At 40.3% G+C, this 144179-nt stretch overlaps 4 protein-coding genes and 2 long non-coding RNA genes across 12 annotated transcripts; 3 read left to right on the plus strand and 3 right to left on the minus strand.

The window, feature by feature from the left end:
* The first annotated feature begins 3921 nt into the window (after positions 1–3921).
* Positions 3922–7010, plus strand: LOC136759690 (uncharacterized). The gene is made up of 3 exons (XR_010820099.1): positions 3922–4007; positions 5894–5985; positions 6824–7010. It is a non-coding gene; the product is annotated as an uncharacterized LOC136759690 (long non-coding RNA).
* A 16491-nt stretch (positions 7011–23501) lies between these two features.
* Positions 23502–33993, plus strand: LOC136756477 (ATP-sensitive inward rectifier potassium channel 1). The gene is made up of 2 exons (XM_066712328.1): positions 23502–23629; positions 31273–33993. Exon 2 carries the CDS (start codon positions 31292–31294, stop codon positions 32441–32443), a length of 1152 nt encoding a protein of 383 aa, XP_066568425.1. The 5' UTR covers positions 23502–23629; positions 31273–31291; the 3' UTR covers positions 32444–33993.
* Positions 33994–53761: 19768 nt separating this feature from the next.
* Positions 53762–58254, minus strand: cln8 (CLN8 transmembrane ER and ERGIC protein). 6 transcript variants are annotated; one of them, XM_066712363.1, is made up of 4 exons: positions 58136–58254; positions 56951–57054; positions 56403–56792; positions 53762–55307 (listed from the first exon to the last, which is right to left on the minus strand). In XM_066712363.1, exons 1-4 carry the CDS (start codon positions 58161–58163, stop codon positions 54984–54986), a joined length of 846 nt encoding a protein of 281 aa, XP_066568460.1. In that variant the 5' UTR covers positions 58164–58254; the 3' UTR covers positions 53762–54983. The 6 variants fall into 6 exon arrangements, with proteins under 6 accessions (XP_066568460.1, XP_066568476.1, XP_066568468.1 ...); XM_066712379.1 differs by having other exon boundaries at positions 56931–57054; XM_066712371.1 differs by having other exon boundaries at positions 56880–57054.
* A 62043-nt stretch (positions 58255–120297) lies between these two features.
* LOC136759701 (uncharacterized) lies at positions 120298–121047 on the minus strand. The gene is made up of 2 exons (XR_010820100.1): positions 120753–121047; positions 120298–120652 (listed from the first exon to the last, which is right to left on the minus strand). It is a non-coding gene; the product is annotated as an uncharacterized LOC136759701 (long non-coding RNA).
* A 3990-nt stretch (positions 121048–125037) lies between these two features.
* On the plus strand, positions 125038–130689 carry LOC136757326 (ATP-sensitive inward rectifier potassium channel 1). Of its 2 annotated transcripts, none has more exons than XM_066712399.1 (2): positions 125038–125148; positions 128697–130689. In XM_066712399.1, the coding sequence occupies exon 2, from the start codon at positions 128716–128718 to the stop codon at positions 129835–129837; it is 1122 nt and encodes a 373-aa protein (XP_066568496.1). In that variant the 5' UTR covers positions 125038–125148; positions 128697–128715; the 3' UTR covers positions 129838–130689. The 2 variants fall into 2 exon arrangements, with proteins under 2 accessions (XP_066568496.1, XP_066568487.1); XM_066712390.1 differs by having other exon boundaries at positions 125038–125131.
* Positions 130690–141283: 10594 nt separating this feature from the next.
* LOC136759708 (eukaryotic translation initiation factor 4 gamma 1-like) lies at positions 141284–142378 on the minus strand. The gene is made up of 2 exons (XM_066714701.1): positions 142173–142378; positions 141284–141847 (listed from the first exon to the last, which is right to left on the minus strand). The coding sequence occupies exons 1-2, from the start codon at positions 142227–142229 to the stop codon at positions 141623–141625; spliced, it is 282 nt and encodes a 93-aa protein (XP_066570798.1). The 5' UTR covers positions 142230–142378; the 3' UTR covers positions 141284–141622.
* Positions 142379–144179: the final 1801 nt, after the last annotated feature.

The following is a 144179-nucleotide window of genomic DNA, read 5'->3' on the forward strand; positions in this document are numbered from 1 at the left end:
AGAAGGGGGACCTTGCGGCACTGCAGGATTTCAGTCCTTCACGGCGTAGTGTGTTACCAATTGTTTTCTTGGTGACTATGGTCCCAGCTCCCTTGAGATCATTAACAAGATCATCCCGTGTAGTTCTGGGCTGATTCCTCACCGTTCTCATGATCATTGAAACTCCACGAGGTGAGATCTTGCATGGAGCCCCAGACCGAGGGAGACTGAAAGTTATTTTGTGTTTCTTCCATTTGCGAATAATCGCACCAACTGTTGTCACCTTCACTCCAAGCTGCTTGGCGATGGTCTTGTAGCCCATTCCAGCCTTGTGTAGGTCTACAATCTTGTCCCTGACATCCTTGGACAGCTCTTTGGTCTTGGCCATGGTGGAGAGTTTGGAATCTGATTGATTGATTGCTTCTGTGGACAGGTGTCTTTTATACAGGTAACGAGCTGAGATTAGGAGCACTCCCTTTAAGAGAGTGCTCCTAATCTCAGCTCGTTACCTGTATAAAAGACACCTGGGAGCCAGAAATCTTGCTGATTGATAGGGGATCAAATACTTATTTCCCTCTGCAAAGAGGAGTGGGACAAAATCCCTCCTGAGATGTGTGCAAACCTGGTGGCCAACTACAAGAAACATCTGACCTCTGTGATTGCCAACAAGGGTTTTGCCACCAAGTACTAAGTCGAAGGGGTCAAATACTTATTTCCCTCATTAACATGCAAATCAATTTATAACTTTTTTGAAATGCACTTTTCTGGATTTTTTTGTTATTCTGTCTCTCACTGTTAAAATACACCTACCATTAAAATTATAGACTGATCATTTCTTTGTCAGTGGGCAAACGTACAAAATCAGCAGGGGATCAAATATTTTTTTCCCTCACTGTATATTTGACTAACGTTAAAAGAAAGCTAAGTCTTAAACTGGTTTTCAGTTCTATGTTTACTATATGATATGCCTTTGGACTGCGTGGTGGATGTTTGCTGGATATAGGTATGAATGGGGTTGTTCAAGTTTATGCTGGAGCAGTACGGGTAAAGCAGGAAGTGTTATTACAGGAAGTTTAATTGTAGCGAGAGAGAAAAACACACGTGTAACGTAGGTCAATTACAAACACGTTATTAGACAAAAGAGTTTGCATCCAGACTAATTATTATTAAAAGAAGGATCTCCTCACCACCTCCAAACCCAATCATTACAATAGGATGCATTAGAACTCAACGGTTCCCAACCCTGGTCCGTAGGACCCCCTACGCTGGTGATGTTTGTTCCAACCGAGCTCTCAGTTACTTAAGTGAACCTTAATTGAATTCATCTGCTTAGATTTTACTTTTTCAATTTTGTAATAGAAAAGTTGGTTCTTTAATACATTCTTTATATGATTCTATACTTAACTTAAAACTCCTTTTGTTTAAAATAATTGAAAGGCTCTGATTGAGGGAATTAATAATTCAATTAAGTAATCAAGAGCTCGGTTGGAACACAAACCAGCAGGGTATAGGGTCCTCCAAGACCAGTATTAGGCACTGTTATAACTGACACTGCTGCCCTGCCCTTGCTCAGTTTTTATGGTGGGCATCTCAAACTTTGCACTTATTGCCTTGTAAATGTTGGACCTCAAGATGTCTCTCAACAACAGACATATCAGAGTGGTGTTTGTGATGAACACTACCAATGTATTATACAACACATAATTTGTGCTTTGCTACAATAACAGATTATTTGAAATATAGGTACAACTTCTACATACCAAATTGAGCCCTCCACGATGTGGAGTATGTTTTAAAGTAGCTGCAATGCAGTCCTTGGTCTTCAAACTGTTTATCTCTGCTTCGTTGAAGGCTTCTAAAACAATGGCAAAAGACAAAGACAAAGCAAAATCAAAAACATAGGTAAATTTAGCCTTCTGGTACCGGAAGACTGGAGAGGTATGTAGAGGATGTACGGAGAGGTCAGGGTCTGAAGGTAGCTTGGTGCAGTCTGGTCGAGACAGCGGTAGGTGAGAGTCAATGTCTTGAACTGGATGTGTCCCGGGACCGGGAGCCAGTATAGGGAGCGTAGCAGTGGAGTAGCATGTGCGAACCAAAGTTCAATAGATTGGTCATATTCTATTGTATTCTCTCTCTGTCGGCCGAAGACTGTCAGAGAGACCACTAAAACAGATGTCTCTGAAAAACACGGAGATGAAGATATTGCTTCTGGAGACCCCTTTTATAATCTTTAAAGACAAATTGATTTACTCTTACCTTTAGAGCACTCAGGTTGTTGACAGAACTGTCATCAGGTATCATGAATGGAAAGAGAGAGAAACTGTTGATTGAACTTGAGTACAGAACTAAACATATTAATGTTAACAGATATTTTAATCGCATGATTTACAACTACTCAAAACACATTCCATACCTGCTAGTCATAGTGTATTAATACAGAGCAAGAAACAGCAATTGTATTTCAAACCAAGGAGAGATTGTGCAAAGTACAGTACATTTAATCAGAAACATTTTCAGTTTGTGTTGAATTAACTATTAATTTATATCTTAAGTATCTCCAAGAACTTAGGTACATTGGGCACTCAAATATGTTAAAGCATCCCCACAAAAACAAATGGATATGCTATTTGTGGGACCCAAAGTAATGTTGGCCACGTTAATTAGGGATGGGCGGATCAATCCAAAGTATCGATACTTCCAATCGTGACGTTTCATTTTTGAGAATCGATCCTCACATCACAATATCGATACCAGGTGGTGACAGAGTGAAGCAGAGCTCTCTGACAGACGCCTTTCACAAAGGCAGGCATTATCCAGGTATCTAAGTGATAATTATATTATTTTAATCATTTGAACAGAAATCAGTTAATACTTTTTATTTCTTGAGGAGCATAATATTACAGTGGGTTCATGTACATATACTCTAATACTCCGATAAGGTTAATACGGCTATGTAAAAAGTAATGTAAATACCTTTATCTGATATCTTTAATCTGGGTCTTAATAGCAGTAACACACCAAGATTTCTGCCCAACACTTTGATTAATCTGGGCATGTTATCAGCTTTGTCAGATTTCTGTCTGTTTTATAAAGGCGTTCATGTCTGACTACGTAAGCGGCGCCAGGTCCTGTATAAAGAGAAACCCCACTATTTCACCGATCCCGTGTAAACAAGTTTTTTTTGTGTCATCGCGGTATTGCTGTGCATGTAAACACTTCAGTCCAATTATTGCCATGACCAGATTTTTTCCGGTCGGAGTTTTGTTCTGCATGTAAACGCACTCAATAGGCTGCTAGATTGGACACATTTTCAAACAATATCTGAATGCATTATATCAATGTTGTGGAAAAACTGATATGCATTGCTCAGGATTTCTAAAACATAGATTATATTTTATAAAATGTGACCGTTTCGAAACTAAAGAGCTCAGGTTGCTAATACCTTCAGGAATGATCTGGTGAATATAACTCTTATGCCAGCCAGAACAATTGAACGTGTGTTTTATAATTGCTGTTATTAAACAGGAAACAAAAAGAGAAGATACATATATAATATAATTTTTGATGTCTGCATTTACCAATTTTCACTGTAGAAATCACAAAGTATCGGTATCGGTATTGGTATTGGGATACTAGCCTTCGTATTACTTGGTATCGGATCGAAAAGAAAATCAGTGGTATCGCCCATCCCTAATGTTAATGGTCTCTATTAGGCATAGTGATGGACACTAGACAGTGCGCACCCCCCCACACACACTCTGATGTATTATTTTTATTCTGATGTATTATTTTATTGTTTTTACTTTGTTGAGTCATAACCTGATATATATTCTTGTGCAATAACAACTGTAATATTGTAGTAGGTTAATTTATGGTTATAAGGAGTAAGGCTCACACAGGCACCTTGGACAGCGTATGGGGTCCTTTGGGTTAGGCTCAGGACTGTGCACACGTCACTCAGAAGACGTAAACTGCTTGCTGTATGTAGCCTCAACGTTGCTGATGTGCTTGTGTTTCCGTATTTACAGGTGAGCAAAAGTGGCGAAAAGATGTATAAACGTGGTGGCACAAATGTATAGTGTAAGATTAACGGACTATCAGGAATGCAGATATGAGATTTATATCGGAGTTTTGCAAGTTAAATGAGATAGCGTGTCGCGTTAAACAGAACAGAAGACGTAAACAGTCTGCTGTATGTAGCAACGGAAAATAAAGGAACCGAATTTTAAACTTATGCACTCCTGGAAGTCCCTTTTCCAAATGTGCAACATATTATTTTCCTCTTAAATGTAACAAAGATTCAATGAGGTTACTATGCAATACTTATAAAGTTATACCTATGTTTTAACTATTTTATTGTAAGTATTATTCATGGGGTAAAATCGTTTAAGTTATATAGCCTATTCTTGGGTGTGGGCTGAGGGTGAGTCGTATGTCTGTCTTTGAGGATGGGGGGTCTTGCTCTTGTGTTGTGTGGGTTGTGCATTTGGTCACTATACACCAGTTAGCCATAACATTATGACTACTGACAGGTGAAGTGAATAACACTGATAATCTCATTATCATGGCACCTGTCAGTGGGTGGGATATATTAAGCAGCAAGTGAACATTTTGCCCTCAAAGTTGACATGTTAGAAGCAGGAAAAATGGGCAAGCGTAAGGATCTGAGCGACTTTGACGAGGGCCAAATTGTGATGGCTAGACGACTGGGTCAGAGCATCTCCAAAACTGCAGCTCTTGTGGGGTGTTCCCGGTCTGCAGTGGTCAGTACCTATAAAAAGTGGTCCAAGGAAGGAAAAGCGGAGAACCGGTGACAGGGTCATGGGCGGCCAAGGCTCATTGATGCATGTGGGGAGTGAAGGCTGGCCCGTGTGGTCCGATCCAACAGACGAGCTACTGTAGCTCAAATTGCTGAAAAAGTGAATGCAGGTTCTGATAGAAAGGTGTCAGAACACACAGTGCATCACAGTTTGTTGCGTATGGGGCTGCGTAGCCGCAGACCAGTCAGGGTGTAGTTTGCCCATAACAGCGGTGGGGGATGAAGAGGCGGGACACGTTTTCTATTGGGAGGACTCTAGATTAATTAAAAAAAAAATGTTTTGTGTTTTTCTTTTTGCATTTGTGTTCCTCCTTTTCATTTTGTGTTCTCACTTTATTTTTGTGTTTTTCTTTTTGCATTTGTGTTCTTCCTTTTGCTTTTGCGTTCTGCTTTTTGTTTTTGTGTTCTCTTTTTGCATTTGTTTTTCTTTTTGAAATTGCATTCTGCTTTTTGTGTTTTTCTTTTTGCAATTGTGTTTCTTTTTGCAGTTGCAGTTTTCTTTTTGTGTTTGTGTTTTGCACTTCAGGGCCACCGGGGCCACCTGCCTTGTCTATAGTATGGATGTTTAATTAAAAATAAGTTAACCTGTTGTTATTAGTTTAAACTGAATGAAGAGTAAACAAAGAATGTGAATATATTTTTTTAAATGTTTTTCTTATTAAAGTATATTAATCTCAGTTCAAGGGTGAAGTGAAAAACATGGAGGACACCATAGTGCATGAATGGCAACTACAATAAATAAAAGTAAAGGTTGTATTTATTTGCAGAAACCTTAATACATATGTAGTGGACCACTGTCTAATTATTCAAAAAGTGCAACAAACACCTTATGTCTAATTGCTTTAAAATAACAAACAAAAACAGTAAGCATCATAACACTGCACTTAAATAAAACTGACATCTGCCTTTTAAGCAGTTTGCTACCTAATTCAAAATAAAGAACAATGTTCCTGAACTGCGTAACGTTAAACTTATGAACAATTCTGGTATTTTTATACCAGAATATCATATTTATACAATTTTTGCCTCTGTCATCCTTGCCCTCCATTTCTCCATATAGTCTTGATAACTCCCCTGTTCACTCTTCTGTTTCAGGTTAAATAAGATGTCTACTGGTAATCTTGTGGAATGTCCAAACGGCAACTGGAATGGTGGAAATCCAATGGCTTCATGTTTTGTAGTTATAGGTGTGTACCACCTTTGCCAACGAGGCCTTCCAGTTCGTTTTCTGTTCTTTAGTGAGGGTTCTCAACATCCCCAGAAGTGTTCTGTTGAACCTCTCGACCTGTCCATTTCCCTAGATGTGGTAGGGCATGGTGCGTGAGCCTTGAGCACTTGATGGGGGTGCGACTTGACAGCTGACCCACCTTATTTGATGAGACACACATTGGTCATTTCTGAGATATTGTGGTTGGAGTGGGCTTAATTTACAGTGGTGCAGTAGATTGTTTTAAAGCCCTGCACAGGCCTCAAATCTAGGCCCTAGCCCGGCCCTGGCCCGAGACGCTCAGGCCCCAGCCCGGCCTTTGTCCAACAGCTCATCACAATCTCGGCCCGAGTCCGACTGGAACGTGTTTTTTTTTTTTTTTTTTCCATTACACAGCCTATACTACTGTTGCAGCCATTAAAATAATTCAGTTTTGTTTTTAATGGCAAAGTAGTTATTTATTTTCATTTCTTTATTAAGCTAATTTAGAAAAATGTTTGGAGCATTTTTTGTTTGTTAATGTGACGACCAAGCGGCCAGCGGCCGACAGTGAGTTGATCACGTTTTATCAATTTAGCCTCTCAAATCAACACTTGACTTGCATACAATAAAATCCATAGATATAAAACACTTCAAGCATATCACACAATGTTAGTTTAAATGTTTATTATCACCACCACAGTAAAAAGGCATTTTTGACAAGCTGACCAGGCTGCTCTGCTGCTCGCAACAGGCGTGCGGGAAAACGAACGAATAGGCTGTACGATCTAAACAGTGGAGGTTTCAGTCCAGTCATGTTTCTTCTCTAACTCTTCCAGCTGCGCTGAAGACACGCTGCTGCCGCTGCCACTGACGGGAACACTAAACACCGTGCACCGGTCTGCACAGGCGCGGTAGCTCTTGTGTTGTCCGTGGGAAACCTGTGTGCGTGTGTGCGTGAGCAGACTGTCATGCGTGTCAGTGTGATAGGTTATAAAATGTTTTTCTGTCTTTGTTTTACCATCATCAACTTCTCATAGTTTCTTTTAATTAATTAATGTCTATTGTTTATTTTAATTTATGTCTAAAATATAAAAAGAAGGAGGAGCCTAAAACAAGCCCGATGCCCGGCCTGTGTGTGAACTATGATATGAAAATTGGCCAAAGCCCAGCCCAAGGGGTGTAAATAAGTCGGGGCCCGTCGGGCTCGGGCTGAAATGCAGGGCTCTGATATATATATATATATACACTCACCTAAAGGATTATTAGGAACATCATACTAATACTGTGTTTGACCCCCTTTCGCCTTCAGAAATGCCTTAATTCTACGTGGCATTGATTCAACAAGGTGCTGAAAGCATTCTTTAGAAATGTTGGCCCATATTGATAGGATAGCATCTTGCAGTTGATGGAGATTTGTGGGATGCACATCCAGGGCACGAAGCTCCCGTTCCACCACATCCCAAAGATGCTCTATTGGGTTGAGATCTGGTGACTGTGGGGGCCACTGTTTAGTACAGTGAACTCATTGTCATGTTCAAGAAACCAATTTGAAATGATTCGACCTTTGTGACATGGTGCATTATCCTGCTGGAAGTAGCCATCAGAGGATGGGTACATGGTGGTCATAAAGGGATGGACATGGTCAGAAACAATGCTCAGGTAGGCTGTGGCATTTAAACGATGCCCAATTGGCACTAAGGGGCCTCAAGTGTGCCAAGAAAACATCCCCCACACCATTACACCACCACCACCAGCCTGCACAGTGGTAGCAAGGCATGATGGATCCATGTTCTCATTCTGTTTACGCCAAATTCTGACTCTACCATCTGAATGTCTCAACAGAAATCGAGACTCATCAGACCAGGCAACATTTTTCCAGTCTTCAACTGTCCAATTTTGGTGAGCTTGTGCAAATTGTAGCCTCTTTTTCCTATTTGTAGTGGAGATGAGTGGTACCCAGTGCGGTCTTCTGCTGTTGTAGCCCATCTGCCTCAAGGTTGTACGTGTTGTGGCTTCACAAATGCTTTGCTGCATACCTCGGTTGTAACGAGTGGTTATTTCAGTCAAAGTTGCTCTTCTATCAGCTTGAATCAGTTGGCCCATTCTCCTCTGACCTCTAGCATCAACAAGGCATTTTCGCCCACAGGACTGCCGCATACTGGATGTTTTTCCCTTTTCACACCATTCTTTGTAAACCCTAGAAATGGTTGTGCATGAAAATCCCAGTAACTGAGCAGATTGTGAAATACTCAGACCGGCCCGTCTGGCACCAACAACCATGCCACGCTCAAAATTGCTTAAATCACCTTTCTTTCCCATTGAGACATTCAGTTTGGAGTTCAGGAGATTGTCTTGACCAGGACCACACCCCTAAATGCATTGAAGCAACTGCCATGTGATTGGTTGGTTAGATAATTGCATTAATGAGAAATTGAACAGGTGTTCCTAATAATCCTTTAGGTGAGTGTACATGTCTGACATGGTCTACAAAGGATTTAATGTGGGCCATATTGTTATCCAGGTAAGGTTGGCATCTCATCTCAGACCGGTCAAGCATTCTTCCAAATTTCTTTGAAACTCTGCTGGTTCTGAATGAAGGCGAAAAGAAATTCTAACCCATTCATACCAACCCCAAAGCGTGATGAATGCTGTGAGGGGGCAACTTTCATTATCCATAAACCCTTGTTGGTAGGCCTTGCCTTGATCAAGGACAGAAAACCAGGAACTTACGCTCAAACTATCCACCAGGTCTTGTTTTCGTGGAATCTGCAAAGGTCCTCCTGTTCAATGCACGGTAATCACAGCAAAGTCTGAGCCCTCCCTCCATAGGATAAAGGTGATCCCTCAGAATAACTTTGTAACTAAGGGGACAAGTGGACCCAAGCCATGCCAGGAAAATGTCCCCCACAGCATAACAGAGCCTTCAAACCACCTTGCAGTAGGGGTCAAGTAGTCAGGCCTGTAGCGTTCTCTTGCTGTTGCCACACATGCACTCGCCCACTTGTTGAGAATATGGTGAAGGATGACTCATCCCACCATATAATCTCTGTAGATCAGTGCCTATGGTATTTACACCACTGAACTCTCCAATGTGGATTTGTCTATGTAATGAAGGGTTTATGCACTGCCATCTTGATCCTAAATTGAGGTCATCTGATCTTTTATACATGATTATACATTTTATACTGATTTTTATACATGCCACAGAGCATAATAGGATGTTAATTGCTTAATTGTATCATGCAACATATTGACGGGAGGCAGGACAAGAGGCCAGACCAGGTTTCCGTAGCGAGAGCTTGTTGTATGTGGTTCATGATGTCCCAGTGAATGGAGGTAATATTGGGTCAGTGGAGACAGGGATGGATTGAAAGTCAAATAGCTCAGAGAGAGAGCATCCACTTTAATGTTTTGGAACCAGCACAATAGGTAACGTAAATAAGAAGCATTTAAAAAACAAAGCCCAGCGTGCCTGATGGGGGTTTAATCACTTTGCAGAACTAATGTACTAAGGTTACGATGGTCTGTGAGAACCAGAAAAAGATCCTGGGATCCCCCAACCAATGCCTCCACTCCTCAAAGGCGAGTTTAATGGCAAGGAGCTCCTGGTTGCCAATATCGTAATTCTGCTCCGCAATGGAAAGTTTCTTGGAGACAAAAGCACAGGGGTGTAGTTTTGGTGGGGAGCAATGAAGTTGTGACAGAACTGCCCCTACTCCACTTTCCGATGCATCCACCTCCACCATAAGGGATATAGAGGGATCTGGGTGATTTAAGATGGGTGTGGTGGTGAAGAGGTTTTTGAGCCGGGCAAAGGCATCTGTAGCAGCAGCAGTCCAGGTCAGGGTGCGCACAGATCCCTTCAGCAGCGAGGTCATGGGAGCAACCACAGAACTGAAGTCCTGGATAAAGCGCCTGTAAAAATTGGCAAAGCCCAGGAATCTCTGTAAATCCTTGATGGTCCGTGTTTGGGGCAAGTCTGCAACAGCTCCCACTTTCTCCTAGTCCATGTGTACAGTAGTCCCTCAGCGTCTAGGATGTAACTGAGGAAACCGATGCGCTGGCGGTTTAACTCACATTTCTCGGCTTTCACGTACAGTTTGTTTTGCCACAAGCACTGCAGAACCTGACGTCCTAGGTGATGTGTTCAGAGAGGGTTGGTGAATAGATCAAGATATCGTCTATATACAGTGAGGGGGAAAAAGTATTTGATCCCCTGCTGACTTTGTACATTTGCCCACTGACAAAGAAATGATCAGTCTATAATTTTAATGGTAGGTGTATTTTAACAGTGAGAGACAGAATAACAAAAAAATCCAGAAAAACGCATTTCAAAAAAGTTATAAATTGATTTGCATGTTAATGAGGGAAATAAGTATTTGACCCCTTCGACTTAGTACTTGGTGGCAAAACCCTTGTTGGCAATCACAGAGGTCAGATGTTTCTTGTAGTTGGCCACCAGGTTTGCACACATCTCAGGAGGGATTTTGTCCCACTCCTCTTTGCAGATCCTCTCCAAGTCATTAAGGTTTCGAGGCTGACGTTTGGCAACTCAAACCTTCAGCTCCCTCCACAGATTTTCTATGGGATTAAGGTCTGGAGACTGGCTAGGCCACTCCAGGACCTTAATGTGCTTTTTCTTGAGCCACTCCTTTGTTGCCTTGGCTGTGTGTTTTGGGTCATTTTCATGCTGGAATACCCATCCACGACCCATTTTCAATGCCCTGGCTGAGGGAAGGAGGTTCTCACCCAAGATTTGACAGAACATGGCCCCGTCCATCGTCCCTTTGATGCAGTGCAGTTGTCCTGTCCCCTTAGCAGAAAAACACCCCCAAAGCATAATGTTTCCATCTCCATGTTTGACGGTGGGGATGGTGTTCTTGGGGTCATAGGCAGCATTCCTCCTCCTCCAAACACGGCGAGTTGAGTTGCCAAAGAGCTCGATTTTGGTCTCATCTGACCACAACACTTTCACCCAGTTCTCCTCTGAATCATTCAGATGTTCATTGGCAAACTTCAGACTGGCCTGTACATGTGCTTTCTTGAGCAGGGGGACCTTGCGGGCGCTGCAGGATTTCAGTCCTTCACGGCGTAGTGTGTTACCAATTGTTTTCTTGGTGACTATGGTCCCAGCTGCCTTAAGATCATTAACAAGATCCTCCCGTGTAGTTCTGGGCTGATTCCTCACCGTTCTCCCTTTAAGAGAGTGCTCCTAATCTCAGCTCGTTACCTGTATAAAAGACACCTGGGAGCCAGAAATCTTGCTGATTGATAGGGGATCAAATACTTATTTCCCTCATTAACATGCAAATCAATTTATAACTTTTTTTAAATGTGTTTTTCTGGATTTTTTTGTTGTTATTTTGGCTCTCACTGTTAAAATACACCTACCATTAAAATTATAGACTGATCATTTCTTTGTCAGTGGGCAAACGTACAAAATCAGCAGGGGATCAAATACTTTTTTCCCTCACTGTATATATATACATATCATTTAGACGTTTACAAAAGCAGTTTTACTAAGCTGTCACATACACTCTTAGAACAAATGTGTTAAAAACAACACATGATGTATTGTTTTCTAACACATTACTGAGTGTGATTAAAGGCATAATATTTTGTGTTCAAATTAACACAGGTTGTGTGTAGGAATATTAGCACAAATAATGTGTTCTTTCATTAACACAGTAAATTGTTGGTTTTATTACTCTTTTCAGCCTTCATGCTAAGCGTTTGCATTTGGTGCAGACCCAACACAGCACATCTCCCAGTCAACACCATCGCTACAGTCAAGCATGATGGTGGCGGCATCATGTTATGGGGATGCTTATTGTTGTGGACCAAGGGCCAGATGTTAAAAAAAAAAACAGGAACAGGTGTCCAGAAAAACGTAGTCTATTCATAGTCACTGGTTATGAAAAACGTCCATAAGGAATAACAGTTTCTAACAAAACTCAGTCCACAGTCCACTGTACCATCCTACCCACTCCAGCACCATCTTCCCCACTGACTCCTTAGTCCCGCTTTTCTACTATAGTTCACTTAGCCCTGCCTCCTGGACCAAACCATTAGACAATCATGGTAGCAAGAAAAAAGAGAAATTACACAACCCCATGCATTGCCAAGATAATTTTACATAAACATAACAACTTATAATAAAATAGTTTGAGGGAACAACCCTAACCTATGAACTAAGGAAACTACATTCCACACCAAAACCTTAACCTTAAGGAAGGGACTTTAGAGACCTAGGTCTCCAAAGTCCCTTCCTAACATGGCCTCTGTAACCCTCCACTGCCTTCCCCAAGATGACCGCTCCACCACCTCACCCTAGGTAAGCCTTTGTTTGGGAGGGTTTTTTCAAGCATCTTTAACCGAGGGATTAGCCTGCTCCACCACACTTATGCTCAGCAGGGACTGGAAAGCTTGTTATGAGTGAAGAAAAAATTGATGGAATCAAAGTACAGGTAAATACTACAGGATAACCTGTTTTAGTCTGCAAAAGACTTATAACGTGGGTGTAAATTCACCTTTCAGCAAGACAATGGTCCAAATCACAAGGCCAGAGCTAAACTGAAGTGGCTAAAGAATACGAAAGTAAATGTCCTTAAGTGGCCCAGTCAAAGTCCTGACTTGAATCCTATTGAGAATCTGTGGAAAGACTCTGTCCATAAGTGATCCTCAAGACACTTGAGAAAGCATGAACAAATCTTCCAAGAAGAATGAGCAAAAGATGATGTGCAAAGTTGGAAGAGACTTACCCAAAAATACTTGTGATTGCTGCCAAAGGTGCTTCCACCTTCCACCAAAATTTTTTTCCCTTTAACTTTTGCTGACATTTACTGTAACTTATTTAAGCCTTAGAAGTCTTACATTTTAACATTCAAAATGAATAAAAACAAAATGTGTATGCACCATTTTGTAATTTCAAAAAAATGGGAAAACACAGGAAGGGTTTAAATACTTTTCTAGGCACTGTTTATGTATTCTGTAACCTACCAGAAAAACAAAAGATGGTGGCAGCGGTCATGCTGCTCGGACCTCAAAGTGACATTCGCACTAATCTGTGCGGATTTGTTACAATATAAACGACAAATTGTTAACATATAAACAAATTATGTTTACATTTTGTACCTAGGTTGTTTTTCCTTTAGTGCTTTTGTTCCGTTTGGTTATCTATAGAAGTAAATGTTTTCATTTCCGTTTGGACAAAAGTTGATATGGTAACAACATTTGTCATTCTGGAATATATCAAAAACAAAGCCACATTAACAATCTGACTCCACCAAAACACCAACGAGATGAAAATCTGCACATATATCAAGTATTCGGTGACACTTTACAATGAGCTCATGAATTAATATATGAATACCATAAGATTTAAACATCAATACATCATGGACATCATCTGAGTTCTGATGTTGAGCACATGAATTATGTTACCTTATTGTAAAGTGTTACCAAATACTTGGAATATGGGCAGATTTTGATCTTGTCAGTGTTTTGGTGGAGTCAGAAAAAACTATGAAAACTCAAAATCATGAATATATTATTTGACTACTTTTCCCTGTGTTGGGAATATGGTATTTGCGACTTCTGACTTTTGTGTGTGGAGTGTCTCATATTTCATTTTGCCTTTGGCAAACATTTAATGCATCAATGATCAATTATCACATTGCAGCAGCATTTAGAACAAGTCACAGGTCATTCATTTTGTCATTGCTCCTTAACATTTGGATGGCTAGTGATCTGCTTACATGGTATGTTATGCTGATGGAAAAGCTAACTGCTGATTCAGATTGAAAATAAGTTTGATGATTCTTAATAGGTAGTGTGCTGCATGGATTGAGGTCACACACAAGCATCACTCGAGTATGAAATAAACAATGAATAACATCCATAACACACCTCTACCTTCCGTCTCTTGTCCTCGTCCTCTTTTCTACACCCAACGGTTATGCTTTGTTTGTTATATATATTTGTCATATTTTATGGGCCCTTTGATATTCTGGGGCCCTAGGCGACCGCCTAGTCTGCCTGCAACCCAGTGCAGGGTGAGAGGCTTCCGAAGACAGGACTATTATGTTAGGGTTTAGTGGCAGCAGGGGTTAACTGCTTGCACTTTAAGGACTGTCGGAAAGGGGGTCATGACCATAAAGGACATGGCTGGTTGACGGCAGTCGTAAAGGAAACCAAAATTATACGAGTTGTATGGTAAACAAAATAATATATTTTGCCTTTTTTTTTTTAGTTAATCTTGTTTCTATTTCACATTAATTGAAGTTAAGTCAATAAAGCTGCTGTGTTTGTTATAGTAAATAGATTGAAGGATAGGTGATATATTCAAGGAATTTGAGGAATTCCCTTAATTTCATTGTGCCAAATGGATCTAGTTAGGTGTCGATTTGTGGCATTTAGCCAAAAGGTGCAAAAGTTGCTGTAGAGAAACAGGTAGTTAGAAGACAGATGAGAGAGATAATTTGTTGTTTCTACTTTCAGACAGTTTTAGGATTCATAATCTTGTTTCTATTTTGCTTTAATTGAAGTTAATCTTGTTTCTAGTTATCCTTCAATTTGGAAGCACTGCCCAAGGGTTTCTGCACACTTCCTAGGAACCCAATCGAAACATCACTGTTATGAAAGCTGCCATTGGACCATGTGCCCATCACTCAAACAGGTCCCTTCCCACTTCCTGTTAGGATAAAAGGTGACTTCTGCACAGGATCTTGCTCTTTTGCCTCTTCACTGGACCCGAGATGTAAGACTCTCTGTGTTCTGTTTGCAATTGCTATGACAAACCTTGCGGTTTCGGTTGCCTGGCTTTACTTATATTGTTGTTCACCACCGACCGTTTCACTACAGATTGTTTCTGTCTTGTGTCTGTATTAGTTATTTAATATAGCTAATCCCGTTTCTGTTCCAGAGGTCTGGGTGTGCCTAGGTTCAGTTTAGGTTTCACAAGTAGAGCATTTTAAAAATATATAGTCGTGTTAATATAGTGCATTGTATTATCCGACTGCTTGCTGTGTTGGCTCTTTGTCCCAGACCCTGGACCCACGTCACCCAGTGTCCCCGACATAGATGGTGTGGTTAAGCCTACGGGCCTATGCAGCGCTGTTCTGTCCGGCAGCAAGATTGCATGTGGTTGGTGTTGCAGTGCCCCCGTGTCCCCATTACCATTGCCGGGTGGAGATGCACTTACAGCGGCCAGTCCCACTAGGCGCTCCACTTGTCGCAGCGGTGTCCCAGTTGCTGTGTGGCTCTCGATACTCGCACTGACCGGCGCCCGCACTGTATGCTTCTGGTAGCGCATATGTGTGGTGCTCGGCAAGAGGGAGACCCCACTCCTCCTCTTGCCCCCGCTGCTGTGCCACTTGCAGCCATCGCACCTCAACAGGGAATACTTGCAGGATGGAGGCACCACGTCTCCTACACATGGCCTGATGCACCACAGGTCCTGCACACTAATTCCACATCTACAGTGACGCAATATGCTAGTGCCCTGAATCCACCCGTGTTTTTTTTTTTTACGGAATCTACTTTGCTCTGTATTGTCAATGTCCTATTGTGTATTTTACGAATAACGGAGGAATGCATCTCCATTGCACTTTAAATAAACAATTTAATAAATAAAGAACCGTAATCGTTAATTACTTGCAGGATGGTATGTGTGTGTGTGTGTGTGTGTATATATATATATATACTGTACAGGTGGTTCTTCAACGTTACCAACATCATGGAATTATGCTCACAGCCAAGAAATGTGAACTGTTTTGGCGTAAGGTGAGATACCTGGGATATCTTAAGAACGGTACACCATGGACCCAGCAGAAATTTCCCCAGTCCAAGCCCTGAAAGCAAAGCACCCAGCTACATTAGGAGAACTGAGGAAAATACTGGGACTCATCTCCTATTATCACCCTTATGTGCATGATTTTTCCCATCAGGCCAAACCCCTCTATGAACTGCTTTCTATCCCAAAACAATCTCGAGCCCTGCATTTCAGCCCGAGCCCAATTTTCACGTCATAGTTCACACGTGGGCTGGGCATCGGGCCTGTTTAAGGCTCCTCCTCCTTTTTATATTTTAGACATTAATTAATTAAAAGAAACTATGAGAAGTTGATGATGGTAAAACAAAGGCAGAAAGACGTTTTATAACCTATCACACTGACACGCATGACAGTCTGCTCACGCACACATGCACACAGGTTTCCCACGGACAACACGAGAGCTACCGTGCCTGTGCAGACCGGTGCACGGTGTTTAGTGTTCCCGTCAGCGGCAGCGGCAGCAGCGTGTCTTCAGCGCAGCTGGAAGAGTTAGAGAAGAAACATGACTGGACTGAAACCTCCACTGTGGATGCTGTGCTTGTTCTCCACGATGCTCTGTAAGAGAGGCTATCTTGTTTTATGTTTGATTGGACTTTATTTTCATTAGTCTAACTGTTGGAAAGTATTGGAAATCAGAATGGCCATGTTCTGTGGTGACGCCTTGATTTTTGAGGTAAGGTAAGATAACCTGCGTGTTTTATTTTATTTGTTTAGATCGTACAGCCTGTTTGTTCGTTTTTCCGCATGCCGTTGTGAGCAGCAGAGCAGCCTGGTCAGCTTGTCAAAAATGCCTTTTTACTGTGGTGGTGATAAACATGTAAACATTGTGTGATATGCTTGAAGTGTTTTATATCTATGGATTTTATTGTAGGCAAGTCAAGTGTTGATTTGAGAGGCTAAATTGATCAAACGTGATCAACTCACTGTCGGCCGCTGGCCGCTTGGTCGTCACATTAAAAAACAAAAACTTTAATTTAACAAACAAAAAATACTCCAAACATTTTTCTAAATTAACTTAATAAAGAAATGAAAATAAATAACTACTTTGCCATTAAAAACAAAACTGAATTATTTTAATGGCTGCAACAGTAATGGCTGTGTAATGGGAAAAAAAAAAAAAAAACACGGGCTCCAGTCGGACTCGGGCCGAGATTGTGATGAGCTGTCGGACAAGGGCCAGGCTGGGGTCTGAGCGTCTTGGGCCAGGGCCGGGCTAGGGCCTAGGTTTGGTTTTAAAACAATCCACTGCACCATTGGAAATTAAGCCCACTCCAACTACAATATCTCAGAAACGACCAATGTGTGTCTTAGCAAATAAGGTGGGTCAGCTGTCAAGTCGCACCCCCATCAAGTGGACAGAGGCACATCAGGAAATATTAAACCAGCTAATTGATTGTCTTTCCAACCCACCAGTATTGGGTTTTCTGATTTTACACAATATTATGTGCTACATACTGATGCCTCAGAGGAAGAGTTAAGTGCAGTGCTGTACCAATGGCAGGAGGGAAGAATGGTGATGATCGCATATGGTTCAAGGACATTGACTCCTGCAGAGAAGAATTATTGATTACATTCAGGGAAATTAGAATTCCTGGCTCTTAAATGGGCAATATGTGAACGATTCAGAGATTACTTGTAACATGCCCCCTCATATATTCATTTTTCACCATCAAGTAACATCCAGGATGAGCAAACCGTGATACCGATGGGCTGTCAAGGATGCATCAACAATCTGATCTCAGAATGTACAGAAGAGATTCAGCCTGACGTATTTAATGCCTGCATACAAAGAGTTACAACACCACAAGAGGATCCATTGCCATGGGTTTGTGTAGCTGCCATGAATACTTTACCAATTGAAGAAGGTGAGGATAATGTTCAAGCTGCCATACATAGTATTCTGAGGAAGGGAGGGAACAAGAAAATGATGCTGTTATTGGCCTGGTCCTGCAGCATTTGAAGAGAAAACAACGCCCTGATGAGGAAGAGAGGAGAAGAGAAGACTGGGATGTAGTTTCATTATTGTTACCGATCTGTCACGTATAAAGGATCACACCAAGGGCAGGATTAAATAAAAAATGTTCGTGCTGCGAGTCGCTCGCAGAAGCATTAGCGGCATGTGAATGGAAATCACGCTGCTAAACTATTGTGGTATTAAATCTAACCCAATTTGCACTGCAAAACGACCTTCTCGCAGCTCGCGAGAGAATAAAACAGCTTTCACACAGGCGCTACTAGAAAACTACACAACTGTTCTCAGTCACACTTTCATGTTTAGTTAGATGCTAGTTAGATTCTAATTTTTTATGGAAATCCCATGATGTACAGTTGTGTAGTTTGCTATTAGTGGCTGGTTAAAGTTGTAGTTAACAATACAGTGGGAGTGGTTACATTTTCGCTGCATTAAATCAATAAAATATCTGCGAGAAAACACCCTGAAAATGCTCTCGCAGCTCCTCTAGTTTTAAACACTGAAGAGCTGTCTAAAGCCTCTGCGGTTGAGGCGCAGTGAGAGAAAGCCCATCCGGCACAGGTTTGCGCAGGCGCAGCTCCAGGGTTATTCACAGCCTCCACAGCTCTGTGTGTTCAGTGGAAATAACTGATTATTGCTACAGTAACTGCAATACAGGTGTACAGAGCGGGTAACAAATTACATGTTGCACCCAACATCCACACAAATGAAATGTTGCCTATTTTTCGTGCACAGAGAGAACATATGCTGTTATTGAATGTCATTTTATATTATATTTTGTTCATCAATGTGTCAGTGTTCGTTTCGATTGTTTTTTTACGTATTTTGTCATTACTTGTTTAATTCACTCATTCGTTTATTCTGCTGTCGCTTTGTTCATTGTTCTGAAAACTATTTGATGTATTAAAAATTGTTTCCTTCTTACATCTTTTGTGGGAGTAGTGCCTACAATCGAGTAAACATTAAACCTCACACCTACTCACTACAACGTTATGCACTCACCAGTGAGAAACAGCTTATTCCAGATGGGTATATCCAACAGAAGGGCAAAGGTAATGTAAATTGTTAAAATATATCAGCCAGCAGTTCACAAGTTGAGCATACAGAGTCACTCACATCCAGATACAGCCTAGAAATCCGTGTAAGTCTCCTTTCTTACAGTGTATCTGCACCCTAGAAGCCCGTGCAGTAACGCACTCGCCGCACATTGAATGTGTATCTAATGTGTATCTAATGTATGCATTTTGTAATCGAATTTCAGACATACCAGGTTTTCAATAATTCATGCATCTCTCCCTATATGGACTGAACGCAACTTTTAAGAGACTAACACTGCATCAAGTGACTGCTGTCAAAGTGACGCAGCGGATACATTTCGGATTGGAAACAAATATAGTCTTAGAAAAATAATAACTATATGAACAGATAATCTTCTAGGCCCAGGGGGTGGTCAACATTTTGCATTTTCCCAGGCACATTATACGAAGTGGAGGTGATAACTATAGTTACATTGACACACACACACACACAGCCGGACATATCACAAGGTGTATTGTAAAGAGTATTTATGTATGGAAATACAATTTAGGCAATGGTACAAGTGTAAAAATATCTGTGTAATACGATCATATATGAATGAGGCAGCTGCCTGGGGCCCCAAGACTGAATCCACAGCATTGACCACAAGAGAAAAATCCGGAAACGTAATTCACATTGTCACAATGTTGTGGAAATGTTGTCTCTTAGCTGGGAATTGGACGCTGAATAAAAGATTTACATTGACCTGTTATTCACCCAACACACCACCCGCTAATAGATAACACATAGATATGGGCATCTGCTAATAATAATAATAATAATAATAATAATAATAATAACAACTACACAGCTGTCATCAATGAAAGCTTCGGTTTTTATTATTTTTTCTTCTACTCATATTTGTAACCGCTACGAAGTACAGGCTTGTAGTTTTGTGTCAGCCGGGACATTAATGCTGTGCATTCACAGCACGGAGCGCCAGATCACTGTGTTTCTCTGTTTTATTGGCCCATTGCTGCAGGCCCGCCCTGCTCTTCAAATTCAGAAACTGTGATTGGCTCCAGTGACTCTCGCGCTGCCGCCCACCCCGGAAGCCACGCCCACAGAGCAGGTTCCGCCCCACTCGCAGGTCCTCATATTTTAGATTTAATTCAGCGAGGAGCTGAGCTGCGAGTTTGCCTTCTGCGACTTTTTGCGCTCGCACTTTGCGAACATTTTTTATTTAATCCTGCTCCGAGAGATGGAACATATTGGTGTGGAAAAGAAAATAAATTTAATCCGAGACAGATTGTATTGGCACAGAATGCAGCAGGATGTTGAATAGTTTGTCACCAAAGAGTGTGAATGTTTAAAGAAAATGGAACCAAACAGACCAAATCGTGCACCACTCCTAAATATTCAAACAACGTATCGCTTTGAACTGGTGTCTGTTCAATTTTCTTCATTTAGAAACCTGCAAACTAGGCTATGAGTACATATTGGTCATAATAGATCATTTCACCAGATCATTTAATTAAACATCCATACTATAGACAAGGCAGGTGGCCCTGGTGGCCCTGAAGTGCAAAACACAAACACAAAAAGAAAACTGCAACTGCAAAAAGAAACACAGAATTGCAAAAAGAAAAACACAAAAAGCAGAATGCAATTTCAAAAAGAAAAACAAATACAAAAAGAGAACACAAAAACAAAAAGCAGAACGCAAAAGGAAGAACACAAATGCAAAAAGAAAAACACAAAAATAAAGTGAGAAATACAAAACGAAAAAGCAGAATACAAAAGCAAAAGGAGGAACACAAATGCAAAAAAAAAAAAAAAAAAAAAAAACACAAAACATTTTTTTATTATTATTATTATTACCGAATTGAAGCAATTCGGTAATCTAGAGTCCTACCAATAGAAAACGTGTCCCGCCTCTTCATCCCCCACCGCTGTTATGGGCAAACTACATGCCCACACAGGACTGAAGCGCTGCTCTCTGCTCTCTGCTCTCTGCTCTCTGCATGAGAGAAACACTTGATTTAAAGTATACGCATTGCTGCAGACACGGAAATCAGACAGTTCCTGGAATTACGATTATTTTGAATGTCACTGTCGCTTAATTTATTAAAAACACAAAATACAAATAATTACTCTATTGACTGTAAACTCTTTACAAGGAAGTATAATAAGAAGTGGAGGTGCACTGCATAGAGTGAAAAATGTAGGTCCTGTAGGCTAATTTAATATCTCAATCAAGACCTATATTTGTTAATATAGAATGCAAAAATACCAGCTCTGGGACCAAATCACTCTTAATAGCAGAATAAACACTGTGTAAACAGAGAGCTTAACTCAAATTCATTGCACCAATTATGTGTGTGTTTCCTGTAGTGTTTACACTGTCCTCATATGTATTAAATGTACAGGCACATACACACAGAGAGCCACATTCGCAGACATTATTGTGTGAACTGCAATGTTTTAGTGTTCACCTGATAAAATCATGAAGTTCTTCATTAATGTGAAATCACTCCTCTTATGTCTGTGTTTAGTTGTTTCTGTTAACTCACCAACACACCATGTGCATGGCACTTGCTTTAAGAAACACTTAAAGTAGGCTAACACCACTTTCTAACCTGTAATATAACCTGCATCAACACTTACACTTGAAATCAAGTATTTTTTGCATTTGTTTCTCTTTTTGCAATTGCCTTCTGCTTTTTGCAATTGTGCGTTTCTTTCTGTATTTGTGTTGTGCACTTCAGGGCCACCGTACAATACACATCTCAATCTGTTATCCATATTCATTAGCTTCAGGATACTATTCAGGATGCCAAGTAGCCTAACAAATACACATGCAATGTTCATTTTCATTACCAATTCGATATGTAAATATAGCGCATCAGAAATAGCAAGTTAACTTCACAGACTAGATTATAACAGTGGTAAATAAACAATGAAAACATTAGTTTTTATCTCACCCATTTGTTTCCCATAGACCCCATTTACTCGTTGAAAACAAAGGTGATTTTATTCTCACAAACTGAGCATGTAAAAATAACCTCACGTACTGATTCCTTAAGTATTTATGAAGTGACGCATCTAAGAACCGATTCAATTGTGCCCTTACTGACACCTACTGGCCGAACCTGAATATTGCAGTTTGCATTTCCAGCAAAATAAACTGAACATTAAATGTCCAGCACATCCCACAGATGCTCGATTGGATTGAGATCTGGGGAATTTGGAGGCCAAGTCAACACCTTGAACTCGTGATTCATCAGACCAGGCCACCTTCCTCCATTGCTCTGTGGTCCAGTTCTGATACTCACGTGCCCATTGTAGGCACTTTTGGCTGTGGACAGGGGTCAGCATGGGCACCCTGACTGGTCTGCGGCTACGCAGCCCCATATGCAACAAACTGTGATGCACTGTGTGTTCTGACACCTTTCTATCAGAACCAGCATTCACTTTTTCAGCAATTTGAGCTACAGTAGCTCGTCTGTTGGATCGGACCACACGGGCCAGCCTTCGCTCCCCACATGCATCAATGAGCCTTGGCTGCCCGTGACCCTGTCGCCAGTTCTCCGCTTTTCCTTCCTTGGACCACTTTTGATAGGTACTGACCACTGCAGACCAGGAACACCCCACAAGAGCTGCAGTTTTGGAGATGCTCTGACCCAGTCGTCTAGCCATCACAATTTGGCCCTTGTCTAAGTCGCTCAGATCCTTACGCTTGCCCATTTTTCCTGCTTCAAACACATCAACTTTGAGGACAAAATGTTCACTTGCTGCCTAATATATCCCACCCACTGACAGGTGCCATGCTAACAAGATTATCAGTGTCATTCACTTGTCACCTGTCAGTGGTCATAAAGTTATGGCTGATCGGTGTACATCTATTTAGAATTTTAGGGGGTCTATTATTCCTCTATGATTATTCCTCTATGGCAGTCTGAAAGTTGTCAGTGTCTGCAGTGAGTGCAACAGTTGTATCTATCTCTCTGTCTATCTCATAATCGTCATCAGCCTATATCAGTGCACTGCTAGATGAAGACCTACCCAAGATGTTTACATTTGCTTTACATTTACATTTCCCAACAACACTTGAGGATGAACTTAACTTCCTCTATGATTAACTTTGTTTGGTTATTTATAACTGGCATTTGTTCATCATCTTATTAATTATTAAATAAAATCCAAATAACCCTTGTATTGTTGATGAATGGACAATGACACCAGAGCCTCCTGATAGTTCTAGAATGATGTGAGCTATTTCACTCAGTTTTTTTCTTCTTAATAACAATTATTACAGTAGTAGACAACACAAATGGAGAAGCAATTGAATAAATTGCTCAAGCACATAACATCCCAATATTGTAATTACACTTTTTGCACCTGCATTCTTAGTTTATATAGATTTTTTCTCAACTTTATGTGTTTTGTGTTGATATTAAACTATCAGAGTTAGGGTCCTCTTTTACTGAAAATAGTTAATCCGATATTTATTATTATAGTCATGATCATGATGACTTTGAGCCTATATTTGATATCCTGAACAAAGGTGAAAAGAGAGGGGAAAACTGGGGGGTGGCAGGTAATAATATTATTGTTATGTGAAAGTTTGTTTTCATTTATAGTAGACGCCTCTGGAACCAGACACGTCATTTGTGAAGATATATTGTTATGAAATCCAGTTTACTTCAGTTATTTGAACTTTGCTGTTTCTGCAAACAGCCTCAGTCCTTAGGTAAAGACATTGAAACAGAGGCACTTACATTGAATTGAAACAGTGCTGTTGGCAAGATTTATTTCTGGGTAAGTTGTTGTTTTTTATTTTACATTTTAATTTAACTCATTATGGAGTACACAGTATAGAAAAGTCAGCAGATGATTGGTATATTCTAACACATTTCATGTTTTCTAGGACATTAATTTGGCTTGTATTTCATCCTCTTTTTTCAGGTACCAGACTAAATATTGTAAAGGTCTCAAAGGCCAAATAGGTTGTAAGTGAAATTATATAAAGATGAAAAGAAAGCTCATGATTATTGCAATTGATACAACAGTCTTGGCAATTCAGCAAACTATGACTCTTACAGTTTTGTGGAAGTAGTCAATATAGAAGTAATACAGGCATGACTGTTATTCATTTTATATTTATTTTTTCTCCTTGTCTATACAATAAAAACAATAGACGTGATACACCCAACAAAAGAGTAGTGAAACAATAGGCAGTTCTCGGATTAAACTGGAGGGACTGAAACGAGCTGATGAATACTTTTGGTCCCAGTATCTGCAAATTGATTCATTAACAGAAAACTTGCCTGTACAATGATGTATGCACTATATTGGGATAACTGGCAGATAGTAAAAGGTAGTGTGTTTATGGATATATATATATTTAACTTGAACGGTTTTATGATTTGTTTTTATTTACAGAGAAGAATCAGAAAAGATCAGGGGATTGTTAACTGGTAACAATAGTACCCGAGGTTTCAAGATCATTCTCACAATTAACCACAGCCAACTTCGACCGATCCCATTGCGTGTTCCCCAAACCACCTCCTGAAATTGCAGTTACAGTATGATTTTGAAGTCACAAAAGATGCTGTCACAGTAAAGGTGCTGAAAAAGTTGGGGTGTCAATCACAAAATATTCGATTTGCTCAATATTAAAATGTTCAAATGTTATATTGTATGAAAGAGTAAAGCAATTTAAATTAAATTAATAATTCTATAAAGCTGAAAACCACATTTCTGGATGATTGTACTATTCTTACCCTGATAATGTAATAATAACATTCACCAAAGCAGAGTTGGAAATATTGGTAACACTTTATAATAAAGTGCTGTGATTCCTCATTAATTAATATATGAATACCACAGGAGTAACACATCAATACTTCATGAACATCATCTGAGTTCTGATGTTGAGCACATGAACCCGCACTTACCCTAACCGCTACCCTAACCCTAAAACCTAAACCTATCTCTGTCATACATGTGATTCACATCAGATGAAATGCATGACATATGCATTTGTTTATCCTATGATATTCATATATTCATTGGTGAGGAATCCAGTGTTCGAATTGAGGGGTGGCTGGGGGGGCTGCGACACCCCATAAGAGGTAAGGGACTCCCCATAAGAGAGAAAACTTTGAACTTGGGGAGGTCCCGATATTTCATTGAATAAAAATATTAGTTTTTGTTGAAATGATTGCCCTGACACGAGACCACTTTGTCGGCTTCTTCCAATTCTCATCAGTGTTCCAGATTCGATATTTTTTAAACACGCGCACGTGGGGAGCGCGTCAATTCATCCCCGTCATGGACCTGCGCGCCTGCGCAAACTCGCAGTTTTGAGAATCAGTTTATATCAGCAACTGACACAGCAGAGCAGTAGGGGTTGTAGCATTTTGTGGTCCGAGGTCCGGACAGTGGTCCAGACCGGTCCAGATCACGTAGCGCAAACTGGGATGTTTTTTTGTTTGTTTGTTTGTTTGTTTTGTTTTCTTGGACATACCGTCAAAAACCTGTTTACTGTAAAATATGTTGTGGACATGCATATATCCAAACTACAATCATAATAATCATAAACATATAATATTACTATTATAATTATTATTAGCCCTACTGTTATAATAAGAGCAGTAGTGTGGAGTAGTGGGTTCAATCCCAAATGGGGGGCACTGCTGTTGTACCCCTGAGCAAGGTACTTTTACCTAGATTGCTCCAGGAAATGCCCAGCTGTATGAATGGGTAAATGTAAAAAAATATGTGATGTCTTGTAACAATTGTAAGTCACCCTGGATAAGTGTGTCTGCTAAGAAATTGAATAGTAATAATAATAATAATAATAATAATAATAATAATAATAATAATAATAATAATGTGTTTACTGTTATTATTCCGTATAATAACGGAATGTATGTTAACCATTAAGTAGCCTATAACTATGTGTTCATATGCATACAGTTTCCGAGGTCCGAATGGAATTACCAGTTTGCAGTAATTGTGAAGCGAGGCTTGCTGTGGTGGTAGGGAGGGACGACTAGTCCGTTTTGAGCGGTGACAACTACTTTAAAGTATTGTAAGTGCCGTATTATTAATGTTGGAAAAGCATATGTGTAAGAGTTCTGTTACCCCATACACAAACTTTTTTTTCCTCAATGTATACATTGATTTTAAAGGAATTCCAATAATTCAGTCATATATACTACACCTAATTAGGACAGTTGGCTGCGTTAGTAGGCTACTTAAAAAAAAGCACTCATGTATTTGCTGGTACAGTGGTTAAGAAAGACTGCTGCAACCCTGGACATCTGGCTCCAATTCCACAAAGTGGGGTGTTATTTCTAGTGGAGAAAACTGCCGTTTTCAAAAAGATCAACCTTTGCGCTTCAACACTAGGGGTGAAACAGATTGAAATAAAGAACAAACCGCTGATCACGAATCAGGTGTCATAAGACAAGACCACAGTAACTGATACGTACTAAGCGGTTTTATTACGGCACTAGCGACAACGTAGCGTCTGAGCCCAGTTGAGTACTTGGAACGAATACAATGAGCAGCCCTCTACAAAGTGAATACACAGGCTATACCTGTTGCCGTAAAGTAAGCAATGTACATTTAATGCTTACTTTCAACTGACTATTCAAAACTGAACATAAAAATCATACTCTTATAAACAAACCGATTCCCCTGGACGCAATTATTTTCCAGGGCAAATTATACTACACAGAAAGATTACAGATTGTAATTGGTACCTATTTTCTCTACTAAAAGTGACACTGCAGCTCAGCTACATTATTCAACGCAATTATGGATATGATCAAAGTAACATTTTAATAAAATACTATCGCAGCATGTTCATTATTCATTGCAGAATTCCTTAAAAAGAAACTCATCAGCCTTCTTCTGTAAAAAAAAAAAAAAGAAATGCTTTAATTGCAGGTTGCGGTTTTTGGGGTTTATTTGCATACAGTTGACGTTTTCTAGATATTATAGTGGCTAATTTTACTGTTGCATACAGCATTTGATTTTGTACTTTAAAGAGTGCAGTCATGGCTGATGATGATGATGTTTTGCCCAGTGCTGACGCGTAGTTACCTCCTTGTTTTCACGGGGACGGCAAAGGCAAGGAGACCTTTTCCCTTTGGACGATGCAATTGCAGCTCGCTGTGAAAGCCTGCGATGATTCTCATAACTGTGAGTTAGCGGCCTTTCTTCCCACTCGCATAGTGGAGAGGCATTAGCATATTGGGTTTCACTGACCCCATTGGTGCAGAAAAATTATAGACTATAGAAAAAATGAATTCTGTGTTTGGCAGGCAACAATATCTGACACTATTTCAGATCTTTGTTAATGCACATCCTAGACTGCCTAAATAAGCACTTGAGGTTTATGTAACTGAAATTACACGCCTTGTGCAAGATGCCTAGGCTATGGTGAAGCTGCTATTAAAATTGAGAGATTAAGACATTTTGTGGGTGGTCTAGACCCTGTATTACAAGCCAAATGCCATGAACATGGTACTTCCACACTGGAAGAGACCCTGACTATAGCCAGTCAATGGGAGTAAAGAGCAGATGATAATACCAAACTTTACAATTTCTCAGGGAGTGATTACTACAGTACCAACAGTCTCATCAGCAGCCATTGGCCACATACAGCCAGGTGCTTCTTCAATGTCAAGTCTTTCAACCACTACTTCTGATAAACATCTGATTAAAGTAATAGAGGGCTTAACAGTTAATTTGGCCAAACTAAAAATGGAGGTTAAACAACTACGACATGAATAAGAACATTTAAAGCGCTCATATACCCCCACCAGCAGTGCACAGAAGGCAAGTAGGACTGATGCTTATGCTCCAGGTTTCAGCTCTGCACAACACCCCAGAGAGCCTTCACCACGTACTTCTACCAGCGTGGCAAATCGCCTACTCGTTCACCAACCAGTTCACGATATCCACACTACAAGCACAATCCGTCTGGATCCCCAGGATATGGTAGCAGACACCACACTCGCCATTCTTCACCGTATAGCGGAAGCAAACATGTTCTTCCTGATTATAACAATCAATATACTGATGTGACACAGCAGAAAAGTTTCTCCACACTTAGTTACCAGCGTCCGGCAGACTCATCATCATCATAACTCATACAAACCTGACCAACAGTATCATGCACATCGCCAGCCTCACCCCAGCATCCTCCACATTCTCAGCACCATGTCAACAGTCCCAGATGCCACTTCTGTGAGGGTGTACATTTTCAGTCTGATGACAGTCATTTCCCTGGTAGGCATGATTAGATGATACTGCAGGCCAGGTGCCAGCTATAGTAGAAACTGTGGCCTCTCCCAGTCAAACTCCACCTACTCGTATGGGTGAGATGGCTAATTACATGACAGTATATATACCTGCCATACTTGAAGACACTTTCAATATATGTATTCCTTAACACTGGCTCTGACACTTCACTCAAAACAGAGAAACTGCGCATGTCTATTCTCTCCTTAAAGAGCAGTGCCCGGTTGCATAAAACAACTTAAGTGAATTTCACCCTTAGTTTTCTGGGTGAAACTGTTAACTGTTAATTAAGTTTAAGTGTGTTGCATAAAACAACTTAAGTTACATTTCTTAAGGGGAAGTTAAGAAATCCTGCATACTTGATTTGTTAGCAGATCACTTAAGTGGACCACGCAAAAACGACTAAAGTGTAATTTTCATAAGGGGGGTTCCGCCGCCGTTTTTTTCCGGTGTAAGAGGGGGGGATCCACGCCGACCATGGGGGTCAGAGAGTGAGGATTCTTTGGATACACTGTATGGTGCTGAAGAACTAGTGAACTAAAAACGAAATGCCTGCCTTGCGCCCTATGCCTGCCGGGATCGGCTCCGGCTTCCCCGCGACCCTCACCACGATAAGCGGTTTCAAAGATGGATGGATGGATGGACACGGACTCGACCTATACTAGACCTTTTCCTTGTATTGGACTCGAACTATTCTTGACGAGTCATTATCATTACTACGTTATTTTAGCACAATCTTGTATTCCTTTCCAAAGTATAATGCTAAATACATATCAAACATGAAGACTCGGTCTGGTCAGGCTGTTCGAGTAGGCTATTGCTGCAGACCCGGAGACATTGGAATGTGGGAGGAGTAACTGTCAATCATTTTGTATGCAGCCAATCACTTTACCGGAAATGCTTGTCAATCACTTTTTATGCGACCAATCACCTGCAGACGATACTTGTCAGTCATTTTTTATGCGGACACTCACACACTGTTGCCAGATTGGGGGATTTTTAAGAGCCCAGGGGAAAATGTGGGGGCAACATTTGTATGGGAGAAATGTTGGGAAATTTAGGGGTTTGGCACTGTTGATTTCCAAACCCCGGACCTCACTTGTATGTGACATACAATTATGATAAAGATGCACATTACATGACACTCGCTTTTTCAAATTCATTTTGTATTATTATTATTTTTAAAAAGCATTAGCTTTGTTAAGACAGAAGTTAACTTTCTTAAGTCGGGATGCATATGATGACCTGTAACTAACCGGTTAGCTAACATTAAACTTGTGAACGTTACTTTTGATTATAATTAAATATTATACAGTAAAAGATGCACATGACACCACACTCGTTATTTTTTATTTTATTTTTATTTTACATTGGCCATCTGTTTTCTATATTTACATTAGTTATTGTTGCCATTAACTGAGCAATGCACCGTGCATGGTAATTGCTTTAGGAAACAGCATTTTGTTTGTCCTATCAAACTAACCTTGCCTAAAGCTAACTTCGATTGCTCTCTCTCATATATATATGCGATTGGCCGCATACAAAATGACTGATAAGTATCTTCTAGCATCAAAAATGACTGACTAATATCTTCTGCAGATGATTGGCTGCACAAAACGTGACTGACAAGCATTTCCGGTAAAGTGATTGGCTGCATACAATATGATTAACAGTTACTCCTCCCATATTCCAATGTCTCCAGGTCTGCATCCATGTGGCTGTTCGGCCGCCAGCCAATTTATAGGACTGTTTGTGTTAGAGAGAGAGAGAGAGAGAGAGAGAGAGAGAGAGAGAGAGAGAGAGAGAGATGGGTTTAAGAGAAAAGGTTGTTGACTGTAGTGAGAGACAGTGGAATATACAAGATACCCTAATCGTAAAATTGAGTGACGTCATTTCGGAGTCCTTTCTTCATCATCCGCGCTTACACAATGTAAAAGCGTCATGTATATAACGAACTGCAGTAAAAGCAGGGGAATTATTCAGGTGTAGTACCGAGGGTATTATTATTTATATATTTATTCATATTGAATCCAGAATTATATCAAAAAGGAAAACAACACAACATTATTTCATATAATTATTCGTATTAGTGTTTTCTAGTGGGTGCAGTTGTTTCTTATGTAGATAATATCTATGGTAGCTTCTGATAAGGGATGACCAATTATTTAAATCACAACCAATAATACATCACACCAAAACAACAGCATTAGCCATTCTAAAGGTCACTGTCAAGGTCATGAAATTAGCTTACTTTCATTATTCACAGATTCTGAATCATACTGGATTCTTGATTCTGCCCACTCTCTTGCTCTTCAAAATCATCTGGCACTTCCATCAAACTCATTAAAACCTCCTCTGCTGTAAAAACATTTCTTCCTCTCATTCTGGAGCTTTGTGTAGTGTCAGCCATTTTGACTTAAATGCTATATGAATGCTGTATGAAGGCTCTACCCATGCAGCATTGTTCAGGGCTAGAAGGGCGTAAATGCACTTATGCCTCTCTGGCTCTGAACAAAACATTTTTTTTAAGTTAGGTCTTTAAGGTTCTGTTGTTTTATTCTAAATTGGTCTTGATGTCAGTTGTGTCATTTTGGCACTGAATAGATATCATCAAGAGCTTTAATTTGATATATGAGTTCTATATTCGCCCCAAAATGTGACACTCCTCTGGCTCCAAGCCCTTGATTTGGCATTGTGTGATACCTTAAAATTAGTCAACACCTGTTTATTAAATATAAATTGTATGTCTATTATTAAACAGTAGCATGAAAATAGGTAATTCTGTAGTTCATCTAAGTGAAATTAGTATCTTGTAAAACGTTAATTTAAGGTGGGACTCTCTGAAATTGCTGAACTATTAAAATAACAATCAATAACACTTCCATATATTTAAAAGGCAATTAAAAAAAGCAAATGAACAGGATATATACGGATACATTTACTGGAGCAATCCAATCCCGAGTCACAGAACATTAATGTTTAATTGACTGCTAAGGCTGCAAATGGTTAAAATGATCTTGACAGATTTAGTAGAAATTTTAAGGATGTCATTGGGAATGACATTTTTATTTCTTTCAAGTTTAGGATTCTTTTTGTCATTCATTACACACAAATCTTAAATGTTTCTGTTTTGTATTTCTTAGATCAGGACCTGAACTGAAGATGTTCCAGTTCTTCCAGAAACACACACTCAAACACCAGGAAGAAAGCCAGATCAGGAGGGCCAGACTGGTGTCCAAGGATGGGCACTGCAATATAGAGTACAGTAACATGAAGTACCACAAACACTTGGCCTTCTTAATGGACTTCTGGACCACGTGCGTAGAGTTACGTTGGCGCTATGTCCTCTTCTTCTTTGGTGGCTCCATCTTGCTTAGCTGGTTCATCTTCGGGCTGCTCTATTATGTTGTTGCAATGAACAACGGGGACCTCTTAATGCAAAACCCCTCTAGTGATCACATCCCTTGCATACTCAACATCAATACACTAAACGACGCTTACCTCTTCTCTTTGGAGACCCAGATGACTGTTGGATATGGTTACAGACTCCCAATGGATACTTGTGCAACAGGGATCAGCCTGTTTACTTTCCACTGCATTGTGACACCTCTCCTCATGTCAATGATCTGTGGAGTTATCGTAGCCAAGATTTTAATGCCCAAGAAAAGAGCTAAGACTGTCTCCTTCAGCCAGACTGCAGTCATCAGCAAGCAGGGAGACAAGCTGTGCCTTCTTCTCCGGTTGGCCAACCTGAGGAAGACTCTTCTCATCGGGAGCCAGATTTACGGTAAGCTCTTTAGGACCTCCGTTACTCCTGAAGGGGAAACTGTCATCTTGGATCAAGTGAACATTGACTTCATGGTAGATGCTGGTAAAGACAATCTATTCTTCGTTTGTCCTCTGACTCTGTGCCACATCATTGACAAGAGCAGTCCCTTCTTTGAGATGTCTGTGGACACGCTCCACAAGCAGGACTTTGAGTTGGTGGTCTTCTTGGATAGTACAACTGAATCCACCAGCTCCAGCTGCCAAGTACGGACATCCTTCATTCAGAGCGAGATCCAGTGGGGCTACACCTTCCTCCCCATCATCTCTCGATCCAAGGAAGGCAAGTACAGGGTGGACTTCTCCAACTTCAACAAGACCAAACAGGTGACCACTCCACACTGTGCCTACTGCTTCTACAATGAGGATGCACACCTGCCACAGGAAATCAAAGGAAGGGAAAACCAGGGTTTCGAGGGGATTGAAACCAATGACTCAACTGACATAACAAACGTGAAGCCCAGGATCCAAAGGAAAGGACTGAAGTGAATGTGATGCCTCACGTGAATCTTTACTGCAGTAGACCATAGCTCTGGTACCTTATCAAACTGAAGTATTCCAGGACACAAATGATCACACACGAAGAAAATAAATTAGCTTTTCATAGGTATCTTAGCTGAAATTCACAAGAAAGTTATTTGTATCTAAAGTCCAGGTGTTGCTCGGAAAACAGTGAGAAAGGCCTCCATGTTTCTTAATTCCAAAATGAAACACACAAAAAAAGTTACTAAGTAACCTTGACAGCTGGTGTAATCTTGATTGATTGATTCAATTCTTTATGAGCTGCAGAGAAATAACAGAGTTTGATAAAGATTTATTATTCAGCTGGGTGCTTATTTACTGGTATGAATATAAATGTTTAAACAATTAATGTTAATACTGATCATTAAAATAATAATGAATAACTAAAACTATACCTCTGTTGACTTATGCACCACATTCCATTTAATCAAAACAGATACATATTTATAGAATATATACATATTTTTGTAAATTATATTTTAACTCGATTTTCTAACTCTGAACAGGAATGGGTGATTTATTTCATTATTCTTGTCAGCAGAAAATTAGAAACGTACCTAATTCATCTTGAATGTTGACTGGTAAGAGAACATAAGTAGAACATAAAAAAAGTTTACAAACGAGAGGAGGTCATTCGACCAATCGTGCTCATTTGGTGTCCATTAATAACTAAGTGATCCAAGGATCCTATCCAGTCTATTTTTAAATTTTCCCAAATTTTCAGCTTCAACCACATCACTGGGGAGTTTGTTCCAGACAACTATCTGTGTGAAGAAGTGTCTCCTGTTTTCTGTCTTGAATGCCTTGAAGCGGAATTTCCATTTGTGTCCCCAGGTCTGTGTGTCCCTGCTGGTCTGGAAAAGCTCCTCTGGTTTGAAGTGGTCGATGCCTTTCATGAATTTGAAAACTTGAATCAAGTCCCCACGTAGTCTCCTCTGTTCCAGGGTGAAAAGGTTCAGTTCCCTCAGTCTCTCAGTAGGACATTCCCTTCAGACCTGGAATAAGTCTGGTTGCTCTCCTCTGAACTGCCTCTAGAGCAGCGATATCTTTCTTGAAGTGTGGAGCCCAGAACTGTCCACAGTATCCAGATGAGCTCTAACTAGTGCATTGTACAGTCTGAACATTACTGCCCTTGTTTTAAATTCAACACTTTTGACAATATACCCTAGCATTCCGTTTGCCTTTTTTATTGCTTCCCCACATTGTTTGGATGGAGAAAGTGAGGAGTCCACATAGACTCCTAGATCTTTCTCAAGCATTACTTCATCTAGTTCTATTCCTCCCATAGTGTAATTATAGTGGACATTTGTGTTGCGTGCATGTAATACCTTGCACTTGTCCACACTGAATTTCATCTGCCAGGTGTCGGCCCTGGTACCTGTCACAATTGCTCTCCCGTGCTCCTGTTTGGAGTAATTATTAATCGACTCCCTAAATCAATGACTATTCTGCAATGCATGTAAGATGATCCTTTTCTGTATAATAATAATAATAATAATAAAAACATTTAAGGATAATTTGTGTGTTGGTAGTACATTTTTTCTCACCCAAATAGTTGTAAGGAGCATAAAAGTGCAAGTGTAAATTACTTAAAGGTTATGAAAATGTTAAAGTTTATGTCATGCTAAATGTCAAGCAACACACAACTTTGATATTACACACAAAAAATTATTGTAATACTGCCACAATTGAAAGGGTCCTCTTTTACTGTCACACACAGACCCAGGTTAAGACATTGTGTGGCCCTAAGCTATGAACAGTTTGAGGCCGCTCTTTACACAGAAAAAAAGAAAAACAAAATGCAACCATCAATACAACCACAATACCAGGGCTGCACGGCCTATGAGCCCCACACTGGCAAGACCACTGTAATGTTATTAAGTCATTACACACACTTAAGGGCACAACCAACAAATGACAGTAACTCAGACATTTGGTCACGTGCGTGTAGCACAGATTTCTGTGGTTCTGTGCAGATCTGCGGAATCCCAGCGCTCTGTGGAGCCGCGCAGAACTGCAGAAATGTGTGCTACACTAGCACGACAATTGAGATTCTTGTGAGGTCTATGTAAAGCATTATGAATATCCGACTCACTGATGATGTTATGTTAGTGGATCCTTTTCCTGCTTTTCTTTGAAGCAAACTCACTGATGGTGAAATCCCTCTGATGCACCAGATCATATTCAATAGACAAAGTCAAGTGGTTAAACTGCAGTTCACCCATTGAGGTCCTAAGTTTATTTTGATCAGACCCAGCTTGGAAAAAGACCTCTCACCTCTTGGATTGGTGATGGGTAAAGTCAAATATATTCTGAAAGCAATATCCACATTATGGTATGGCATTCCTTATCCTTAAGTAAAATTAACATATTCCGTGGCAACGGCAGTGCAAAAACTGAAGGAGTTCATTGGGAAAACGGTCACTGCTTCCACATCATATCCAAACAAAGTATTACTTTCTCACAGCTTTTTCTTTAAAATAATTCTAACCTATCAAAAGCTCTCTGGTCAACTCTGCTTAGTCCCACCTTCAAGCAGAGGTAAATGGAAACCAACTCTGTTAGGACAGAACTGCTCCAGGGGCAGAACATATCTGATACATCTGATTGGTTACTTGCCTTTAGGAGGTAGGACATGCATGACGTGACATTAGTTTTGACAGGTTTGTAATCTTGGAGACGGTTGTGCACACTTTTATTATTATTATTATTTTTATTTCTTGGCAGACGCCCTTATCCAGGGCGACTTGCAACATAAGTGCAAAAATACAAAAGTACAAGGCATCAGTCATTACAATTCAATTTAGCTAAAACATAGCAATTCAAAATAATACATTTTACAAATTCCAATTTACAATTTACACAAGTACAGTAAGAGACTTCCTACATCCTGGACGGTGAAAGCTAAGTGCTGTCAAGATGTAGGATTATAGACGAGGGCTACGGGAAATGGAGCAAGGAGGAAAACAATCAAGAATGCGAGGAGCATAATAAGCTGAAGTGCTATCTAGCAGGGATAGAGGACTAATATTACAAGTGCTGTCGGAAGAGATGCGTCTTGAGTAAGCGCCGGAATGAGGTCAAGGACTCTGCTGTTTTTACTTCGGTGGGCAGGTCGTTCCACCACTTAGGGGCCAGGTATGAGAAGGAGCGGGCTCTGGAGGAAGGAGAGTGGAGAGGAGGCAGAGATAGCCTTCTGGCACTGGAGGAGCGCAGTGGTCTGGAGGGGATGTATGGAGAGACGAGTGACTGAAGGTAGCTTGGTGCAGTGTGGTCAAGGCAGCGGTAGGTGAAGGTCAAAGTCTTGAACTGAATACGTGCTGCTATCGGGAGCCAGTGGAGGGAGCGGAGCAGTGGAGTAGCGTGTGCGAATCATGGCAGAGAGAATACCAGACGAGCCGCAGAGTTCTGGATGAGCTGGAGCGGGCGGGTAGCGGATGCAGGCAGGCTGGCCAGGAGGGAGTTGCAGTAGTCCAGCCGGGAGAGGACCAGTGACTGGACGAGTAGCTGAGTTGAGTAGTCGGTGAGGATGGGACGGATCCGGCGTATGTTGCTCAGGAAGAATCTGCAGGTGCGCGTCAGAGTGGTGATGTGCTGGGAGTAGGAGAGCGCAGGATCGAGGGTGACTCCTAGATTTTTAGTGGTAGAAGAAGAAAAGAGTGTGGTGGATGGAGATTGAGATGGGGAGGTCAACAGAAGGTGAGGAAGAGTGGGGGAAAAAGAGGAGATCTGATTTGGAGAGGTTGAGCTTGAGGTGGTGCGAGTGCATCCAGGCGGAAATGGCAGACAAGCAGGAAGAGATGCGTGAGGGGATGAGAGGGTCAGAAGAGGGAAAAGACAGGAAGATCTGGGCATCATCAGCGTAGAAGTGGTAGGAGAAACCATGGGAAGCGATGAGGGGGCCCAGGGAGCAAGTGTAGAGAGAGAACAGGAGCGGGCCCAGGACGGAGCCTTGTGGAACACCTGTGAGGAGAGGTTGGGGGGGTGGATGTGGAGCCTCGCCATGTCACTTGGTAGGACCAGTCGCTGAGGTAGGAGGAGAACCAGGTGAGAGCAGTCCCAGAGATCCAAAGGTCAGCGAGGCAGGAGAGGAGGATGGAGTGATCAACGGTGTCAAATGCTGCAGAGAGGTCAAGGTGGATGAGGACTGAGGAGAGGGAGGCCGCCCGAGCACGGCTGAGGGAGTCAGTGACAGCCAGGAGAGCCGTCTCAGTGAAGTGAGCTGTGCGGAAGCCGGATTGCAGAGGATCAAGGAGTGAGTGTTGGGCCAGAAAGTCAGAGAGCTGACGGTGGACTGCCCGCTCAAGAGTCTTGGAGAGGAAGGGAAGTAGGGAGACAGGGCAGTAGTTCTGAGGAGAGGTGGCATCAAGGGTTGGTTTCTTGAGGAGTGGGATGACAGCAGCTTGTTTAAATGCAGAGGGGAAACAGCCAGAGAGGAGTGAGGAGTTGAGGAGGGAGGAGATGAAGGGGAGAAGATCAGGAGCAGTTGCTTGGAAGAGACGAGAAGGGAGAGGGTCCAGGTCGCATGTTGTGGGTTTGTGACATAGGAGGAGAGCAGAAACTTCAGCATCTGAGAGAGGTGAGAATGAAGAAAAGGAAGCTTAGTCGGTGGGAGGTTTCGGTGTGAAGGGAGATGAGGGTGGAGTATTGAAGAGCCTGCGGATGTCTGCAATCTTGGAGGAGAAGAAGGAGGTGAAATCATCAGCAGTGAGAGATGGGGGAGGAGGAGGGGGAGGGGGGGCAAGGAGGGAGGAGGAGGTGGAGAAGAGTTTGCGAGGGTTGTTGATAGTGGATTCGAAGAGAGATTGGAAGTAAGACTAGTTCGGGTTGCACGGAGAACAGCAGAGAGCCAAGACTGAGGAGAGGAGGGACGGGCAGGACAAGACGTGAGAGGACAGAGAGAGTCAAGGGAGGAGGTGAGAGAGGAGAACAAAGACGAGGTAGCACAGTTGACAGATAGATTTGAAAACAATCAATGGAAGGCAAGAGAGTGAGGGCAGTGGAGGCAAGGGTGGAGGGGGGGACAGAGCGGAGATTACGGCGGAAGGTGACGGAAGGTGACGGAAGGAGGGAGTGGGTGGAGAGGGGAGGGAGGCAAGGGAAAGGGAGAAGGAAATGAAGTGGTGGTCCGAGATGTCCATGGGTGTCACAGAGAGTGTCGAAGGGTAGCAGCCTCTAGAGAAGATGAGATCTAGCTGGCGGCCAGCTCTGTGAGTGGGGGGAGATGGGGAGAGAGAGAAGTTAAAGGAGTGAAGGAGAGGAAGAAATCCGGTACAGTGGGAAGGGTTGGAGAGGTGGATGTTGAAGTCTCCCAGGAGGATGGTAGGTGAGGACAGCGAGGGGAGAGAGGAGAGAAGAAAGTCGAGTTCATCCAGGAAGGAGGTGAGTGGACCAGGTGGAGAACGGTAGAGAACTAGAAGGAAGAAGTGAGAGGGAGAGGTGATTTCCACTGCATGGAATTCAAAGCTGTGGGTTGAGATAGAGGAGAGAGTGGGGGGGACAGAGCCCTGTTCCTCCTCCCAGCCCAGTAAGACGAGGGGAGTGGGACAGGACAAAGAGAGAGGATATGGCAGCAGGGGTGGTAGAGTTGTCTGGGGAGATCCATGTCTCAGTGAGAGTGAGGAAATCCAGAGACTGGTGGGAGGCAAAGGCAGAGATGAAGTCAGCTGAGTGGCAGTTCCACAGGCCTCCAGAGAGTGGAGTAGCAGGGAGGGAGGAGGAGGGGAGGAGAGGCAGAGAGATGATGTTAGAGGGATTAGGGAAACAATGGTGCACAGCTGCACGCCGAGAGGAAGGAGAGAGCAGGACAGGAATTGGAGAGATCGTCATGGTTGCCTGTTGTTGCTGTGCAGCGTCACCTCGCAGTCTTCTCCTCACTGGAGTCCCCGCAGCTAGAGTCCCTGCCCTTAGTAATTGGGGCCCTTCAGAAGGGGGGCACTGAGGCTGCTGGCGCTGACTGCTGGCGCAGAGGGGTGGGGGGTTGTTAAATATTTCACCAATATTTCAACTAATGAGGACAGTGCACACAGTGTTACGTTGAATGACACAAGGCTGGTCAGGATGGCCCTCCCTCCCACGCAGGACTGCTAATAGCACAATTACTGACCACTTAATATCTGAATACAGACAAAGACAGTGCCAGATACACGCAGTTACACTGAACAATAGCTCGTAGTAATGTTAAACAAATGCTAAATAATCACAGCCTACACAGTGTAACGCTTCTGATTGCAGACAGGGCGTGTCGAGTGCGCTGGGTTACTGGCTAAATTCACTAACAAACTAACAAACAGTCGCTGCTTTTCCGACAATACAGGTGCAAGATATACAATTCGTAGCTAAACAACAAACCATGTAAACAGTCTATGTAACTTAACTATACGAGGAAACGCGAGAGAAAGCGATACTTAGCTGCGGCGACTTCTCAGCTGGTTTGTCCGAGAGTCCAGTGGCAACAACACAAACACACTGGCTAATTTAAGCTGTATTAGACAATAAACTCACAAGGCTGGTCAGGATGGCTTGCTCAACGAGTGAGACATCCCTGCCCACTTTCAGGTTTACAGCGTGGATGTGACATGTTTGTAGACCCATGCAAGGTCAAAGACAGCATCACAAGAATTGTTCAACTTGGTGATGAGAGTAATAATTTAGTCTTGCTTTGGCATGATAGGTATGGGTATATTTGCAGGACAAAAGCTCAGAGAAATTTGATTACTAAACAACCAACATTATAATTAACATCAGTACTTCCCTCACTGAGGCCCCCTGGTGGCGTGAGGGCCTAGGCAGCAACCTATATAGCCTATTTGGGTAACATGGTCCAGCACACACACACAAATGAAGAACATTGTAAAAGCCGGACACAGGGAGGGAGAGAGAGTCTCGGGTTCCAGTGGTGTCCGGGCTTTATTGTGGTTCACGGGGTAAACAGGTGACAAAACAACTACACAAAACAGGGTGCCCTGGGCAGTTAGGGCTGGGAGTGTCAGTCCTCCTTCTCATCAGTTAGCCGCCTCCGTCGGCGAAGGAGAGGGATTAAATAGAGAAGACACAGCTGCCGCTGACGTCACAATCGCCTCGGTGCTCATTGCCCGCAGACGTGAGTCCACAGCCTGTTAGCGAGGGAGCGGACAACACAGCTGTGGCACATGAGCATCTCATCAGCGGGCGTTAGCAGCAGCCGTGCCGTGACAGACAGGGGCCAGGGTCACAAGCATAAACAAAATTAAACCCCTTAAAATCTTTGCTTTTGTTTTACATTTTGCAGGGTTTGATAGTTAAGGCCTCATCTTCTCTCTCACCCATAAGGCAATGCATGTTTTCGCAGCAAATAGTGCCATCTACAAAAGTGCAGATTCATTAAAGCAATAACCCTTACAATGAAGGTTTTGTGAACTGCCTTTAAAACATAGCATTAAACAATGTAGATCCTGTACACGTAATGGAGAAAGACTGTCATGCAATGCCAAATTTCATATAATCTGATAATGTTTTGCTCTATTCCTAACCTTGAGTTCACTGTTGACTGATCTCACTGACGAGAGCAACATTATGTTTTCATGACTTGTTTGACAGTCTAAATGGAGGATGAAAATATTATTAAATCACATATATATTAGCATCTGGAGAGATCAAAAGTAAAGTTGTCATAAATTGCCAGGCCTTAAGAAAGTCTATTCTGTACAAGCAGGGTAATGGGACTAACGCCTTTTGTCTGTCTAGGGAAAGCAGTGACCAAGTAGCAGTTAACAATGCTGAAAATGGGAATCTTGGGGAGAAAATTCATAAAACTTTGATAATTTAATCTGCTCAGCAGCGGACTCGAAACCCAAATGTAGTGGATGTCTTTAGATTTTACATTTATTGGTTTGAATATATTGAAATCAACAGCAACTAGGAGTTAAACTTGACAGGCTAGGGAGAATAACAAAATGGAAACTGACAGGGTTTTCATGCAACACAGAGAGCAGGCCAGCATCAGGCCAACGGATCATGAGTGGTTGGACCAACGTTGGAAGATGACGTCGGGTCTTCGTCTTTTTGCTCATCTGGCCAACGTTGGTCAAACGTCGGTGCATCCGTGTTTTTTTCTGCAAATCCCCAAAAGTATCATTTGCTCTCATCTGGTATCCAGTCCTGCTCGTTCCATCGCGGTCCTCGTCCTGTAGCCCTCAGTGTTTTTAGAGCCTGTTCTTGATCTTGTAGAAATATATTGCAGAAGAGCAGAACTACAGTCACTTTTTCAATGCTCGTTTTCTCTCTCCCTGTGCGGGGAATATTCGGTGGTCGAGGTCCCCTGCCTCGGTAAACTTGGGGGTGGCATGGTCGATTGGTTTTATTTTGTAGTGCACTACCACCCGTGACAACTACACAAATACAAAATAAAGGTATTATTAATAAATACACCACACAAACTGAATAAAAACATATTTAAAAGACGGATGTGCAAATTACATTGCAAATGATTTCATTTTGAAAAAACACTTTAGATTAAAATATATATATTTTAAAGAACTACATATAACTGAATCAGTTTAATTGTTGTTTTGAAGTTTTACAAACGTGTCATGTGTGTGGTGGTTCTATGACAAAAATACCGACATGACTGCCTGGCTTTAACGATGATCGGAGCTGTGATGGACACTATTCGTTTAAAAAAAAAAAAAAAAAAAAAAATGGAGCATAAGGTATCCCGTCAATTTGCCACGCACATTTTATCACAAGCAATAAGGTCACTGACAAAATATTGTCATCAAGTCATTTTTTGGAACTTAAGCTGTGCTAAAAATAAATCGCACTATAATAAATACATAACAGATAGAGTATGTATTCAATTCAGTAAGTACATAAATAAAACCTGATCACTTATGGTCTCGTTTGATTTAGATAGAATAGTTAATGTCCTACACAGTTCCAAAACAGCCTTTAATTAAATTGTACAGTTAGCCACGGCAGTTGTAGCCTTTTCAACTCTTTAATCTCACCTCTTTTAACGATACCTCTGGCTACATGGCTGTAACTGCAGGCTTCCTATAGAAACTCTAGCAGTAGAGGCATCGCTCTGTGGGCTCGTTGACACGGTGTGTGTTCACTCTGCGCACACTTCTGTCATTCTGCAGGAATCTGACCATTGGTCAATGAATTCTTAGATTTTCGTCTGATTCGTGTGACTTCAGAGCTATGAACACAAACACTTCTTCGCATAACAATACTAAATGCTGAAACAAAAATAGCCCACAATGTTTATAAAAAAAATGCCCAAATGTATTTTCTGGTATAATAGGCTATGATGATTGTAACTTAAAATGAAACTCAAACTGCTCATTGAACGGCCAGTGAGATTCGAGCCCGGGTTTCCTGCGCCACAATGCAGAGGCCTTACAGCAGCACCACACAAGCAACATTGAGGCAAACCCCGATACATTTCTCTATCCCTCCCTGACAACAGCAGCTTCATAAATTGTAGTTTCTGGGCTTCCTTCCAACCATTAACATCTGCAGCCGATTCAAATTGGGCTGATCAATCAGACCAATTTCGATTTGTCCCATTAAAAGGATCAGGCATAAAAATTGGGCGAGATCCCCAAGCATCCTCACTCAAACTTTCTGTGCATTCCACCTCCTCGACTATATAATCCATTGCTCTCTCTATAAAATACAAAGTCCCACTGCTGCTAAACCAATGTAACGTCGACCTATTTATTTTGGGGGGAAAATCTATTTTCACCCACCCAGGGTAACGTAATCGCTGCCACTACCTAAGATACTGGGGAGGTCTGGAAAGGTGAGCAATACACAGTACAGTCGATGAGGAGGAATCAGGGAGACAGAAGTAAATAAAAACGGCCTTTATTAAATCACACATAAATAGCCACTTACTTTAAAATCCCTTCTACTTCCCTGCCTATACATCTCTACAAACTTGGGATGGAGGTCAAAATAACGGGACCTCAGGGAGGTCCTCTACAAACCCAATAAATAAGATAAATGAAAACAAACCAACTCCAAAACTAAAATCACTTTAGAGATAAACCATTACCAAAATACCAAATAGAATACACACAACTAATCCAAACCAACTTCCACAATAATGATAATAAACCCCACAAGCTACCCTCCCAAGAGGCCAGTCACTCAAACCCCCACCCCAAATGAGATTGGCTATTAATACTTTGTGACTCCGGTAAAAACAAAAGTAAAGGCCATACAAACCATTGCAATAAAACAGTCTGGGGAACGGGTAAGGTTAAAAAGAATGTCCAATCACACAGTTCATTAATTAGTCCAAGTGTGCTTTGCCCAGTTCTTTTAACTCCACTCCTGTCTTTGGTTGGCAGACGTCGATCCCGCTCTGCCTGTCCACGTTTAATCCAGTGTGCGACAATTAATTCCTCCAGTCCTCCCCCTCAGTTGAGCTCAGATTGCTCTTTTTTCAACTTCGGACTGTCCCTCTCATTCTCCTCGCCTCTCTTGATCGTACCCAGCTCTCCCCTTTTATCCTGATTCACCAGGACTGAGCCTATTAGCGCAAGGGCACCCAATACATTTGCACGCGCATTAACAATCATTAAAACAATGTGAAGATGGTCTGTATTAAAAGATTGCAATCACAGTCGATGTTAAAGTCCCAATCATTACAGCGGTATTAACAATACATTATTTTTAATCTGATAAAATAAGTAATTTGTTGCAAGTTACAATTCAGCTTGTAATGTAACACTGCTGCTAGGCATCAGGGCCCCCCCTAGCCCCTCGGGGTCCCATGCAATTGCGTGGTTTGCGTGTTGGGAAATCATGCCACTGCCGTTGGCAAACATTTAATGCATCAATGATTAATTATCACATTGCACATTGAATGGTCATTCATTTTGTCATTGCTCCTTAACATTTGGTTGGCTAGTGATCTGCTTACATGGTATGTTATGTTGATTTAAAAGCTAACTACTGATTCCGATTGAAAATTAGTTTGATGATACTTAATAGCTAGCGTGCTGCATAGATCGAGGTCACACACAAGCATCACTCGAGTATGAAATAAATAATGAATAACGTCTGTAACACACCTCTACATTGCGCCTCTTGTCTACACTCGATGGCTATGCTCTTTTAAAAGATGTTATCTCTCTCTCCACCTCAGCTCTCTCGCATCAGCAGCACCGCTGTAACCTGCACCTCAGCTGCCCCTCCGTCACTAGTGTAGGTTTTAAGGCAGCTCGGGCTCACTACGTCAGTCACTCCAGTCGGAGTCTGCATATTGTGCGCAGCGCAAAAGCGCTCATTCTGAACTTTTTTAGTTTTTTATTTGTTACATATTTGTCATATTTTAGGGGCCCTTCGATATCATGGTGCCCTAGGCGACTGTCTAGTCCGCCTGTACCTCGGGCCGGCCCTAAAACCATCCTGGTGCAGCAGAGATCGAACCTATAGGAGATAAAGCAGGGTAAATTAGTACAGGTGGGTACACACAGGTAGGGCTTTCCTGTAATACTCCATTCACACTATATCACGGCTGCCAATGTACATCCCTTTCTTCCCAATACCCAATATTTCTTCCCACAAGTAAACTGTCACCGGGACTCTCTAGGTGCTCTGGAACAATGTCACTCACAGCTGGGTCACCATCTTAATTCAATACTCTTATTCAAAATAAGAAACGAATTTCTCATAATTTACACATCAAGCTATAAGCACGACCAGCTTAACTTCTTTGTGCTTGTCACGGTCCCATTCTATGCACTCGGCTGGGCTCAACCTGGATCCCACTTGCCACTGGTCCATCAGCCCGTCAATACTACAAGCACTCTTTAACCGGGTACAGCACCACCAGCTATTTTCAGCCCTGCTGCTTGCCATGGAACCCTCTGCATCCCTTCTCTGAGCTCCCAATCTCTGGCTTCAGCTCCTTTTCAGCCTGAACTCTGATTTCATCTCAGCAGAGCTCAACTGTGGGGCTGCAAGCAGGGATTCTGTTGCTTAGTAATGGTCTGAACCTGCAGCCATTCTCACAGGGAGGAAGGACAAGGGCTCAAAACACAGTGCACATCCATTATGCAATTATAAGACACAAAAGAACATATGATCCATAATATGTCCATACCAAAATAGAGTCCAAAGTTTTCAATTGAATCAATGAGTATAACTGCTATGCTCTGAGCATCACCAGACTGAAGTGGTGCAACTTCAATTCAAGTAATGCAAAACAATCCCCAATTGTTTTGACACACGTCAGTTGCAGGGCAGGATGGCAAGATGGCTTATACATGTACAATAATTATATATATATTACACACAGAAGTTGCAATATTTTATATAAAAACATATAAAGTTGTTTATTATATACAATTTTGAAACCATGAATCATGGGAACCATAAAGAATAAGAAAAAAAAGAATAATCTAAATTATTTCCTACATGTGTTTAGGAAAAACAGAAAGCAAGCCACAGCCTTCCAAACATGAGAAGGAGTATTCAATTCAGCAGGGACAAACCTTACAAGGAGATACATATGCACATGGAAGATAGCACAACATGGATTGGAATAAGAATTTGCTTTGAATATGAAGTGCTTGTTCAGAAAAGTTGCTAAGAGTAACCTGGTCAGATGACAAAGAATAAAGGTCAGTAAATGTTCCACAGCCCACAGAATCAGTCACCTCAGTGCCAAGTGATATCAGAGCAGACAAAATGGAGACCTTTCTTTGTGCACAGCAAGAAAACCTGAGCCAGCAGACACCTTTTAGAACATGAGAATCAGAAGAAACAGCTTGCAAGATGACCACACCAATTTCCAAACCACCAGAAAGACAAGAGAAGCCAGTTGAGGCTCTTGAAAATGATCACCAGGAATGGCAAACTTCAATAGATTCTGAAATAGTAATAGGTTCTAGAGCTGAAGCCTACAGAGGAACATGTGGACATATGATTGTCATTTGTGTTAGGACGTATAGCAGTTTGTATCTGGAAATAAAGCAACCAAAAGCACTGTATTGTGAAGGCAACTGCAAATTAGGAAGCTTCTTATAGAATGAAGATGACTAAAAGATGGAGGAAAGGTATAATAGTTAAGAAGGGTTCCTTGGATGAGGCAAAATGGGATGAAACAATTCCTATGTAAAGTAAAGTAAACACGAGTTTGTGCAGAAAGACAGAATGGGATCCAAATGGAGAACCACATAACAATTAATCATAATAACAAAGGAATTCCAAGGAATGGTACACCTCCAACAAAGTAGAACAGAAGGAATGTACATATCCAAAGAGTGAAAATTCAAATAGTTGCCCCACAGCCTTTAGTTACTCTGTCTCAGCTTTATGTGGTTGGCCAAAAAATATCCATCCATCCATCTTCGAAACTGCTTATCCTAGTGAGGGTTGCGGAGATGCCAGAGCCAATCCACACACAAGGCAAAAATACACCCAGGACAGGATACCAGGCCATCGCTGGGCACACACACCTACAGGGCAATTTAGCATAGCCAATCAGTCTAACCTGCATGTCTTTGGACAGTGGGAGGAAACTGGAGTGCCCAGAGGAAACCCACACGGACATGGGAAGAACGTGTAAACTCCACACTGACAGGCACCCCAAGCCGAGATTCAAGAGCAGGACCCCTGAGGCTAACCACCGCACCACCGTAGATTTTCCTCAGTGCAGTAAGCAAGATAATCTTCTTCACATTGGCATTTGCAGTGAATGACACATTGTTTTCCCAAGACTGGATACATAGAATACTCAATTCCAAGAGAATTATCAATAATCCGAGGAGGCACAGAATATTCATCATCTTGCAAACAAAAAAAGCCAACAAAAAGTAATACTAAGCAGTACAGTAGACCCGCATCATACGTGGGGGTTACATTCCTGGCACTCCTGCGTAAAGCCAAAACCATATATACACTGCCTGGTCAGATGGTTATGAATTTGCATGCAAACATGACAGACATTTGCCATTCTCGAATTCTGAATTCTTAAATAAATCAGGGCAGGTATTTTTTCTCAGAAATTAAAAGATGCTCCCCATTTCATAGAAAAGATTAAAAACTGAAAATGTAATGTAATGCACTATGTCCCCCATTTTATACTATACACTGATCAGCCATAACATTATGACACCTGACAAATATTGTGTAGGTCCCCCTTTTGCCGCCAAAACAACCCTGACCCGTCAAGGCATGGACTCCACTAGACCTCTGAAGGTGTGCTGTGGTATCTGGCACCAAGACGTTAGCAGCAGATCCTTTAAGTCCTGTAAGTTGCGAGGTGGGGCCTCCATGGATCGGACTTGTTTGTCCAGCACATCCCACAGATGCTCGATTGGATGAGATCTGGGGAATTTGGAGGCCAAGTCAACAACTCGTGATTCATCAGACCAGGCCACCTTCTTCCATTGCTCCGTGGTCCAGTTCTGATGCTCACGTGCTGTTGGGGTAAAATTGCCCCCTATGTATTGTACATGCCCACTCTAAACTGTTAGAAAATATAAGAAACTTTCCATTAAGTTACTAGTTAAAACTTGTTCGTATTAGGATTTCTCTGCTCTTATTATGATTTCTCTGCTCAGACTTATCTGTGTGGCAGATAGATAATTTCTACTGCTGTGGACATTTTTTAGTTAACGAATTGAAACTATATAACTATATAACACATTCTTATCAGTATAGTGTGTGCTGTGTCCTTGGTATCAAAGCTTCCATGTCTGAATGAAATATTGTTTCCCTAAAGAATACCTTATGAATTATTGCTTCCCATCTCCTGCTGAGAGTCTACACTGTTACTGGAAGCGCTCACTGGGGTGCCTGATTCACTGGGATCTGAAGGGTTGCTTCAACTGAAGCGTTGTACCTTAACACATGCCCATTGTAGGTGCTTTCGGCAGTGGACAGGGGTCAGCATGGGCACCCTGACTGGTGTGCGGCTACGCAGCCTCATATGCAACAAACTGCGATGCACTGTGTGTTCTGACACCTTTCTATCAGAACCAGCATTCACTTTTTCAGCAATTTGAGCTACAGTAGCTCATCTGTTGGATCGGACCACACGGGCCAGCCTTCGCTCCCCACATGCATCAATGAGCCTTGGCCGCCCATGACCCTGTCACCGGGAACACCCCACAAGAGCTGCAGTTTTGGAGATGCTCTGACCCAGTCATCTAGCCATCACAATTTGGCCCTTGTCAAAGTTGCTCAAATCCTTACACTTGCCCATTTTTCCTGCTTCTAACACATCAACTTTGAGGACAAAATGTTCACTTGCTGCCTAATATATCCCACCCACTGACAGGTGCCGTGATAACAAGATTAACAGTGTTATTCACTTCACCTCTCAGTGGTCATAATGTTATGGCTGATTGGTGTATATACATGCCATTTTCATGGACATATTGATTGGGAGGGCACACCGTGTAGTTGCTGGAACCTATGAGTGTCTAATCTATCATGACCAATCATATGATGTCGGTGTAAGGGAAGACCGAAAAAGAGCTTGGAAAAGTACTGGTTTGATTGACCACTTCCTGAGGCAGACATCACTTTCCTATCATAGCAGGAGATCACATACCTTTTGTTTCAAGGGTCTTGTGTTATTTACTATTATGTTTCTACAGCCCTAATTGGAAAACCTGCAAGTAAATAAGACCTGCACCCAGCTATTGTGTTTATGCAAACCTGGTCTCAACCCATCAAGTGAGAGCTACTCCCGGCCATTATGTATAATGCTGAGTCCAGTCGGTCTCAGAAGGCAGGATTCAGAGAAAGTTCACCTGCTTGTAAATAGCAGCGTTAAATTGGCTGAAATGTAGTGTTCACTATATACGGTTTGGTAATCTTTAATATAATAAATGGTTCTTAAACCAAATCCTATCAACTACTTAGAATTTAAAGGTTGCAAACAAAGTAGGCCTAGATGGATATTATACATTAAAATTAAAAAACAAAGTGTGTTAGTAGTGTATTTATAGTCATGTATTTTGTAAAGACCTACTGAGACTAATAAGGTAAGGAAATTACTATTAAGGCATTGAGTGGAAGTCTATTGTAAAGTCCAATATAAATTCCCAGTCTTGTATCCGTACACACAGCTCTGTCTCCCTCTAGTGGCTTCCGTGCAGATGGCTGCATCCTGGTACAGAAGGGGAGAGAATACAGGGTAGGTAACTACAGCTGCCGACACACAGGTATGGCTTTCTTGGAATATCCCATTTGCACAATATTATGGCTGCTAATGTCCATCACTTTCTTCCCACCTTCCCTGCTCTGTTCTGAACCCCAATCTCTGGCTTCAGCTCCATTTAAGCCTGGACTCTAATTTCCGTTCAATAGAGCTCATATGTGGGGCTAAAATCAGGGACTCTGTTGCTTAATAACGTCTGTGCAGTACAATAAGTCATACATTCATTTAAAAGTCCCCATGAACAAAACTAGGCCTAAATATAGTCCATAAACATAAAAGAACAATATTGGAGCAAATGTATACAGTGCCTTGCAAAAGTATTCACACCCCTGACCAATTCTCTCATTATTAATTTACAAATGGTACATTTAAAATAAAATATCAAACAATGAAAACAAACTCAAAATCAATTATTGTAAGGTGACATTGGTTTTATGTGGGGAAATATTTGTAAGAAAAATGAAAATCTGAAATATGTTGTTTGAATAAGTATTCAACCCATGTGCTGTGGAAGCTGCCAGTTTACACAGATTAAAGAAATTGCCCTAATGAGGACAATTACCTTGTCCTCCACCTGTGAACCATTAAAGTTGGCATAACATTTTCCTTCTTGTTCGAGCACCAAGTTTTGAGGGACAGTCTTTTCTTGGCAGTGCCTACATGGTGTGATGCAGATTCCACTTCCTGATTATTGATCCAACTATGCTCACTGGAATATCCAAACACTTGGATATTATTTTGTACCCTTTTCCTAATGTACGAATTTGTATTATTCCATTTCCATTTTTTTTGCTCTTTGGTTCCTTCAGATTCACAACCTAAGCAGTGATTCTTCAACAGTGGGTTTTTTAACTATAAAATGTGACGTAACTTTAATGGTTCACAGATGGAGGCCAATGGTAAGGTAATGGTGTCCTCGTTAGGGCAATTTCTTTCATCTGTGTAAACTGGGAGCTTCCACAGCACAGTGGTCTAATACTTATGCAAGCTACATACACACACACACATGAAAATATAAACAAATAGCACTAATTAAGCCCTTAGCCACCTCAGGTGACATATCATGATACTTCCAATACTCGCCGGGTCTCAAATAGCAGCAGGTCTCCAATAGTCACCGGGTTGATTTGAATAATCACTTAAAAGCCGGTCTCTCTTAATCGCCGGGTTATGCATCTTTCTTGTTTTCAGTAAATATATATACCGTATACCATCACGTATGTTTTTATTAATTTATTTCTCACTTTAACTTTATGTATACACACACACATATATAGCTGTATATTTGTATTGCTGTTAATTGAAGTGATTGAACTATCAATTGTGGCATAATGCATGAATGAAATATAATGTTGATGGTTTGGTTTAAAGCGTATTTCCACAGTTTTGTTGAAGTGCTTTGTGTTTATTTGGTCAGAGTTCACAGTATATCGAATCTTAGACTGCGAACACAATTACCGGTATCTTGTTTTCAATCCAGTCTATAGTTCACCATACACTGAATGTGATTTGTTTGCATCTTTGGAAATCAAATCATTAAAAATAATACTTCAACGTACTTCTGTTTTGTAAGGGTAGTGCGCTGCAGATATTGCATACTGTACTCCATAGAATTCATGGAGACAGAGAGAAAAAATATACATTGTTAAATTACATATAGAAAATAATAGTTAAATACATACATGCATACATACATGATCAGACTTGCCTTTACTTAATAATAGTTATAAACATCCTTACATGGCATATTAAGAAGTCCAGAAAAACAGGCGAACATTGTGCATTTGCTGCCATCCAGTGGATCTTAGTTGTATATTCCAGTCTATTAAAATTACCTGTTCACATTAAAATATTGTAACACAGTATGGAGCAGGGTTATAGATGACCATTTCTATATATTTAGAAGCGAGTCGTTTTTTCGAGATTTACGATAATACTATACAGTATAATCATACATCTCGAAAAACTACTCGCTTCTTAATCTTTTGTTGTCACTTTTGTATTACTTTTGTATAAATACATGTTAATTTGGATTCATACGTAGTTTTTTTCGGACTTCATGTGAACGAAAAGACACATTCACCCGTTTTCTCATTGGAAATAGGTGCATTTCAAAATATCACTGTACTGGTCACAAAAGTTTGTGGGGAATAATTGCCATTTTCTATACTTTTGAGGCACAAGCAATTAGGAAATAACACTTACTACCCAGGAACAACAACAACAACAAAATGTTACACAGTGTAATCATTGTACAATTGGATACTTTTAGAAATGAACACTAATCCAGAAATGGAACAAGTGTATACAGTATATGCAAATCTAATTTGATCATTAGGAATATTATTCTAAAATTGAATTTACTCTTTTTTCATTATCTATTCTGGATTAATAAACCCATGTAAGATGTGTTGATACTAATAGGCAAGGCTATACAATGTTTTGACCATCAAGAACCAATTTTGATTATCACACATGAGTTTTCTTTCTGGCTCTTAATGTATAGTTGTATTTCAGCTTGGCATTTTACTTGAATATTTAGTTGAATATTTACTACATGGTGATCAGTAAACAAAACCTTTTTGGACAGATCATTTTTTTATATTGTTAAATACAGTAGTCAAGCAGTGTTTATCTGTATAGTACATCTGTATCTGAGGCCATTTCAATTATTAAGCAGTTACACTGTATTGTATACAGAAATAATGATCACTTTGTGTTGGGTAAAACCAGTCCCTGTTAATATAACAATAATACAAAGCAATTGAAAAGCAAGTTTTGTAGGAGTTCTGAAACTTATTTTTGGTGTAGTTACTGGTTTATAGAACAAGAACCGTTTTTTAAATCTGTGTGTGCAAGGAATTTGAATGTATCATTTTGTTAGCATAGCACCTTTTGAGAGTCATTGATTTGTGACCATTTGCTTCCAACAATTGTGCTAAGCAAACAAAATGATCAATTCAAATTCCTTCAAACTGGACACACAGAATTTTAAAAAAGGTTTCCATTGATTCGTATAACACTGGATGAGTAAGCAATCAGGCTAAAATGCCAAAATACCGATGGATCCCTGTAGAATCAAATGATTTTTTTACACTATCCAGAATGAGAATACTGAATTACAGAACTACAATGCAGGTACAAAACATTTAGGCATAACCTGAGCAGTTTTACAACCTCCACACACAGTGAAATCCTCCACTCCACATGATACATGTATAGTTAATGACAAAATTATTACATTTAAAATATATAAATTAAATTTAAAATAGTTAAAATATGAGGGAAAGAATAGTATAAGGAGTTGAACATTTTCTGTAAACTCATAATTATAAGATTTCCTTTATAAAACACAATTGCACAATTGTCTTTCAATTTGTGTTGTTAAAAGTGTACAACATCCTTGGTAATTATAACTATACCAACTATATATTATATATATATACACTCACCTAAGGGATTATTAGGAACACCTGTTCAATTTCTCATTAATGCAATTATCTAATAAACCAATCACATGGCAGTTGCTTCAATGCATTTAGGGGTGTGGTCCTGGTCAAGACAATCTCCTGAACTCCAAACTGAATGTCTGAATGGGAAAGAAAGGTGATTTAAGCAATTTTGAGCGTGGCATGGTTGTTGGTGCCAGACGGGCCGGTCTGAGTATTTCACAATCTGCTCAGTTACTGGGATTTTCACGCACAACCATTTCTAGGGTTTACAAAGAATGGTGTGAAAAGGGAAAAACATCCAGTATGCGGCAGTCCTGTGGGCGAAAATGCCTTGTTGATGCTAGAGGTCAGAGGAGAATGGGCCGACTGATTCAAGCTGATAGAAGAGCAACTTTGACTGAAATAACCACTCGTTACAACCGAGGTATGCAGCAAAGCATTTGTGAAGCCACAACACGTACAACCTTGAGGCGGATGGGCTACAACAGCAGAAGACCCCAGCGGGTACCACTCATCTCCACTACAAATAGGAAAAAGAGGCTACAATTTGCACAAGCTCACCAAAATTGGACAGTTGAAGACTGGAAAAATGTTGCCTGGTCTGATGAGTCTCGATTTCTGTTGAGACATTCAGATGGTAGAGTCAGAATTTGGCGTAAACAGAATGAGAACATGGATCCATCATGCCTTGTTACCACTGTGCAGGCTGGTGGTGCTGGTGTAATGGTGTGGGGGATGTTTTCTTGGCACACTTTAGGCCCCTTAGTGCCAATTGGGCATCGTTTACATGCCACGGCCTACCTGAGCATTGTTTCTGACCATGTCCATCCCTTTATGACCACCATGTACCCATCCTCTGATGGCTACTTCCAGCAGGATAATGCACCATGTCACAAAGGTGGAATCATTTCAAATTGGTTTCTTGAACATGACAATGAGTTCACTGTACTAAACTGGCCCCCACAGTCACCAGATCTCAACCCAATAGAGCATCTTTGGGATGTGGTGGAACGGGAGCTTCGTGCCCTGGATGTGCATCCCACAAATCTCCATCAACTGCAAGATGCTATCCTATCAATATGGGCCAACATTTCTAAAGAATGCTTTCAGCACCTTGTTGAATCAATGCCACGTAGAATTAAGGCAGTTCTGAAGGCGAAAGGGGGTCAAACACAGTATTAGTATGGTGTTCCTAATAATCCTTTAGGTGAGTGTATATATATATATATATATATATATATATATATATATATATATATATATACTATTATAACTATACATGCTTCCTAACCAGAATGTTTTAAAATGGATTATGATCTCTTTCCTTCATGAATCATGATTTGATTTTGAATATTAAAGAGAGGAAGTGACTTTGGGTAATATTTTATAATTGTACAAAGTAAAAGTTGAATAGCTCTAAAGCTTTGTTTCCCCCATTCACATCCTGCCAATCAATATGATTAAAGGCTGTTCCAGAAGCTTGATGCTGGCTTGGTGGCCAGAACAGCAAATAGCAGGAAAAATAAAATAAGAGATAAGGAGTATAATACACCTGAACTGCATTCAAAAAGAAAAGCAAGAAAAATAAATTGCTTCCATCAGTATACAATGATTTAGTGAATACAATATTTCTTTATGTAACTGAATGTCTTTTACTATAGGCAAAAGAGTACAGCTACTTTTTGACCCACCTAAAGTAAAGACAGCTTTTTTCAATCCGTCACATGTGAAAACTGAATTGCTTCATCACAGAACTACCAAATCTTTGTACTTGCTCTTAATTTTATTCGTATTAGGACTGAAGTTGTATACTTGCTCCTACTCTCTTAGGTTTCTTGAATTGTGTCTGAATAAATACATTATAATATGGAAGAACCACCTGAAATCATACTGGAAATAGTCCAACTTATTACTTAATAAAGAAAATAAACTAACCACTACAAAACACAACTGAACAGTTTGTCAGCATCACACACATACAAATGTTCAAGACTGATGTATAGCTTTCAACATGGTGCAATTGAATGGTTGTCTAACATGATCAATACAAATAAATACTATGTAACCTTTTGGTTCATTTGTAAACATTTTATAATTCTGTTTTTTAATTTAGTATACAGTTCCAGGGCTATAGAAACGTGCCATTTGGTGGTAAAATACTGTTGTGTCACATTGACTAAGTGCAATTTACATTAAGGCACTACTTCATAATATGATCTATTTAAGCTGTGTTAATTAAACTGAGCAGCAAAGCGACATGCATTACTGGTTGCTGCACAAAAGCCCCCCATTCAGCAATCCCCAAGTGGAAGCAAATGGAAGGGGAGAGTTGTACATTACTGTACGGGAAACAGTAATGCTTTTTATGTGGCTCCCGTAGGGGTCTAATAACGAACACTGCCGGGCTGTGGTCACCTGGATCTTGTTTTTGATCTGTAGTTATAGCCCCTATTCCTGCACTTTATGCTAGTTTACATTATGATTCTACTTCTTAATATATTTTAAAATGTTATCTTAACTTAATTTTAATATAGTTACATTATCTCATTCATTTGAGGAGGTGGAATAGACATTAAAGTCCTATGACTATTATACATTTTTATGTATCGTGACATAAGTCTGTGCAAAGGGCATGACTTAGCTGTAAGGTTTTCCCCCACACTGTATGAACTCTCACAATTGTTTCCTAATATTAAAAACAGGTATTCCTAATGTTAATAAAAGTAAGAAAAGTACACACAGAATTAAGCTTGAAATCTATTGGTGGCAAAAAAGTCACAGTGTACTCCGCTGTTCTTTGCCTTGGTACTCGTCCTTAATTGATGACATAACTGCATAACACCTATTGTTTCAGCTCCCATTCAAAGTGTTAATTTGTTTGACTTCATGTGTCTTTCTTGGAGGATTGTTGTTTATTGTTGACATCTGGGATATTTTTAGGGACTGGCTTGTTCCCAAAATTCCAGTCCACAGGGTTGAGGAGCTGCAGGGTTTTCTTGTGAGTCCAGATGGGGTTGATGACCACAGTTAGGAGAGCCAGACCAGAAAAGAAGAGGAGGCGCTGAGGCAGAGGAATGTTCTCCATCATTGCATCCCACTCACACCAACTCACCCACCACATGTAGTAGGTCAGGACCATACGGCAGTGGAACAGGTGGATCATCAACCACTGATTGGCCTTCCAGAAGAGAGTTTTTGCCCAACCGGCCTAATAAAAATAAATACATACAATAAAAACCTTGTATATAAAAGTTATAACCAACAATCTCATCCTCACTAATACCGTTGTCAAAACAGGAACTAGACATGGAGACATATCTTGAGTCAGAACATAAGCAACTTGACAGTCAAACATATGTAAGTATTAAAAAAAATAATAACAATAGCACATGTGTTCTGTATGAACTGGGCCTTCATGTGCAATAAGTTTTGTGAGAATAACAAAAGAACAGCACCACCTGCAAGACTGTCATCATTGTGCATACTTTTGTTTTTTATAAAACTGAAAAAATGCCTCTGGTATACAGGAATGGAGAGGTATTTCTTCGATTTAAAGGACTTGGAATAAAACAATGCTTTCTCCAGCTGCTCTGCGACTCTTTCTTGGGCAGTGCTACTTCCGCAAATTATTTGCGACTCGACAGTTGATATTTGGGATCAATTGTTTTCAACATCTTTATGAACCCATGCTTTTCAACTGTGTAGATGGGGAATATAGATTTTTCGTGATATGAAATGTCACTCTGTTCGTAATTTCTTTCCACCGAGCCCCTTCTTGTCATATCGGATGTTAGCTGCCTTTTAGCAGGGGTTTTGTGAGTGGGACAGGAGCTAGCATCTGTATCTCACAGTGCCACACTTTGCTCCCAGTCCGCTGCATGTTTCTGTCGCATCATCTGCTGTTTTTCACATGCCTATAACCCATCTATCATCCTTATCGGTGGATGTGAGCACTCCCTGTCAACACTGGCAATGACATTGCCTCAGCATTAGTCAAGACCAGTTAATCCAGGCTACAGATCCCAGGTGAGGCAATGCTGTTGTACCCTTGAGCAAGGTACTTCACTTAGATTGCTCCAGTAAAATACCCAGCTGTATAAATGTGTACAAATGTTAGTCGCCCCGGATAAGGGCGTCTGCTAAGTATCTGAATTATTATTATTACAAAACAAACCTGCATTCCGGTGGAGTAGATTTACTAGATTGAGACCAATTATTTCAATAATTTTAGGAGCAGGAGTGAATATCACTGAAAGCAAGGTAATGAATGAATAAATAAATAAATGCATACATACATACATACCTTTAAAAGCATCCAGGAAATGCAAGTGAAAGGGGTGCTGACCTCCAGCAACAAGGTCACCATTGGGAAAAAATGTCCAACTGTGTCCCACATAACCGACCCAGCAAATCCTGCCAGGGCAAAGAAATGGTGGACAGCAAGAGGCAGATCAAAGGAATGGAAAACAGCACTTGAAACGTGCAGAGCTGCATTTTCAAACAGGAAAAAGCCAGTGGCTGTGAGTACGTTGAACCAGGACCAACCCTCCTGGCCTGTCACTTTGTCTGCAGAGATCGCAGACTCTGTCATCAATGTGCGGAGGCCAGCAGCTGTACTCTGAACCCCGAACACAGCTCGGGTGGTGGCGAGGTCCCAGAACACCTTCTCTTTGGCTGACAAAGAGCGGTATGTCTGAAAAGAGAATACTGAGATTATGTGAGCAATGAGGAATACAGCACTGTAGAAAACGAAGCCAGATGCAATCAGTCCACAACGTACATCCCACAATGAATAGTCCATTTCCACAATGCTGGATGGAGAAGAGCTCACCGGGTCAGAAGTCATTGTACCTCTGATGCTTTTGTGTCGTCTTCCTCTTTGGCAATGTGTTCAGTTCCAGGTGTCAGAGTTTCATTCAGCACTAGGTTATGGGCCTTACAATAACCTGTGTAACCTAAAACAGAAAACAAGAAATATATTTGACTATCTATTTTCCTCCTCACATCATAGATAATTGGGAGTCACCTAACCCACCATAAGTGAGTAAGCTTGAATGTTTTGAATGGGGCTTGTATACATACTGAACAAATAAAGGCATGCTCTATATGTCAAGGGGGCTATATTTTGAATATTCACTTTACTTTCAATATCACTTAGGTGTTGTTTTTTTAAGACATTCCATCATGTGACTGCTGTGTGACAAACCAATTATGTAGGCTAATTGGCTGAATAGCACCTCTTTAGAAACCACCATTTGAGAGTCTTTATCACATTGTATTCCCTATATAGCTAGTTATAGAAGTTACCCTAAATCATCTGACTTTAAGTTATGTGATTAGCTAAGCTAAGTCACTTTTTCTATAAGGGAAAGCTGATGTAGAGGACTGAAGTAGTTTGTTCCAAAAATATATTTTTTTAGCATTTAGTAAACTTACCAAAGTTTCTCTATTAATGAGAACTGTATGATCCTTAGTCTTCAAACATTACATATTACATAAAGGTGATACATACAACCTGCTAAATTGAGGCTTAAAAGAACACATGGACATCCCTGCTTTGATCTGTATGAGGAATATCCATAGATTAGTGATGCACAACTTTGCTGAAGGAGGCATACAATCTATTTTAAATCATGAAACAGGGTTGAATGGGTTCATGTCAGAACATTATTGTTTTTCTTATTTCATCAAACGTCACACTGATTTTTGAAACTAAAAGACACTGCTGCCTTTGTTCATCCTTACAAAATATTTTAACAGTTTTAGTTTAATTGGTGCATCCGTTAAGAACTATTCTTTCTGTTTAAAGGGGGAGACGTTAAAATGCACCCTGGAACAAATAAGTCGCCAAATGATATATGTTTACAGTGCCTCCCTTCCTCTTTCTGTTGTTAAACTAATGTTAGACTTACATCATTTCTCACATTTACATATTACAAAACCTGAAACGATTACAAAATAAAGAAGCCAACGACGAAAATTCTGTGGCGAACAGATTACTCATGTAGCTAAAACAGATATAAAAAATCAACTTACATGCCTTCTCACTGTAAAGCCAGACCATTCACTAGCTTCCGTAAACTGCACATCATATGACTTTAATTCGGTCGGATTTCAATGCAATGCCTGACTCTTGCGGAAGTCCAACCCCATTTCATTTTTTCACCCTTCCCATTGGTCAGCTGAGTCCTTTCAAGCTTCAAATAACAAGCAACCAATAGTATAAGCGGTTTCTTTTTTTCATCTGATTTCAACTTAAATAATACGCCGCCACTTTAAGAAAAGAAGAGCGGTTGCGTTTGTGTAGCGCAGATCTCCAGAATTCCACCTATCCCATTGGTGAAACAGCGCAGATCTGCGCAGAAATGTGTAAATCTGCGCTATACGAACGCGACCATAGGTGACATCTAAACGGTTTTGTTAGTGAATGGGGCCAAACCAAACATAGCCGTTGTGTTCACTGGCAGATTCATGAGCGCACAACTCTTCTCTCTATAAAAACTAATCTTGCCGAAGATGAGGCTCCAGTATAGTTCGCATCTCATCAATACCAAAGTCAACATTCAAATACCAAGCAACCAATAGTATAAGCGGCGTCATGTTTTCTAATATTATTCTATATTTATGGTTCTATATCTGCTAGGGGCGTATCCACAATTCGCGTCATAGGCCAACAGTATGGAGTGCTATAAATTCGGCATAAATTCGGAGTTGTGTCATTGTGTCAGATGACATTCCAGTGGAGTGACTTTTCACATTCAAACATTAAAAATCACTCCACTTTAGCCCTAAAGATTTTACTGTATTTAAAGTCTGCAGGATCTTTTTTTTTTTTTGCAGTGGCATTAGGGGCATTTTATTTTTCAATGTTAAGTGTTTTGTACCAGATATCAGTATACCCTTTTCCCCTATCAATACTTGGTTTCCAGTGATACAGACACATCATTTTGTTTAACCACACACTATCCCAATTTCTGTAATCTGACATTTCACAACATGTTACAAATCAGGTCAGCTTCACACACAAATCAATTAATTCTATTTACAGCTCATCACAATTGTTAATTGAATACATCAATATTGAATTGGAAAAAATAAATATTTTTGCTTATATAAACTTGTCAACTTGCACAGTTGTTTTAAGAAAATTGTGAAGCAAAAATGTACTTCTTGTGAAAGTACTGCAGTATTTAATAAATCCAGGAGCAAATGTATAAACCTGCTCTGATATTTACAGAACTGCAACTGGAAAAATAAAAACAGTATAGAAAAGCAGAAGTGCTGCAAAAAACTAATTTCAAAATAAGGAAGCAAAAATCATACTTTATATTCATGTGTAATGAATTCTGAGAAAAAGTCTTGTAATAGACTTGAACGTCTTTGAATTTTGAGGATGTTTTTGCCACTTCTAAAACTAGTCAGTTATTCAGACATTGTGTAATAGTATTATTAATATCTTTCTAGGGGGTATAAATCATTTCATAAAACACATATCCTTAATGATAACTTTACAGAGACTATAGAGTTTTTTATTCACCTTTTTGTATAGGAAATAAGCCCACCAACATTGAGCTAATCAATAGGCATGTTGACTACAGTCAATTATAATAATTGCTGATGTCATCTGATTTTCCATAATCTGCTGTCACATAAAGAAAAGATATGTCATGTTCGTGTAGGGTGAATTTCTACAGTTCTGCACAGATCTCCAGAATTCCACCGATCCCATTGGTGGAGCAGCACAGATCTGTGGAAATCTGCGCTACACAAACATGACTATAGGTGACATCTAAATGGTTTTGTTAGTGAACTGGACCAAACAAACATATCTGATGTGTTCACCGGCAGGTTGAGAGTCAGTGAGCGCTCACCTCTTCTCTCTATAAAAACTAATTTGTTAACACTTTACAATAAATACCCCCAAAAGTTAGCTAAAAGAAAGTTGAAAATACTGGGAAAAGCTGTCTCACTTGGCACTATTGATAAGATGCAGACTATAATGGAGCCTCATCTTGGGCAGACTGATTTAAAATTAGTGGTATAGCTTTACAATAAGTACCCCTTATCAGCCATTAACAAATATGTTAGTTAACATGAACAAACCAGTAACTAATGCATCAACAAGTCATGAAAAATAATTCGGTAATGGTAACTAATGAATTAACGACTGCATGAATTAATGTATTGGTTTGTCTTTCTTCAGGTCTGAATATTCAGAGGCAGTAACTAAAGTGATCAAATAACTTCGTTAACATGAATAAACATTAATTTCAAGGACGACATATTTCGAGGTTTGTTATTCCTAAGAGTTGTCAAAATAGTCACCGGATTGTCCACAATGAATGTAATGATCTTATGAAAATAAATACCTTTGTTAACTGTGACCAGAGCTCACTCACTCAAGACTAAAGTTAATAGTGATTTCCCTGCCAAGGATGGTCAGAGACACTGGATACATTTGGAAGCCCAGGTACACATTTATTCTGATAGTCTCAGTATGGGTTCTCCATGAAATTGCATTTTTAAAACAAGCACACAAAAACTAAAATTCCAACATGTCACTCCAAATAATTCCCAGGACAGCAGGCTGAGGTTGAAACAATTTGAGGTGTTGTGACCTAAGTTCAGAGTTAAGTTCCCTTACTTGCTCTAGCCCCCTCCTTCAGTGCTTCTGCACTCAATCAAACACCAGGCCAAAACAAAGAATCCCCCCTTGTTCTCCTCCCTCTGGTTATATACCTTAGGCCCCTCCCTTAACAGGTGCACTAACTCAGCCCAGGTAATTTAACATGCCACACCCCTCCATTCAGCCTGTTCATTCTGGAAACTGTTCATGACTTACCAATGCATTACTAGTGCTCCTTGTGCATTAGTTAACACTAATAGGGGCTTGATTAACACATTTTGGTGTACCTGTGGTAAAGTGGAAACTGTCCATTCCAAAACAATGGTTTGCAAATGTTTATTAGGCAGTGTTTTTAATGTTTTAATTTATATTTAATTTATTTAACTATACTGGTATAAATAACCATTAAATCTGGCCATTCTTGGACATATATGTGTGCTGTGGGGCTCCTCCAGCGGCTGGCTGTGGGGTTCCTTCTGGAGTTAAGCTCATCTTCAAATTCACTTTCATACTCAGAATTTATTTCTACATTATCCTCATATTCTGAATGTGTATGTGTGAGTGTGTGTATTTCTGTGTGTCTCTGTGTGTATGCGGGTCAATTTGACCCGAACATCGTATGAAGGACATGAATGTGTGAGGGCATTGGCGCTTGGCGCCTACAACATCATTGAAATCATGGGCATTTTCTAGGGCAACTTCAACTCCTGTGAGGTGTTTGGAGAGGTGTCCTTGTCCAAGGAGCTTTCGTCCGTCCTGGAGGGTCTATCAGAGGACATCCAGACAGACCTCCTGCTGCCCATGAAACCCAAAGGAGTGTTTCACTTCTGCTCGTGGTGCCAGGGGAAACTGCCCTCAGAAGACAGGCATGACCTTTGCGCCTGCTGCTTGGTGACTGGTTCACGTCGATCGACCTCAGGGATGCCTACTTTCATGTCTCCATCCTCCCAGTACACAGGTGTGCACTTCAAATTCCAGGGCCAGGTGTATGAGTTCTGTGTGCTGCTGTTAGGCCTCTCTCTGGGGTCCCGCATATTGTTACAATGCTGGCCTACAAACTGCACCCAGAGAGAGACAGTCACCACCTGGCCTGAAAGTGACCCCAACATGCAAGAGGGTGCTGTCCTGGTGGCAAAATCATGACAATCTGAGTCTAGGTTCCCCCCTGGGCTGCCCTCACAGCAGGAAAGTCAACACCGCTTGGGGCACAATCTGGAACGGGATAGGAGTGAAGGGAATGTGGAGTGGACTCTGGTCATCTGCCCACATCAATGCACAGTAGCTTTAGGCAGTGTTGCTAGCATTGCATCACTTTCAGCATGTCCTGTTGAACAAGCATGTCTTAGTTTGAACAGACAACACGACAGTAGTGGCCTACATCAACCACCAGGGGGGCATGAGCTCACCCGGACTGCATCATGCGGCGTGCAAACTTCTCCTGTTGGCACAGGACAATCTCCAATCAGCGGTGGACATCCTCTCTGGTGGGGTCCGAACAGCTAAGAGTGGAAATTGAATCCTCAAGTGGTGGAACAGATCTGGGAGAAGCTGGGACGAGCTTCAGTCAACCTCAGGAAACAACTCACTGCCCCCTATGGTTCTCACTGGAGACAGGAGAGGGCCCCCTGGGTGTGGATGACTTTGCTCGCCCGTAGCCTGCTGTATGCCTTCCTCCCACTGCCACTTCTTCCAGAACTGGTGCCTAGCCAGACATGTGGATCTGGTGTAATGCCCCATGGCAACTATACTGTGCTTCTTGCAGCAACTACTAGAGGAAAGCTCTCTCCTCAGGAGCCCACTTCCTGTCGACCCAATTCCTGAAGGGGGTGAGACAACTCGAACCACCATTAAAATCAATCAATCAATTTTTATTTGTGTAGCGCCTTTTGCAGGGTAGGCACAGAGCTTTACAGACTGGTAAACATACAACAAATGTACAGCAAAATAAAAGAATACATAAATAATACAATGAAGTAAAATAACAATAGCTATTTTACAATAACAGTTTAAGTGATCTAAAATAAAGTAAATGAACATTTAAATAAATAAACCATTTAGGCACAGAGGAGAGAAAAACAAAAAACTCCTAATGATGGCAAGTAGGAGAAAATAAATCGCTGGGGGTCCATGGCTTAAAACCTAGGCCTAATGGTTGCCTCCCCTCCAGGCAGTATAGTTGTTACAGCAGCAAGGAGATCAGAAAGTTCTTAATCGGTGCTGCTGGCTGTGGTCTTCCCTTTGGTGGGGGCCTCTCGCTGACCCTCGAGGGTGGGTGTTTGGAACATCAACAGCCCTTGGGTGGCGATGGCTCGTCAGACCTTGGGGTGTGGGTCCAAGGTAGGCAGGGACTGTGAAGGAGTGGGACGCTTCCTGCCAGTGGGACCCCTATTGGGCAGCTTTTGTACATGTGTGGCAATTGGGGTGGGGGGGTCATCCGCCACAAACGTTATTACAGTCTCCTAAAGTCAACCATGCCACCCCCTTTATGATCAGAGAAGAGGGACCTCTCATTTCAGATTAATAACCCAAGATTCCAAGTATACTTCAATTACATGAAGTAACCGAGAGTAGGAACACTGTAAAATGGTACCTATACACATATTTATTTAAACAAATTACAAAAACTAAATACATACAATAAAAAACAGTTAACACTGTTCAAAATGAAAACTAACAATAATAATTGTGAAAACACGTGAATCAAGCCACAACCGTGTTACCAATTAATTACTGACAATAAGACAATTAATTAAAAAAGTTAAACAGAATAATAAACACCAAAGCCATACAAATGAAAAGACTAAAATCAACACACCAAGTGAAGCTTCCCGAAAGACAACTATCCCAACTCAGCTTTTAGGCACAGCTACAACCATACATACAATTAACTGTGACTTTAAAGTTGATTAGTTTGGGTCAGTCCAACTCGTTACTGAGACAGCTCACAATCTTACTTTCAATACAACACGGGGTCAATATTACTACCACTAGTATCCGGTGCTCATATGTGTATGTAGAGGCATAGTGCAAATAGCAATTCAATCGATAAAATGTTAAAATAGATTCAAACAGTAAAAACTATATATGGGAGAAACAGCGAGTGCGCTCAGTACCTAGAACAACAAAAAGTCAATGAGCAACACTTCAAAAACACAATTGCAATCAACATCCCCTATATATATATATATATATGGGATGTAAAACTTCCTTTTTGGATGATTGAATGTGAGTGTGTCACTGTATATGACACACTCACATTCAATCATACAAAAAGGAAATTTTACCATCTCAAAACTGGCCAATAATAACACTCTATCCTGCAGATATATACAATACACTAGTTGGTCTTGCACACAACTAAAGATATAAAAGGTAAAAACACAAATGCATAAAACACTGATTTCGTCTTTCCTACCTTGGTTTAAATTTGTAGATTAAGACTCTCCTGCTGCGTCTCTTCCATGCAGTTCTCTCTGTGCATCTGCACCCCACCTGGCTACCTTAGTTTTGTGGTTTCATGTTATTTTGTGTTGTTTCTTTTAAGAGGTCATCTCCATGGTATACATCTGAGTTACGTGGATTGAAGGCTCTTGGCATGCAACTTGAGCAGCAATATAGGAAAACTGGTTTGATAGTTCATAGATTAATGTTTGAGCAACATCAAACTGCTTACCATAATTATCTTAAAACTTCTAAAACATCATACTATTCAACTCTTATTAGAAGTAGTGGTTCTAACTCTGGTGCTTTTGTGGGGCAAATATACAATTGAACAACAAGACAGAGGGGGGGGGCACTATTTAAAAAAAAAAGGGATTTTCTTTTGTTGCTAATCGGTATATTGGCGCCACTCGCACAGTACCTAAAAGAGCCATTGGTTGGCAGACGCGAGTAGTTTTCGATTATGCAAATCGAGGAATAAATGCATTGCATTGAAGTTCGCACTGCCTGACTTATTTTGTTTTATTTTAATAAATCACAGGTATGTAAACCCTCCAAAAACAAACATTATGTTGTCTGAGAATGTTGTGAATTGAAATGTCAGCTGTATTTGTATCTATGCCTCCATTCTTGCCGTTAAGTTTGTTTTCCTTTTTCGTTTTCTGATTAATCGAACAAAAGAAAATGGTTGCCTGTAACTTTGCATAGAAGGCCGTACATATGTGGAGTCGGCCGGGATATGAATATCCTATTGTGAATTGTATGTACATGTACACTGTTACTGAAGTGACTGATAAAAGGCTATAATAGAGCAGTTTTCGATTATGCAAATCGAGGAATAAATGCATTGCATTGAAACTCGCACTGCCTGACGTATTTTGTTTTATTTGAATAAATACAGGCTGTGCAACAAAATGGAGGCACCGCTGGGATGGGAGTGTGAGTAAGTCGGACTGAGCTTGCACAGAAGCAACCCGACTGCAATATTTACCCAAAAAAGAAAAGGGATCCAGAGAAATGTCCTGTTGAGACAGAGGTTTGACAGAGTGGATAGTGGTGGTCCGGACCTCGGTATTTTTTTTCGAGGTGTATATTAAAAGTCATAAAATAATTGCCTAATAATAACTCTTTTGAGCCGCAAAGATCGTACAACGCAAAGATAACCGACCTTCTCAAGTGACTGCTTGCTTAGTTGACCAATGAAATGGGCTGGGGGGCGGCTTTGCGCTGCACTGTGCTGGACTCAGAACCATAGAGTTTTCTCTATATGACTGTCGACTGTGTCAACTAGGGATGGGCGATACCACTGATTTTCTTTTCGATCCGATACCAAGTAATACCAAGGCTAGTATCCCAATACCAATACCGATACCGATACTTTTAAAAGTGTTCTTATGTACATAAAAAGGGGAAATCTTTGTGATTTCTACAGTGAGAATCGGTAAATGCAGACATCAAAAATTATATATTTCTCTTCTCTTTTTGTTTTCTGTTTAATAACAGCAATTATAAAACACACGTTCAATTGTTCTGGCTGGCATAAGAGTTATATTCACCAGGTATTAGCAACCTGAGCTCTTTACTTTCGAAACGGTCACATTTTATAAAATATAATCTATGTTTTAGAAATCCTGAGCAATGCATATCAGTTTTTCCACAACATTGATATAATGCATTCAGATATTGTTTGAAAATGTGTCCAATCTAGCAGCCTATTGAGTGCGTTTACATGCAGAACAAAACTCCGACCGGAAAAAATCAGGTCATGGCAATAATTGGACTGAAGTGAAGCGATGACACAAAAAAAACTTGTTTACACGGGATCGGTGAAATAGTGGGGTTTCTCTTTATACAGGACCTGGCGCCGCTTACGTAGTCAGACATGAACGCCTTTATAAAACAGACAGAAATCTGACAAAGCTGATAACATGCCCAGATTAATCAAAGTGTTGGGCAGAAATCTTGGTGTGTTACTGCTATTAAGACCCAGATTAAAGATATCAGATAAAGGTGTTTACATTACTTTTTACATAGCCGTATTAACCTCAGTCGGTGTATCGGAGTATTAGCGTATATGTACATGAACCCACTGTAATATTATGCTCCTCAAGAAATAAAAAGTATTAACTGATTTCTGTTCAAATGATTAAAATTAGCTAATAGTATCACTTAGATACCTGGATAATGCCTGCCTTTGTGAAACAGAGCTCTGCTTCACTCTGTTACCACCTGGTATCGATATTGTTATGTGAGGATCGATTCTCAAAAATGAAACGTCACGATCGGAAGTATCGATACTTTGAATCGATCCGCCCATCCCTAATGTCAACACACCGGGCAGGGCAGGCACCTTAATCCGCCGAAGCGTTATGAGGTAACTAGTTTACTAGTCGTCTGCTGGTAGTTCATTGCCATGATTCATCCCCACCCAGTCACACATCATGTGACAAATAGCTCCAGTGCGCAGTCGCGCTTCGTTAAACAGTGGCCGTCCATCATGAGTAAACTAGCTTTAACATTAATTCCATCCATCCAATGACGGACTGATATTATGATATGCTTTTCTTTCATATCAGTTTGTGTAGGGTTGAAATGCATGTTAAAATGGTGAGGAGCTACTATATATTTTTATTTTCATTGCAAGATTATCCTAGCAGAGGCCTGTAACATTTGCAAATAATTATCAATTTACCCTGTGTTTACTTTCTTTACTGACACAGACGAAAATGAAAAGACTATCAATTAAAGCTCAGCTTCGGGAAGGGAAGGAACAGGGAACAACGAGATGAGACTGAGAGAAAAAGAAAAAGAGAAGATGATGGAGATGAGAGGAAGAGCAGGTACTACCTACTGTGCCCAAAATATGATTAGCATTATGTTACTGTGCTGTTTAACACAAACAAAAACTGACCTGATCTCATTCAAACAATGTAGGCTAATTACCACAGGGAAATGTGTTCTTTGGTAATTACAGCCTATAGGTTCAAATTATTGGGTACATTATTTTTACTACACTTTGGCAGGAGACACAAGTGAGGAGTCACAAAGAAAGGGACAGGCAGTGTGATACTGCACACTGACATGGTTTTAAAGCTATTATTATCCAACTTCTTAAAATGCTGATATGTCAATCAGGGAAATCAATATTCTTCGCCTCCCAACCCCGCTAGCAAACTTAGTTTTTGGACCTCTGTATTTTTTAAACCCTGCATACAGCCATGGTGGTGGTGCAAGAAGCACGCTGCATCGCATTCACTGAAGCCTGAGGGAGAGGACTGTTCTTGAAAATCGCTTTTATTGTGAAACGAACAAAATGGAGGACACATGCATGGAGGACATTCAGATTGAAGTAAGGGGACTTTTGTATCAGTTATGCACAGACAAGCTAAAGTCATTCTGTGAGCAACTTGGTATTAGCAGAGAAAATGGCAATGACTTGAAAGGGGAAAATAGACTGTCCTTAATTAAGAAAATACAAAACTATTTAGACCAATTGGCACTGGAAGAATTAGAAGACCAAGGTTTTTCTGAAATGCTAGCAATGAAAGACAAGCTTGATGTGTTAATAAAGACAGAAAATAATGCTGCTAGCACTGAAGACAAAACACAGTCAGAACGTAACCAGCTGCAAAGAGAATATGAAGAATTAAAGGCATTGCTGGAACAGAAAAAGAAGGAAGTGGAAATGTTAGCATCAGAGAATAGTGCAGCTAAACCAAAATCAGGCGCTGACTCTCAAATTAACAGATTAAGACAACCTCAAACTATGGCAATGTTTAAGAAAGACTTTAAGATCATTGGTCAAATAGGGGAGCCTGGACAGAAGGATAAGCTTAGCTTTGGCACCCTAGCTCACCAAATTGAAAGTGGCCTGAACAAAGACTATACTGAAATAGAAATAACTGAAGCTGTCATCAGAGCAATAGTACCAGGGCTACAGCTCCGAAGTTAACTTGAGGGAAAAGAGGAGGATTTTGCACTCCCATTTTCAAGAGAAGGATGCTACTGAGCTGTATAAGCAACTGACCTCAGGAGTGCAAGAGGCAAAAGAGACACCTCAAAACTTCCTTATGCGAGTGATGGATTTGAGATATTTGAGAAAATATTGTTTGCTTCCCAGGAGTCTGACTCAGGACTGAAGTATGACCCTGATCTTGTTCAGAGAATGTTCCTGCATACTGTACTCACAGGATTGCAGAATGACAGCATTAAAACTGACATAAAAGTGTACTTGCAAGACAACAATGTTACTGATGAGGTTCTCCTGGAACAATTAAACATTGCATGCAGCAATGATGCTGAACACCAGCGAAAACTTAGGTCTACCTCCTACAAGTCTGCTAAAGTGAATGTACTGCACTCGGATGGCGACCAGCCTAACAAACCTGGAGAAAAGCAGAATACATCAGCACTTTTGACAAAAGTGACATCACTCAAAGAGCTTAAAGCCGAAATAGCATCAATTAAACAGACCCTGTACTCCTCTTTAGACCAACTGAATCTCCAGCTACTGCAGAGACAACAAGAGGACTTCAGCAGTGTGGATGTGCGTCGTGTCAAGAAAAAGGGCAACCACACAACTGCAACCATTGCTTCCACTGTGGCAGTGATGAACACTATATGTCTGGTTGTCACAGGAGGAACAGGAAACCACCTTCTAGGGAATTGGGAAACGGGAGCCAGTTACACCCGAGGGACAAGGTGTAACTGCAGCAAAACATAGGTCTCACCACTGCAGGAACTGCTTCAAGGAGCCGGAGGCAGGCGACGTGTTTCAGCAGTGTTCTCAGTGCAAAACTGTGTTGTACTGTTCCAAGGACTGTCAGCACAAACACTGGAAGGAGCACCAAACTGTTTGCAGAGCAATTAAAGAGTTAGAATAGAAAGTGAATGTTAAAGGACAAATGGAGTGCAAAGGATGGGTGGACACTTGTCAGGTGACTCCTGAACAAAATTAAATTGCCAGACTTATTGGGACCAAGTGTCTTGTCTGGTGCAGTGTGAATGGACTGAGGACCCAAGCACTTTGGGACACAGGATCTCAAGTCAGCATAATGGATAAAGACTGGAAAGATACTCACTTACAGTGAGGGAAAAAAGTATTTGATCCCCTGCTGATTTTGTACATTTGCCCACTGACAAAGAAATGATCAGTCTATAATTTTAATGGTAGGTGTATTTTAACAGTGAGAGACAGAATAACAACAAACAAATCCAGAAAAACGCATTCCAAAAAAGTGATTTGTATGTTAATGAGGGAAATAAGTATTTGATCCCCTATCAATCAGCTAGATTTCTGGCTCCCAGGTGTCTTTTATACAGGTAACGAGCTGATATTAGGAGCACTCTCTTAAAGGGAGAACATCTGAATGATTCAGAGGAGAACTGGGTGAAAGTGTTGTGGTCAGATGAGACCAAAATCGAGCTCTTTGGCATCAACTCAACTCGCCGTGTTTGGAGGAGGAGGAATGACCCCAAGAACACCATCCCCACCATCAAACATGGAGGTGGAAACATTATGCTTTGGGGGTGTATTTCTGCTAAGGGGACAGGACAACTGCACCGAATCAAAGGGACGATGGACGGGGCCATGTACCGTCAAATCTTGGGTGAGAACCTCCTTCCCTCAGCCAGGGCATTGAAAATGGGTCGTGGATGGGTATTCCAGCATGACAATGACCCAAAACACACAGCCAAGACAACAAAGGAGTGGTTCAAGAAGAAGCACATTAAGGTCCTGGAGTGGCCTAGCCAGTCTCCAGACCTTAATCCCATAGAAAATCTGTGGAGGGAGCTGAAGGTTCGAGCTGCCAAACGTCAGCCTCGAAACCTTAATGACTTGGAGAGGATCTGCAAAGAGGAGTGGGACAAAATCCCTCCTGAGATGTGCAAACCTGGTGGCCAACTACAAGAAACGTCTGACCTTTGTGATTGCCAACAAGGGTTTTGCCACCAAGTACTAAGTCGAAGGGGTCAAATACTTATTTCCCTCATTAACATGCAAATCAATGTATAACTTTTTTGAAATGCGTTTTTCTGGATTTTTTTGTTGTTATTCTGTCTCTCACTATTAAAATACACCTACCGTTAAAATTATAGACTGATCATTTCTTTATCAGTAGGCAAACATACAAAATCAGCAGGGGATCAAATACTTTTTTCCCTCACTGAAGCTGACGTACAGTTGAAAGACATTGAGGAATTGCTTGGGGATACAGGTTGTCTTGACCTTGTAGCAGCCAATGGAACAAGCATTCCTTATGAGGGTTGGGTTGAAGTACGATTTAACCTTGTTTCTAATGATGGTAATATGTCTGACATTACTGTACCAATTTTGGTGACACCTAAATGTAACATTGAGTATCCAATAATTGGTTACAATGTAATTGTGTCATTAGTTAAGGGTCACAGTGTAAAGCAAAATGGGAAAACATCCCCTGTTAGACTAGTGGAAATGTTGAGTACTGCCTTTGTGACATTCCAAAGGATAAAATAAGTAACCTCATTGGTCTCATTCAGAATGACAACAATGACAAATGTCACAGGTTAAAAACAGGAAGGACACCAGTAAAGATCGAGAGGGGTAAAAGTGTGAGTCTGAAGTGTAGAAATACAGTTAAACATGCTACAGGAGGGACATTGCTAATTTTTGAGCCAGATGTAGAAGCTTCATGGCCTGAAGGGTTAGAAATTCATGAAACATTGATACATGTGCCTGAAGGCCTAGGGAGATGTGTAAAAGTAGAAATTATCAACAGCACTGACCATGACATTGTCCTCAATAGTCATGTTTCACTGGGAACTCTTCAAAGAGTTAATGAAGTTTTTCCAGTTGACCTGGGTCAAATTGAAAGTGATTTTGCAAGGTTTGCAACTGTTAATGTAAATTCACTTATTGCTAATAATGGGTGTGGAGAGAATGAGCTAAAAAAGGAACATGTGTCCACTACTAATATGTGGGATCCTCCAGTTGACTTAAGTAATTTGATAGAACATCAACAGAGCATTGTCAAACAAATGTTAAGAGAAGAGTTGGATGCATTTTCAAGAGGTGAATCCGACATTGGCAATATTGAAAATTTGCAAATGACAATTAACCTGAGATATAATGAGCCTGTGCAAAAAACATACATGTCTGTGCCAAGACCTCTTTACAGGGAGGTAAAGGATTACCTTCAGAACTTAATAACCTGTGGTTGGATTGAAAAATCAAAGTAATCATACTCCTCTCCTGTTGTTTGTGTAAGAAAAAAAGATGGCAGCATGAGATTGTGTATAGATTACAGGGCTTTAAATAACAAAACTGTACCTGATCGCCAACTATTCCTCGAATCCAAGACATACGGAATAACTTATGAGGTAACACATGGTTTTCTTTACTAGATCAGGGCAAAGCCTATTACCAAGGTTTCATTGTAAAAGAAAGCAGACCATATACAGCTTTTATAACACCTTGGCGCTTATATGAATGGATTAGAATACCTTTTGGTTTGATGAATGCCCCAGCAGCTTTCCAGAGGTGTATGGAAGAGACGTTAGGAGAGCGAAGAGCTGAAATATGTGTTCCATATCTGGATGATGTCTTGGTTTTCAGTAAGGGGTTTTGCGATCATGTTAAGCATGTGATGCAGGTGTTACACAGGTTGTAACAGAGTGGTATTAAACTCAAACCCACCAAATGTGAGTTATTTAAACGAGAGGTGCGTTATCTGGGTAGAGTTGTATCAGCTGAGGGGAATAAGAAGGACCCAAAAGATATTGCAGCAGTCCAATCTCTGAAAGGCAAAGTCCCTGCTACTGTGGGAGAGCTGCACAAACTGTTGGGATTATTAGACTATTACCGACAGTATGTTAAAGACTTCTCTAAACTTGCTAAACCCCTTTATGAACTTCTCACTGCCCAGAAATGATGTAAAAGTGGGGTCTAAGCCATAGAAAAGTGCTAGAAAACAAGCTACAGGGCAGGTGATGTCCTCACAACCAATAAAGTGGACTGAGGAACACGGGCAGGTTTTAGACTGTCTTCTTGATCACCTAATCAAGCCACCGGTAATGGGCTACCCTGATTTCTCCCAACCATTCATACTTCACACTGACGCTTCTCAGGGGGGGCTAGGTGCAATACTATATCAGAGACAAGGAGGAAAACTTAAGGTTATAGCATTTGGTTCTAGGACACTTACTCCCCCAGAAAAAAATTACCATTACCACTCAGGAAAGTTGGAGTTTCTGGCACTTAAATGGGCTGTTAAAGATAAATTCAGAGACTATCTGTATTACACCCCGTCATTTGTAGTGTATAGTGACAATAATCTGCTCACTTACATACTTACATCTGCAAAATTTAACGCCATGGATTACAGATGGGTAGCAGAGTTAGCTGTTTTTAACTTTGTAATCAAGTATAGACCAGGAAGGGTTAACATTGATGCTGACACGTTGTCAAAAATACCCCTTGATATGGAAAACTATATGAATGAGTCCACGTTTCAGAGGATGCGATTAAGGCAACTGCTGCAGGTGTAACAGCTCAGTACAAAGGGGAGGTTACATGGTCATTGGCAATGTCTGTCAACCCTGTTGCTGCTGAAGTTGAGTTGCTAGGGGAAGTGAGTGTTAATAAGTAGCATGCTGAGGTACAAAGCACTGGGTCAGAAGCCAAAAAAACATGAACTTGGTAGCTATGGTACAAAGTCTAAGGCTCTATATAGAGAGTGTCACAAGTTCCAAACTGATGACCGTGGTATTCTGTATCAAGTTACAGGGCCAAAATCACAATTGGTTTTACTGGAAAAATACCAATAATTGGTCTATAGCGAACTCCACGAAGAAATGGGATACTTAGGTGTAGAACGGAGCACAAACCTCATCTGGGACCGGTTTTACTGGCCATGCATGGCTAAAGACATTGAGTACTATATCACAAATGTGTGCTCCTGTGTGCAACGGAAGAGGCCAGACAAGGAAGTTAGAGCACCTCTCAAAAGTATAGTAACGACCTATCCTTTTGAGTTGGTATCGCTAGATTATCTCCACCTTGAACGCTGTAAAGGGGGTTATGAATATATACTGGTCATTGTAGATCACTTTATGAGGTTTGCACAAGCTTACGCCACCACTGATAAGTCTGGGAAAACAGTGGCAAATAGGATTTACAATGACTTTGCACTGAGATTTGGCTTTCCTGCCAGAATCCATCACGACCAAGGTGCTGAATTCGAAAATCAGTTGTTCAAACAGTTAAAGAAATGCTGTGGTATGGCTGGCTCACGTACATCTTCCTATCACCCAGAGGGCAACAGTCAGGTGGAAAGGTTTAATAGGACACTGTTGTCCATGCTAAGGACTTTAGAGAATGAGCAAAAAACTAACGAAAGAATACTTGAACAAAGTTGTACATGCTTATAACTGCACTACTTGTGATTCAACAGGGTACTCCCCATTTCATTTACTATATGGTAGATTGCCACGACTACCAATAGACTTGTTGTTTGATTTAAATGGTGAAAAGGGAGCAGTAAACTACAAAGAATATGTGAAAAAGTGGCAGCAACAGATGAGGGATGCTTACAACATTGTGAACAAGAATGCCGCTGATTCTGCTAAGAGTGGAAAGAAATACTATGATTGGTGAGCAAATGCCGCAGAATTGCAAATTGGTGATAGAGTCCTTGTTAAGAATTTGACTGAAAGGGGTGGTCCTGGGAAGATAAAATTTACATGGTTGTCCAGACAAAAGGTGAAAATAGCCCTGTTTATGAGGTGTCCCCTGAGAATGGGACTGGCTGGTCTAGAATTCTGCATCGCAACTGCTTGTTCCCCTGTGATTGTCTTCCAGCAGAAATGTCTGACAAAACAAGTAGTGTGAAATGGAAGAAAAGGGAAAAATGAACCAATAGAAAGGGTGTTACTCAAGTGTTAAGTGATGAAAGGAGTGATAGTTCAGATAGTGAATCTGAATTCTCTGTATTCCAGCCAGTTGGACGTAACTGTAATCCTTATCAGGAGACTTATGTTGTTCCTCAAAATACTATACCACTGAATGGGACAGTAGATGGTCCTGATGCTGCAACTGAGGTACAAGACCCTGTTGTCTTGGAAGTGACAGTGGACAAATGCAGCATGATATTTCAGAGAGTACAGTCACACAAGAACGAGCAGCATCAGAAATGACTGGAAATTTACCAGAATCCAGACCAGTAAGGGTGAGGAGAATGCCCCAAATTTTGACTTACGATAACTTTGGGAATCCAACTTATCAGCGTGTGGGTCCTAGCATCAGCACCGTGTATGCATCGCTGGTGATGCCCTATGATGTGTTTAGGCATTGCCCACCTCCTTAGGGTGGTAAATTGTCAACCCTTGTGGACCCCACAAACAGTAATGTGGTAGTAAGAAAACAAAACGAATGGACATTGCTTAATATTGAAAAAAAGGGGGATACTGCTCTCATGGTTAGTTAAAAAAAATAAATGTTTTATTATAAATAGTATACATCGTAGAAGGATTTGAAACTGACTGGCCCTATTGCTTGTGACTACATTGATATGTTGTTACTCAGGTGGTCAATGTTGGGATTCCAAAGAGGAACTGTAAGGACTGATCAACCTGTCAGGTTCCTTAGGGTTACTGAATGAATATGGAGCATAGTGAACGGAATGATTGTTTTGTGGGCTATTTAGGTCCATGTTAGGGCCTGGTTATGATGTTTTATGTTAATTTTGTAACCGTGTCGAAAAACAAACAAATCTGTAAAATGTCAGGGGACGTCATTAAATTTTGTGGGGGAGAGTGTGGGGCAAATATACAATTGAACAACAAGACAGAGGGGGGCACTATTAAAAAAAAAAAGCATTTTCTTTTGTTGCTAATCGGTATATTGGTGCCACGTACCTAAAAGAGCCATTGGGTGGCAGACGTGATCCGATGATGGAAATGGAGGAATAAATGCATTGCATTGAAGCTTGCACTGCCTGACATATTTTGTTTTATTTTAATAAATTACAGGCTGTGCAACACTTTGTTTAGAACAATTAACAATCTTATTAAACCTATCAGAAATGTTAATTGTTCTACTATTGAGCAGTGCAATGAGTTTGCTAATTATTTTTCATGTAAGATTTAAAATATCTGTAACTATTGCTTCTACTCGATCATCTGACTTTGTGGAGTTATTACCTCTTTATTCTTTGGTTCCTATATTTTCAAGTTTTACCATTGTTAATAATGATTTTATTTTAAAATTGGTCTCTATGATGAACTCTACTACCTGCATTCTTTATCCTTTTCCTACTGTTGTGCTGAAAATATGTTTGCCAGCAATTGTTCCTCATATTACTGCTATTGTTAATGTTTCACTTGAAACTGGGGTTGTCCCCTCTGCTCTTAAAATGGCAACAGTTGTACCAGTCCTTAAAAAGTCTGGAAGTGACACTGCTGATATGTCCAATTACAGGCCTATTTCAAATTTACCATCTCTGGCTAAGGTTCTTGAACGTGTGGTTATTGGTCAAATGCAAAGTCATCTATCTATGAACTGTTTATTAGAACCTTTTCAATCAGGGTTTAGGTCTGGACATGGTACGGATACTGCACTTGTGAGGGTCATGAATGACCTTATCACAGCTGATTCTGGGGCTTGTGGCATGTTGGTCTTGTTAGACTTCACTGCTGCATTTGATACCATTTGTCACGCTATCTTGCTGGACAGATTACATAAATGGATTGGCCTTTCTGGCATTGTTCTCAATTGGTTTAAATCTTACCTATCTGAGCATTCACAATTTGTCCATATTGGCATAAATAGATCCCAGACTGTTCCAATGCAACAGGGGGTTCCGCAGGCGTCAGTTCTGGGTCCCATCCTGTTCAGTATCTATATGTTGCCTCTTGGACAGATTATCCAGAAGTTTGGCCTGGGTTATCATTGTTATGCTGATGATACCCAGATCTATATTAGCACTCTTCCAGACTGTTCATTAGCATCATCAACACTGCTTGTTTGTTAGAAATCAAGACCTGGATGAAACATAATTTTTTTAAACTGAATTGTTCCAAAACCGAAATTCTTAGCTTAATTATTCCTGCAAATCATGTGTGGAACTTAGGTGTATTTTTTGATGCACGGCTTTCTTTTACCACTCACTTTAAAAATATTACAAAAGTAGCCTTTTTTCATCTTTGAAATATTACTCGTATCAGGCCTTTTCTTTCTTTGCCTGATGCAGAAAGGCTTATTCATGCCATCATTATATCCAGGCTTGATTATTGTAATTCACTTTTTGAAGGTCTGCCAACCAACTCAATTAAGAGGTTACAATACATACATAATTCAGCTGCTTGTGTCCTGACTCACACATCTTCACATCAGCACATTACCCCTGTTCTTTCTCAATTACATTGGCTGCCAGTTCAATCTCATCGTGACTTTAAAATTCTTATGTTAACCTATAAAGCAGTACATGGCCTGGCCCCAGTTTATATTTGTGATTTGGTAATATTGTATACTTCCTCTCATTCTCTTCATTCTGCTGGTTCTATCTCTCTATATCAGCCTCTTTGTAAATTGAAAACCATAGGGGGTAGGGCCTTCTCTTGCATTGCTCCTAAATTGTGGAACTCATTACCTGTTTCCATTAGGAATGCTCATTCATTTGATTGTTTTAATAAACTGCTTAAAACTTATATTTTTTTAATCAGGTTTTTTTTCTTAATTGTTAATTTGTTTGTGATTGTTATTATTATTGTATATTATGCTGTAAGATTGTGATTGAAATGTACTGTAGCGCTTTGAGTACAAGAAAGGCGCATTACAAATAAAATGTATTATTATTATTTTTTTTTTTAAACAAGGTCATGCACATTAAGCGCTATAGAGACATTCAAAACCCGTGTCACATTCTCTGACTGACATTTCCCTATAATACACCTTTCCCCTGTCGCCACTAGATGTCACCCTTGTTCTTTGTACCAGTTCTTCTCCAAGCTCCCTTCATTCATTCCACATTCCTGAAACAGGCATGCACTATTCCTATCACCCCCTGTTCCCATTTGCCCTGCACCTTCCGCTTGGTTTTCTTCCTCTCTATATAAACCCGACAAACACTCACTAATCGCAAAGTATTGTTTACGACTAGTAGCAATTCCATTACCTGTGTTGCCTTCTTTAATTATCGCCCTTAGCCACTTCCCTCTCGACTACTAATTATTGGATTACCTACCTTGTACTGTTTGCCTGATCGTAGACCTCTCGTCTGTATCGTCGAACTACCCTTTCAGATTCCCTTTGACGTTCGTGTTTTTCCAGCTATTTGACCCCTTGCCTGTTTTTGGACTCTCCTCGCTCTGCTTTTGGGTCCCTTACTTTCTGTAGTCCAGCCAGTGACAACCCGGTTCATGGATCAGATGACCGGTCAGCACACTCATTTAAAGGGTCCCACCCGCTACACATGTTTTCACTGTTTGGCAGGTCAGAAGGTTTTCCTATTTGGTAATGAATAGGAACCAGGGTTTTTCAGGGAACCAGGGTTATGACAATAACCTACTGTTACAACTATGAGTTACAATATTATACACCCACAGTCTCATTGCCCCCCATTATGAAAAGCTGGACCTGGGGCTGAATGAATCTCTTATCCGTACATTCACACCTGTACATTCTGACACAGAAGGAGAGCAGGTTCAGCCCCCTCAAAACCTAAGGCCTGGCTGACAGCCTCATAATCAAAATGTTCATCATCACTAATGTCCAACAATATCTAGCACCTTCTAATGTTGCCACCAGCTGAATGGCTTTTTGTTCCGGACTCCGGGCATTGGCCCAAGCCACCATTTCAAACTTGGCTTGCCCCATTGTAGTGCCCCATTTTCAGCTCCTTCCCGCTGGCCGTAGTTGTGATGCAACAAGGGGGTGGGGCCTGTGGTGTAGGCCGTGATGCCGGGTGTTGGCAGTTCTAATCAGAATTTATTATGTGCACGGGAGGAACAGCGGAACACAGGTCTTAAAATACACTGTGAACACTGTGACACTGTTCCCCAAACGTTTTAAGGTAGAACAAAGCTTTTATATCCCCTCTGGGACCAGTGGCATGTACAGGAGTTCATATATGGTGTGGCAAAGGGGGGGCAAGAGCAAAATAAGGGGTGGCACAACCAGCTGCTTGTGTATAGGATTAAATAATTTTAACATTCGCTGGAAATGTGAATTAGGCTACAACTCAGTGTATGTATGAACTCCAATTACACTGGAACAATGTTTAGATAAATCTAAATCATTGTTCCAATGATTGATATGAACTTGGTTGTCAGTTTTGCATTTGACCATATCTGCCTTAGAACTGTAACCTACCCGCAATTCTGTACTCCTTCAATCCACAATAAATGTGCATTCACAACCACACGGAAATATTTGGCATCCCCCCTTGAGACTACATGGGGTGCCAAATATTTCAGTATGCCTGCTGTAATATGTGGCACCCCTGGAGTGCATACCAACCTTGAGCGTTCTGCGCATGTGTGAAATCAAGGCGATTGCTAGAGGATGCACAATATCCAGAGGGTGCCACATTCGTCATAACACCGGGTCTACAGTGATTCTCATTCAGGGCTGCGCCGCTGACACACAGCACTCACTGCACTGACTGCCATGGCGCAGAATAAAATATACTAAGATAGGGCTTATAAACCAATACAAATGTGTTTAATTAAAACCCTACAATAGAAAGTATTTTTGAAAGCTGTGCTGCATTTGAGTATCCATGGTTTTGGTTAGTGTTTATCCTCGTCATGAAGATTACCATATACCATGGCATTGAAGTGCATTTGTTCTGAAAAGTACATTAAATTACTTTTATTTTTACTTTTTAAATTACTTACAAAATTCACAATAGTAACTAAAATATTGCAATTATGGTACATCTTTGACTGTTCACTGAGCGAATCGAATCGGATTGCCTGGGTTCCATGTCGCATTAAAATGTATAACCCAAAATAATTGAAATATACTAATATTCAAATCAATAGCAATGAGTGAATGTACATGGTTATTATTTTTCTTGGAACTTAGCTGGGGTGACAAGTGGGGTTGCAGAGCTTGTTTCAACACACCCCTGACTCAGACATTAATCACAATTGGCAGTTGGCTATGATTAATATGAACTTAATATGAGTTTTTCATTTGACCCCACACTCTAAAAAGTTAAGTTTCTTAAGCGGTTCTATTTAGAACCTTTGGGTTCTTTCTGAGTTTATTTTCATTAAAAGGTTTGTTTAAGAACTGTGAGGTCCATCGTAAACACAAGGGATAATTTAAGAACCCCTTTTCATCATGATCGTGGTTGATTTAAGATACATTTAAGGTTCTTTAAAGATCCTTGTTTGCAAGGAACCTTGGTAAAAGGTTCTAATAAGGATCTTTAAGGGTTCCTCCACAGTATCAACTCTAGGAACCCTAAAAGGATCTTATTAGAACCTTAACTTCTTAGAGTGCATGTCTGACTTACAAATCTGTACTCCTTTAATCCACAATAAATGTGCATTCACGACCACACACACAACCTGGGATGTCACATATTACAGCAGGTATACGGAAATATTTGGTATGCCCCTCAAGAAGAAATAGGCCAAATATTTCAGCACACCTACACTTTTAGAAGTAAAGGTTCTTATTAGAACCTTTTACCAAGGTTCCTTGCAAACAAGCATCATTAAATAACCTTATGGTTCTATTTGGAACTTTTTGTTTTCTTATAAACATGCCCATAAATCACTCACAGCTGGGATTATCTTGATCAATATATCTCATACCTGTAACGTTAGCTTTTTTTGGAGAACTTTGTGTACAGTGTATTGAAAAGTGCTGAGAAAAGTGCAAGTCAGCAAAACAATATTGAGGCTTCTCCTTCTCTAACAATACAGATGCATATATACACCAAATTATTGGCTTTTCAATTTTTAATTAATATCACAGATTTTTACAAGCCCATTGTTGGTAATTCTAAATAGCCTTTACATTTAGTTATGCAATGTGCATTAAATCAACATCAATAAACCATTATTTAAAATTATATAGAAGTTGATCAAAATAGTATAGTATTGTATATAACACTATTATAATAATAAAATTAAGGTTTGTGCCCATAGGCGACATTGCCAATGATGTCTGGTAAGGACCTGCCTTACAACAGGCCTACAAGCCCTCAGTCCAGCCTCTCTCAGCCTATTGCGGACAGTCTGAGCACTGATGGAGGGATTGTGCATTCCTGGTGTAACTCGGGCAGTTGTTGTCTCGCAGGTGTGATATTCGAATGTACCGATCATGTGCAGGTGTTATTACACGTGGTCTGCCACTGTGAGGACAACTGTCCTTCCTGTCTCCCTGTAGCGCTGTCTTAGGCATCTCACAGTACGGACATTACAATTTATTGCCCTGGCCATATCTGCAGTCCTCATGCCTCCTTGCAGCATGCCTAAGGTATGTTCATGCAGATGAGCAGTGACCCTGGGCATCTTTCTTTTGGTGTTTTTTAGAGTCAGTAGAAAGGTCTCTTTAGTGTCCTAAGTTTTTATAACTGTGACTTTAATTGCCTACCACCTGTAAGCTGTTAGTGTCTTAACGACCATTCCACAGGTGCATGTTCATTAATTATGTATGGTTCATTGAACAAGCATGGAAAACATTGATTTTTACAAAATGATCTTTAAAATACAGTGTCCTGAAAAAGGGACGTTTCTTTTTTTGCTGAGTATATGTGCAGAGTTCACCATTTCTAATTCAGAACTGATGACACATTGTTACTTACATTTCCTGTGCGGTCTCCGAAATGGATATCTTCTTATTAAAGCACTGCAAACAGCTGTGTATTGTTTGTTGGAAGGATACCTAAACCTATATGTCTTATTAACTTCATAAGTGTGAATTTATATGAACTGCAAACAGGGCATCTAAATAAAGCTGGCATTTTCTTATTGTGGTTCTAATCTTTAAACATTTGGACAAACTCCTCCAATGTATTGTCCCTCTGCCAAACACACACATTGTCTGTGCTCCACTGTATTACAGCCTCACTACCATCCATTTGCAATCTGGGACAAAAATAAAAAAGACAAAGGTTAAAGGTCATGTAAGATTTATACATTTGTTAAATAACCTTTTTAATTTTGTTTTATTTGTATTAGAACACCATTCAATTTTGCAGCAGGTTAGTCATGGGAACAAATTATAGCTTACACTTACAAAAATGTAATATATTTAACAAATATCACTTTTAATATTTTAACTTGTTTAAATAGCTAACCTAATTATACTAAGTATTTTTTTTAATGAATCAATTATCATTAAAGGCATATAATTGACCATGTCTAGGAAAAATTACATGATACTTGCTTGACATGCCCAGAAGGGAAATCTGTTTTATGTTTTATGTTATTAAAAAGCCAGCACTTTTTGTTTATTTCCCTGCAATCCAACCACAACATGATTTTTAAGCACATTTAACATACTAAGACTACATTTTCCTGTGTTTAATTACTTGTAAATTAAAATTTCATGTAATCATAAATCATAATGTACCTTGTTAATATTGACTAATCGACCTGTCCGCTGTTGAAAATCTCTGAAAACTTAATAAAAGAATAAATAAAACATGAGACTTACAGAAATATACATTTTATATTGTATAAATAAAGTGTGTGTTTTTAGGGGACAATAATTGAAGCAATGAGGCAACTGATGCATGGCTTTGCTAAGAAATAACGGTTTAATTCCAAAAGGCCAAAATATCGGCTATAGTATATATATATAAAGGCATAAAGTGCCTTTGAGACTTCACAATTTCCAATATAAAAAGCTGAGGTTTTCCATTTAACTTCATATTCATTGTATTAAGTAGACCTTAGGCTGTTAGAAATGCATGTTGGTCAAGCTCCAGCACTTTTTATAAATTAACTGCAAGCAGACAATATATGAGCAAACCGCAAAATATGTTCACCCTGTCATGGCCAAATTCGAAGTAGAGTAAATACATTTTCATTACATAGTGATTATAAAATGTAGATTTTCAGAAAGATATTTAGTCTCTTTCTCAACAATATATTTTAGTTAATGGCAATTCAATTACTGCAAAATATTTGTTTCCCTATAAAATCTGTGATAGATGCACTTTCTTTCCTAAATAAAATCTAACAACAAAGATATCTGGTCAAACTTTCAAACAATACTATTTGGCCCTCATTTGTTTATAAATAAATCACACAAAAGGTTTTGCTAACTTGTGAAAATAATGTGTTTATTTTCATAAAACATGAAGATGACAGGGTGGACAACAACATGACAGAGTGGACCTTGGCATGACAGGGTGGACAAAGGCTTTAATGGGCGAACTAGAAGAGAACAAATAATTTATTAAACAACAGGAAACCCTTAAGCAATATAAATAATGATTTCAGGAATAAATGTTCTTATATGCTCTCTTCTTAGAGTAGCCAAAAATAGTCAGAGCATACTTTTGGAGCTTGTACTTCTTCACTATATTTCCAGTGACCACTTTTGCTATAAACTGCTTCTGTTTTTGCATTTTTGTATTTTCTTCTAATAATTTCAATCAGGGATGTATGGAAAAGAAAACCTCTTTACAGGGGTGAATTCACTTTTTGATGACCCAACAAAGCATTGACTGTTGTATTGACAGTCCAGAGACCTAACCACTACTCCACACTACTGCCCCGTTAACACTGTTCTTCTTTCCAGTCTCTCTGTCTTTATTCCATTTGTCCCTCTCTTTCTCAAGGTACTTTCTTCTTCTGTCCGGGTCAGCATCATGATGTTCCCTATATCTCCTTGCTATCTCAGCAACATTTGGAATCATTCCTTGAAAAAGACAATTCAAAACGTTCCCTTACAAACCACTGACTCCTCCTTTAATTGGTGGTCCTGCTAAGCTAGGCTTGCCTAGTCCTGTTAATTTACATCCGTACAGTTGTATTTTTTCCAACAGGCAATGAAATCCATTATATGGACTTTGTTTTGATCACAATCTGTTGTTTTAATTACATAGGAAAAAATATTATAAAATATCGTCAAATTATCATCATCATCAAAAGGCTTGCCGATACCGATATCGCCCAAAAAGTCCATATCACCCACTCCTACTATGTATAGCATATACTATTACAATATGTGTGTAATAACTGTTGTAATATGTGTAACATTATCAGAATGTGGCAAAAACTATGCAGATGTCCTCCCTGTCATGTACCATGTCCACCCTGTCATGGAAGGCTTGGTGATAGGGTGGACATTTTTGCCTAAAGTTAGCATTTAATGAACACATGGTGGACCCTGTTGAAGGTGACTGTGTACTGTTTAAAAAGTATATGTTGAATTTCTGATTTAAAAAAATAATAATTAATATTTCAATATGACAGGGTGGACATGTTAAGCTTGACAACATCCAACTACAAACACAATGGTGGTGGTGATGTCACTGATTACATCAGCCGGTTTCTTTAAGGGGCAATTTCCCCATTATGACAGGGTGGACAGCAATTTCAGGGACACGTGCAAAATTTTTAATATTATTATGAAAATAGAATATAAATGATCAAAATCACTTGTTATATCAAATAACTTGTTGAGGACAATAAGAACATTTAAAAAGTGTTTTAATTTTGTGTCATTTAACCACTTATTACACTCATTGAAGTTAGCAGAGCAGTGTGTGGGACATGCCAAAATCACGTACACCCAAACAAAGAAAATTGTATAAAATGAGGGAAAAACATTTCAAGACACTTATCATTGTACTGATATGTGTGTAAATGTTTGGCCATTTATAATAAAACCTCAGAATTTCATTATTTTGCAATATGTTCATGATGACTGAGTGATTCTGATGAGGACACCAAAGGCACTTTATAGTGATTTTGACCCAAATAGGGACAAAACTTAAAAGTTCCTTCGGGGTCGTCGGAACCAAAACGCAACTCCAAATAGCAGAACAGAACTTGTTTCGCGTTTGTGCAGTGCAAATTTGCTCAGATCTGCGATGCTCCACCAATGAGGTCGGTGGCATTATACAGATCTGCACAGAACTGCGGAAATCTGCGCAACATGAACAAAACCTTAATTTTCCTTGAATCCAGAAATAGTACACGAGCCACTTGGCACTTTATTTAAGCTTCCGTTTTATGATTATATTTCGAACTTACAGTAGTTAGTCATACTTAATTACACCTTTACTATACTTTATATCAGGGATGGGCAGTATTTATGATACATGTATTTAAAATACATATTTCAAATACAAAATAGGAGTTTGTAATTTGTATTTGATATGGTTGATGGAAATGGCTTCATATTTTGTATCAAAATACTTTAATTACTAAAATATTTAACAGTTCACGTTAAGTTTTGGTGTTCGTTTTAGTAGCCTAGGCTAAATCATTTACCAATTTACGTAATGTTCTAGCTAACTAATTGACCCGAGTAGCAGCCCTCACAGTTTCAGCCTATGTTAAGTTTTCATTGGTTGTGCACGAAAAAGTGGTTCCCAAAATGTGGGGCGCATGATTGGATAATCTTATATCTACCTATCTCTATAAAACGACTTTTTCCACACTTACACACATTAAAAACAAACTGTACTGTACAGTTCTCGGTTATTGGACTCTTCCATATCCAGTCAATGAGATTCCGTCCAATGAGAATAGTGGATTGTCAGATAGCAGCGTCTCTTAAAGCCACTAATTGGTAGTTTCAGACCAAAATACACAACATGTGAGGTGATAATTACGGTAAAATAAATACATAAGAATAACTTGCAGCTCCAAAATGTCATCGAGTCGTGGGAAATGAGCTCGCCAGGAATCTGCTACAATATTTTGGAAACGCATTAACATAGAAATATATATATATATATATATATATATATATATATATATATATATATATATATATATACACTTGAGGCAGCGAGTTACCGGTTCAGGTGAGAGAGAGCTAGAAAGTGCTGTGCGCTACTTTTTAGGCCTGATAGATCATAGGTGATTAGTTCTTGAGTTTGCGAAGTCGGACTTGTGCCAACCCCCCAGTCTCCTATTGGAGGAGACTTTATTCATGCCTCATGCCAATCCATGCCATATTTTGGAAATGCCGGTTTGCCTGGGTTTGTAGCTCTGTTTCAGGATTTCGGCTCTCGTCCGCTTCAGAGGGTTTTACTACCTCCAGGCCCTGTTCCACAGACATTTTCACAGCAGGGATTCCAAGTCATTTGGCCCATTCTAGGTGAGCCGACTCCCAAAACTGTCACTTTGACGTAGAACAGTTCATGGGCCGATGAGCTCAGGAATTCTGGTAACTTTGGGGGAGAAGTCTTCTTTAGATCAGAGCTCCAGCTCTGCCCCCCCACCTAATGCTACAGAGGTAAGAAATACGAGACTGAAAGGAAAATATGTATTTAATGTTTATTTAATATTCAATGAATGGCTTTTGCCAATTTACCACAGTTGTATGTGTATGAGACAGTAGCCACAAACAGTGGGAAAACTGGCACTTCTCTCGCTCTCCTCTCCTGTCCAACTTCCTGTTGTTCAAGGTTCCCAGTGACGTCATAGATGTTGTCATGTGACTCCTTGCTCTCTGATTGGATACTTGTCCAGGGGGCTATAATATGATTTCATGAAAATAGTACTCTGCTCTATTGCTTGAATTCGAGTTTCACAGTGAAATTTCGAGGAAATCATGGGCTGCATTGAGATTGCATGCAATCAGATTTCATGGAAATTTCATAGTGTAGCCTTCTAACACAATAATGTTCTTTTTCACACTTTATGCTTTGTTGAATTTTAACACAAAGTTGACACACAATGTGATACATACAAGAGTACACACTCTTGAGAAATCTACATTCAATTCACTATATATATATATATAAATATATATATACACTCACCTAAAGGATTATTAGGAACACCATACTAATACTGTGTTTGACCCCCTTTCGCCTTCAGAACTGCCTTAATTCTACGTGGCATTGATTCAACAAGGTGCTGAAAGCATTCTTTAGAAATGTTGGCCCATATTGATAGGATAGCATCTTGCAGATGATGGAGATTTGTGGGATGCACTTCCAGGGCACGAAGCTCCCGTTCCACCACATCCCAAAGATGCTCTATTGGGTTGAGATCTGGTGACTGTGGGGGCCAGTTTAGTACAGTGAACTCATTGTCATGTTCAAGAAACCAAGTTGAAATGATTCGACCTTTGTGACATGGTGCATTATCCTACTGGAAGTAGCCATCAGAGGATGGGTACATGGTGGTCATAAAGGGATGGACATGGTCAGGAACAATGCTCAGGTAGGCCGTGGCATTTAAACGATGCCCAATTGGCACTAAGGGGCCTCAAGTGTGCCAAGAAAACATCCCCCACACCATTACACCACCACCACCAGCCTGCACAGTGGTAACAAGGCATGATGGATCCATGTTCTCATTCTGTTTACGCCAAATTCTGACTCTACCATCTGAATGTCTCAAGAGAAATCGAGACTCATCAGACCAGGCAACATTTTTCCAGTCTTCAACTGTCCAATTTTGGTGAGCTTGTGCAAATTGTAGCCTCTTTTTCCTATTTGTAGTGGAGATGAGTGGTACCCGGTGGGGTCTTCTGCTGTTGTAGCCCATCCGCCTCAAGGTTGTACGTGTTGTGGCTTCACAAATGCTTTGCTGCATACCTCGGTTGTAACGAGTGGTTATTTCAGTCAAAGTTGCTCTTCTATCAGCTTGAATCAGTCGGCCCATTCTCCTCTGACCTCTAGCATCAACAAGGCATTTTCGCCCACAGGACTGCCGCATACTGGATGTTTTTCCCTTTTCACACCATTCTTTGTAAACCCTAGAAATGGTTGTGCGTGAAAATCCCAGTAACTGAGCAGATTGTGAAATACTCAGACCGGCCCGTCTGGCACCAACAACCATGCCACGCTCAAAATTGCTTAACTCACCTTTCTTTCCCATTCAGACATTCAGTTTGGAGTTCAGATTGTCTTGACCAGGACCACACCCCTAAATGCATTAAAGCAACTGCCATGTGATTGGTTGGTTAGATAATTGCATTAATGAGAAATTGAACAGGTGTTCCTAATAATCCTTTAGGTGAGTGTACCCATGTCTCCATGAGTGAGTGTCTCCACCATGGCCAAGACGAAAGAGCTGTCCAAGGATGTCAGGGACAAGATTGTAGAACTACACAAGGCTGGAATGGGCTACAAGACCATCGCCAAGCAGCTTGGTGAGAAGGTGACAACAGTTGGTGCGATTAGTCTCCCTCGGTCTGGGGCTCCATGCAAGATCTCACCTGGAGTTTCAATGATCATGAGAACGGTGAGGAATCAGCCCAGAACTACACGGGAGGATCTTGTAAATGATCTCTAGGCAGCTGGGACCATAGTCACCAAGAAAATAATTGGTAACACACTACGCCGTGAAGGACTGAAATCCTGCAGCGCCCGCAAGGTCCCCCTGCTCAAGAAAGCACATGTACAGGCCCGTCTGAAGTTTGCCAATGAACATCTGAATGATTCAGAGGAGAACTTGGTGAAAGTGTTGTGGTCAGATGAGACCAAAATCGAGCTCTTTGGCATCAACTCAACTCGCCGTGTTTGGAGGAGGAGGAATGACCCCAAGAACACCATCCCCACCGTCAAACATGGAGGTGGAAACATTATGCTTTGGGAGTATTTTTCTGCTAAGGGGACAGGACAACTGCACCGCATCAAAGGGACAATGGATGGGGCCATGTACCATCAAAACTTGGGTGAGAACCTCCTTCCCTCAGCCAGGGCATTGAAAATGGGTCATGGATGAGTATTCCAGCATGACAATGACCCAAAACACACAGCCAAGGCAACAAAGGAGTGGCTCAAGAAGAAGCACATTAAGGTCCTGGAGTGGCCTAGCCAGTCTCCAGACCTTAATCCCATAGAAAATCTGTGGAGGGAGCTGAAGGTTCGAGTTGCCAAACGTCAGCCTCGAAACCTTAATGACTTGGAGAGGATCTGCAAAGAGGAGTGGGACAAAATCCCTCCTGAGATATGTGCAAACCTGGTGGCCAACTACAAGAAACATCTGACCTCTGTGATTGCCAACAAGGGTTTTGCCACCAAGTACTAAGTCGAAGGGGTCAAATACTTATTTCCCTTATTAACATGCAAATCAGTTTATAACTTTTTTGAAATGCAATTTTTTTGTTGTTATTCTGTCTCTCACAGTTAAAATACACCTACCATTAAAATTATAGACTGATCATTTATTTGTCAGTGGGCAAACGGACAAAATCAGCAGGGGATCAAATACTTTTTTCCCTCACTGTATATATATATATATATATATATAATATATATATATATATATATATATATATATATACTCTTTTATTAGAGATTTGATTTTCCATTTGATTTTTCTATTTATTGCCCCAAACAGGCACTCCACTTCTGCTGCAGGAAGCCCCACAGCATGGGCCCCATGCCCATATCTAGTGCCTGGATCTGGGAGGTGCAGCCCGCCTAAAGACGCATAGTGGAGTCATAGTCGGCAGGTCAGGTGATCGAACGAACAAGATAATCAAGGAAATCCAAAATGTGTCATCAAAAGAGAAAGCATTGGTCGAATACACTTGGACTTGGAAAAAGGCAGGCGGCTGCTGTCTGCCTGCACAGTGAGGTCCAGATCTTCATCTCCTCCTCCACCGTGAAGCCCGCCGGCTGAGCCTCCAGCAGCACAGCCTCAGGGAAGGAGGAGAGAGACCAGCAGATGAGTCTGGCCTTGAAGGATAGGAGCATGAGCAGGAGGTTGCTGTCTGCCTCCACAGTGAGGTCCAGATCTTCATCTCCTCCTCCTCCGTGAAGCCCTCCGGCTGAGCCTCCAGCTGCACAGCCTTGGAGACGGAGGAGGGAGGCCTGCAGATGGACCTGGCCTTGAAGGAGAGGACCATGCCCAGTTAATGGGCACATTCTGTGGCTCCATCTTCTCCTGGACTTGTACTTGAGTGGAATAGCCAGGGGAGCCACAGTCAACATTTCCACATCTACAGGAAATTTAAAATCAATCTCCATGGGTTCTTCCTCCATTTCATTGATCTCCATGGGTACTTCTATAGCCATCTGGGCCTGTTTTTTTGGAATTGGCACTAAATGTCTTTAACTTTCTGTGTTACAAAAACTCTACACATCTTAGCACTCTCTTTAGGTTCTCTGTATGGTCTGGTTAACAATGAGAAGGTGTGGCTCTCTCTGTATGGACTGGTTGACCATTAGAATACATGTGAAGCATTCTAAAGTTGTTGTCATGGATACTGCATGTGTCACAATGCGCCATGTTACAGTAAGGCAGTGATGTCACTCTATTTTGCTCTGGCCAATCATAATGCAGGATTTGGACCTTTCCTATCTTCATCTATATGGCATATTAAAACTAAACTGATTTTAACTGGTTGGGCAATATTCATCATTTTCAATGTTCCCTTTTTTATTGTGATTTTTTTCTTAAACATCCACATTTTCAGTTGATGCTGATACAGGAATGAATCAGCTTAAGTTCCAAGTCATGTTCGATCATTAGAGAGGAGAGACTATTCACTATAACCCACTGTATTACAACAACAGGGTACTGGCCTCATTTTAGACCCAAATATCAGCCTGAACCCCAGCCCTAGCCAGTGCCAAAATGTCAAACTGAGCCCATATAAATCTACACCCAATTCAGTTAAAGTTTAATTGGGACTCTAACCCTAAATAAATAAAAGTGTTTCAGTGTTGTACAATATTACATTATAATACCACGATATGGTGTAACTTGTTAAATACACACACGTGTGCCTTATCGTCATTAACAACGTTGTGCTGCAACGCCATTAAAGAGCAGGTTGTCAACCCATCCACCACTCCTTGGCAAGCTCTGCTGCTACTTTCTGATTATGTTTCTTGCTACATTTAAATCAAAACATATTGATCATTTAATAATTGTTGACAAAGTGCTAAAATGTTTGTTTTCAACTTCCAAATAGGTGTCCAATGATTGATAAATAAATAATTGAATGCTAAATGATTGTACCCTAATTAAAGTAGCTGTTTAGTAGGATCGTGATTTTGCATACCATTGCATGAATGACTGCCTGACACATAATTTATTATATTTATGATTAACAATCAAATGATTCATTACTTAGAAACTAGTTGCTATGAATAAAGGTGCCATCAGTTGTCTTCTTATGAATGACTTGTTTGTCATTGAGTCAGTGTTGCTCATGAAAAGTAGGCCCTTCATTACCAAACACCAAGTAACTAAATTAGGATACAATTATGAGTCATTAGCAAACTGTTAGTTAAACATTAAACTGTTGGATACTTTAAAACTAACCTTCATCTGGGTGATCACAGGGATATGTGGATATTTGATCTGTTAACTGGTTGCATATGTCAGATTTATCGCACCACTCATTAGGCAGAGGAAAGCTGTTTCTATCAAACATTGTCTACTTAATCAGCTGAGTCAGTTTACTGGCAAAGGGATAGATCAAATAGGCCGATAGAAGGAAGGTTTGGAAAGTGATTTCATGCTCCCTTTTTAAAATACAAAAATACAGTAGTTTATTTTGATACATGGATGGCTGCTGTATTGTGTAGTTTATTTTGATACACTTAAAATTAAGGTATTTGGTATCTTATTTTAAAATACATTTTGATGTATCTTTGCCCATCCCTGCTTTATATTTTCATTTCGTGATTTTAGGTATACGATGTACTAGCGTAAACCGTCATTTGTTTATACTGCAACATCCATAATGCTTAGCTCCACCCGCTTCCCGTTTACGCAGTCACAGCAAGTTGACAGCACTGCGAGATACCGCGAAAGTCTGTTGTGACTTTAAAATGGACTTTAGTCAATGATGGTAGAAATGTTCATGTGTGGGTGTTATTTAGGCTAATGTTGAGAAAAAATGTTACATTCAGTTTACCTCACTGTGTAACTCACAGAGCTGTCAACTACTCTTCTAAAGCACATTAACAATTATTAACCTTTCCTCCATAACGTCCCGTTTAATCTAATGAATAAAGAGCTGGTTTTCTCACCAATATTGGTCATTGCCATACAATCAAATTTTGCCTCTGGTATGCTGCTCAAATATAAATGTGTCCTGTTTGGAAAACTTAAAAGTGTTTTATTTGCAGTGATATTGAGGTTGTTGCATTTTATTTGTATTGGTTATTGTATAGCAAGGGTCTCCCACTTATAAAATACACGGAAAACACCGTCATATTTTCCTGATCTACTCTTCTCTATCAATTTCTCTCCTGCTTGTTCAGAAAACTCCATGGTCTTCATGGTTGGTTTGTCCTATCACTATGTGAGCTATGACTTGAAATTAAATATTTAACAGAGGAAACTTACAGAAACAAATGCATTTACTAAGTCAAGAGAAACTACTTTGATTACACAGAGACCGTAACAACATTTGTTATTGTGCACCTGAACTGCATATTGCCACGCCAATCCGTATGGAATTTAGAATCTTTCCATTTCTTTACTTACATAATATCAGCATTTTCTCGGTTTGTAGTATATGGTGTGGATTCAAAATGTAAAGTCCTACTGAAAGTTTCATGATTGCAAACTCAGATGACAAAAAAATGTGGAATGTGTAGAGGGGTGAATATTTTGGAAGGCTTCCACTGATTGCATTCCTTGCATTTTCTTCCACTTTTTTCAGCTGTAATTCAACTGCTATGCCCTAGATGTCCCTGTAATGTTATAAACGCCGATAAAATGTTTGTTTCGTTTTGACAGAGGCAACTGCTGGGGGTAATATTCCATCCCTGGTAGTAATGACAATTATAATCTATTTCAATCTATGTTATCTCAAATACATTTGCTTGCAATATTAATTGTTTTCAGAACTGTGCACAGAATAACCGTTGTATAATTTAAATATATATGATACACCCCTACTGTTAAAATCGTCTAGCGCACTGTGCTAAAGTAAAAGGTAGAGTTGAATGCAGTAACCGGAAAGTGACGCAAATTATACACACATTTCCAGAACATGAGAAGAGTGGGCAGCACCACATTGTTACTGGAAATAGATAAACGAACCTGCTGCAGACTTTGCAAGGTAGAGGGATCGATAGCCAGAATGTAAAGAAAATAAATTCACAGGTAGAAAAGAACAGAGAATTGGGTGCACTTCAACGAAAGTATGAACGGCACACTACCTGTGACGGTTGCTGAGGGAGAAGAGCAACTCAAAATTATAAAAAATGATCTCCAATCAACTAGTGTCCGGACTGATTAAACAACTTGGCTATACTGTTAATCAGATGCGAACTTGCTCGCAAAATTGACTTCAAGGCTTCATTCAAGGACTTCGCAAATTGGAAGGCACAGCGGTGTGTTCTGTAATTGACAAGGCAGCTGTGTTAAAGGACCTCCAGAAATTGTTTTCAACATACCCAGAGATCACCATGTCTTGAGACGTCTTGAGGCTGTTGTCTTAAGACATCTCTAAGACGGTGTCTTCAATGCATCTTAAAACATCCTTTCAACTGCCTTTAAGGTGTCTTGAAGATACAATGATCACTGTCATTTGTCGTTTAATATACAGTAATAATGTATATATTCAGAACTTCACTTAAACCTTTAATCATCCCTTATATCATTACATTGTAAAAATAGCTTTTTTAAGAATTAAGTCCATTTGATAGTTTTTAATAACAATCATTTTGCAAAGCAACAGGATAATCAAATAATACATAGTCAATGGTAATTATTTTCTACAATTAAATACTCATAACTTTACATTTATATTGTTTTTTATACAGATGTTTTTCAGTCAGATCAATTAATTAGCAGTATTGTCTAAAAGTGCTTGCTGACCTGGCACCCAGTCCTATAAGCTCTCTTGGTGCCCAGACACATTTATGATGGAAAAAAACAAGGGTTTCAGTGTTAAAAGATAATGTTTTTTTCATGTTGGTATTCTTCACAGCCTCTATGTTCATATGTTGTGTTTAATGGCAGAAGAACAGTTCCTTCAAAGCAAACTTGGTGAATTTCTGTAGATTAAAAATGTAATACATTTAAAAACAAATCAAACACTACAGTGCAAAACCTACACCTGGCATAACAAGAAAAATACACATTATACAAATATACCTGATGATCAGCGCCTGTTATATCCTCCTGTTCATCTTCTTCAGTGTATTAATTCACTTCCTCATATATGTCTGTATTCTCAACTGGATCATGTTCATAATTGGTATCTGGAAATGTATGTTAAAAGAGAATTTTGTTAAATTACAGTACAATATAAAGAGATGGAAAAAAGTGACATTAAAATGATAGATGTCTAGGCATAATCATCAATATGCATAATATTTAATATTAATTAGTGATTTAGTTTTGATTTTATTGTAGTGCTTCCTCTGCACTGTGTTGTTCAACAATCAACTTTCAATAAATCCTGACAAAATAAAATATATATTAGGCTACTACATAATAGAGTTACATCTAATACAATATTGTATAATTATATTAGTTTGATGTGTGTGTGTGTGTGTATATATATATATATATATATATATATAAACAAAATCTAACAAAATTCCCCGACCGCCCAGAGAGGTTATCCCGTTTTAAACACACTTTCCTTGGAAAGAAATTAGCTGAATTAATTTGAATATTTAAAACGTCTTTATTTTAATTGAGTGTCAGGTGTGATATTGCCCTGCAAAAAAATAACCTACATTACTCTACACACTATGATTTGATAACGTTACTCATATATTTAATGGTTTATACTTGTTTTAGGAATAATATGTACTTACCACAGGTACGGATCTGTTTTTTAAATGGGGATGTACTCGGATCACCGTTATCTTCCTATTCGTATCATCGTCGGTCATTAATTAAATGAATACACTTTGTATCCGCGTGTGTGTGTGTGTGTGTTTATGTGTGTAAGACGTCTATATTATCCACAAAATAAGCACAGAACAGGGTACTGTGTTGACCTTTCTATCGCCGAAGGAGCTGTTGACAGTTTAGAATATTCGGGAAAATTTTTATTAAAATTTCAGCTCAGTATTACTTAATTTAATATTTAATTTTTGTTTGTGTTGCCATTGTAAAACAAATAATGTATCATAGATGAACTGCCACATGTTATTGAAAGCTTCATGACATGGCTGTTTGGTTTTTAATGGTTTTATACACCATTTTAATGTGTATGCACTAAAGAACAAATACGTATTATAGAGGTAAAATACAATAACTAAATTACAGTAAATGCATAATTAGGTTTATTAATTAAGGGTGGAAACATTAAACGCCACTGTGATAGTAAGTCTTAATAGATTATTATTATTATTATTATTATTATTATTATTATTATTATTATTATTATTGAATACAGCTTTTATCCAATGGCAGATCTTATTTCTTAGACAGTAATTCAGGACAGAACAATAAAACGTTTCTTTCAAAAGGAAAGTTAAGTGTTATAAAAAAAGATACACTCTTAAGGCCACGATACACCATGACATTTCCATGAAATCTGATTAAATGCAATCCGAATCCGTTCGATTTAAGTGGATATCATGAAATCCGAATACAATGTAATGGCGTTTGGGAACGAGACTACCTGGTGAAGTTTGGAGTTTTGAAAGAGAAAAGCAAGAAAGAATATCGAGAGTGTAAATATGGCAAAAATAACAGGGCTTCACTCACGTCTATGCATTTGTTGCAGAAATTAATCAAAACAATACTAGTTTCAGTATTGGACTTCAGTATCTGTCCAACATATTTGCATATTTGTTCAAAACATATTCAAAACATATCTAACACTGATAGTCTTACTTTGTTTCATGTGTGCATGTATTTATACAAAACTAAAACAAACAAAAAACAACATCCATAAATCTGGAAGGCACACTATATGTAACGGAATGGTACAACAACATAGATGACACCAAAGTCGTCACAGTATATTTCGTAAAAGATGAAACAAATAAAAATGTCCATTATAATGACTGGCGATTATACGGTTAACACTAGAACTAAGCGACGCCATTTCAAACTACGTACAAGAGCCACAACTATAGTATAATAATCATAGGCAAACGATCGAATAAAACTAGCGCACATGCAGAAGGATATTTCAATGGAAATATGAACATAAAACTTAAAAATGATTGGTATAAATGACATAAAAGCGCTTTTTTTTTCTAAACGGGTACACTGCACAGTGAAACACAAGAAACAAGTGTTTATTTGCGGGGTAATCACTCTCAGTGTCCACTCAGTCTGACCTCAGTTGTAAGAAGACACTTGTAATGCTACACAATGCGTGTGTTTTTCAAGCACATGAAAGACCGTAGGCTGTAGGAGGTAGAGATTGCGACTTGAACTTGATTTGCGTTTATGCAGCTAAAACGCCGTAAGCATATTTTATACAAATATTTAGGAAAAGTCACAAACGGGTATCCGCAGTGTATTCAGGAACACAGAGTAATTCAAATGAAGTCGGTCAAACTGACCAGCCCTGCGCTTCTAGTGTTAAATTATAAAGGCGAATCACACAAGATATCACATCACGAGTGCAGTATCTGCGCACAAACTGCAGGGTTACAAGCCGCATATTGGGAAACCAGCTAAACTTTGGATGCAAACTGGATTCGTAAGGAAATATTGAAGACAAGGGAAGGTTTTCTATTTCAATTGCAGGCAATGCTTTTCTTTCAAAGTAGTTTGCAATACAATGTGTGAGCACAACACCAGTGTGCTGTAGCAATTATAATTTAGTTTACTGATTATAATGATTTGGTGCTTTTTAAAATATACTGTCTTCGTCCGTGAGTAGAGGAATAAGGAGACACGGAGCAGTATGCAGGTTTAACACCGCTTTAGTGCTCTAACCTGGCTGGCACGCACAGGCACTTGTCATGCACTTATACCGTTTTATTAATTTAAGTATTTTACATATTCAAATAATAAAAACATTCAAAATTTTAATACTAAAAAATCATTACTAAAGTAATTTAAAACTTTTAAAATCCTAAAGTGATTTAAACCAAAATACCAAAGTGATTCTAACCAAATGCATTAAAGCAATTAAAACATAATTGTGATTAAAGGGCAAACTTTCAAAATAACAACAATTAAACAAAACAGTCTAATACATTGAAATTAACGGGAAATGCATCAGATAAACAATAGAAACAAAAGAAAACAAAAACAAACAATATGATGCATTCAAAAAATAAGAAGAAGAACGGTCAATGTATTAGACAAAAAAACATAACAAAACACCAAACTATCAAACCAAGAAAACAAGTGCATTTTAAAAACCAATAATTCATTACAAGCAATTCAAAAATATATTTTTTAAAGCAATCATTGATCAATAAAAGTATAAAAGTATAAACTCCAGCAGGGGGAGTATCTGTCCCCGGAGGTGGGGTCCCATCACGGGATCCTAAGCTCCTCCAGATCTTGAATATGCCATTCTTAAAGGCTTCATCCTTGCCCCTCTGGTGGATCTCCAGATTGACATAGTCCCTAACCAGGAGCATGCCCCTCCGCGCGATGACTTTTGGGTCCAGCTCCTGCTTGTTGAAAAGGTAGATGTTCCGTCCCTCCCACAGGGCCTATTTCACCGCGCAGACGTCACACCACCAGCACCTCAGAGTTGGTGTTGAAAGTACTCTGGCTAGTCCATACAGGATCTGCTGGGCGGTCACCTGCGAGGAACGGCAAAACTGCGGAGGAACGGGAAAAACAGGAGCAGACCATGCAAGCGGAGGGGCAGTCCCTAAAAATGTGAGCTTCTGTCTCCCTTCCCAGGCAGACCTTGTAGGGGCAGGTATCAAACAGGGCCAGGCCCCTTCTGTACATGAACACTCGGGTGGGGAGACAGCGACTCACGGCCATCCAGGAGTCATCTTTCTGCGTTTTTGTGAGGCAAACGTGTGTAGCGTAAGCCCATATATTCTGGCAGGTTTCGGGAGGAAAATCTTCTATTCTGCTGGTCTCCTGGGTAGATCTCACCTGGCTACAGATGGTCTTGTAGTCCCAGGAGACCAGCATGGCTTTGTGGAGGCCTACTTTGAGTGCAAAGGCTCGGAGCGCCCTGTAGAACAACAGGAGATCCCACTCCCAGAGGCCGAGTGGTCTCAAGCTGCTGGCAAAGTAAAAGCGATTGATGAAACTGGATGTTCTTAACCACATACACCAGCCCCTGCGCCTTAATGAGCCACACAACGTCCGGGACCCCCCTACCTCCATCTAGGGCGCCCCTTCACCATCTGCACTCTTTTCAGCCACTCAATATCATGCTGACGTAGAGAAGTATCGGGAAGAGGATGGCCTTTACGACCAGCACCTTACCAGCCATCGTCAAGGTTCTTGTGCTCCACCAGTGGATCTTCCTTTGAACTTTGGATAAAGCTTCCTCGCAGCTCTGGGTGCCCGTGTTGGTCCCATCGATCGTGATCCCCAGAACCTTGATGAGTGGCTTCACAGGGAACACGGTTGGCGGGTCCGGGCCTACAGGCCATGCCCGGGAGAGGTAGACCTTTCTCTTGACCTTATTCACAGCAGCCCCCGTCGCCCTGCAGAAGCCATCCAGCAGTTCCTCCACCCTGGCCACGGACAGCGCGTCTGTGCAGACCACAGCCACATTGTCCATGTAGGCCATGTCTTTCAAGCTGCTTTCCCACAGGCGTCGCTGCGGATCGCCTGCATAAACAGCTCCAAACAGAGGACATACAGCAGGGACGACAGGGGACAACCCTGTCGAACCCCCAACCTGACCGGGAATGGTTTGATGAGGTGGCGGTTCATGAGGACCCTGCTGCTTAGGCTGCTGTAAATGACTTTCACCCATCTCCTCAAGCAAAGAGCGAGACCCATCCTGTCCATCACCAGCTGCAGGTATTCGTGACCCACTCTATGAAAGGCCTTCTCCTGGTCCAAACTGATCAGGACCAGGGGAAGCCTTCGAGTAGGCCACAACGTCCCTGAGCAGTATGGCATTGTCAGCTGCCGATCTCCCCCGGACACCACAGACCTGGTCGGGACCCACGACTTGAGGGAGTAGCCTCTGTAGCCGAAGCGTAAGTGCTTGGCCAGTATCTTGTAGTCGGTGCACAGGAGGCTGACTGGCTGCCAGTTCTTTAGATCCTTGTGATCTCCCCTCTTATGGAGAAGAGAAATAATGCTCTTCTCCATAGAAGGGGCCAGTCTACCCTCTCTGTACACAGACCCCAAGACCTGTGCCAGATCTTCCTTAAGCACCTCCCAAAAGATCTTATAGAATTCAGCAGGGATCCCATTGGGACCCGGTGTCCTTCCAGAGTTAAGACTCTTTATCACCTGGGAGAGTTCAGTGGTGGTGATCTCTGGATCCTCCTCCTCCTCCTCCTCCTTATTAATATTAGCAACTGTATGCTATCCAAAATGGAGATATCGAATATATTGCTTTTGCCATGATGTGAACAAAGGCTAATAAAGGCTAACTTACCAATATACAAAATAATACACCAATCAATCAAAAGTGGTCCAAGGAAGGAAAAGCGGTGAACCGGTGACAAGGTCATGGGCGGCCAAGGTTCCATGATGCATGTGGGGAGTGAAGGCTGGCCCGTGTGGTTCGATCCAACAGACGAGCTACTGTAGCTCAAATTGCTGAAATGCTGGTTCTGATAGAAAGGTGTCAGAACACACAGTGCATCGCAGTCTGTTGCGTATGGGGCTACGTAGCCGCAGACCAGTCAGGGTGCCCATGCTGACCCCTGTCCACTGCCGAAAGCGCCTATAATGGGCATGTGAGCATCAGAACTGGACAACGGAGCAATGAAAGAAGGTGGCCTGGTCTGATGAATCACAAGTTCAAGGTGTTGACTTGGCCTCCAAATTCCCCATATCTCAATTCAATCGAGCATCTGTGGGATGTGCTGGACAAACAAGTCCGATCCATGGAGGCCCCACCTCACAACTTACAGGACTTAAAGGATCTGCTGCTAACATCTTGGTGCCAGATACCACAGCACACCTTCAGAGGTCTAGTGGAGTCCATGCCTCGACGGTTCAGGGCTGTTTTGGCGGGAAAAGGGGGACCTACACAATATTAGGCAGGTGGTCATAATGTTATGGCTGATCGGTGTATTTATAAAATGTATAACTTTTAATGTATTTACTGGGCAAATAAGTAACTCAGTAACATCAAAACACTAGACGATCTGTGAAAAAGAGCAACCCCACGTATTAGATACACAACTATGATTTGAGGAAAACAAAATGGGAGGTGTAGCATAAGGTACACGTATACATTTCAGTTAAAGAAGTGAATTTAAGTATCACCTTATCAAGAATCCTACAATCATGTAGAACTAAATTTCTGCAATAATTGGACGCAGACACCAATTCCAAAGATATACATTTTCAAATTTATTAAAAACAAAGATAAAATGTAGCACTACACTAGTTATACAAAAAGGGAAAAAGGAATTAAAATTCACTCAAGATCAACAAATCAAAGACAAATCACTTCCGAGACCAAATCAAAGAACATGGAATCACATATGATGACACACAAAACTTTACACAAAATTATAAACACATTGACTACAATACCGGTTAGTAAGATGAAGGTGAGTCTCTCATTAGTATTGTTAATCAGACATTAAATAACTAATGCAGGTTAGTATTTATGTCAAATAACTTCTGGTTATTAATATCAGTCTCATTTACGTTTGGGTGCCGAGAAAGATTCTATCATTTCTTGTTACCACAATTCTCCCTAATTGATTACTGTTCAGTGATTAAGGATAGGCAGGGCCACCTATAATCTAGTGTCTATTAACATGTGTCAATTTCAGACTAAACAGTTAAACAGGAATGAGAAGATATTTCTCGGCGTTGACAGATATTATTTCTAAAATTGTCAAACAAAACAGTTTAATGCAACACTCATTTATATTTAAGAAAATACTAAATGATATTACACATTCTAAAGTTTATGACTCACAGAATAACATTTCTAATTGATTTCTCAAATGTCATGAATAATAAACTACAAACTGTTAAACTTATCTTCACTTCATCGCAGAGAGGCCTCTCTGCCTTCGGGATCAGATAACAGCACACGGCACGAGGTCCGTGTGGTTTGGAACAAAGGCAGTCTGGTTCGGCTTTGTCCAATAACTTCCACTTCAGTCGATGCTCCTGGAAGTTGGGGTTTCGCGAAAATAGAGTCTTCTCCAAACAGATTTTCCACTGGTTTGAAGGCTCCAAGGGTGTGTACAAGATGTCTTCTTGGCAAGCAGGGTTTTCCACCGTAGTTACTTAAATCAAAGTCTTTGAGGAAAGCAGGGCCCTGTTCATTTCCATGGGTCAAGTTTCTTAAGACTCAATAGCTATTTAAATGACTGAACACTTCTGTATTACAGTCGACTTAGTCAATTGTCCAGCTGTAAAACTCCACTGATCAGGTGGGTACAGGCGGGCATGTTCAGTTTCTAAAGTACTTTACTTAATAAAGTTCTTTAAATAATTCTTCGTACAGCTCAATCTCCTTCTCCCAGTTAAACTCTTCTGTTGCCGGCAAAGACTTGGTTGGTTTCCAGTTCTGGTTCTGGCAACAGAGCTACAAGTTGTGTTGAGGCAGCGAGTTACCGGTTCAGGTGAGAGAGAGCTAGAAAGTGCTGTGCGCTACTTTTTAGGCCTGATAGATCATAGGTGATTAGTTCTTGAGTTTGCGAAGTCGGACTTGTGCCAACCCCCCAGTCTCCTATTGGAGGAGACTTTATTCATGCCTCATGCCAATCCATGCCATATTTTGGAAATGCCGGTTTGCCTGGGTTCGTAGCTCTGTTTCAGGATTTCGGCTCTCGTCCGCTTCAGAGGGTTTTACTACCTCCAGGCCCTGTTACACAGACATTTTCACAGCAGGGATTCCAAGTCATTTGGCCCATTCTAGGTGAGCCGACTCCCAAAACTGTCACTTTGACGTAGAACAGTTCATGGGCCGATGAGCTCAGGAATTCTGGTAACTTTGGGGGAGAAGTCTTCTTTAGGTCAGAGCTCCAGCTCTGCCCCCCCCCCTAATGCTACAGAGGTAAGAAATACGAGACTGAAAGGAAAATATGTATTTAATGTTTATTTAATATTCAATGAATGGCTTTTGCCAATTTACCACAGTTTTATGTGTATGAGACAGTAGCCACAAACAGTGGGAAAACTGGCACTTCTCTCGCTCTCCTCTCCTGTCCAACTTCCTGTTGTTCAAGGTTCCCAGTGACGTCATAGATGTTGTCATGTGACTCCTTGCTCTCTGATTGGATACTTGTCCAGGGGGCTATAATATGATTTCATGAAAATAGTACTCTGCTCTATTGCTTGAATTCGAGTTTCACAGTGAAATTTCGAGGAAATCATGGGCTGCATTGAGATTGCATGCAATCAGATTTCATGGAAATTTCATAGTGTAGCCTTCTAACACAATAATGTTCTTTTTCACACTTTATGCTTTGTTGAATTTTAACACAAAGTTGACACACAATGTGATACATACAAGAGTACACACTCTTGAGAAATCTACATTCAATTCACTATATATATACACTCACCTAAAGGATTATTAGGAACACCATACTAATACTGTGTTTGACCCCCTTTCGCCTTCAGAACTGCCTTAATTCTACGTGGCATTGATTCAACAAGGTGCTGAAAGCATTCTTTAGAAATGTTGGCCCATATTGATAGGATAGCATCTTGCAGATGATGGAGATTTGTGGGATGCACATCCAGGGCACGAAGCTCCCGTTCCACCACATCCCAAAGATGCTCTATTGGGTTGAGATCTGGTGACTGTGGGGGCCAGTTTAGTACAGTGAACTCATTGTCATGTTCAAGAAACCAATTTGAAATGATTCGACCTTTGTGACATGGTGCATTATCCTGCTGGAAGTAGCCATCAGAGGATGGGTACATGGTGGTCATAAAGGGATGGACATGGTCAGAAACAATGCTCAGGTAGGCCGTGGCATTTAAACGATGCCCAATTGGCACTAAGGGGCCTAAAGTGTGCCAAGAAAACATCCCCCACACCATTACACCACCACCACCAGCCTGCACAGTGGTAACAAGGCATGATGGATCCATGTTCTCATTCTGTTTACGCCAAATTCTGACTCTACCATCTGAATGTCTCAACAGAAATCGAGACTCATCAGACCAGGCAACATTTTTCCAGTCTTCAACTGTCCAAGTTTGGCGAGCTTGTGCAAATTGTAGCCTCTTTTTCCTATTTGTAGTGGAGATGAGTGGTACCCGGTGGGGTCTTCTGCTGTTGTAGCCCATCCGCCTCAAGGTTGTACGTGTTGTGGCTTCACAAATGCTTTGCTGCATACCTCGGTTGTAACGAGTGGTTATTTCAGTCAAAGTTGCTCTTCTATCAGCTTGAATCAGTCGGCCCATTCTCCTCTGACCTCTAGCATCAACAAGGCATTTTCGCCCACAGGACTGCCGCATACTGGATGTTTTTCCCTTTTCACACCATTCTTTGTAAACCCTAGAAATGGTTGTGCGTGAAAATCCCAGTAACTGAGCAGATTGTGAAATACTCAGACCGGCCCGTCTGGCACCAACAACCATGCCACGCTCAAAATTGCTTAAATCACCTTTCTTTCCCATTCAGACATTCAGTTTGGAGTTCAGGAGATTGTCTTGACCAGGACCACACCCCTAAATGCATTGAAGCAACTGCCATGTGATTGGTTGGTTAGATAATTGCATTAATGAGAAATTGAACAGGTGTTCCTAATAATCCTTTAGGTGAGTGTATATATATATATTTATTTAAGGGTTCACCAGACTCTGCATAATGGATGGGAGTGTCTTCCACAGGGGCGTCCCCCCTGGCCACGGCCCCCGCTGAACTAAACCTGGCCCACCCAGCAGCCCCCCCTATGAATGCCGTCTGGGCCCCCCCTAGCGTGAACGAAACACCCTCCTTCACCCCTGCTTCTGTAAACGCAACACCATCAGCACCCCCCCCTTGGTTGTGTGCATGCAACACCATCAGTGCCCTCCCACCCCCCCAAGCATGTATGAACGAAACACCGCTGGTGCCACCCCAACATTTTCATTGGCCCCATCTGGCCACCCCTATGAAACATTTCTGGGGGCGCCACTGGTCTTCGAGACACGTAAAATGCTGCCGTGGCATGATGACCTGCGTCTTGAAGACGTGTCTCAAGACGTCTTCCAGTGTCTTGGAATTTGCATTAACACGTCTCAAGACATGTCTTAAGACATCTTAAGTATGGAGCGGCCAAAGTTTCAAATTAGTTTGCATTAAAGCTGAATACTTATTTCCCAATTTAACATGAAAGGCTAAACTATATTTGTCAGTGTTTGTGTTCTTATGCTCAAGTTTTAACAGAACAACTTCAATGTCATGGATAACCATCTGCTTAATTTTAATAGGAAATGTAGTGCACGGGACATTTTCTTTCAGGAAGCTATAAGTAACATGCAATTGCTTCAGTAAAATACCCAGCTGTATAAATGGGTACAAATGTAAGTTGCCCTGGATAAGGCCGTCTAAGTATCAGAATTATTATTATTATTATTATTATTATTATTATTGTTATTATTATTATGTAATGTGCTGCATGTCAACAGGAACTGTCTTAGGGGCGTTTCTAGACTTCAAGTTTTAGGGGGCGTTTGAAACGGTGTCCAGCATGGGGGGTTGGTGGGTTGGGGGGTTCTTCATTCTTGGATTATTTTGCTGTATTATTTTTAGGGGAGAAAATACCAGGGGCGGCTGTCGGTGTTTTGTCGGACTGTTTGACCATGCACTTACTTCATAATCTTATTATTTTTAGTTGGGCTGAGAGAAAATACAGGTCTAGCGAGGCCACTGTGTCTTTGTAATAAAGTGATGAGTGTTCCTAAATATCAGTGGCTGATGCAACTTAAAGCGTGAATGAGCCTAAACAGGCTAATTGAGGTGATTAAACGAATCACGAGATAAGAGTTTTTTTAATTAAGCAGACTTATGGCCACCTTGGGCAAGGTGAAATGAAGTGCAGCCTTAGAAAGCAGGTCGCATAAAACGCAAGATCCTGTACATATAAAATCAGCTGTTTCTCAATTAGGTGTATTTTACATCATTGATATATGAATACAGTGCAAATTAATGACATATATCAGAGTCCTCTATCAGAATACATCCAATTTGTATTTTAGTGATGATGACTTTGAGACTGAATTTGACATGCCCGAATAAAGGTAAATAGAGAGAGACAGAGAGAGGCAGAGGGAGAGAGAAGTGGGTTGGGGGTTCATAATATTATTGTTATGTCAAATGATGTTATTGTTTTTAGGACAGTTTTGCTTTTGGAAAATTTCCACACACACACAAACAAAAAAAATAAAAAAAAGATTTTTGAATTGCTGTTTAAGCTTTGCTGTTACTGAAAACAACACCTCAGTCCTAGGGTAAGGTCACTGAAACAAAGTAGTGCCATACGAACTGTGGGTACATTATTTGTTTTATTAGGCAGTCTAATAAAGTCTGGACATTATATTGTTAAAAGCCTCCATACCTTTTGCTGACACCACTTCCAAGACATTTAATATTTTCGTGAATATTAATTTGGCATTTATCTCCTGCTACTTTTTTAATGCACCAAAACAAATATCTCTACTGATAGCAAAGGTCTGGATGCACGAACAGCTTACACTGATAGATTACATACCCAGACATCACCTATGTCTTGAGACGTCTTAAGATGCTAATGAAAAGTTCAATTCCAAGACACTGGAAGACAGGTCTTCAAGACGCAGGTCATTGTGCCACGGCAGCTTTTTACGTGTCATGACTTTAGAAAAGATCACTCCCATATCCAATATATATATGTTTATAAAAAGTTTTAATCTCTTAAAAGCATGTTTAGTACTTTTTTATTTAATTAAAACATGTCTCGAAACTTAATTAACTTTCCTTTCCAAGACATCTTTAAACATCTTGTGTCTTGAACATGACCATGTCTTGAAGATAACCATAACCAATTTGTTTTCGATATCTGAAGATGCAGATTGTTACCCTTATATATATATATATATATATATATATATATAAAAAATTCATTTAAATAGCACACTTTAATTTCCACTTTTCAAATGTTTATTTTTTATTTTTAACACACGTGTCTTAAGATGTCTTATTTTATTAAAAAAATACCATGATTCAGATTTTGTTGAACCCCTTTTTGAAATAGCAAAATGCTTCCAGATTTTTTAATTGAACGTAGATGTATCAAGTATATGTACACTCTTAACTTTAACACATTGTGTATCCGCTCTTACACCGGAAAAAAAAAACACCGTCAGCAACCCCCCTACACTCACCTAAGCACAACACTATAATGTGTATTTTTAACACAGTTATGTGTATTTGTAACACACTAGTGTGTAACACTTGTTATTGTATTTTAACTTGTTAAACATACACAATATTGTGTTACCAGGGGCGTCGCTAGACCTCACCTCACCCCGGGGCTGACGGTGATTTCTCAGTGTTTTTCAGTGTAAGAGTGTATTTTTATTTTAACACAATTTTATGGATTATTTAGTGCATACCCATTAAATGGTGTTTAAAACCATTAAAAACCAAACAGCCATGTCATGAAGCATTCGATGTCATGTAACAGTTGCATTTATGATACATTCTTTGTTTTACAATGACAACACAAAAACATACAAATATTAAATAAAGTTATACTGAGCTGAAATTTAAATTTTAAATTTCCCGAGTTCTCTAAACGCTCAACAGCTCCGTCGGCGACAGCAAGGTCAACACAGTACCCTGTTCTGTGCTTATTTTGTGGATAATATACGTCTTATACACATAAACACACACACACGGATAAAAAGTGTATTTATTTAATTAATGACCGACGATGATACGAATAGGAAGATAACGGTGACTCGAGTACATCTCAATCATAAAACGGATCTGTACCTGAGGTAAGTACATATTATTCCTTAAACGTTAAACACACGATACACAGCTAAAAAAAATATAAACCATTAAAGATATGAGTAAAGTTATCAAAGCATAGTGTGCACTTAGTAAGGTAATGCAGGTTATGTTTTGCAGGACCATATAGGTACAGACGTTTTTAATATTAAAATGAATTTAGCTAATTTATTTCCATGGAGAGTGTGTTTAAGATGGAATTACCGTCTGTCTGTCTGTCTGTCTGTCTCTCTCTCTGTTTATATTGTACAATCACAAATACAGTACTCCCCCTTCATAATACATTACTGGGTGTCATCTTTGCAGACAACAGACCATTTCCATCTGGATGATCTTGATGTGGGGGGCTCCAGTTCAGTTGGGCCAATGCAAAACCAGCTGTAAAGAGAATACTAGAGGACAGCACTCGTGTCATTGAAAAACCACACTGGTTTAATCAGGTAAAAGGTATATACTTCGTGTCCATTTGCAGCCACGCTATTAGTTTTAAAATAATGCATTTATTTTTAATTTGTAAACTTTAGAAATAATAATGTTTTAAGTATGAATGCAAACATTTTTTTTTTCCTGGTAGGTGTGTTGCATTTGTATACAATTATAATATGCCTTCCTTGGATATTGCTTAAAACACTGCATGATGTATTTATTGTAATATAGAATTATCAATTTTTTATCAAAGATACATTAATTACAATACTTTTCTTATTTTTATTTTACAGTAACCTGCTATGTTAAACTTTTGTATTATATTAAAGTTATTTATTTTACGTTTTAATTATATTACATTTTTAATTTACAGAAGTTCAGCAAGTTTGCTTTGAAGGAACTGCTCTTCTGCCATTGAACAAAACAGAATTCCAACATGACAAAAACATTCTCCTTTTACCTTCCAACATAAATGAAACCCTTGGGCGCCAAAAGAGCTTATAGGACTGGGAATAAGGTCAGCAAGCACTTTTAGATGATACTGGCATTAACAAAACCTCTGTATAAAATACAATATAAATGTAAAGTTATGACTATTTTTTTAATTGTAGAAAATAATTACCATTGACTGTATGTAATATTTGATTATCCTGTTCCTTTGCAAAATGATTGTTATTAAAAACTATCAAATGGACTTCAAACTCTAATGTTTAATTTATTCTTAGGAAAAAATCTATTTTACAATTTAATTATATTTGTTTGTAATTATTCTGGAAGTAAGGGATGATTAAAGGTGTACGTGAAGTTCTGAATTTATACATTATTAGTATATATTAAAAGACAAGATGACAATGATCACTGTATCTTCAAGACACCTTAAAGGCAATTAAAAGGATGTCTTTAGATGCACTGAAGACACTGGCTTGAGACACGTCTATAGACAGACACATGTCTCAAGACGTCTCAAGACGTGTCTCAAGACATCTCAAGACATGGTGATCTCTGGGTATGTATATAAAGCCAAAAAGAAAGACAATGATTCTTGGGGGTGATGTCTGCTACGATAGTCCATGCTATTCAGCAAAATACATCTGTGACAGTTTGTGGGAGTTGACTTGTATGACATATAAGTGATACAGATATGGCAGCCATTCATATTATAATTAAGCTCTGTAAAATAAAAACAATGTGACACGATAGACCCAACAATGTGCTTATTTTACAGAGTAATGAAACAGGAGGCATTGGCAAATAAAATCATGTATAGAAACCTTGCCTGTTAAAAGATTGAGGATTTTTTTTATGCTTGGCAAATAACATAAGGTTGTCCGTTTATGTATTTGTCAAATGTTTTAAATATTTAACTTGGAATATGTTATGTTTTTGTAAATTAGCATGTCCAGATTAGCATGTCATCAAATAAAACTGATGGAAAAATCACTAATCACATATACTGGGCATCTCGTACTTCTAATGGGCACTTAAATGTCAATATGAATAAAGTTTAATGAATCACAAAGTTGTTTACATCCCTGTTAGTGCTGGTATTGACCCTGACAGGTGTGGCATATCCAGAAGATGATTAAACAGCATGTTCATTACACAGGTGCACTTTGCAACCGCAGACCATGTGTAACCACGCCAGCCCAGGACCTCCACATCTGACCTCCACTCAGGGAAGTTCATCTATGTGCTCATCATCCTCACTAGGGTCTTGACCTGACTGTAGCTCTGGTGGACATTCCTGTTGCATGCCAATTGCATGCTTCCTCAAAATTTGAGGCTTGAAATCCATAGATTAGGGCATAATTGATTTATTTCAATTGACTGATTTACTTATAAGATCTGAAACTAAGTGAAATCTTTTAAATTATTGCATGTTGCATTTATATTTTTGTTTGCTGTATATATGTATACCTTTTGTTTTATATAAACTGTTTTTGATTTCTGTATAACCTTTTCCTTGCAGAGTTTTTTCTTTACAGCTTGCAAAAAGAGACCCGCTACACTACACTAAATCTGCTGGGCCCAGACAATGCCACACAAATCCTCTCTGTTGTATTCTGTTAGTGTCGTGGGTTCAATAACTGCAAAACAACTCTTACAGATAACTGTATGTTTATTTAAACACAGCATAACAACAGGTTGCCTCCCAATTATTCACTCACTCTCCTAAACACTACTACTGGAACCTCCTTAACCTAACATCACACTATCCACCTAAAGGGGCTCCTCTAATGGTGTGACATCAGCTATAGTCTGTGGCTGTGGATCTGTCTCCTCCTAGGGCTGTTGGAGTAGAGTTTCAATTATTTTCTTGCCCTGCATGTCTGAGTGCCTGAGAGTTCCATCTCTGCTGTTGGATAGTATGTTTATCGACTACCACATTGCAAAGCACCCCTTGCAGCCCAGCGCATGGTGCATCTTAGTGCTTTTCAATGTTACATGGTGCAAACAAGTTACAGGGATGGAAGCATCCCTTGGTGCATTTGTATGGGGTAGCTCAGTTCTGAAGCAACCACCGGTGCAGAACACCTCCTGCTTGCTTTCACCTGACACAGAGATGAGGTGTCTCAGTGGATGAAGTGCCAGACCGACCAGTGTCTTATTAGCCAGACATTATTAGCTTTTACTCTTCTTCTGTGTCTCCTATTGCTGTGTTCCACCCCTTCTAATTTATGGATTTGGCTATTTCAGCCACACCCATTGCTGACAGTTGTATACAGTGGCTCTCAAAAGTAATCACCCCTTTCACTTTCTCACGTCATTGTGTTACAACATGAAGTCAGAATGGATTTAATCAGGAGTTTTTGCCACTGAAAATGTCCATAATGTCAAAGTGAAAAATATAATTTGCAAATTGTCTAAATTAATTACAAATACAAAACAGGAAATAATTGAATGCATAAGTAATCACCTCCTTCAGTCAATATTTGGCCAGACTGCCTCTGGAAGCAGCGTCAGCACAAGAACTGTTAATCGGGAGCGTCATCAAATGGGTTTCCATGGCCGAAATCTCAACCCCATCGAACACCTTTGGGATGAATTGGAACACCAACTGTGAGCCAGGGCTGATTGCCCAACATCAGTGCCCGACCTCACTAATGCTCTTGTGGCTGAATGGAAGCAAATCCCTGCAGCAATGTTCCAACATCTATTGGAAAGAGTGGAGACTGTTATTGCATTAAAGGGGGGACCAATCCATTTTAATGTCCATGATTTTTTTATGAGATGTTTGACGAGCAGGTGTCTACATACTTTTGGCCATATAGTGTATGTACTTTGACCCCCTGTACAGTATTTTTGGAAGATGTCTGGTTATTTTAAGTACTGTAATCTATGTGTTGTTAAAAATGTTATCAGTGTATAATTTGCACTCAACCTCCCTGTCATCGTCAAATCGCCAGCACCCCCTCTCGGTTTACATTTCACCAACACCCCCACTCCTGGGGTCTGGTATTTTTGTATCTTAAAAGTGGCAACCCTAGTGCCAAACAAGGTGCAGGGGGCATGACTCTGCATGTGACCTTAACTCCCTGGCAATCAACTTTTGGACAAACTAAAGTCAGGACATTTCAGATAACAGATGGCTATAAAATTTGATTAATTTAGGCAGATGAAGAATTTGGTCTGGAGATAGTTAAAATGGACTTTCCTTCTTTTGGAAGTGGTTCACAAGATGTGTCATATAATTACAATTAATTGGAGTGAGAACTTATCGTATATTATAACCTCCAACACACAACTATACCTATGAAGTTATATAGTTTGTTAATTTAAGAAAACTGTACTTAATATATGGGAGAGTTTAATGGAAGGGGGAAATAGTGGAGCAGCTCCATGACCTCAGCTCCGCTCTGGCTCCAGCACTGCTCCGCTCCGGCTCTGGAGCCTGTGCACAGCCAACCCTAAACCAGATCACTGCTGCACAGGGTCTATGTGGCAGGTGCACAGTTCGTGAGGCATCGGAATACAGAGAGACGTCTGACTCTTTACATCGCCAGCCTAGTGGAGACCGCAGAGTTGGACCCTGACTTGCCTTTGAGTGAGATCGCTGCAGGCCTGCACTCTGCATCTTCTCCATCAAGGTGTGCAGGACTGCAGCGATCTCACTCAAAGGCAAATCAATTTATAACTTTTTTGAAATGCGTTTTTCTGGATTTTTTTGCTGTTATTGTGTCTCTCACTGTTAAAATACACCTACCATTAAAATTATAGACTGATCATTTCTTTGTCAGTGGGCAAACGTACAAAATCAGCAGGGGATCAAATACTTTTTTCCCTCACTGTATCTGCCAGCCTCTATCTACGCATCCTGGTAGCCTAGTGGCCTAAGATGTCACTTTTACAAACTTCCCTCCAACTAATTGTGTCCCCCAATCCTTCAAGTTGAGTATTAACTTTGTCCCTGCTACTGGCCTTGTTATGGGTGGTGTGCAGGTCCCTGTTGGTTCCTGGTTCCTATTCTTAGATAAACAGGCTTGCATTCACAACCTCTCATTTTGTAAATGTACAGTGTTGCTTTAGGATGTTTGAACATTTTTAATAAAAAATTAAAAATACAATATTATTATTATTGGATAAAATGCAAATGCACCAGTGAACATAATTACCCCATTCACACTGAAACAAATGCCGGCTTTTTGGTGGCATTTTGTTGCTGGCAAGGTCTGTGTGAATGGGTTTATGCCAGCATTTCGATACCAGCAATTTTCCATCAAGGGTCCTAGTCTAAATGCCAGCAATTTTCCAGCAATGGTTCTGTGTGAATGGAGCAGGAAAACGAATGCTGGCCAATGATGCGTCACATACTTGCATTGTCGATGCAGTGCATCAGCTAACTGATGTAACCAATCAGAATAGGGGTGCATTTTTACGTTTTGACCAGAACACAACAAGGTTAAGCCACCTTTGACCAAGAACTTGTTGCCATAACAAAATACTGACCAAGTCGTTAGATATGGCGGAGGTTGAAAATACTGTAGTCACAGCAATTCTGAGTGTTATTGATGAAATAACAGGTTGGTGTTACACAGATGTCAGAAGTTATATACCAATTAATCAAGCAAAATATAATATCTCTATACAGGCAAATGTGATAGACTGCATTACAGTGTACACTGACAGTAATGTCAAACTTTAAAATAAATAAAATATAAAGTTGTTTTGAGCAATCAATCAATTGAAGATCTGCACACCCAGACTTTTGCTAAATATAATGTAATGTCATGTTTTTTTATTAATTTATTTTAGTTGATTTAACTTTGCTGCAGTATATGTCAAGTATATGTCACCTCCCATAATCTCTTCACTGGTTCAAATGATCTCTGAGCGCTGGGGCCAGTGACCACACTGCAAAAACACACAACCATACCACCTGATGACCTGGTCATGGCGCAAAAACACACCATCGATTTGATGTATCGTTTGAGTTTCCCTCTTGACTATTTGTTCTTTTTGTGAGTCAGAACTGAACCGTTGCCCTGGTTAGAACCATTAGCCCATTAAACACAATGGAAGGAAACTGGCAAAATGGGGAAATAATCAAACTTTTACAAACATGTCTCTCGTTCCCAAGGCTACAGCACTCTTGCTGGCATTCTGCTTATTGTGTGCATGTGTTTCCTGCAATTTGCAGGCATTCAAAGCCAGTGTGAATCGGGGTGCAACAGGAAAAAAGCAGGCAAACTTTGCCTGCATTTTGATGGTGTTTCAGTGTGAATGGGGCTAATGACTGGAGTTGCCACAGGGAAGACAAATCTGCTGCTTTTGAAGCTTTTCTGCTTTCTTTCTGCTATCCAGGAAGTCATGACACATATTCTGAAACACTGAAAGAACATGCATGCCTGCTTTTGACATCTGACATTATTTAGTGAGTTTTAAATCTTAAAATGTTAAAAGTCATGGAAAGTGATTATATTTTAAAGTTATTTACACTACCAGCCAAAAGTTTTAGACACATTTTTCCAGTTTTTATTGAAATGTACGCAGTTTAATGTCTCAATGTAGTCTAAAATGAAATCATAGAACAAATAAACAATTGGAGATCGTTTTGTTTAACAAAATTGAACCCTTTGTTGACAAACCCCTCTGATACCGTTAAAAGGGCACCAAATCTGTGTGCTTCTCTTTAATCCCATGTGTACTCTTCACTGATGTGTTTGCCAAGTGTTAGGTATCACATGAAAGCTGAGACTAGAGAGCTCAAAATGTCAAGATGGAAAACTCTGTTTACAGTGTACTAATACACAATAATTTTACATAATTGGATCTGAACTTCTCTGTGTTTGATAGAATATCAAATAATATATACTGGATTAATTGTTAGGTTGTTCTGAACAAACAAGCCTATTTGCAAAGAAATCCGATCAAAACTGAGTGATCTGTGACCGTCTGAATGAACCTCCCCAGGAGCAGACTGCGTGGTTACCCCCCGGGCTCTGAATGATGGCGGGTGGCACAGAAACTGTAAATCGGATGTGTTTGAGAATGAAATGCACTGGTAGCCAGGAGAATAAGCTTTCAAACAATGTGTGCATTGTAGGAATAAAGTGTAACTTCTATGCACAGGTGCTGCGGATAAAACTGCCAAATAATGCTTAAGAGGGTGTAGTAACACAGTATATAACTCTGAAATGTACATTATTTTTCAGTTTTTGGTAATCTAAACTGTTTTTTTAAACTTCCTTTTTACCACTTACCTTTGTACCATTTCAGGTTATTGACTGGACTTGAACTGCTTAAATTTCAATAGAAAGTGGAAAAATGGGGGTGTTTTAAAACTTTTGACCAGTAGTGTAGGTCAATTTATTAAAACAAGTTGCACAGATATCGCATCTGTCGGCATTTAATCGGACATGATTCATCTCCCAGACCATAACATCTGTCCAACCATGCCAACCATATGCTGACGTCAGCCATATGTCACCCCCCCCACCCTACTTTTGTCCAAGCATGCCAACCATATGCCGACGTCGGCCCAACTTCATGTGCTCTCGGGACTTCTGTCTGTATTTTAACCTTAGCACTTGACCAAATGAAAACTTTAACCTACCTGTGAAACACAAAGGAAAAATCAGTACCCTATCATGGTTTAATTTATTTTAGAAGCCACTTTCCATAATTAATAAACCAGTAATGCAAAAATTTGTGAAAGAATGGCAGCTGAATATCTTGTGTAAATTGGAATTTGAAAAATGTATTATGCCTTGAACTGCATTATTGCACTTTGTATTGCTCTTATATTTTGTAAGTTGCCCTGGACAAGGTAATTAATAAATAAATAAATAAATAAATAAATAAATAAATAAATAAATAAAATCTGAATATCACAGCACCACTTCTCACTGTATTAAATCTAAAATATCATGAGCTGGAAACAGGGAGGAGACACACTTTCCCAGCATGGCGTCTGAAATGGGCAAGCAGTGAGAAAGCCATTGCGAGCCAATAACATTGTTTTTTACCCTTACAAAAAGAAAGTGCAGTAAACTGTAGTATCAATTTAGTATTACAGCGGTTATTTATTTGTACTGCAGTACAAGTGCAGTATAACTGCAGTAGCCTATACCTGAAGTACATCCAATAAGCCTAGGTTTAGGGGGCAAAGCGCCCCCCCCCAATATTGAGAGATCGTGAATAATATGCCCATTGGCTAATTTACGGGTGGTACATGTCTGTACCCTCCTTCGCTTGACATGCATGTTCCCCCAGTTCTGAAATGAAACCTACACCCCTGAGTACATCTGTAGTATACTACAGTAGTACTGCACTTATGTACATGGAGTTCATAAGCAGTTTGACAACATGATTTTAATAATTCAAGTTTCTGCATTCAGTAGTTTTATAAACCACATTTTATTATATGTGAACATGTTCTACAGTTTAAAAATAGTTATTTGAAAGTTTAATTACTAATTGGTATTACAAAAATAGTTAAGTACACATAATGATGGTAATGGATTCATACTCTAATAATGAAACAAATGTAATAGAGAAAGGTACTGCATTAATTATTGAGTAAAGAACCTGTACTGGTCCTGTATTCAAACTGCATGATGGTTCAGAAGAGAAACTGCAATGGTGCATATCCATATTTATACTGAAGTAGAGAAACTGCAGTGGTAATGCATTCATACTGCAGGGAATAAATAACTCTGTACTGTTATAGATTTGCAAACATGGCAAAAATACTACAGTAATTAAATAAATGCAACAATCAATGTCCTGTTTGTGCCAAAACTCCCCAGCCCAGTCGGAGAATCTGGAGATTTTCATTTTCATTGGCAATTTTAGATCATACAAACCAGCTACGTTGTTGTTGCTATGTTGTTGATGGCAATTACACAAAAAATCATAATACACCACCACCACTACATCTGTGACTGTGACAACATGTGTCAGGTCCCCGTTAAAAGTTTAGCCTAACTGCTGGGCTCATATTAAATAAATACATAAAACATGTTTTTTATTATATTTACTTTGCACATATTTACATTGAAACATATGCTTTTTATTTGAATGTTGTTTAAATTACATACTCGTCTTTATCAATTATGTCATAGAGCTGTTGGTATTTTAAAAACATTTGACAAATACACAAACTGACTACTTTATACTATGTGAGAAGCATCTAAATAGTGCATACATCTTTTAACAGGCATGTTTTCTGGCTCCAGCAAAAAGTATGGAGGCTGATAGCAATATATTGCCACCTGGTCAGGTACAGATAGTTGACTGGCTTTTCCATACTTTAGGCTGCATATAAATCACTCCCAGGTTTAATTTAAAATGTTAAAGAATGACATGAATTATAACATATCCACAGTTCTTATGGCACTGCTTCAATTCAGTGTATGTGTCTCTGTTTCAATGTCCTTACCCAAGGACTGAGTTGTTGTTTGCAGTAATAGCAAAGATCAAACAGGTGAAGTAATTGGTTTCGAAAACCTTTTTTTTTTTCCATATGTGGAAAAATTCCAAAACCAAATTTGTTCAGAGGTGTCTGTCTTAAAACAATAACATAATATCACATAACAATAATATTATGAACCCCCCCTTTCTCCCCACCCCCACCCTTCTGTAGAAGAGGACTCTGATATATGGCATTCACACTGTCCTCCTATATCAATTATGCAAAATACACCAAATTGATAATAAATCAAGGTTACAAGAATATGTATGTGAATATTCAAACACAAAATACAATTTGTGTAATAGCCTTTTATAAATAATGGAGTGCAATTTAAATGGTTTGATTGCGTATATCTTTATAAACAGTATACATAAAAATTAAAAGAAGCAACGAGGAAGGCAATAGTTTGGCAAGTATAAACAGTAGTTAACCCTCCTGTTATATTGTGGGTTAAATTACCTGCTTTAAAGTTTAAAAGTACAGGAAAAATATTTTTAATATTTTTTGGAGCATGAAACCTTTTCTGCTGGGCTTAATCAGTGTAATGAACATGGTAATGGAAAATTACTAATTTAACGTGTTTACAACCCCACCCCCCCCCCCCGCATGTTTATATTACACACATACTGTTTGGGTCAATTTGACCCAGCAGTGAGAATGGAGGCTACAAAGGGTAAAAATATCAAATTTACACCGAAACTGATTTGTTTTCTTTTCAAATATGAGACACAATGTGATTACCTAATCCCTCCCAACCGCACACACAGACACACAGACACACACAGAATTTGTTCCTGGACCCCAACTACATCCCTTCCTGCACTTTCTGCAGGAAAAGTGTGAGAAGTATCAAACATTATTCTACCTAAGACGGGAACCTTGTATTTCCCATGGGAACACTCAGGGAAGATGGGCAACAAATATAAAAGGGTACCAGCATGTAGTCCTACCAACATTATGCATCTGTACTCTCTCAGTGGTTGAAAAGATGAGCAATATGAGCAGAATAATGACAGCCCAGGATGCTCTGGAACACATCCTTGAGGAGGAAGTGTCTGAAAGTGAAGATGATCTTTAGATCAATTCTGATCATGATGATAAATTGTCAGATGATGAGAGTATTGTCCCATAGCCATCAACTCCACGAGAGACATTCATATAAAAAAATGGCCAAATAGAATGGTCCTCATCCCCGAACATGCTTCAGGATGGCAGTGACTCATGTCAGAGATATAAAGTCTGCTTTCGAGCTGGTCATTCCTGATTTAATTCAGAAAATTGTTCTAGAGATGACTAATATAGAAGGGAGGCGTGTTTTTGGGTAGGAGTGGAGAGAACTGGATGAATACCAATTACATGCTTATTTGGGGCTTCTCATCTTGGCTGGGGTTTATAAGTTCAAAGACAGCCAGCCTGTGGGAGACAGGCATGGTCATATTCTGAGCCACCATGTCTTCGGAGACCTTTAATATTTAAAGGGTCATCAGGTTTGATGATCGGGATACAAGAGCTGGCAGACGGGAGAGAGATAAGATGGCAGCTATTGTGACAGTGTAGGACAAGTGAGTAGAGCGGATGCCACTACTCTACAACCCAGGTCCTAATGTCACTGTGGATGAAAGGCTGGTGGCATTCAGAGGTCCATACCCCTTTAGGCAATACATGCCTTCAAAGCCAGCAAAATATGGCATAAAGATCTGGGCAGCTTGTGATGCAAACTCAAGCTATGCATGGAACACACAGGTTCAACATACCCTCATGACAGAAAATATGTCAAAAATTTTGAAAAAGTCTAGTGAATTATCATAAGTAAACCGTAATCTGTAAGGGGTGAAATACTTGATTACACTAAATATTGATTAAATTGATATAAATTGAATTGAGCTAAAGATAATGTTTATGGAGAAAAATATTTTTTTAACTACATACCGGATGGTTAAACTGAATTTGGGGAACATTATTGCTGTTCGTTACAGTTGAACATAACAGGAGGGTTAATATTTTATTATACTTGGCTACTAATTGTAGTTGTATGTAAAATATTGCAGCTTTGCAGGTTTCCCTTCTGATTGCAAAGGATTTTCTGAAAAATTGAAATGGAAATAAAAAAATAAAAAAAAGATTTTATGACCTGTACCGCTACATCTCTACTACTACTATTAGATTATTAATATTAGCGATGTTAGGCTCGAAGCAGGCTTCACAAAGCAGTATTGACACTTGCGAAACACAATGTATCAATAAATTGGTTTAAAGCCCCGCGACGCCTTACCAGAAAACACGTGTTCACTGCAAATTAAGCTTCGTTACATCACACCAGCAGCTGACAGTGTCAAATTGGTTTGGTATATGTGTCAGTATGTCAAACCCCCATAATGCTTAAAAGAGGTCTGACCTCAAAATCCAAGGGTTATATAGAGGAGACGGATTTGAAATGCTACAGAATAGATTTATTGATAGAGAGCCAGAGATAGATACCTATATAGATGTACAGGTAACAAGTTAGATATAGTTAGAGACAGATTTACAGATAGATATATAGATACAGTGAGGGAAAAAAGTATTTGATCCCCTGCTGATTTTGTACGTTTGCCCACTGACAAAGAAATGATCAGTCTATAATTTTAATGGTAGGTGTATTTTAACAGTGAGAGACAGAATAACAACAAAAAAATCCAGAAAAACGCATTTCAAAAAAGTTATAAATTGATTTGCATGTTAATGAGGGAAATAAGTATTTGATCCCCTATCAATCAGCAAGATTTCTGGCTCCCAGGTGTCTTTTATACAGGTAATGAGCTGAGATTAGGAGCACTCTCTTAAAGGGAGTGCTCCTAATCTCAGCTCGTTACCTGTATAAAAGACACCTGTCCACAGAAGCAATCAATCAATCAGATTCCAAACTCTCCACCATGGCCAAGACCAAAGAGCTGTCCAAGGATGTCAGGGACAAGATTGTAGACCTACACAAGGCTGGAATGGGCTACAAGACCATCGCCAAGCAGCTTGGTGAGAAGGTGACAACAGTTGGTGCGATTATTCGCAAATGGAAGAAACACAAAATAACTGTCAGTCTCCCTCGGTCTGGAGCTCCATGCAAGATCTTACCTCGTGGAGTTTCAATGATCATGAGAACGGTGAGGAATCAGCCCAGAACTACATGGGAGGATCTTGTTAATGATCCCAAGGCAGCTGGGACCATAGTCACCAAGAATACAGTTGGTAACACACTACGCCGTGAAGGACTGAAATCCTACAGCACCTGCAAGGTCCCCCTGCTCAAGAAAGCACATGTACAGGCCCGTCTGAAGTTTTCCAGTGAACATCTGAATGATTCAGAGGAGAACTGGGTGAAAGTGTTGTGGTCAGATGAGACCAAAATCGAGCTCTTTGGCATCAACTCAACTCGCCGTGTTTGGAGGAGGAGGAATGACCCCAAGAACACCATCCCCACCGTCGAACATGGAGGTGGAAACATTATGCTTTGGGAGTATTTTTCTGCTAAGGGGACAGGACAACTGCACCACATCAAAGGGACAATGGACAGGGCCATGTACCGTCAAATCTTGGGTGAGAAACTCCTTCCCTCAGCCAGGGCATTGAAAATGGGTCGTGGATGGGTATTCCAGCATGACAATGACCCAAAACACACAGCCAAGGCAACAAAGGAGTGGCTGAAGCAGAAGCACATTAAGGTCCTGGAGTGGCCTAGCCAGTCTCCAGACCTTAATCCTATAGAAAATCTGTGGAGGGAGCTGAAGGTTCGAGTTGCCAAATGTCAGCCTCGAAACCTTAATGACTTGGAGAGGATCTGCAAAGAGGAGTGGGACAAAATCCCTCCTGAGATGTGCAAACCTGATGGCCAACTACAAGAAACGTCTGACCTTTGTGATTGCCAACAAGGGTTTTGCCACCAAGTACTAAGTCGAAGGGGTCAAATACTTATTTCCCTCATTAACATGCAAATCAATGTATAACTTTTTTGAAATGCGTTTTTCTGGATTTTTTTGTTGTTATTCTGTCTCTCACTGTTAAAATACACCTACCATTAAAATTATAGACTGATCATTTCTTTGTCAGTGGGCAAACGTTCAAAATCAGCAGGGGATCAAATACTTTTTTCCCTCACTGTATTGTGGTAGAGTCAGCCCCAGCAGTGTAGAAACTTTTAAATAAAAATATTTAAATTACACCAGTTGTCCAGTTGCCTAATAATTTCGCTCCAGCACATTTGCCTCTTCTACACAATCACTATTCTTGTCTCTACAAGCACATACCTCTCTCTCCACTTCCCAAAATATAGTGTTCTTTTGCCTTCACTTTCCCAGTTGCATAAGTATATCTGTCTGATAAACAAAATGTGGGCTTTATTCTATATCTGCATCACTTGGATCATTAGACAGCCACATCCCTATACTATTCATATATAAATTGGAAATACATCTAAATGTTGACTATATCTATGCTATATGAAATGTAGTAAAGTTAATTGGATTTATTTGACGTGGCTACTTAGTACGACATTCATCCCGTAAATGACTGCCAATGTGACAGTGCCAATGGGGATATGTGCGCACTGAATGACTAATCCACTATGCCACCCAGATGTTTGTTTAAAGTGACTCGCAAATCCCTTCTCCCCATGCAGGTTCTGCAGAATCTCAGGGAATGTACCACGGACACTTGAGTACAGGCAATTGGATTTATTCAAACAAGGAGTTACAACAAGTATGCAGCAGGGCACAAAGTCTGCTGTACATGACCAAGGGCTAAGATTGATAAAAATCCAGCTAGAAATCGCCTTTAATAATACAGGAATACATAATGAAAACCTACAAAAATACTAAAACCTAAACTAAAACAAAGCCCTATATAAAATACCAAATAGCACCAGGATATCCACACAAACAAAATAAAGAAATTGAAAAGGGTTCACAGTCCCACGGTCTGTCTGATTAAGTGTCCAAGTCTATTATGCTGCTATCTAGGTCAGCAGGATGGGTCTCTTCCTGCAGCTTTTCTGCTCCTGAACAACGCTGCCAGCTTCCACAATAGGAGAGAAGAAAGAGGGCTTAGGGAGAGTACCTGCATAACAGATAAGTGGCTTGTATATTCTCAAAGCAGGCAACTTGCAAGCACATACTTCCCTCTCACCCTCTTTAACAGCGCATCTATCCCCAGGCTGACCCGATCCAGGCTCCGGACCTCTGTGGTTTCAAGGGGTCTCTGATGGCACTGCAAGGTAGTTAGAATTGCAGCAAATGAATGTATAGACTGTATACAGTTTGAGACTCTTTTACAGGTGCAGCTGGCTGGCGAGCAGGGCGCAGTGTGGGATATAAAACAGCTTCTTATACAGTGGATCCTTTCCACCTCACTGAATCAAAGTTCCTTTAATACTTAGCTTGCTGGACTTCCTCACAGCTTCATGAGCGGCATTCAGCACTCTTTTTTCAGTGCATTTCAGGCAGTATTTATACCAGGTGATTTTCTAGTCTTGGAGTGAGGTAATTGAAAAGGTGTGCTGGTTGGGTGAGGGGAGGATGCTCATTTAGAATGGACAGGTGTGCCTTGTTAAGTGCAGGAATGAACTCATGCAAAGCAAATGAAAACACGTGAAGAATTAAACAATTAGTGAAAAAAGCCAACCGGTAAAGTAACAATAAGTGACTTAAACAAGTGAATAATATAAAAGAAACCCACACAATAATAAGTAAATCTGTAACTGAAAGACAATAAAAATAAATGAGCTCAGCAAGCACCTCTCGTGACACTTATTATAAATTCAACATCCAGTCTTGATTCTCTATATTGATCACAGAGCTAAACTATTACATAATATTACTTATACCTTGGTGACAAAGCAAAATGTATGTACACATAATGTCTGTGGACTGCTGCCTTTCGACTCACTCGATACAGTCGCAATACCAGGTATTGACCAGCAGATATCACTATGGAGAGCATGTATCGAGCGCTTCGAAGCAGTGAACCTTTTTTCGGTACAATAGCTTCAAAGGGTTCAATGCTTCGGAAAGCTTTGTTCCCCCATCACTAATTAATATGTATATGAATGACTGGGTGTGTGTTTAGTTACTTCCAGGGGAACACGTGGGGCGCCGTGATTGGGGGAGCCAGTTACGCCGAGTGAATAAATAGTTGTGCCGGTTTGCACAAGTCAGATTCAGTGTGAGATTGAAAGTGAGTTTCGAGATAGATTCACAGAGTTTCGAATAGATTCAGTTCAGATTAGATTCAATCAATTTAAGTTTTAGTTTAGTGAGTCAGTTAGCTAGTCAGCACAGTTTATCGGTGTGGCGTCAGTCAGTCCTGTGCACCTGTTCCTGCATTAAAGTTCGTGTTTGATCGCATCCGCCTCCTCCGTTATTGCTGCATGGTGTGGCTAAACCAAGAGTAGAGAAAGAAAAGCTGTTCTCGTTCCAGTGTCACAGTGTCCATACTAGGACATCCTCACTCCTCAGCGTCAGTTGTCAAGCATCACTTAGTTTTGCGATCAACCCTCAGTAAATTTAGCATTCAGCCGTCAGATATCACAATATCACAGATATATTTGACATCACCCATCGGGTGTCAGTCAAAACAGACATAGCAAAAGGATAAAACGGGCAATACAGCAACAGCATGCAGACCACAAGGAAAAATACAATAGCAGCAATTTAAACATAGAGATAAAACAAGGCAATAAGCAGGTTAGCCAATAAAGGGGAACAAGCAATTAAAAGACCTTAACAGGATTTAAAAACTTGCAACTAACAGAGATCTTTAAAAGCATTTTTTAAAAGGTGAGTTAAGAAAGTTCTTAAAACTATCAAGTGCTATCCATGGGCATGCTACTAAAGTCTCTGTCAGATCGTTTTGAGTTTGCAATGGGGCTGCTGAAGAAATAAGGAGCTTTTTCATCATTTTAACAATGATGAAAAAAAAAAAAACGCACACAAACGACACCTCACCATAAAGACACAAGAGCACAATGCATGGTTCAACATTAAATGGTATATTTGAAAGTGCAAATCGTTGTAATTTTAATGTCACATTGTTGTTTCTCTGTGCTTTCCCACTTTCTATGAGCATTCTAGCCATCAGTAGGTATCATTCATGCCCAGCTCCTCTGTGATATTATCTGTCTATTTACTTGCTTTGCTGTATAGCTACTTCATAAGAATGGTTAGACAAACAAATGACAAGCTTTTACATAGATTTTCCTATGATAATTCTGTTGGATCGTGATTCCCTTCTAAAAAAGATTAAAACTACATACTAAAATAAACAATTAAATAGACAGTTAAAGCTGCACAAAACAAACAAAACAATTAAACACAAAACATAAAAAGTGCTTTGAAAGTAAGAAAATAACGTGATTAAATAATAAACAATTAGACAACAAGTAGACAAATATCAACACATGCACAAAAACAACCATGTTACAAATGCATGTAAGTGAAATCAACACAGCACTGCATGGAGGCCTTGTTTTGGATGTAGTAAAATTGACAGTTGTTTGCGCTATACATACAGATCTCTCTGAATTGCCCTATGTGTGTCTTTGTTGCCCAGCGATGGACTCGCGTCGGCTCCGGCTTCCCCTCGACCATATGCATTCAATGTGTAGGACTGCGTGTCTGCTTAATAATTTCTGTACACCAAATAGTTACAGGATACTGCCAAATGACAGTGATATACTTGCCTCCCCTTCAAACCCTGCAAACCAATTCACACAAAAAATTTCCATAGCAATATAAAGTTTTGCCGAAACTGGAAAAAAAATCCTTTCACTTCTGTAGGTAACCAAACAACAAAGCCACACAAAGATAAACGCAGAATTTGTTTATATGTTAACAGAATTTGTTGTTTATATGTTACACTGAATATCCACATTACAATAACGGAAAAAAATGCGTATTTGGAAACACGTAAAATATAAACTCAAAAACAAAGCAGGAAAGTAATTCCTTGTCAAAAATGCAATACACATAGTTATTATTATCATTACATTTCTTAGCAGATGCCCTTATCCAGGTCGACTTACAATTGTAACAATACATCACATTATTTATACATACAATAACCCATTTAAACAGCTGTGTTTTTACTGGAGCAATCTAGGTAAAGTACCTTGCTCAAGGGTACAACAGCAGTGGCCCTGACCTGATTGAACCCATGAGCCTCTACTCCAGGGACTTAATCGCTACTCCACACTGCTGCAGTATACTATGATTGGAGACCCCAATCAGCACTTAACGGAGCACTCTACAATGCTTCTGTGACACATAGATTGTTATGTGTTTCAAGGGGGGGGGGAAATTGCTTAATTAAAACTCTCAATACGTATGTATATCATCCTCATCTGTAGCCTGTATCGATCCACTGCTAGAAGAAGTCCTGGCCTCCCCAAGATGTTTCCACTTATACCTTCCCTTTTCCACATCATGCATTTTATTTTGTCTTTCTATACCTCTTTGATAGCTTCCTTCTCCATCTTTGATCTGTTCTTACAATGTGTTCAGACCATTTCCATTAACATTTTCACTCTTTCAATTATGTCACATATTTGTGTTTGATCCATTCATTTCTTTTTTTTCTCACTCTTCTTATTCAAGCATACATCTTTCCATGCTTCTTTGTGTCATCCACAGCATATATATACACACACACACACACACACACACACATACATTTTAGACATTTTGTATTTTTCTACTGATTCAAATACGATAAATCTTAAAATGTGTGTGTGTGTGTCTTGCTGCAGTCAGTGTACCATCTATTTTCAGCAATTCTCCAACACCACTTCAGGATATGCACCTTAAGACTTCAACTCCATGCTCAACTATGGGTTTAAGATTGGCTCTTAATAAGTTGTATTTGTTCATGATCTCACACACTGTCTTCAGTTAGATCCAAAACACATTGTGATGTTATTGAATGGACAAAGACACCAGAGCCTCCTTCTAGTTCTAAAATGATATGCGCTATTTCACTCACTTTTCATTTTTTATCTTCTTTATAGCAGCCAGAGTTATTACAGTAGTAAACACAAGTGGAGTAACAATTGATTAACTGGTAATGCTCATAACATCCATATCCACATCCTGAATGTGTCTATGACTTTTATACAGTAGTGTACATACAGATTTGTAACTGAATGTATTTTACATTGATGTTGGAATATCAGAGTCCTCTTCTAATGAAAATAGTACATCCAATGTGTATTATTGTAGTGATCATGACTTTGAACCTGAATTTGATATCCCTGCACAAAGGTGAACAGAGAGGAAAGGGGGGAAAGGGGAGGGGTAATAATATTATTGTTATGTGAAAATATGTTTTCAGCAGACCCCTCTGAACCTGACACCTCATTTGTACAGAATATATATAGCTTTGGAATCCAGTTTACTTTAGCTATTTGAGCTTTACTGTTATTGCAAACAACCTCAGTCCTCGGGTAAGGACACTGAAACAGAGGCACATACATTAAAGTGAAACAGTGCTGTAGGAACTTAGGTAAGTTATAATTGTGGGTAAGTTATACATATATGTTTTTAGATTTTAAATTACATTCAATAATATATTTTATTTATTTTATTAGGCAGTGTAAAGAATTGAAAAGTTACCAGATAACAGGTGATAATATATTGCTGTCAGCCTCCATTCTCTTTTGCAGGAGCCACTCCTTCAAAGACACTTCATGTTTTCAGAATATTAATTTGGCATGTATAATGTTATCTTTTTTCAGGCACCAGACCAAATATGGCAAAGGTTTGGATGCAAAAAACAGCTTGCACTTTTAGATGATAATGAAGATGAAAAGAAAGCTCATGATTCTTGGGACTGATGCTTGCTTCAACAGTCTGGGCAATTCAGCAAACTATGTCTGTTACAGTTTTGTGGAAGTTAACTTATTACAAATTAGTCCATGTAATAGTGATACAGCTAGGATATGTTTTTTCTCTCTAGCTGTAAAATAAAAGCAATGTGACAGTAGACCCCTCCCAATTTTTAATGAAACAGGAGGTAGTTCTCAGATGGAACTGGGAGGACTGAAAGGGTGGCTGGAAAACCATTTTAATTGGCACATCCCAGTATCTTTTATTCATATAAAAGTATCGAAAATCGAAAATATATAGGGGCAATGATATAATGATAATAGTTGATTTTTCAAGATCCTTGAGAAACTGCAGTTTCTTGAATTCGATGACAGAAGGTGCTGTCCCAGTAAAGGTGCTGAAAAGGATGGGCAGTCAATCAGAATAAATACATACATCACAAAATATTCGATTTGTTAAATCTTAAAATGGTCAAAGATCATATTGTATGAATGAGTAAAGTAATGGGATTTTATGTAATCTTTCTATAAAGCTGATAACCCCATTTATGTGTAATTGGTTAATTTTCACCCCAAAAATGTCATAAAACAAATTGCCTACAAATTACGTGATCTACCCTAATATAGGCCCCGATATTCAAACGTAACACAGTTCCCTCGTAAAATGTGTGCCTTGCAAAAAAAAATGTGATTATATTATATTCTAACATGGCACAAAGTATTTGAGTGACATTGGAATATAACACTTTTTCCAGTGCCTCACAAATCTGTTTGTGCTTTGAAAATCTGTTCGTGCTTCGCAAAACTGCGCACTCCACAGTGGACTTTTATCCCACTATTTCATTTTTTTTTTTTTTTGAGCGAGCATCGTGCAGTTATTGGATAAATGCGCTGCACAAATACCGTGCAAATATTGGTATATTCAGTTGAATTAGGGCTTTCATCCAATTCAGATTTGATTGTGCTTTGTGTATGTTTAATATCAGCCCTGGAATACATTTGCATTTCATGTTTCCAATTACGAGTCGTTATGATAATAGAGCCACAGCATTAGAGGAACAGCCATCTGCAGGTGGATGAATGAAGGCAGTGTGTTGGAAGGAGATGAGTGCCATGTTTCTGAACTTGTTTGCTATGTTATAAACATTGAATTATTTGTAGATTCATATTATGATGGTGGTGGAGAGCGCTGTCTAACACGTCGGTCCAAAATCTCCCATAGGTGTTCAATTGGGTTGAGATCTGGTGACTGTGAAGGCAATAGCATATGATTCACATCATTTTCATACTCCTCAAACCATTCAGTGAGCCCTCGTGCCCTGTGGATGGGGGCACTGTAATTCTGGAAGAGACCACTCCCATCAGGATAGAAATGTTTCACCATAGGATAAAGGTGATCACTCAGAATGACTTTGTAATGATTTGCAGTGACCCTTCCCTCTAAGGGGACAAGTGGACCCAAACCATGCCAAGAAAATGCCCCCCATAGCATAACAGAGCCTCCGGACCCCCTCACTGTAGGGGTCAAGCAGTCAGGCCTGTACTGTTCTCTTGGTGCACGCCTGATAGGATGTTAATTGCTTAATTGTATCATGCAGTACACCTGTTTGGAGGCATCTGCATTTGTTATGTTCCTCCACTAATTTTCCTTTATATTTGTTACCCACCTGATTGTATGTATGTATGTATGTATGTATGTATGTATATATATATACATACATACATACATACATACATATATATATATTCACATACATACATATATATATATATATATATATATATATATATATATATATACACACACACACACACACACAAACAATATATATACATGATGCACTGTAGGCAGGACACATACAGACAGACACTATCAGCTCTTATGATAATGCAGCACTATGCAGCTTTGTTCTGGCCAGGTCATTATGCAGCATGTGAAGTTCATCATGAATTCATCATTCATCGTTTGATAATTGCTGAGCTCCTCAAACATGTGCCAAGTCCAGTACACACTTCCAGCATATCTTTGCTTATGTAGGGGTTGCTGTGGCCGGGTGTACAGTGCATCATTAATGTCCAAATGTTGACGGATACGCTCCATGCTACTAACCACGTTTCCCATTTATTCATTCATTAGTTTATTGATTTATTTGTTTGTTTGTTTATATTTTATTTTATTGCCATTCAGTCACAAAAGGGAATTTGTTCTGGTGCAGCACACATACAACCATATATAAAAACAGACAATTCCACACTTCACATTGTTGACTGTGTTGGAATGGTGCTGTGCATGGAGTTTACACCATCCTTTTATGGCGTCGCAAATCTTTTTTATTGTTTCGCGTGTTGCAATATAGAATACAGCAGGATTGCACATTGCCACTTCCACAGGCAGATTGGATTCCGCTATGCAAAACAGGGTTTTGAATAAGGAAAAAAAAAGGCATTTATGCATGATAGCTATTGGGGAAGCGCATACCCCTCTGCACAGTACACAATCAATTTGAATATCGAGGCCCTAATTTTCAAAACCTCTTAACAGGGCCAAAGGAAGCAGAGAAGTCTAATTCTATAAAGAGTTATTTGCAGATCAGTGACTGGTGCTAAACTTTTGCTAAGGTTTTTCATCTTTATTTAAGATCATGGTATTAAATCTTATGTAAAATCTCTGAGTATTATTACTCTGAAACATTCAGTTCTTTAATGCAGCAAATTTGCAATCTAAATGATTATTTTAATATATTACACTAATAGTTCTCAGCTGACACCCAGGAGGCAGGAGGCAGGAGGCAGGAGGCAGGAGGCAGAATCAGAATTAAAAATATTATTATTATTGATAAACACACAAAACAAACCCACCAGCACATGGTCCTGAAACAACAAAACACAAAAACTCAAAATGCTTCTGTAGTCAGTGCCTTTCTCAGCTCTCCCCATTTGGGAACTGAGGCACCTTAAAAGGGTGTGGTGTCAGTCCAGGGGAATAATTGACTGATTGGCACACAATACATGAGAAAGCAATGTGTTACATTGTTACATGCTAGCCAGTCAATAAAGCCTCTTAGACTAGCACACCTTAGAAGTCTGTCACACTGTGATTAAACAGTAGCATAGGAAATTGATTATCCTGTAGTTCATCTATGTGAAATGAATATCTTGTAATACATTAATGTAATTAGAATTCATTGTTCAAATGTGATTAATTTAATACAATCCTACCTGTTTATGTTTTTTGTTTCTTAGATCAGGACCCAACCAGAGGATGATCCAGTACTTCCGGAAACGCATACGTGAACACATGGCAGAACGCCAGATCAGGAGGACCAGACTGGTGGCCAAAGATGGGCACTGCAACATAGAGTTTGGCAATGTGAGGCACCACAAACACTTCGCCTTCCTAATGGACTTCTGGACCACGTTTGTGCAGATTCGTTGGCGCTATGTCCTCTTCATCTTTTCTGGCTCTTTCATGGGCAGCTGGTTCATCTTCTCACTGCTCTGGTACTCTGTTGCGAAGAACAACGGGGACCTCACAGAGCAAAACCCACCTGCTAATCACACCCCTTGCGTGTTCAATGTCCATGGACTCACCTCAGCTTTCCTCTTCTCTGTGGAGACCCAGATGACTATTGGATATGGTTACAGAGCTCCAACAGATATCTGTGGGTCAGCGGTCACCCTGCTCATTGTCCAATCCATCATAGGGGCTCTCATCAAGTGCTTCCTGTGTGCAGTCATCGTAACCAAGATCTCCCTGCCCAAGAAAAGAGCCAAGACTGTTTCCTTCAGCCAGACTGCAGTCATCAGCAAGCAGGGAGACAAGCTGTGCCTTCTCCTGCGGGTGGCCAATTTGCGGAAGACTCTTCTCATCGGGAGCAATATTTATGGCAAGCTCCTTAGGACCTCCGTGACTCCTCAAGGGGAAACCATCATCTTGGACCAAGTGAACATTGACTTCATGGTAGATGCTGGTAGGGACAATCTATTCTTCATTTGTCCTCTGACTCTGTGCCACATCATTGACAAGAACAGTCCCTTCTTCAAGATATCTGTGGACACACTCCACAAGCAGGACTTTGAGCTGGTGGTCTTCTTGGACAGTACGGACGAATCCACCAGCTCCAGCTGCCAAGTACGGACTTCCTTCATCCCGAGGGAAATCCAATGGGGCTACACCTTCCTACCCATCATCTCTCGATCCAAGGAAGGCAAGTACAGGGTGGACTTCTCCAACTTCAACAAGACCAAGCAGGTGACCACTCCACACTGTGCCTACTGCTTCTACAATGAAGATGCACACCTGCCAAAGGAAATTAAAGGAATTGTCAACCTGGGATTTGTGGCAACTGAAATCAACAACACAGCTGAATTTACAAGCATGTGAAGTCCAGGATCTAAAGGAAATACAGCCGCTCAGGTGGGTGGTTACTGTAGTAGACCATAGCACTGGGACAATACCAAACTGAACTAATCCAGGACACACATGATCACCAAAAGTATAAATACAAACACACACACACACACACACACACATATATATATATATATATATATATATATATATATATATATATATATATATATGTTGCTGGGAAGACTATGAGAAAGGCTTCCATGTTTCTTAATTCAAAAATGAGAAAAATTGAATAATCTTGAAACAGGAGAAAGAAGGGGGGTGAATGGAGAATGGATTTTGATTAAAGCAATATTGTATTAAATTCTCCAAGTCAGGGCTGCAGAGAATTAACAAAGGGTTTGATTAAGGTAGATTTATTCTTACTCAACTGGGAGCTAGAATGTTTTTACCAGTATGAATATAAAAGCTTAAACAATAATTTTAATAATACTGATCATAAGAATAATAATGATCAAAAACAATACTTCTGTTGACTCTTTCCACTTGATCAAAACAGGTACATTTTAATCTGTTATTCTGTTTTTGTAAATTATACATCATACAAGCACAACTTGATTTTCTACCTCTGCACAGGAAAGGTGATTTATATCAGTATGCTTGTTTTGTCAGCAACATAAAGTTAAGTTCCCAATTAATCTTGAATGGTGATGGGTAAAAGAAAGGTACCTACTGCAATTGCTCTCCTGTTTGGAGTAATATTATTAATCCACAAATCAAAGACTATTCTGTAATGCATGTAATATGATCCTCTTCTGTATTATTAACTAACAATAATATTAATTATTATTATTATTATTTTTATAATAAAAACTTTAAGGAAAATTGGTATGTAGTTGATGTATCTTTTCTCACCCAAATAGTTCTGAGGAACATTAAAGTGTAAAGTATAAAAATGTTTATATCAAGCTAAATTAAATGTAATGAACCATACAATCAATTATTGTAATACTGCCAAAACTGTAAAGGGGCAACTTTCAATGTAACACATACAAACATATGAGCATAATCTCTTGAGAAAACAACACCATAAACTCCTACATACATCAAAAACCAAAGTAAAGCACAATAAGCTCTCTCTCCCCCTGAACCCAAGGCATCTTTTCACAGCATACAGTGCAGTCTGCAAAAGTACAGTTTCAGTGAAGCAAAGAACCTTCTGATGACTGAGGAGAACAGCATTATATTTGGATGACGTGTTTGATAGTCTAAATAGAGGATGGAACTTTTATTATTAATTATTACATTATGTATTGTGATCCGGAGAGATCAAAAGTAAAGCAGGGTAATGATACTAACCACTTTTGTTTCTGCCTGTCTAGGAAAGATGTGACCAGGAGCAGGTAACAATGTTAATAGGAAGATTGGGGAGAAAATACATAAACATCTGATCATTTAATGTGCTCAGCAGTGGCAGTAACAAAATGTAACAGATTTCTAGGAGCTAAACTTACCAGACTAAGGAGAATAACAAAAGATAAATTGACAGGGTTTTCATGCAACATAGAGACAAGGTTTAGTTCCTCAAGCTTAAAAACTATGAATGAACAACTATGAACAACCCCTCAGTCACATAACAGGTATGTTTGTCCCCATACACTGACACACATTTCAAAATAACCTATTCCATGTTTCCTCTGACTGATTGTTTTTTCCCCTTAGGGGAACCCAAGTAACAACCATTTATATCCCTCTTTTATTCGCTGCCCCCCTGCTGTTCCTGCATTGCATCATCATCATCACTAGAGAGCTTTATGTTGTGTAAGGCTGAACTTCCTTCAAATGCACACATCCAACGTCAATAGATTAGTTAACGTCAGAAATCCAGAGTTCCCTAAAACCACCAAATGAGGAGTGTAGACACTGATCTATACAGTGCCTTGTAAAAGTATTCAGACCCTCTTACAGTTTTCACATTCTGTTGCTTTAAAGCTGCATTCATGAATGCAAAATTACTATATGTTATGTAACATATACACCCTTAACCCCAAATAATTGATTATGCCACCACTCAGCTTAAGTTTAACTTTAAGTTTAAGTTCCCCCACACAGTGATACTGGTCAAACCCCAGAGCTCCCACAATGGACTGATTAATTCATTTATAATTTTATTTTTCTTTCAGGAAAATGTAAGGAAATAAGCTATAGCACAAGAAAATAGAAAAAAACAAGTTGTGCAAAGTACATTTATAGTTCATCCCCCTTGGACTCTTCCACATTGTGTTACAACATGAAATCAGAATGTATTTAATCAGGATTTTTTGCCACTGATCAACACAGAAAATGTCCATAATGTCAAAATGAAAAATATAATCAACACTAATCAAATAAAATAAGCAAATTGTTCTAAATTAATTACAAATACAAAACAGAAAATACTTGAATGCACAAGTAATGACCCACTTCAGTCAATATTTGGTAGGGGCACCTTTAGCAGCAATTACAGCCATGAGTGGATAAGTCTCTACCAGCTTTGCACATCTGGACACAGCACTTTTTGGCCATTCTTCTTTGCAAAATTGGTCAAGCTCCATCAAGTTGGATAGGGACCTTTGGTGATCAGCAATTTTCAACTCTTTCCACATATTCTCAATTGGATTGAGGTATGGGCTTTTTACTGGGTCACTCCAGGACATTGACCTTTTTGTTTTTAAGCCACTCCAGTGTGGTTTTGGCTGTATGTTTGGAGTCATTGTCCTACTGGAAGATTAATCTTCTACCAAGTCCCGATTTCGAATGATCCTTGATCCAAAAACAGAGTGACTCCTGATATTAAATTCAAGTGATACCTGACATAAAATGTGAGTGACAACTGATACAAAATAGGCATGATGCTTGATGCCAAATAAGAGTGACACCCAATGGGTGATATCAAATATGAGTGATAACTGATGGCTGAATGCTAAAGTTATTGAGGGTTGATTGAGTGACTCTGAGGAGTGAGGATGTCCTAATATGGACACCATACTTGTGTGGTTCATGTTGTAGCTGCCCTCCTAACAAGACAAAGTGAAAGTTGTTAATAGACATCACTGTCAAATTAGTGGTGATTATTATTGCTGCTAATCCGAGCTGTGCTTGTTATTGCTGCTAAACTATACTGTGATTATTATTGCTGTTAATGTGTGTGATTAGGGAAATTAGCTTTTAGATAGTTTTACTAGTTTGTTTAATAATTTACTTGTGTTTAGTTAGGTTAGGAATTTTAGCTATTTTATTCACCCATCATTTTATTAAAGGCGGGTTTTAGTTTAGGTTTTAGTCTTTGTAATTATTCCTGTCTATTGTATTTATAGTGTATGTACTGTGTGTTGGTAACAAGGTCATACTTACCCGTTTGTGTTGTGGTGCCTTGGGGTCCTACTGAACCTGCCCAGGGAGAGAGAGTGAAGGGGTGTTGCGAGTTTCTCGCACAATAAATTGAGGTGGCATAGTCCCGTACGTGTACACACTGACCCCCTTAAAGTGGGACATACACTTTTCTGAGAAGAGTGGCAGTGGCAGGAGTAATTTACGGGCTGCCTAAAGCCTGTTCAAGGAAATCTGGTAATGCCCTTCTGCAGTTACTGCAAAGTCGAAATTTCAGCTAAGCCAGGTGTGGTGACATTAAATATGTATTGCACCTGTATTCATAACTGTAACATACCGTGGGCACAGGAACAGGGGAACCCAGTTGTGGTGCTGGTGGGATCGTCAAGACAGACGGGGGTTGGATACCGACAGGACAATACAATCAAAGCAAGGCAAATACGTGATTGTGCAAGGGTTGGGCAATCAGGCAAGCAGGCAATCAGCGGAAGAGCAAAGTCGTGGTCAGGAAGTTAAGCGGGAGGTCAAGGATACACGGTAGATTCAAGGCTAAACAAGGCACTGTGAGACAGCTCAGAAATGTAGTTTACACTAACAAAACTTTGTTACTAGTGAGAGTGAGGGGTTTATATGGGGACTGAGGGAAACAAGGAACCAGGCTTGGGAGGTGCATGGCGAATGGGGCAGAGGGTGATTGAACAAGTGCACATGGTATTCAGGAATGTTGATTGATGTTCAGCCGTAGCCGGAACCCAGGAGTGCTCCTCTGGTCCGTAACCCTCCCAGTCCACCGAGTATTGCAGGCAGCCCCAGAGGCAACGGGAGCAGAGCAGGGAGCGCACCACATATGCAGGACCGTCATTCAGATCCAGGGGAGGAGGAGGAGCAGCAGTGACAGACAGAACAGGAGCTAGAGAAGGCAACCGACACCGCAGGCTTCAACAGGGACACATGGAAAGTGGGGGCGATGCGGTAGTGAGGGGGCAACTGCAGGTGATAAGCATCCGGATTGACCTGGCACAGAAACCGTAATGGACCGATCATCAGATGTATCGGGGACTGAGCTTCTTAGAGGGAAGTTTCATCTTCATGTTCCGGTTGGACAGGCAACCAAACCTCCTATCCCGGCGGTGGCGGTCTGCTGCGGTCCTCTGGCAGCTGATCGCGCATTGCAGCCAGGTGTGCGCTGCTTGCAAGCCTGCAGCACTGCAGCGAAACCAGTGATCCAGTGCCAGGACATCAGTGGATTCCTCATCCCAGGGGAACAGGGCAGGCTGATATCTGAGGGTGCACTGGAATGGGGTGAACACCTGGGTGACCGGAGGCAGGAGTGGAGTGGATCCAGCGCAACATGTGGGGGCGCACAGATGAAGGGACGTAGGTCCAGTTCTCTGGACACGCAGAAGGAGCCGGATCACAGGCGAGTCTGTGCTGAATCTGGTAACAGATGTTCCACTGAATGGGAGCCAGAATGCAGGAGTGCGACAGGATGGATTCCACAAACAGAGGGGTAGGAGAGGAGTCAAACTGGCGAGAGAGGGAGTCCGCCTTGATGTTCTTCGATCCCAGGCTGTAGGTGAGTGTGAAGTGGAATTGCGCGAAGAAGAGCACCCAGTGCGCCTGACGCGTGTTCAGACATTTAGCCCACTGGATGTACTCCAAATTCCGGTGGTCAGTCAGTACCAGGAAGAGATGCGTGGCACCCTCCAAGCCCGTGTCTCCACTCCTCGAAAGCCAGCTTGACCGCGAGGAGCTCACGGTTGCTGATGTCATAGTTGCGCTCCACTATTCTTTCGGGAGAAGAAAGTGCAAGGATGAAGCTTAGGTGGCTGTCCATGTTGCTGGGAGAGCACAGGCATTCAGAGGCATCCATCTCCACGATGCATGTGAAAGAGGGGTCCGGGTGTCTGAGGATGGGGGCTGTTGTGAACAGTGTCTTCAGATGGGTGAATCTGTCCACAGTAAAAGTCTGGGGGGATCGCTTTAACAGAGAGGTTAGCGGAGGGGCGCTGTAATTACGGATAAACCGTCGATAAAAGTTGGCAAAGCCCAGGAAGTACTGCAGCTCCTTCACAGTGCGGGGCTGCGGCCAGTCGGTGACAGGTCCATGTGCACGCTGCTGGCATCGATGACATAGCCCAGGAAGCCCACATGCTGGCGTACAGTCCATTGCGCAGCAGACAATAGAGCACCTTGCGCACCTGGGAGACGTGCTCAGAGAGGGAGGAGGAGTAGATCAAGATGTTGTCAATGTAGATGATGACAAACCCATGCAGGAATAATCTCAGAGCCTCATTCACAAATGCCTGGAAGACAAAAGGGGCATTGGCGAGACCGAACAGCATGACCAGGTATTTGTAATGGCCATCTTCCATTCATCCCAATCTCGAATCAAGATTAGGTTGTCTGCACTGCACAGGTCCAGTTTGGTGAAGTAGCAGGCTCCTCTTAGTTGCTGCAGGGCGGCGGGCACCAAGGGCAGTGGGTACTGTCACCGTCATTGCATTGAGCCCCCTGTAGTCAATGCTGGGCCGAAGACCACCGTCCTTCTTGGAAACAAAAAAGAAGCTGGTGGCGGCAGGTGACATGGACACACGGATGATTCCCAGGTCCAGAGCCTCCCTGATGTACTCCTCCATGGCCTGTGACTTTTGGAGGGAGAGAGGGTAAATGTGCCCTCTGGGAGGAAAGGTGCCTGAAAGGAGGTTAATGACACAGTCCCCGGTTCGGTGGCAAATGGGAAGCCTGGGTCCTGCTGAACACCCCGCCAGGTCTGTGTATTCAGGGGGATCTGTGTCAGAGCAGAGAGAAAGGGGATCTCTATGTGTGTCGCCCAGCAGGGGTGAGACAGGCACCAGGAGAAACCACTATGCATCCAGGATATTATGTCCCCATCAGTCCAGGAGATGACTGGGTTGTGGTGAGCAAGCCACGGCAGGCTGAGAATGATGTCCACTCATCATGGTCAGAGGAACCATCGATTTTCCCCGGAACTTGGCATGTATGTAGTAATGGAATGTACATGGACTGACAGTTTGCTGCATCAGAATGGTTAGCTGTCTATTGTTTTGTCAAAATTTTCCTTATGTTGTACTAATTATAAATCTGATATAAATGGTTTATTCACCTTTGTAACCAAATTAACAGAAAATTATAGTGACCTATGGAGATGAACAGTTAGATTACTTCATGAAACTGTAACACTGTTACACAGCTGTCAGAATAAATTGATAGTTCTACGCTGGCTTGGCCAAGCCTTCCTTTTTCCCCCCTGCTATTTTGTCTGTAGCCTTCACTGAAAACCCGTTTTTCAGGTTATATGGGTCTTCTGAAACCAGAAAAAACAGTATATAGCCAGCTCTGGTAGTTTTTCAAAAGAGGTTCCCTTTGTGTCTTTCGGTAGATGAGAGAGAGTTGTGTGTCAACAAACTGTGATGCACTGTGTGTTCTGACACCTTTCTATCAGAACCAGCATTCACTTTTTCAGCAATTTGAGCTACAGTAGCTCGTCTGTTGGATCGGACCACACGGTCCAGCCTTCGCTCCCCACTTACATCAATGAGCCTTGGCTGCCCATGACCCTATCACCGGTTCACTGCTTTTCCTTCCTTGGACCACTTTTGATAGGTACTGACCACTGCAGACCGGGAACACCCCACAAGAGTTGCAGTTTTGGAGATGTTCTGAACGTCGTCTAGCCATCACAATTTGGCCCTGGTCAAAGTCGCTCAGATCCTTACGCTTGCCCATTTTTCCTGCTTCTAACACATCAACTTTGAGGACAAAATTTTCACTTGCTGCCTAATATATCCCACCCACTGACAGGTGCCATGATAACGAAATTATCAGTGTTATTCACTTCACCTTTCAGTGGTCATAATGTTATGGCTGATCGGTGTAATTACACTATGGGAGGAATAGAACTAGATGAAGAAAGATCTAGGAGTCTACGTGGACTCCTCACATTCTCCATCCAAACAATGTGGGGAAGCAATAAAAAAGGCAAACAGAATATTAGGGTATATTGTCAAAAGTGTAGAATTGAGAACAAGGGCAGTAATGTTCAGAGTGTACAATGCACTAGTTAGAGCTCATCTGGATACTGTGTACAGTTCTGGGCTCCACACTTCAAGAAAGATATCGCTGCTCTAGAGGCAGTTCAGAGGAGAGCAACCAGACTTATTCCAGGTTCGAAGGGAGTGTCCTACTGAGAGACTGAGGGAACTGAACCTTTTCACCCTGGAACAGAGGAGACTACATGGAGACTTGATTCAAGTCTTCAAAATCATGAAAGGCATCGACCACATCAAACCAGAGGATCTTTTCCAGATCTGCAGGGACAAACACACCCGGGCATTCAAGACAGAAAACAGGAGACACTTCTTCACACAGAGAGGCGTCACAATCTGGAACAAACTCCCCAGCAATGTGGTTGAAGCTGACAATTTGGGAACATTCAAAAATAGACTTGGATCACTGAGAGGTGTATTGGACACCCAACAAGCACATTGAGTCGAATGGCCTCCTCTCGTTTGTACACTTTCTTATGTTCTTCTTCTTATGTGCTAAACACAAGGAGTTTATGTATACTTCCACAGCAGATGTTGAATAGGGCAAACTGCAAACAAAGTTATCCCCCTTCACTGTAATGAAATATGTCCCTTTCAAAATATCTGTTAATTATTCCTATTAATTTGACTAGATTAAATTATTATTTTGATTTAAAATATTTTAATGTAGATTGAAAACACCTTGTTTTTTCTTCTCAGTCCCTAAATAATGTTTTAAATGTTGTGTAATATCTGCCCGAGAGAAAAGACCGGAGAGTAACACGTGGCAGACCTTTGTCACAAAATGAATTTCCGGTATATAGGTTTATCTGGTAATAGTCCCTAAGGTCAGATGCAATATATTTGGAAGCTAAATCAGACAAAAAATTGTGCTTTCAAGAAAGGAAAATTGAGTCACGCAATCAGGCGAACAAAACAAATGACATCATGGCCACGCAAATATGAAATAGGCACTGTATTAGACAGCTGTAGCTGAAGTTAAGCTGTCAACAAATTGCTACAGCAGCTTTAGGCCTATACCTTTGATGTTATATTTCTTTGTAGGTTGTGCTGGACTCAGATATTGACCTGGAGGTGCCTGCCTATATGTCATCTGGATTTTCAGCCCTGATTTACCCCCTAGGAGGGCTGTCTTGTTCAAGGTGCTTCCAGGACACAGGGCCCATTCTCTGTCGGTACCAGCAGCCATCAGGTTCGGGGGACAGAGGGGAGCTGATCCACATCCAGACCCCTCCTTATTTCATTTATTTGGAAGTTTTCAAAGCACTGAAAATTGACAGGAACACTGGCCTCCACCTTCATCCTAATACTTCCTGTCAAGGTCAGTTGGCTTGGGACTTCCCCCCTCAAATAGTGACTGATGCCCCCTGCTCAGCCCTCAATCACAGCATGTGCACCTGGCTGGAAACCCACTACCTCTCTGTCCATTATTAATATAAATAAAAGGTGTAATACAATATTAAAACTAGGATATGTATTTAGCCACACAGTAATTCATAAAGGTAGAGCATTAAAAACTTTTTTTTTTTACCTGATAAGTTGGACTTCGGCTCCAGAGCTCTACAGCAATCAATTAATGATGGCTGTTCGACAGATAGTGTTAGAGAGATCATAATTAACATTTGAGATTCTTTGTTTTCAGAAGATGTTCTTTAGACTTTCTTGTCAAAGCAGAGCCTGCTGTGCTCCATTTCTTCAGAAATCCACACACAGCTTGAAGACAGCACATTGTGCTCAGAAGTGCTCTTTTCTTTTTCGATAGTTTCTTCTAATTTGGGTGATATTTGTTGAGATGCTATTCCAAATTCGTAGCATCTCCTGTTGCACCGCACAACTGTCGAGCTTCTATTCACAATTTCTTAGCAGTGGCTTCACACAGTTTAGTACTGGTCTCAGACTATCAGATTTATATTATGTAGAGTTATCTGAGACTAGTGTTAACCAAGGTCGGTGAAACCATCAGAGTCTACATCTCTGTCCAGCGATCATCACATTATTTCTGCAGGTTCTGTAGTCTGAACTACATATACACTCACCTAAAGGATTATTAGGAACACCATACTAATACTGTGTTTGACTCCCTTTCGCCTTCAGAACTGCCTTAATTCTACGTGGCATTGATTCAACAAGGTGCTGAAAGCATTCTTTAGAAATGTTGGCCCATATTGATAGGATAGCATCTTGCAGTTGATGGAGATTTGTGGGATGCACATCCAGGGCACGAAGCTCCCGTTCCACCACATCCCAAAGATGCTCTATTGGGTTGAGATCTGGTGACTGTGGGGACCAGTTTAGTACAGTGAACTCATTGTCATGTTCAAGAAACCAATTTGAAATGATTCGACCTTTGTGACATGGTGCATTATCCTGCTGGAAGTAGCCATCAGAGGATGGGTACATGGTGGTCATAAAGGGATGGACATGGTCAGAAACAATGCTCAGGTAGTCCAATTTTGGTAGTCCAATGCTCAATGTCCAATTTTGGTGAGCTTGTGCAAATTGTAGCCTCTTTTTCCTATTTGTAGTGGAGATGAGTGGTACCCGGTGGGGTCTTCTGCTGTTGTAGCCCATCCGCCTCAAGGTTGTACGTGTTGTGGCTTCACAAATGCTTTGCTGCATACCTCGGTTGTAACGAGTGGTTATTTCAGTCAAAGTTGCTCTTCTATCAGCTTGAATCAGTCGGCCCATTCTCCTCTGACCTCTAGCATCAACAAGGCATTTTCGCTCACAGGACTGCCGCATACTGGATGTTTTTCCCTTTTCACACCATTCTTTGTAAACCCTAGAAATGGTTGTGCGTGAAAATCCCAGTAACTGAGCAGATTGTGAAATACTCAGACCGGCCCGTCTGGCACCAACAACCATGCCACGCTCAAAATTGCTTAAATCACCTTTCTTTCCCATTCAGACATTCAGTTTGGAGTTCAGGAGATTGTCTTGACCAGGACCACACCCCTAAATGCATTGAAGCAACTGCCATGTGATTGGTTGGTTAGATAATTACATTAATGAGAAATTGAACAGGTGTTCCTAATAATCCTTTAGGTGAGTGTATATGACACCACATACACACTGTTAAGAGCAGTCTTAGTTAGTTTTTGTTTTGGATTTAGTAGACATCTTGAATTGTGTAGAGATACATTAAAACATAAAAAGATAAAATGATGCACTGAAAGAATTGCACTCCCACAGTTCAGTTTTTATATTTACATTTTATTTTGTAGGTTAAACAGAGAAGATTTTGTTTATTTTTTAAATTAAGCCATCTCTATTAAAAACTTGTTGACATTGTCACCCTCTGGCAGGATGTCCATCCAGACCAATTCAGCATCTTTCCACAGGGCACCGGCTTTCTCATGGCTCTGAAGGAGGAAGTTGTATACAGACAAGTAGGTTAGGAATACAATAAGTTTTATGCATCATAATTGTAATTTTCACAAAATGTTTCTAAAGATGTCCAAAAGGGCGCTGGACTCACCATTCCTTTGCAAAGTAAGGACAGAATCTTCACCAGTAAGATGCCAGCTTTGCCCAGGGGAATTAGGGGCTTGGACACCTCCCTGCCCAGCAAAGGAAACATGGCATTGTGTTAGCAAACCAGAAAGGACACTAATTTATTAGCATTGAGACTGGACAGAAGGAGAATACAATTTTCACCCTTTCTAATGTTCAAGTATACTGTATTATAATCCTGCATTATTAAAAAAATAGCATTCTTTAGAAATTCTCCATATTAGGGCAGATGTCGTTTTTATTCAATAATTGCTTTAATAAAAGTAAAACAAAACTATAAATTGCTTTGCAGTTTAAGTGGTCGGAAATCCAGCTTCTACACATTCACTATATGGATTGAGATAAAGACTAAAGTGTGGCACAAACAGTGCTGGGTCTGGCTAAACTCTGCTTTCGCTCAGAAAGACTTCTACACAAGACTGAACAGGGATAGACTGGGCCAGATGGGAGAGTGAGTCTGCGAGTGTGTGACGTCAGAGGGACATTTACGTGACGACTCACTTGAAGAGTTCATCCATGGCAGTGCTCCCCTCATGCAGCATGGGTGCAATGATCTCTGCCAGGTACTGCCAGATGTAAGGGATGTCAATGGCCATGTCTTCTGCCACCTCCAGGATTTCCTGCAACCTGGACACAATGACAGCAGAGACCTTCAGGAAATGTGCTTCACCACCACTTGGCTGCCACAGCAGCACACTGTACAACAGAAACCTAATCGGCGAGGTTCAGATCAGATGGCACTATTAATAACTCTTTTGGAAAATAAAAAATGTCAATGTAGAAGTTGCCCTTTGCAACCTGATCACAATGCATGTTGGAATGTGTTCTTCATTGCAACTTCCACACAGAAACTGAAGGGTTTGTCAGCCACCACTGTCCAACTGCGAGAGTATGTGTAGTGTAAGCCAGCCGTTATCTTTGTAGTACTGCTCAGTGGGCAGGGTGCCAGCCTTGAGCAGCTGGTAGAGCAGCAGGCCCATGCGTTCCTGTGCAATGGTGCTGCGCTCCAATGAAGACTCGATGCCGTTGCGCACGAACACAAAGAGCAGCGGCTCAGAGTTCAGCTCCTGGACACACTGCAGGGCTTCCTGTGGGTGTGAGGATGAGAAGATGGGGATACATTCACAAAAAATGCTGCAACTGGAAGTGATATTTCTAAAATGTGCCAAGCCTTTAACCTGGCTTCACACTGCTAGTATTCATTCTATTGAAGTTACACTCATGACTTGATCACATGGCAGGCAGATTCATTGAACTTTCCTCAGCTCTGTTGCTGTATATTTTGATGGAGGTTTTCAGCAGAAGCAAGATCCACAGAACATATACAGTATGTAAACATTAAACCTGTAACAGAAGTCTAAAGTTATGGCCTCTGAGCCCCCTGTTGTGTGCAGCAGTGGAACATCCCCTTACCTTCATGTCATTGATGTGGAGATACTCCTCAATGATGGCCTTTGACTTCTTGTCCATGCCATCCTCGCTCAGGGTGGCTTTAGCAGGGGCAGGAGGAGGGGTGGACACTGCCTCCCGTGTCACTATGAACACACAACATCCATCATTCACACAAACTCAACAGCTCCACTGAAACAGGTTTGTCGGGTCTCACTTAGAATCAATGCATTATAGTTGTAGTTTTGCCTTGCAATACCTTTAAATTTGCTCTCATCTCCGCCCCTCCGCAAGTAGCAGTCTCCAAGACCTTGTCTCTATCACTGCGTACCCGTGTACCACTCTGAAAACTATCCATCCCCCACTCTCTACCTCTTCGCTTCTTAAGACTCTCAGCCACTCCATAGCCCCTCTCCATACCCATATCCTCTCTCCAGTCTGTCAGCCAGCACATACCTGTCTCTTTGCTCCCAGCTTTCTCCCGACTGCCCTGGTCTCTGTCATCAGTCATGCTGGCGACTCTGGGCAGGGGGTCTGCTGGGCCGCAGTGGCCCTTCTCGTGGCCGTGGTCCTCCATCTCCTTGCTATAGTCCCTCTTGGTTCCGGTCACTCCTGACCAGGCCTCTCTTATCCCCAGATTTTCTCCTCTCAAAACGATCACGCTGGCCACATTCTCGGCGCTCCAGACATTCGAAGCGGTAATGACGCTCACTGCGCCCACGGTGGGAGCTACTCCTGAAAACAAAGGGAGAGGGAAAGATGTAGAACAAGCATGTAGGTCAGACTGCTTGCCTATTGACAACCTAAATGAGCAATATCTGTAAAGTGGTGGTCTCTGTTCTGTAACGTTTGTAGAATTCTTTGGACACAGTGAGTCAGTGAGTGAAGCATAGGTCAAGCTCAGCTCAGTCCACATTATAAATGTGAATTAATCTATGGTGGACAAGTAGGGTAAGAATTCCACAGCAGAAACTTGACCCTGGGCTGACAATGGGGATGAAAATACACCCCAGCTTTTAGACCAGGACCCAGCTGCCTCCGCTGCCCCCCTGTGGGATCTCACCTCTGCGGGACTCTCCGTGCATCACTGTCAATGGAGGAAGGGGCGGCGAAGGACGACTGCTGCAGGACTGAGCATCGGTTCAGGGTGCCAGTAGAGGGCTGTCCAGACCTGGGAGCTGTGAAAAGAGGGATGGACCCACTGAAGGAACGTGCTGCACTGCTACATGGATAGAACTACTGCCCCTGTGCATTTTGCAGACCAAGAATGGTGGCTCACTGCTCCAAACCACAGACCTAGTCCTCACAGTAGTGTTCAAGCTTCTTATTACTGAATTGAACCTATTACATTTAATTAAATGGTTTCCAAATCTTTCCAAAAGTGGAGCAGCCAGACCTTTCACATGGAAATGATTTATTTTCTGTTTTTTAATTTATCAATTAAAATACAAAGAATTTAAATGGTTTAAAATACATACAATCACATACAAGTGCAACTGTTTAAGTGCAAATGTTTAAAACGTGACCTAATTCTGAGATCATATGTTTTAGGTTCTGCAGCTGGCTTAACATTAACTGGCATTGCATGGTTTCCAAAAGCTAAGGGATGGAATTGTGTACTCGGGTTCAAAAGAATGGATAAGATCCTGAAATTGCTGTGCATGAATTACTGAAACGGACATCTCTCACAACAAATGCTATGTCTTTTCCTGTGATGTAGCCTATGTCATTCATTGGATGCTTTGAAAATCCAAACCTTTTTGAATGCCCTTTTCAAGTGTCACTTACTGGACTGTAGTGTTTGACTTTCAGCTGACAGTTTGAATTAATGTTTTCCTCTTTGGTGTTCACCCATACACAATGTGCTGTGATTGTATTTTACCACTTTCTGACAAAGTGGGAATTGTACTTCAGGTTTGTTTTGCTTTCAAAAACACACTAAACCAGGGTCACATGGGATCGGTGGATTTCTGCAGGTCTGTGAACTACAGAAAACCTGCGCTTCTTTTGATGTTGACATAACATCCTCCA

Source organism: Amia ocellicauda, chromosome 1 (assembly GCF_036373705.1).
Source record: "Amia ocellicauda isolate fAmiCal2 chromosome 1, fAmiCal2.hap1, whole genome shotgun sequence".
In the NCBI taxonomy this organism is placed as follows: Eukaryota; Metazoa; Chordata; class Actinopteri; order Amiiformes; family Amiidae; genus Amia; species Amia ocellicauda.

Coding starts and splice junctions, on each gene's coding strand:
- LOC136756477 (XM_066712328.1), top strand. CDS start 31,292: ATGTTCCAGTTCTTCCAGAAACACACACTCAAACACCAGGAAGAAAGC.
- cln8 (XM_066712339.1), bottom strand. CDS start 56,945: ATGACTTCTGACCCGGTGAGCTCTTCTCCATCCAGCATTGTGGAAATG. Junction 55,308..56,402: donor TTTCCTGGATGCTTTTAAAG/GTATGTATGTAT, acceptor TATTTTTATTAG/GCCGGTTGGGCAAAAACTCT.
- LOC136757326 (XM_066712399.1), top strand. CDS start 128,716: ATGATCCAGTACTTCCGGAAACGCATACGTGAACACATGGCAGAACGC.
- LOC136759708 (XM_066714701.1), bottom strand. CDS start 142,229: ATGGACAAGAAGTCAAAGGCCATCATTGAGGAGTATCTCCACATCAAT. Junction 141,848..142,172: donor TCCACATCAATGACATGAAG/GTAAGGGGATGT, acceptor TCACACCCACAG/GAAGCCCTGCAGTGTGTCCA.